Source organism: Oryx dammah, unplaced genomic scaffold, assembly GCF_014754425.2.
Source record: "Oryx dammah isolate SB20612 unplaced genomic scaffold, SCBI_Odam_1.1 HiC_scaffold_20, whole genome shotgun sequence".
Lineage (NCBI taxonomy): Eukaryota > Metazoa > Chordata > Mammalia > Artiodactyla > Bovidae > Oryx > Oryx dammah.
In genome coordinates, this window is record NW_024070204.1 from 46,695,775 (window position 1) to 46,839,953 (window position 144,179).

General features: G+C 43.4%; 1 protein-coding gene across 1 annotated transcript; it reads left to right on the top strand.

Annotated features, from left to right (window-relative positions):
• The first annotated feature begins 33,583 nt into the window (after positions 1-33,583).
• Positions 33,584-61,190, top strand: SNX18 (sorting nexin 18). The gene is made up of 2 exons (XM_040262519.1): positions 33,584-35,409; positions 60,039-61,190. Exons 1-2 carry the CDS (start codon positions 33,783-33,785, stop codon positions 60,290-60,292), a joined length of 1,881 nt encoding a protein of 626 aa, XP_040118453.1. The 5' UTR covers positions 33,584-33,782; the 3' UTR covers positions 60,293-61,190.
• The last annotated feature ends 82,989 nt before the right edge of the window (positions 61,191-144,179 follow it).

The window sequence follows — 144,179 nt, forward strand, 5'->3', positions numbered from 1 at the left end:
TGCACATCACTGCCAAATGTAGCCGTGTTTGTGGAAAAATGGAGAGTCATGACAGCACCGCTTCATAACAGAAACTGTACCATCAAGGCCCACAGATATCACCACTAAAAATGGCCCCTTTCCTAGACATTTACACTTGATCACCCAAGAAAGAGCAGCTGATGAAGGTTAGCAGAAGGTCAGGTCTAAGGCAAAAACATGGTTCCTTTACGAAAGAAACTGCTTTATCTGTCCCCTTAAATGGTCCTATTAATTACATTCAAGCAAGTAGGGTGGTGACAAACTCGATTTTGTGGAATTGAAAACAAAGGGTCTAGTACATCCAGATGGCTGTTTTGTCAGACTCTGTTAGCTATAAATACATTTAGAGTAGCTGCTATCATTTATTTTCAAGTCCTTATAACTTCTCATTATCAAAGTGAACTGTGGTGGGGGATGAGGCGGTTCCTGGGCCTCTTCTCAGTTCAGGAAATCAGTCGGTGGCATCATGGAAATTTTCCCTTTTTATTCAATCCTGATTTAGGTTCAGAGCCTAAACTGAGTCGTCGTTCTGAACTTCTGTGTCCTTGGGGAAGTTACATGGCTTTCCTGAGCTTCTATTTCCTCATCCATAAAAGGAGGGTTGTGGGATTCAGAGCTAATATATCTAAAGCACTGAGAACTTCAGTGCTGAACCATCCTCCTTAAATGATTTTCCGATAATAAATCTGAGACAGATTGTTAAACAGCTTTTTTTGGCCTCTTTCCACGTTTGAGACACATGCAGGAAATAAAGCAGAACACTTAATTAGGGCTTGTTTTTTCAGAGATAAAAGACTAGATAGTGCCCTCTAGTGGTAAACAGGCCAAACGCCTGAAGGACATCTAGTTCTCACTTGGATTCAGACGGAAAATACAGAAACACAAAGAACGCAAAACTATGGGGTCAAATATAATCGATATTTGGACAGGATTTTAACTATCACGCCATCCTATAAAACAATGGAATAAAGGATAACCTTATCTATTATAAAACAAAACAGTTTAATCATCTGAGCAACAAAACAGAGTCAGAAACTATCCTCTTTTTCAGTCATATGTGACCACTTTAATACCTTTTGCGTTCCTGACTAGTATTACATAAAGAAATGATTTCAGCTGTTCAGCAGGATGAGTGAACAGACTTCTTTCCAAGCTCATACAGTAGTACAGAACTGAACATTTCACAGGATTTCTGGTAGTCTCTGACAGTTTAGAGAAAAGGACATGTGCTGTAGAATCCTCTCCAGTTCTTAGAATTCGCTCTCAGTGCTAGGCATTACAGAACTTCCCTTAGCTGGACATTAGTGAAGTTGTTCCCAGCTAGCTCCTGAATTCCCACAGTCTCCACATCTACAACACTAGTGCCTTTGCAATTCAATCAGGGCGGTGTCAACAAATGGTTAAAGGCGTGAACTCTGAAGCCAGAAAGGGCTTCCCTAACGGCTCCAGCGGTAAGGAATCTGCCTTCACTGCAGGAGACACAGGAGATGCAGGTTCAGGCCCTGGGTTGGGAAGATCCCCTGGCAGAGGAAATGGCCACCCACCCCAGTATTCTTGCCTGGAAAATCACAGGGACAGAGGAGCTTGGCAGGCTCCAGTCCGAAGAGCTGGACAGGACTGGGTACCCGCGCACATACACACTGAGTCAGCGGGGATTCAGCTCTACGCCTCAGCTTTCTCACTGAGGAAAACAGGGGTGTTAATACCAGCTGCTTCATAGCATTGTGGCAAGGATTGATTAAGCTCATATACGGAAATAAATTAGAACAGATCCTGGAATTATTCTTATTGCCCAGTTCTTAAGTACCCCATCCTTCTCAATATTACAGAAAATGTATCAGAAGTAAGATCCGGGCCTGGCCCTTAAAGAGTTTATGGTTTACATGGGAAGGCCGTGCTAGAGGGGCGGGTCTTTCCCCACTTCTTGGTTGGCAAGGGGAGGGCTTTTCCTGAAACATATCCAGAGCCACTCATGCTCTTCTCTCCACGAGAAGTGGAGTGACTCAGCTGGAGTGGGGTAACCTTGGGGGTAACCCCATGAGCAAGAGACACATTTTTCTAACGCAGGTACATTAGAGAGTCACTGGACTCTCACTCTACAGCACAGCCTCCAACTTAGCTTGGTCAACAATACAGGTGTTGACCGGATTCTGCCAGCCAACCATTTGGTATAGCTCTCCATTTGTTCAGAATTTAGTCTGAGAGCTGGAGAGCTAGTTTTTAAAAATATTTATTTACTTATTCATTTGTGGCTGAACTGGGACTTTGTTACAAGTGGGGGCTACTCTCTAGTTGCCTGGGCTTTTTCTTGTGAGGGCTCCTCCCGTTGCAGAGCACTGCTCCAGGGCACGCAGCCTTCAGTAGCGTGGCACATGGGCTTAGCGTTCCACACGCTACACAGCATGTGGAATCTTCCCAGACTAGGGGTTGAACCCGTGTCCCTGCACTGGCAGGTGATTTTTAACCACTGGACCACCAGGGAAGTTCTGGAGACCTGTTTATTAAGGCGACCCCCTTGGAGACTCCAACAGAACATGCTGACCCATAAAAACAATTCATTGCTAACCTGTATGGTATGGACATACAAACCTGTCCAGAAATGAGAGTCTGGTATAGTCTGAAGCAACAGAAAAGAGTTTCATGGAAACGGGACTTATGTTGGCTCTTAAAGAATGGGATAGAATTTGGGTAGGAGGAGTCCTTCTGCTAGCAGAGCAAATTTTTCCTAAAGCTTGCAGCAATTTGCACTTCTGTGCCATTGGAATAAATATAAAATAGTGGTTAAAATTAGAAAGTCATTTCCTGTTTGATGACTACATGGTGCTACAGCCAAGCTAGGGCAGAGAAACAGGTGATGTAGTTCCTCAATGCCTGATTTTCCAATCACATGTCACCCAAGTGCCAGGAAAGTTTTAAGGACTTTATATATACCAATCACTTATTCCATACAGCAACCCTGAGATCCAGATATTATGTTTTCCCCATTTTGTGGCTGAGGGTATCTAAGCATATACAATGTCTTGCTGCACAAGACATTACTGCAAACTAGTGGCTTTAAAACAACACATGTTTACTACCTCACAGTGGGTCAGAAATCAGGATGGCTCAGCTGGGTCCTCTGTAAGGAGCCATCAAGGTATCAACCAGGGCTCAGTCCTCATCTGGAAGCCTGACTAACCACAGTGAATCCTCTTCCAAACTCACTCAGTGAAGTCGTTCAGTTGTGTCCAACTCTGTGACCCCATGGACCGTAGCCTACTAGGCTCCTCCGTCCATGGAATTTTCCAGGCAAGGGTACTGGAGTGGGTTGCCATTTCCTTCTCCAGGGGATCTTCCTGACCCAGGTATCGAACCCAGGTCTCCCGAATTGCAGACAGATGCTTTACCAACTGAACCACCAGGGAAGCATAGTAATTTGTTCAACATCAGTAAGAAATAGAAACAGGGCTTGAACCCATGCAGTCTGACCCTAGACACCATTCTCTCACATCTCTCTGCTTTGTGATTTCTCAGTCCAAGAGAGGGGGTTGGGGTGAGCCTTCCTTATGAAGGTGATCAGTAAAGAACCAACCTGATCAGGGTAAAGGTTTAGACTTTAGAGGCTGCAACAGGAGGCTAAGAAGTAGGTGGGGCTGGTCAATCAGTTCAGTTCAGTCACTCAGTCAGACACGACTCTGCAACCCCATGGACTTCAGCACGCCAGGCCTCTGTGTCCATCACCAACCCCCAGAGTTTACTCAAACTCATGTCCATTGAGTCGGTGATGCCATCCAACCATCTCATCCTCTGTTACCCGCTTCTCCTCCTGCCTTCAATCTTCCCCAGCATCAGGGTCTTTTCCAACAAGTCAGTTCTTCTCATTAGGTGGCCAAAGTATTGGAGTTTCAGCTTCAGCATCAGTCCTTCCAATGAATATTCAGGACTGATTTCCTTTAGGATAGCCTGGTTGGATTTCCTTGCTGTCCAAGGGACTCTCAAGAGTCTTCTCTAACACCATGGTTCAAAAGCATCAGTTCTTCAGCGCTCAGCTTTCTTTATAGTCCAACTCTCACATCTATACACAACTACTAGAAAAACCATTGCTTTGACTAGACGGACCTTTGTTGGCAAAAAATGTCTCTGCTTTTTAATATGCTATCTAGGTTGGTCATAACTTTTCTTTCAAGGAGCAAGCATCTTTTAATTTCATGGCTGGAGTGACCATCTGCAGTGATTTTGGAGCCCCCCCAAATAAAGTCTGTCACTGTCTCCCCATCTATTTGCCATGAAGTGATGGGACCAGATGCCATAATCTTAGTTTTCTGAATGTTGAGTTTTTTAAAAAATGTATTTATTTTAATTGGAGGCTAATTACTTTAAAATATTGTAGTGGTTTTTGCCATACTTTGACATGAATCAGCCATGGGTGTACATGTGTTCCCCATTCTGAACCCCCCTCCCACCTCCCTCCCCATCCCATCCCTCAAAGTCATCCCAGTGCACCATCCCTGAGCACCCTGTCTCATGCATTGAACCTGGGCTGGCTATCTGTTTCACATATGATAATACACATGTTTCAATGCTATTCCAAATGTTGAATTTTAAGCCAACTTTTTCACTCTCCTCTTTCACTTTCATCAAGAGGCTCTTTAGTTCTTCTTCACTTCCATAAGGATGATGTCATCTGCATATCTGAGGTTATTGATATTTCTCCTGACCATCTTGATTCCAGCTTGTGCTTCCTCCAGCCCAGCGTTTCTCATGATGTACTCTGCATATAAGTTAAATAAGCAGGGTGACAATATACAGCCTTGACGTACTCCTTTTCCTATTTGGAACCAGTCTGTTGTTCCATTTCCAGTTTTAACTGTTGCTTCCTGACCTGCACACAGGTCGCTCTGGTATTCCCATCTCTTGAAGAGTTTTCCACAGTTTCTGGTGATCCACACAGTCAAAGGCTTTGGCATAGTCAATAAAGCAGAAATAGATGTTTTTCTGGAACTCTCTTGCTTTTTCCATGATCCAGCAGATGTTGGCAATTTGATCTCTGGTTTCTCTGCCTTTTCTAAAACCAGCTTGAACATCTGGAAGTTCATGGTTCATGTATTGCTGAAGCCTGGCTTGGAGAATTTTGAGCATTACTTTACTAGCATGTGAGATGAGTGCAGTTGTGCGGTAGTTTGAGCATTCTTTGGCATTGCCTTTCTTTGGGATTGGAATGAAAACTGACCTTTTCCAGTCCTGTGGCCACTGCTGAATTTTCCAAATTGGCTGGCATATTGAGTGCACCACTTTCACAGCATCATTTTTTAGAATTTGAAATAGCTCAATTGGAATTCCATCACCTCCACTAACTTTGTTCGTAGTGATGCTTTCTAAGGCCCACTTGACTTCACATTCCAGGATGTCTGACTCTAGGTGAGTGATCACACCATCGTGATTATCTTGGTCATGAAGATCTTTTTTGTACAGTTCTTCCATATATTCTTGCCACCTTTTCTTAATATCTTGTGCTTCTGTTAGGTCCATACCATTTGTGTCCTCTATTGAGTCCATCTTTGCATGAAATATTCCCTTGGTATCTCTAATTTTCTTGAAGAGATCTCTAGTCTTTCCCATTGTATTGTTTTCCTCTATTTCTTTGCACTGATCACTGAGGAAGGCTTTCTTATCTCTCCTTGCTATTCTGTGGAACATTGCATTCAAATGGGTATATCTTTCCTTTTCTCCTTTGCCTTTAACATCTCTTCTTTTCACAGCTATTTGTAAGGCCTCCTCAGACAACCATTTTGCCTTTTTACATTTCTTTTTCTTGGGGATGGTCTCTTATCCTTCTCCATCAGAGGGCAGACAGACTGAAAACCACAATCACAGAAAATTAACCAATCTGTCTTGCACAAGACCACAGCCTTGTCTAACTTAATGAAACTATGAGCCATGCAGTGTAGGGCCACCCAAGATGGATGGGTCATGGTGGAGAGTTCTGAAAAAACATGGTCCACTGGAGAAGGGAATGGCAAACCACTTCAGTATTCTTGCTTTGAGAATCCCATGAACAGTATGAAATGGCAAAAAGATAGGACACTGAAAGATGAACTCCCCAGGTCGGTAGGTGCCCAATATGCTACTGGAGATCAGTGGAGAAATAACTTCAGAAAGAATGAAGAGATGAAGCCAAAGCAAAAACAACACCAGCTGTGGATGTGACTGGTGATAGAAATAAAGTCTGATGCTATAAAGAGGAATATTGCATAGGAACCTAGAATGTTAGGTCCATGAATCAAGGCAAATTGGAAGTGGTCAAACAGGAGATGGCAAGAGAAAACATTGGCATTTTAGGAATCAGCAAACTAAAATGGACTGGAATGGGTGAATTTAACTCAGATGTCCATTATATCTACTACTGTGGGTAAGAATCCCTGAGAAGAAATGGAGTAGCCATCATAGTCAACAAGAGTCCAAAATGAAGTAGTTGCATGCAATCTCAAAAGCGACAGAATGATCTCTGTTCGTTTCCAAGGCAAACCATTCAATATCACAGTAATTCAAGTCTGTGCCCCAACCAGAATGCTGAAGAAGCTGAATTTGAATGGTTCTATGAAGACCTACAAGACCTTCTAAAACTAACACCCCAAAAATATGTCCTTTTCATTATAGGGGACTGGAATGCAAAAGTAGGCAGCCAAGAAATACCCGGAGTAATAGGCAAATTTGGCCTTGGAGTACAGAATGAAGCAGGGCAAAGGCTGATAGGGTTTTGCCAAGAGAACGCACTGGTCATAGCAAAGACCCTCTTCCAACAACACAAGAGAAGACTCTATACATGGACATCACCAGATGGTCAATACCAAAATCAGACTGATAATATCCTTTGCAGGCAAAGATGGAGAAGCTCTACAGAGTCAGCAAAAACAAGTCCGGGAGCTGACTGTGGCTCAGATCATGGTCTCCTTATTGCCAAATTCAGACTTAAATTGAAGAAAGGAGGGAAGCCACTAGACCTTTCAAGTATGACCTAAATCAAACCCCTTACAATTATACAGTAGAAGTGAGAAATAGATTCAAGGGATTAGATCTGATAGACAGAGTGCCTGAAGAACTATGGACAGAGGTTCGTGACATTGTACAGGAGGCAGGGCTGGTCAATGGAAGGGTTGAAAAGCCAGGTACCGAAGTTTAGATTCAGAGATAAAAAGAAAGAGGGAGATTAATCTCATGATGTTCCTGCTCAAGAACGATTCTATATTGCTCATCCTATTAGCTCCAAAGAAGGCTTCAAGTGTTTCAGTTTGGCAGAATGGACGTTATGCATTTATGTAGGTATGACAGAACAAAACTGAAGTGAGAGTGAAAGTCACTCAGTCGTGTCCGACTCTTTGTGACCCCATGGACTATACAGTCCATGGAATTATCCAGGCCAGAATACTGGAGTGGGTAGCCCTTCCCTTCTCCAGAGGACCTTCCCAACCCAAAGATCAAACCCAGGTCTCCCACATTCCAGATGGGTTCCTTACCAGGTGAGCCACCAGGGAAGCCCAAGAACACTGGAGTGGGTAGCCTATCGGTCCTCCAGCAGGTCTTCCTGACCCAGGAATCAAACAAGGGTCTCCTGCATTGCAGGCAGATTCTTTACCAACTGAGCTATGAGGGAACCCCTGACAGAACAAAACTAGACCCTGATCCTCTGTGCATCAGCTGGGCCACCGATGGGTAGGGCTTGTGAAACGTGTCTTCATTCAGCTTGCTTTCCAAGCATCTGCCTAGAGGACAAGCAAGGCTGGAAGTATAAGTCTGAGATTTAATATGTCGATATATTTAAGAACTGAAACCATGACATGTGAAGCTCCCTGAAAAATAGATTGTAGAGAAGGCAGAAGAGAAATACTGGTAGAAGAGGGAACCTGGGCAACCCAGGGCTGTGGGTGTTAGTTGACATGTACAATGTAAGACTTTCCTGGTCAGCTACTTTAAAGTAGTGGTAGAAGATGAGGACAGGTACAAAGCCAGGAAATTGAATAATGAGTTGAAAATCATAAAAGAGAGGAGATGAAGCTTGGCTTCTTCCCTTACATCTTTAGTGCGTCAGGTAAGGAAATGGACAGGTTTCCTGGTTTGTGTGATGCTCCATACTGTTCACCATTCTCCCGGGGCACTGCTCTTGCTGCTGTTTAGTTGCTAAGTCATGTCCCATTCTTTGTGACCTTCAGACTACAGCCCGCCAGGCTCCTCTGTCCATGGGATTTCCAAGGCAAGCATACTGGAGTGGGTTGCCATCTCCTTCTCCAGGGGATCTTCCTGATCTAGGGATGGAAACTGCATCTCCTGCTTGGCAGGCTGAAGGTGAATTCTTTACCATTGAGCCACCTGGGTTTTAAACTGGCTCTGATGATGCTGGCGGTAGTGGTAAACAGGCACTTTTGAGAAGTTTGGCAATAAAAAGAAATCAGGAAAGGGTAGCAGATTTTTTTCAAAGATCTTTTAAGATAAAAGGATTTAACAGAATGCCCAATTCATGGTATCATATACATTTAATTCTTCCTATATAAGTGTCATGATTATGTTATCAAGATCTTCATATCAGTCCAGACCCCACCAGAAAAGCAGAAACCATCATGACTACTTGAAACTGGGGGGTTTAATGCATGTAACTTATGTAGGTGATAGAAAAAGTTGAAAAGCCAAATAGAGGACAGTGGGACAACTTAGAAATTAGCAACAGCAGGAAGCCACTTCTTTGCCAAGTCTGTGATTTGGAGGGTCAAAGAGAAGAGGCTGCTTTACAGGACATCAGAGACCAGTTTGACCTGCAGAAACTGGAAGAGGTGAGCCTGTGGGAAAGTTTGACAAGAGATGCAACTGCTGACACAGCATCCCCAGAACGGGGGCAGGAGGAGCCTCTAGCGTTTCAATTCCTCCCACTCCAGTCTCGCTCTAGCACCTCCCATGACCGAGTCCAGTGGGACATTCACTGACGGGGAGCCTGGGAAATTCATCCAGGAGGGGTCAGGCCCCAGGACACAGAATAAAGCAGGGGACTGGCCAGGGGGAGGGGGCACCTGAGGGCAAACTCATCCCGGTCCTGACTTGTGCTCACGTAATATCTGGCCCATCGTTGGGATGGTCTCTTCCTTACCAAGGAAGCGAGGCTCATCTGAGGGTGATGTCATTTCTGTGAGAAACAGACTCATTCTTCAGCCTCAATTCCAGAAGAATCAAGGTGCCTATTGGTGCTTCTCGGGTGTGCATGTGGTTTCTTCCAGATGGAGGGAGGCCAGCTGAGAGGTAGAGAGTGAAGGGTCAGGGAGAGGATCCCAGGAGCACTTCCCTCCCCCTTTAGAAGCTGTGAGAAACATACTGCGGTAGGGAGCAGAGTGGGGCAAAGCAGGGCGTGCTGGAGCTGAGTTGTGATAGGAATAGAGACCTCTACCTTGTAAGCCAGAAGGTTTATATGTATCCCATACTTCCTCTTTGGTTTTCTTTCTGTGTTTTGATAAATTAAGAAAGACATTTGAAACCCCTACATGTGATGGTGGTATTGAGGAGGTGGGTGGGGTGGGTGGAGTTTTGTTCAAGCTTGTGCCACAGCTTTAGAGGGTGGTGGATTCCTGGGGCTGATGGTCATGGGAGCCGAGGCCCAAGGGGAAGTGAAATCCAGAACAGAAGCTCCAGGCAGAGGGAGGCAGTTGGCTGTGTGCCTGACTATATAACCCTGTGGGATGGTTGGAGAGTATCTTCAACTCAGTGGACAGGAATTTAAGCAAATTCCAGGGGGTAGTGAAGGACAGGGAAGCCTAGCGTGTTGCTGTCCATGGGGTCACAAAGAGGTGGACATGACTTAGCAAATGGACAACAACAAAGCTTAGTGATTTGGAGGTTTTTTGTTTCGTTTTGTTTGGCCACACCCCCAGCTTCCCCAAACAAGGATAGAACCTGTGCTCTATGCAGTGGAAGTGTAGAGTCTTAATCATTGGACTATCAGAGAAGTGGCTCAGACAGTAAAGTGTCTGTCTACAATGCGGGAGACCTGGGTTCAATCCCTGGGTCGGGAAGATCCCCTGGAGAAGGAAACGGCAATGCACTCCAGTACTATTGCCTGGAAAATCCCATGGACAGAGGAGCCTGGTAGGCTACAGTCCATGGGGTCGCAAAGAGTCGGACACGACTTCGTGAATTCACTTTCACTTTCGCTTTAATAGCTAAGTTATTGAGCACTGTCTAACTCTATGCCCTTTTATATATACTGCCTGTATAAATTAATTTAACCCCAATAACAACCTTTTGAGGCAGATTAAAGATGAGGAAATCAAGGCTTAAAGGTTAAGTAACTTGCCCTGGGTAAACTGTGGAGCCAGGACTGAATTTTAGGCAGGCTCTTTCCAGAGTCTGCATGTTTAACCACTTTTAGAAAATCTGAGAACACTGAAAAACAAGAGATGGTGTCTCTGGGAAAAGAGGGAAGATTCTGGAAAAGATAAGATGAGGGAGGGAGCTCTTAGAAGAAGATGGGAAGGGCTGGAGAGGAGAGGACAAGTGAGTGGTTCTATGAGAAAGTCTACGCTGCCCTGAGATTACATCAGCCAAGCTGGAACACTGTTGTACAGTCTGTGTCTGACGATTCTAATAGCTGGATTCCCTGTGGAGCTGTGGTCTGTTGTGTCTGTTGGTTCTTTTTCAGGGCCTTGTCTGCTCATGTTTCTGGCACTCATTGAGAGGTGGAGTTGTACTTTAAAAAATAATTTATGGAAATATTTTTAAGTCTAGGCTTGTGTTAATTATCCTCAAAAAAAGACTTTGGTTTATTTTGGGAAATGCTGGCAATCTGGGATCAGCTTACTTCAAGTTCAAGGCCTGAGGTTTTTCTGAACCACCAGGTACCGATAAACCTTGCCTGGTGTAAGCTGGCTTATTTCTGATTTACTCTTTCTCTTGTGGTTATGGGAGAGGTCTTTGGGGTCTTAGGCCATAGCAAACGATTGCTTGCCATGGAAGAAGTGCTATTAGAAATAATGAGAAAGTAGCGAATGGCTTGCTGTACATTCATCGTGAGTTGGTTCTGCCTTTCCTCTCAGACCTCTGCTTTCTCTTTCCTATCAGCTCTTGTTGATTGTTGATTCTGGGCTGTGGACTGAGGCAGGTGACGTGGGCAAAGGTCAGGGTGGGGTCACAATCAGTAGACTAGACAGAGAACTATAGAAATGGTTGAGTATAAATTCAATGCTGAGCTTTTAGAAATACCCTGAACAATCTAAACTCACTCTGATTCAGAGAGTCAACATGAGTCATGAGGGTGCCGTGGGCTGTGACATCTCCCACATCATGAGGGGACAATGAGGTAGGGAGAGGAGGTTAGGTGGTCCTTGCTCAAGCACAAAAGGGCCCAGGTCAGTGGGCTCCCTGACCTTGCTTTTCCCACCAGACCTTCTCTTGGCTGTGAAGGGGGCTCCCAGGAGCTGAGGAGGGCAGACTAAGTGCCATGACTCAAAATTGGAAGGGGCGGGGATGGTCAGGGTCTGGGATTTGATTTTATCCTGTTTTTAAGCTAATAAGTTAGCTTTAAAAAGCTAATTTGGGTAAAGAAAATATGGGGTGTACACACACACACACACACATATATACACACACAATGGAATATTACTCAGCTATAAAAGTAATAGCTTATACACACACACACACACACAATGGGATATTACTCAGCTGTAAAAGAGGAAAAAAATGCCATTTGTAGCAATATGGAAGGACCTGGACATTATCATACTAAATGAAGTAAGTCAGAAAATGAAAGACAAATACCATACGATAGCACTTATATGTGGAATCTAAAAAATCACACAAATGAACTTATTTACAAAACAGAAACAGATTCACAGACATAGAAAACAAACTTGTGATTACCAAAGGGAGAAGGTGGAGGAGTTGGGGATTGACACATACATACACACTACCATATATAAAGCAGATAAACAAAGACCTACTGTATAGTACAGGGAAGTCTACTCAGTGTTCCATAAAAACCTATATGGGAAAAGAATTGGAAAAAAGAATCAACATATGTATATATATATAACTGAACCACTTTGCTGTACACCTGAAACTAATGTAACATTGTAAATCAACTATACTTCAATATAGAATAAAAATTGGCAGAGGGGAGATGGTCATGATCTGGGATTTGATTTCACCCTATTTTTAAGCTAACAAATTAGCCTAAGTATTTCATGCACGCTAGTGGCAGACATTGATTTGTGTTTCACAGAGATGGGACTTTCTACCCACGGCATAGCACGGCCACTACCACATTGGCATGGACTCTTCTTGCCACTGGCAAGTCCCTTGAGGGTAACAGAGGGGCCTGAGATGGCCATCTGCACGGGCAGTGAGTGATGCAACAGAAGATAACCCTGAACTTGGGAAACCTGCTGTTTAAGAAGCAGCAGTGAGGGGGACACTTGATCTCATTCCTCAAGGTTGCCCTTAGCAAACAACCCTGAGAAATGAGCTGGGAAAATCGCGGCCCTGCTTCATCCACATGCCAGCAAAAGTGCCCAAGGGCCTTTCAGGTTTCATGGTAAATTCGTTTTCAGACAGAGGTGCTATAGGGGGATAACTTAAAATGTGCATAACCTTAAAAAGTTCTTACTTTCCATTTGCAGTCTCTAAACTTGGTGGTGAAAGCCCCAATTGTTAGGGTTCTGCTACTTGTGGGATCCCATCTGTCCAGTTAGCACGGCCTCCTTCACTGTTCCCTCCTGAAGTTTGCTGCCTCATTTCAACGCCGTGCATGTTTTCAATCATGTTCTTTGCATGCTCTGCTGATTTTGAAAGCAGTGTGCCCAGTGGCATGTTTGCTGATCTTGGCATTCAGAAAGCTGGGTTTAGGTCCAAGCTCTACCATTTGCCAAACAGGAGACCAACATGGCTGTCAGGCAATTCAAAGTTGGGGTAACATAATACCTTTCCTTTGTTTAGTGAAGTACACTTCAAGATGTTCATTTTAAAAGTCTAACTTCTCCTCCCAAAACGAGTTCCACTGCATTCTTTATCTCACTTAGGGACACCATCTATCTGTCCAGATTCTTATCTTCCATGCCTCTGCCTCAGGCTTGCAAGCTTTACCTTTTAAGTAGTGTTCTTTTCATCCTCTACTCTCTCTTCTCACTGACACTGCTCATCTTGATCATGTTTCACCTGGAATCATTCAATATTTCCCGCAGGAGCTTCTGGCCTCAGGTTCACTATCCTTCAGTAGAACCATTTTACTACTTACTGCCTGGTCTTTTCATTTCGCTCACTTCAAATACCTCTCATCCTTGTCCAGTCAAATCCCCTTACAGCGTGCTTTTTCCTTAAGTCCTTCTGTACCTTACCTGGTATTACGGTTACTTACTTATTTCTTGTATTTCTTAGCTCCCAGCATGGTGTTTTAAATCACTGAATCTTTGACGTTCTTCCTACCTGGAATGACAATCCTCTCTATCTAAGCCCCATTCCTTTAAAAACTCAGGTCTTCTAATAGCCAATGACATGATACAAGGAAAGGAAATTAGGAGTATAAAACTGGAACTCATATTATAACCCAGGAAAACTCAAAACAATCAATAGAAAAATTACTATAAGCAATAAGAGAATTCAGTAAGGTAGCTTGATCAAAATAGTATCCAGAAACATCCATCAAATGGGAGATGGAATGTTTCAGTGTATTATGGTACATCCATATAGTGTGATGTGATGGTGCAGTAAAAGGACAAGGGCATTTCCTATATCCTGACATGGAAATATTTCTAAGATATGTTGTTTAAAAAAGTTGCTTTACAATGTATATAATATGCCACCTCTGTAAAGAAGGAGGAGGGATAAATATATTTGTGCAAGGAAACTGTGTATGCAGGTCAAGAAGCAACAGTTAGAACTGGACAGATCCACTCATAGTCTGGAACAAGAGACTGGTTCTAAATCGGGAGAGGAGTACATCAAAGCTATATATTGTCACCCTGCTTATTTAACTTATATGCAGAATGCCAGGCTGGATAAAGCACAAGCTGGAATCAAGATTGCCAGGAGAAATATCAATAGCCTCAGATATGCAGATGACACCACCCTTATGGCAGAAAGTGAAGAAGAACTAAAGAGTGTCTTGACAAAAGTGAAAGAGGAGAGTGAAAAAACTGGCTAAAATTCAACATTCAGAAAACTAAGATCATGGCATCTGATCCCATCACTTCATGCCAAAGAGATGGGGAAATAATGGAAACAATGACAGACTTTATTTTCTTGGGCTCCAAAATACATACAGATGGTGACTGCACCCATGAAATTAAAAGACACTTGCTCCTTGGAAGAAAAGCTATGACAAACCTAGACAGCATATTAAAAAGCAGAGACATTACTTTGCCAACAAAGATCCATCTAGTCAAAGCTATGGTTTTTCCAGAGGTCATGTATGGGTGTGAGAGCTGGACTATAAAGAAAGCTGAGCACTGAAGAACTGATGCTTTTGAACTATGGTGTTGGAGAAGACTCCTGAGAGTCCCTTGGACTGCAAGGAGATCCAACCAGTCCATCCTAAAGGAGATCAGTCCTGGGTGTTCACTGGAAGGACTGATGGTAAAGCTGAAACTCCAGTACTTTGGCCACCTCATGTGAAGAGTTGACTCATTGGAAAAGACTCTGATGCTGGGAGGGATTGGGGGCAGGAGGAGAAGGGGACGACAGAGGATGAGATGGCTGGATGGCATCGCTGACTTGATGGATGTGAGTCTGAGTGAACTCCGGGAGTTGGTGATGGACAGGGAGGCCTGGCATGCTGCGATTCATGGGGTCGCAAAAAGTCGGACACAACTGAGCGACTGAACTGACTGAACTGAAAATGGCCAAAAAACACACCAAATTTATGGTTACCAAAGAGGGTGGCGGAAGGGTAGATTAGGAGTTTGAGATTAGCCCTCTGCTAGCAAGTTCCTACTATACAGCACAGTTCAGTTCAGTTCAGTCTCTCAGTTGTGTCTGACTCTTTGCGACCCCATGGACTGCAGCATGCCAGGCTTCCCTATCCATCACCAACTCCCAGAGTTTGCTCAAACTCATGTCCATTGAGTTGGTGATGCCATCCAACCATCTCATCCTCTGTCATCCCCTTCTTCTCCTGCCTTCAATCTTTCCCACCATCAGGATCTTTTTCAATGAGTCAGTTCTTTGCATCAGGTGGCCAAAGTATTGGATTTTCAGCTTCAGTCTTTCCAAGGAATATTCAAGACTGATTTCCTTTAGAACTGACTGGTTTGTTCTCCTTGAAGTTCAAAGGACTCTCAAGAGTCTTCTCCAACACCATAGTTCAAAAGCATCAATTCTTCAGTGCTCAGCTTTCTTTATAGTCCAACTCTCACACCCATACATGACCTCTGGAAAAACCATAGCTTTGACTAGATGGATCTTTGTCAGCAAAGTGATGTCTCTGCTTTTTAATATGCTGCCTAGGTTTGTCATAGCTTTTCTTCCAAGGAGCAAGTGTCTTTTAATTTCATGGGTGCAGTCACCATCTGCAGGTATTTTGGAGCCCAAGAAAATAAAGTCTTTCATTGTTTCCATCGTTTCCCCATCTCTTTGGCATGAAGTGATGGGATCAGATGCCATGATCTTAGTTTTCTGAATGTTGAGTTTTAAGCCAGTTCTTTCACTTTCATCAAGAGGCTCTTCAGTTCCTCTTAGCTTTCTGTCATAAGGGTGGTATCATCTGCATATTTGAGGTTATTGACATTTCTCCCATAAATCTTGATTTCAGGAACCATATTCAGTGTCCTGTAATAAACCATAATGTAAAAGAATATGAAAATATATATATATAACTGAGTTACCTTGCTGTACATTAGAAACACAACATTGTAAATCAACTTCAATAAAAAATTAAAAAAATAAGAATCTATAAAATGAAAATATACATACTATATTTGGGGGAGAAAAAATTCATATACATAAGTGGACCCTTGCAGTTCAAATCCATGCTTTTTGAGCCAACTGTCCACACACACGCGCATGCGTGCACACACACACACACACACACCTATACATATAAAATACATGCATAAATGTTTCAGGAGAAGCATAGTTCATGCTACACAGCTTCTCTTCAACAGGGCACAGATGTTCTTTCTCCAGCCAGGATTTAGGCAGGTAAGAAGTAACTTGGACTTCAAAACACGTGGCTGCAAACTGGAAGGCAATAGAGCAAATGTTGCCCTTAGAAACATGTTACTAGATTCACATGTCTTCAAAATAGGGACATTTTACATCCAAACCAAGGTTTCTGGCTTTTTAGAAAAATTAAGGCATCTGGCAATACGAGGCCTGTATTACAGCAGACAGGTTTCCAAGAGGCAGTGCTGAGTGTCAGCGTCCCTTTTAGAAGTGCTGCTGCTGCTGCTAAGTCGCTTCATTCGTGTCCGACTCTGTGCGACCCCATGGATGGCAGCCCACCAGGCTCCACCTTCCCTGGGATTCTCCAGGCAAGAACACTGGAGTGGGTTGCCATTTCCTTCTCCAGTGCAGGAAAGTGAAAAGTGAAAGTAAAGTCGCTCAGTCATGTCCAACTCTTCGAGACCCCGTGGACTGCGGCCTCCCAGGCTCCTCCATCCATGGGATCTTCCAGGCAAGAACACTGGAGTGGGGTGCCATCGCCTTCTCCATTAGAAGAAGTGAGCTCCCCTCATTTCACCATAGGCCCCCAACTTCTGGCACTCACCACCCCAGCCCCCACAAGTCCTATTTACGCTACTTCTCTGTCTTACGTGGGTATTTAAATTGATGATTTCTCACCTAAAATGTTATTTATCTCTCATACTTCAGCATCTATGTTTCACATTTAAACAATAGGTCTGCTCTGTACCCACCTCAGGTAAGTTAGACTCCTGGATTAGCATATAGTTTTACCCTTGTATTATAAAAAATGGCAATGCCCTCCTAGACTGCTGTGTTGTTTAAGTTCTCAGGAAGATAAATGTTCTATTTCAAACATATTCACTTCCCTTCCAACTTATTTCCTCATCTTAGAGACGTTTGTTAGTGTGTTTTGATAGACATCTTAGAGGAGTTAAGATATTGTGAAAACTGATCCTGAATAAATTTTCACTTAGGTTTTGTTTGGCTGTGTATCCTTTTAGGTTTCCTTATTGGTTTATTTCTCTGAATCTTAGATTTTCCTCCAATTTTTGACATCCAGGCAAAGGTGGATGAATGCAGTTCTGAAATGACAATGAGATAATCAGACAATCAGAATTAATTGGCAAGAGAGATGGACACGGCTGCTCTAGGGAGAGCCACCATGGTTTGAGGAATGCAAGGGCTTTTCTCTACAGGATGACATTTTTCTTTCCTGAGCTGCTGCTGCTGCTAAGTCACTTCAGTTGTGTCCAACTCTGTGCGACCCCATAGATGGCAGTCTACTAGGGTACACTGTCCCTGGGATTCTCCAGGCAAAAACACTGGAGTGGGTTGCCATTTCCTTCTCCAATGCAGGAAAGTGAAAAGTGAAAGTGAAGTCACTCAGTCGTGTCTGACTCTTCGAGACCCCATGGACTGCAGCCTTCCAGGCTCCTCCATCCATGGGATTTTCCAGGCAAGAGTACTGGAGTGGGTTGCCATTGCCTTTTCTGTTCCTGGGCTAAAGGATGAAAATGGAAAACTCTTACTACTTCTATTCAGGAACTGAAACTCACCATATTTATCCCAAACATCTCCTTTGATTCTCCTACCTAAGTTGGCTAATGGTCTCTTGGTATTACGCTTATATTCCCTATGTTGTTGTTCAGTCGCTAAGTCGTGTCTGACTCTTTGTGACCCCATGGACTGCAGCACACCAGGCTTCCCTGTCCTTCACTATCTCCCAGAGTTTGCTCAAACTCATGTCCATTGAGTCAGTGATGCCATCAAACTACCTCATCCTCTGTTGCCCCTTCTCCTCTCACCCTCAATCTTTCCCAGCATCAGGGTCTTTTCCGGTGAGTTGGCTCTTCCCATCAGGTGGCTAAAGTTTTGGAGCTTCAACTTCAGCATCAGTCCTTCCAGTGAATATTCAGGATGGATTTCCTTTAGGATTGATTGACTGGTTGGATATCCTTGCAGTCCAAGAGACTCTCAAGAGTCTTCTCCAGCACCACAGTTTGAAAGGATCAGTTCTTCAGCACTCAGCCTTCTTTATGGTCCAACTGACACATCCATACAGGACTACTGGAAAACCATAGCTTTGGCTACAGAACTAGATATTTTCTGTTTGTTGTAGAGTCACTCAGTCATGTCTGACTCTTTGCGAACCCATGGACTGCAGCACACCAGGCTTCCCTATCCATCACTAACTTCCGGAGTTTACTCAATCACATGTCCATTGAGTCGGTGATGTCATCCAACCATCTCATCCTCTGTCGTCCCCTTCTCCTCCTGCCTTTAATCTTTCCCAGCATCAGGGTCTTTTCAAATGAGTCAGCTCTTCGCATCAGGTGGCCAAAGTCTTGGAGTTTCAGCTTCAACATCAGTCCTTCCAATGAATATTCAGGACTGATTTCTATTAGGATGGACTGGTTGGATCTCCTTGCAGTCCAAGAGACCCTCAAGAGTCTTCTCCAATGCCACAGTTTAAAAACATCAATTCTTCAGTGTTCAGCTTTCTTTATAGTCCAACTCCCACATCCATACACAACTACTGGAAAACCATAGCCATGACTAGATGGACCTTTGTTGGCAAAGTAATGTCTCTGCTCTTTAACATGCTGTCTAGGTTGCTCATAACCTTCCTTCCAAGGAGTAAGCATCTTTCAATTTCAGGACTGCAATCACCATCTTCAGTGATTTTGAAGCCCTCCCAATAAAGTCTGTCACTGTTTCCATTGCTTCCCCATCTTTTTGCCATGAAGTGATGGGACCAGATGCCATGAACTTAGTTCTTTGAATGTTGAGTTTTAAGCCAGCTTTTTCACTCTTTTCTTTCACTTTCATCAAGACGCTCTTTAGTTCTTGTTTTCTTTCTGCCATAAGGGTGGTGTTATCTGCATATCTGAGGTTACTGATATTTATCCCAGCAATCTTGATTCCAGCTTGTGCTTCTTCCAGCCCAGCATTTCTCATGATATACTCTGCATGTAAGTTAAATAAGCAGGGTAACAATATACAGCCTTGACATACTCCTTTCCTGATTTAGATCCACTCTGTTGTTCCGTGCCCAGTTCTAACTGTTGCTTCCTGACCTGCATACAGATCTCTCAAAAGGGAGGTCAGGTGGTCTGGTATTCCCATCTCTTGAAGAATTTTCCAGTTTATTGTGATCTACACAGTCAAAGGCTTTGGCATAGTCAATAAAGCAGAAATAGATGTTTTTCTGGAACTCTCTTACTTTACTGAGGATCCAGGGATGCGGGAAATTTGATTTCTAGTTCCTCTGTCTTTTCTTAATCCAGCTTGAACATCTGGAAGTTTACGGTTCACGTATTATTGAAGCCTGGCTTGGAGAATTTTGAGCATTACTTTACTAGCGTGTGAGATGAATGCAATTGTGCAGTAGTTTGAGCATTCTTTGGCATTGCCTTTCTTAGGGATTGGAATGAAAACTGACATTTTCCAGTCCTGTGGTCACTGGTGAGTTTTCCAAATTTGCTGGCATATTGAGTGCAGAAAGTGAAGAGGAACTAAAAAGCCTCTTGATGAAAGTGAAAGAAGAGAGTGAAAAAGTTGGCTTAAAGCTCAACATTCAGAAAACGAAGATCATGGCATCTGGTCCCATCACTTCATGGGAAATAGATGGGGAAACAGTGTCAGACTTTATTTTTTTGGGCTCCAAAATCACTGCAGATGGTGACTGCAGCCATGAAATTAAAAGACACTTACTCCTTGGAAGAAAAGTTATGACCAACCTAGATAGCATATTCAAAAGCAGAGACATTACTTTGCCAAGGTCCGTCTAGTCAAGGCTATGGTTTTTCCAGTGGTCATGTATAGATGTGAGAGTTGGACTGTGAAGAAAGCTGAGGGCCGAAGAATTGATGTTTTTGAACTGCGGTGGTGGAGAAGACTCTTGAGAGTCCCTTGGACTGCAAGGTGATCCAACCAGTCCATGCTGAAGGAGATCAGCCCTGGGATTTCTTTGGAGGGAATGATCCTGAAGCTGAAACTCCAGTACTTTGGCCACCTCATGTGAAGAGTTGACTCATTGGCAAAGACTCTGATGCTGGGAGGGATTGGGGGCAGCAGGAGAAGGGGACAACAGAGGATGAGATGGCTGCATGGCATCACTGGCTTGATGGACGTGAATCTGAGTGAACTCCGGGACTTGGTGATGGACAGGGAGGACTGGCATGCTGCGATTCATGGGGTTGCAAAGAATTGGACACGACTGAGCAACTGAACTGAACTGGAGTGCAGCACTTTCACAGCATCATCTTTTAGAATTTGAAATAGCTCAAATGGAATTCCATCACCTCCACTAACTTTGTTCATAGTGATGCTTCCTAAGGCCCACTTGATTTCACATTCCAGGGTGTCTGGCTCTAGGTGAGTGATCATATCATCGTGATTATCTGGGTTGTGAAGATCTTTTTTGTACAGTTCTTCTGTGTGTTCTTGTCACCTCTTCTTAATATCTTCTGCTTCTGTCAGATCCATACAATTTCTGTGCTTTATTGAGCCCATCTTTGCATGAAATATTCCCTTGGTATCTCTAATTTTTCTTGAAGAGATCTCTAGTCTTTCCCATTCTATCATTTTCCTCTATTTCTTTGCATTGATCATTGAGGTAGGCTTTCTTATCCCTCCTTGCTATTCTTTGGAACACTGCATTCAAAGGGGTTTATCTTTCCTTTTCTTTGTTTTTTGCTTTCCTATAGCTACAACGTATTTGTTGACTTCCAACATGAAATATTTCAGTGTCTCCTGCCATTAGGATAGCTACAGAGAATATAGGTCTGAGCCAAGAATAACCTAGTCTGTAAGAACCATCACCTCAAACTCCTGGAATTTTCACTTTGAAATCCATGTAAGGGAGCAGCCTGGTGATGAATCTGTAACACAATGGGAGAGATGCCAATAAACAGGTATAAACAGAATGCTGTGAGAACACGAGGGAAGGAATAAATTATTCTGCCAGGTTGCCAAGAGATGGTTCTTGGGAGAAAGTTAACAGGATTTCAAAGTATGACCAACAGATGTGCTAAGCAGATTAAGACAGGTGACTACTCCAGGTAGAGGAAAGAGCCTGTGTAAAACTCCCAAGTCTGGATAGGTACAGAGCCTATTGAGGAAACAATGGGAGAGCTAGTATGGCTGAAGTGGAAAGCAAATAATACCAGAGCATTTATAGTCCATTATAGTGAGAAATGAGCCTAAACTCAAGTAACGGTAGACTGGATGCAGGAGAAGGGTTAACCTCGGGACATAGGTGAGGGAGGGAGGAGCAGTAGGAATTAAGTGTAACTGAAGTTTGCACTTGGGGAGCACTTCTGTACTCTGACACTATCACTAGAGGAGGAAAACCCAGGGTGGACAGGTCTGGGGTCAGCCGGCAGGTTTGGACACTTTGATCCCATTGAATGACTCCTCTGGCTAAATGTTAATGGATGTTCTTCATTTTCATTTTCTGATGTGACTTTCCCCTTTTCTTCTGTGAATTTTTTTCTGTCATTTTCGAAGACATCACTCTCTTGCATTTCTTCTTACCTATCCAAACCCTCCTTCTCAAGCATGCAGACAATATCTGAAGGAGGCTATCTGGAATAGGCTATGGTTCCCATCTCTTGCCTATGCTCTCTTACTATGGTAATTTCCCATTTTACAGCTTCTCAATTACCACCGAAACTGGTGACTTCCAATCCCATGTCTGCACCCTTCATCTCCCTCTGGATTCCAGACCTTTTTGTGCAACTGCCTACTGAACATTTCCACCTGGGTGTCCTACAGGCACCTCAAACTCAACGTCCAAAACTGCGCTCGCATCTTCCCAAGTCAAACCTGCTCCCACGTATGTCTCATCTCAGCGGATGACTCCTCCATCCACTGGGCTGCCCAGGCTCCTCACAATTCTAAGTTTCACGGGACCATGTCAGTCTCGGTCGCCGCTAGCACAGTGAGTGGCCCACCCATAGCAGATGGGTGTGGGTGCAACAAATGAAGGAGGCGGATCGGGTGCTTAGGGTTCTGACTTCTGTCAGTCTTCCTGGAATAAAAGCCATTCTCTACCCTCCTCCTATCCCGTTTTGGTCTGAGTTGATCAAACCGAGCACTATTTGCTTTAGAAAGACGTCCCTAAGTATCATCCCATCTCCCTCCATGATCTGCTAAATGCTGTAATTTCCTGCATATGCCCCAGTCATAGTTCATAGCAAATGACTTTCACAGCAAGTTCATCCACCAACTCCCTAAAGGATGAAGTAGGTATCTTCTTTATATCCTACTCCCTACTTGCCTGATGGAAGGAAGCAAAGAAGGAAGGACAAACTGACAGGAATTCTGCATTTAAAAATGAGTATGGGGCTTGGAAGAAGTCTATGGCAGAGACAGATGTGAATTATCCATGGTGATGCCACTGGGGTGATTGCTTCTGCCCTGAAGGATGTGTGAGGGACACACGCTTCCATGTCTGTAGGAGCTGAGATGGAAGGTGGTCTCCAGTAATGAGTAACAAGGACTGGCAAGAATGTTCCTATCTAAAAAACAATTACTTTGAAGAAGTGCTAGTCCAGGGTAGCCAGATCTTCTGATCTCTCTTTCTTTTCCCAAAAGAAATCAGAAATAAATATATTTCTGAACAAGAAATCTCCTACATTTTAAAGGCTGGTCAAACTAAAAATGGAGAAGCCAATGGTAACCCACTCTAGTACTCTTGGTTGGAAAATCCCATGGACGGAGGAGCCTGGTAGGCTGCAGTCCATGGGGTCTCGAAGAGTTGGACACGACTGAGCGACTTCACTTTCACTTTTCACTTTCCTGCATTGGAGAAGGAAATGGCAACCCACTCCAGTGTTCTTGCCTGGAGAATCCCAGGGACAGGGGAGCCTGGTGGGCTGCTGTCTATGGGGTCGCACAGAGTTGGACACAACTGAAGTGACTTAGCAGCAGCAGCAGCAAACTAAAGAATGTAAAAGTTGCTCAGTCCTGTCTGACTCTTTGCGAACCCACAGACTATACAGTTCATGGAATTCTCCAGGCTAGAATACTGAAGTAGGTAGCCAATCCCTTCTTCAGGGGATCTTCCCAACCCAGGGATTGAACCCAGGTCTCTTGCATTGCAGGCAGATTCTTTACCAGCTGAGCCACCAGGGAAGCCCAAGAATACTGGAGTGGGATTGAACCAGGGTCTCCTGCATTGCAGGTGGTTTCTTTACCAGCTGAGCTACCAGGAAAGCTGGTCAAACTAAACATTAGGCCAGATTCAGGCTTTAACTTGACAAATTGTAATCTCTAGTACAAAACATTGAAGAATGTTGACTTTTAAACCATCAGATTGTGGAGAATTCCCTGGTGGTCCAGTGGTTAGGATGCTGTTCTTCCATGGCAGAAGGCATGGGTTTGATCCCTGGTCAGGGAATTAAGATTCTGCATGCCACATGGCCAAAACCAAAATGAAACACTTATCAATTTTTGTATATATTGAAAATGAGACAGAGGCCACATTCAAAAGGGAAAAGTAAAAAAGCAAATGGGAAGGTCTATCTATAAGAACACCCTCATCAGTCGATAGCTGAGTTAACTTAGGAAACACATTTGAAGAAAATGGAAAATTTATAAAAGGTGTCGTTGAATTGAATATTGAATCAGGTTCTTGATTTGATTTTGGAGTAGGAATGAGCTGTATATGAAAGAGGTCCAGTACTGAAAAACGAGGGATTTGTTCAATAGTTTTTTAGGTCCTTGTGTTATATTCAATAACACTGCAGAAGAAGCGAATCTCATAGAATCCAAATTCGAAAGTGTATCTAAGTCACTGAGCTCTCTGCTCACCTCAGGAATGAATTGTGCAATTTGGGAAACTGATTTTAATAAAGAATTGGACTATGTTTTAAATTATATTAAAATTACTTTTACACTTTGAACATTATAAAAAAACCCATATGAACTAAGTACTTCATTAAATCCTATTGCAAACCTATGAATTATTTTTATTCTCATTTTTTCACACTAAGAAACAATTGATTGGAAAGGTTTGTTCATTCATTCATTCATATGACAAATATTTATTTGATTTAATATGCTGGGCATACAACAGTGAACAAAGCAGACAAAAAAATCCCTGCCTTCATGGAACTTATTCTCCTGGTAAAATCAAGTAGTCACAGAGACATAATAATTAGCCTTCCTTTCAGACACAGAGTTGTCCTTGAATCCAGGCCTCCTGTTAAATCATTTACAAAACATCCAGCAAGTGGTCAGTACTCTAGCAGTAGCAGTTTTGAGGAGCCAGCAGGGGGCAGACCTACGACAATGGAAGTTCTCAGCGCAGCTAAGTAGCCTCCGGCCCTCTCCCCAGCTTCACGACCTCAGCAGAGAGCCCTCCATGCAGTCTGTGACAGTGGAGATTATATCTGCTCTGCCATGGAAGAGCTTCTGTGAAAATACATCAGCAAATAAGATTTTAAAGGATGTGAGAGCTTGTAAAATCCTATGTAGATATTTGTGTAATGCTTGATACAGTAAATGAAGAGCTTCTAAGTAAATTGTAAATGCAGTGTTTTATATAATATTATACAAATAACTGGATACAAACATAGATTAGTCAGCTGTGAAATTTTCAGCAATCTCAGAAAATGTGGAGTGGTGTTCTAGGTGGTTGAGTTAGCTTTAATGATGTTGCTTTAAAGAGGTGTCATTTGGAACTTCCCTCAGGGTTCAGTGGTTAAAACTCCACACTCCCACTGCAGGGAGGTTGGGTTTGATCCCTGGTCAGGGAACCAGATCCCACATGCTGCAAGGAAGATGGATGATCCCATGTGCCACAACTAAGTCCTGCAGCCAAATAAATAAAAATTATATATATATATATATCTCAATATATCATATCACATGATCTAGTTGCTCAGTAGTGTCTGACTCTTTGTGACCCCATGGTCTGCCAGGCTCTCTGTCCATGGGATTCTCCAGGCAAAAATAGTGCAGTGGGTTGCCAGTTCCTTCTCCAGGGAATCTCCCTGACCCAGGAATCAAACCCGGGTCTCCCACATTGCAGGCAGATTTTTTTTTTTACCATCTGAGCCACCATAAACATATACATATATGGGTTCCCCAGGTGGTGTTGGTGGTAAAGAACCTGCCTGCCAATGCAGGAGAACTAAGAGACGCTGGTTCCATCCCTGGGTTGGGAAGAATTCCTGGAAGAGGTCAAGCAACCCACTCCAGTATTCTTGCCTGGAAAATTCCATGGACAAAGGAGCTTGGTGCGCTACAGTCCATAGGGTTGCAAAGAGTCGGACACGACTGAAGCAACTTAGCACATGCACATATATATGTGTGTGAGTGTGTGTTCAGTTGCTTCAGCTGTGCTTGAATCTTTGTGATTCCATGGATCGTAGCCCACCAGACTCCTTTGTCCATGGGATTTTCCCAGCAAGAACACTGGAGTGCATTCCATGCCCACCTTCAGGGGATCTTCCTAACCCAGGGATCAAAGGTGTATCTTCTGCATTGCAGGCAGATTCTTTACCGCTGAGCCACTGAGGAAGCCCATAAATATATTTAGCTGTCCTTAGAAACATTTAGTTTCTGCCAGCAGTTGAGAGGCACAGGCACATAGGGCCAGACACAGGAAGAGCTACTGAGAAGAGCTGACCTCCAGGAAGATAAGAAGTGGATGTCCCCTCATTTGTACACTGAACAAATATTTGTGGGTTTCCTCCCATGTCTGTTTTGTTCATTGCTGTATTCTTAGTACCTCCAAACAAACTTGCTGCCGTGACTATATTAATGTGCTTATATTAGGTAGTAAGTGCTATGATGAAAAGTAGCACAGGATGAAAGAAGGAGATGGGGAAAGAGGAGGTGGTATTTGTGAGTAACTGAAGACAGCTGCCTCAATAAACAAACCCATGCAATCTCACTAGCTTACTCAACAAAGGTTTTTTTCTCTCACAAAATCCAATTTCAGTTGGTGACTCAGGGACCCAAGCTCCCTCCATCTTATTTCCAGGTTCTCCAAAGCAGGAGAAGAAAGGAGCGAAGGAAAATCCATGTTGATTTGGAATGAAATGAAAGTGCAGTATGGTGGACCTCTGGGGAAAGAGGAATCCAGACAGAGAAAACAGCAAAGAGAGTAAAGCTGAGCAAAGCGGGAAATCAACCACCCTTCTTAGATCTGTAAGAAAAGTGGGGTCACAGGGCAAACTCCCCAAATTGGAGAGACCCATGGGAGGATATAGAGAACCACAACTTCCTAGAGTAGAAACCTCTGCAGGAACCAAGGCTGGATAGGAAAACCTGAACTGTAATTCAGGAATTGCTGGAGGCTTAGTGTGGACAACTCTGAGAGTCACAAACTCCAGGGAGACCCAGTCGTCAGGGGGTCCCACACATCTGTGAGTTTCACCTCTTGGATCTCTACCACGTGCTCACAGTGAATATCAGAAATATTCTGGCAGGGAAAAAGGAATCATTTTAAAATATTCCAGAGCATTCTGTTCTTCTTAACAAGAACTTCCCTCAGGAGAACCTTTCACCAGAGCCTAAGCTGCTTGGGCTTTAATGGAGCCCAGCTGATCTGGGGGCAGGGAAGTGCCCAACTCCAGCGTCCTCTAGCCATCTAGCCTTACTTAAGAGAAGCACATGTGAAGTTCAAAATCCAGAGACACAACCTCGCCAAAAGCTTGAGACCTAATCATAGACTAAAATGCTTCCTAGCCCCCTACATCTTACCATATAGCACTAAAGGCCAATACCTCATGCCTGGCTAGCAAGAAAATTTTACAAGGCATACTAAAAGGCAAAAATATAGTTGGAACAGAGAAAGATCAAGCATTAGAACCAGATCCGTATATGGCCAGGATGCTGGAATGATCAGATTGGGAAATTAAAACAACTATGATTAAAAAGCTAAGGGCTCTGATGAATAAAGGAGACAGTATACAAGTACTGATGGGCAGTGCAAGCAGAGAAATGGAAATTCGAGGAACTAAAAGAAATGCTAGAGCTCAAAAACACTGTAAAGAAATGAAGAACGCCTCTGATGGACTTACAGTAGATTGCACATGACTGAAGAAAGGGTGCATGGGTACAGCTTGTAGGAGATGCAGCTCTTCATGCCCTTGAACTTGGTCTGCTAGGTGGGGCTGTTGGTGATGCACTGGAAGGGGCAGGGGTTCTTTCTGCCACTTGGGGCCACAGGGGCCAAGCACCATGCACAACTTGTCCCCATCCTTCCTCTTCTCATGACTGCTTTTCAACATCATACTGGAAGTCCTAGCTAAGGCAGTGAAGAATAGGAAAAGTTATACAGTTTGGGAAGGAGGAAATAAAACTGTTTGCAGAGGATATGATTATTTATGCAGAAAAATCCAGTAGAATCAACAACAAATTCCACCCCCCCCCATAAAATCCATAATACGTTATAGCAAGGTTGCAGGATGCAAGGATAATATACAAAAGCCAACTGTTTTCCTATACATACCAGCAATGAACAAGTGGAGCTAAAATTAAAAGCACAATACCACTTATATTAGTACCCCCTCAAAATGAACTACTTAGGCATACATCTAACAAAACACGCACAAGATGTACATGAAGAAACTACAAAAACTGGGGAAAGAAATGGAAGAACAATTACACAAATGGAGAGATAAGAACAATTCCACAAATGGAGAGATGGTCCATGTTCATGAATGGGAATACTGCATATTGCCAAGATGTCAATTCTTCCCAACTTGACCTATAGATCCAATGCAATTCCAATCAAAATCCCAGCAAGTTATTTTGTAGATATCCACTAACTGATTCTCAAGTTTATACAGAGAGGTAAAAAACCTAGTATAGCTGACACAAAGTTGAAGGAGAACAAAAGTTAAGACTGCTGAAACTACTCAAACTTCAAACCTTACTCTAAAGCTGCAGTAATCAGTACAGTGTAGTACTGGTGAAAGAACAGACAAATCAGTGAAACAGGGAGCCCAGTAGCAGACTCATAAATAGAGTCAACTGACCTTTGACAAAAGAGCAAAGATATGTTTTTCAATAAATAGTGCTGGAACAACTGGACAGCCACATGCAAAAAAACGAATCTAGACACAATTATTAACTCACACAAAAATTAACTCAAATGGATCAGAGACCTAAATGTACAAAATGCAAAATGATAAAAATCCTAGAAAATAACATAGGAGAAAACCTAGGTGACCTTGGGTATGACAATGCCTTTTCAGATAAGACTTCAAAGGTGCTATCCATGAAAAAAAATATTCGATAAGTTGGACTTCATTAAAATTAACAACTTCTGCTCTGTGAAAGATTACATCAAGAAAATGAGAAGACAGGCCATAGATTGGGAGAAATATTTGCAAAAGACACAGTTGATAAAGGACTGTTATCTAAAATATTCAAAAGATTCTTCAAAATAAAAAATAAGAAAGTAACCCAATTTAAAAATGGGCCAAAGACCTTAATAGACACCTCACTGAAGAAGACAGACAGATGGCAAACAAGCACATGCAAAGATGCTCCATATTATATGTTATCAGGGAAATGCTAATTAAAACAACAATGGCATACCACTATAAGCTTCTTCAGTTCAGTCGCTCAGTTGTGTCCGACTCTGTGACCCCATGAATCGCAGCACAGAGATCAAATTGCCAGCATTCAATGGATCATGGAAAAAGCAAGAGAGTTCCAGAAAAACATCTATTTTTGCTTTATTGACTATGCCAAAGCCTTTGACTGTGGGGATCACAATAAACTGTGGAAAATTCTGAGATGGGAACACCAGACCACCTGACCTGCCTCTTGAGAAATCTGTATGCAGGTCAGGAAGCAACAGTTAGAACTGGACATGGAACAATAGACTGGTTTCAAATAAGAAAAGGAGTACGTCAAGGCTGTATATTGTCACCCTGCTTATTTAACTTACATGCAGAGTACATCATGAGAAACGCTGGACTGGAGAAACGCTAGACTGTGATTCATGGGGTCGCAAAGAGTCAGACACGACTGAGCAACTGAACTGAACTGAACTGAATCGCAGCACGCCAGGCCTCCTTGTCCATCACCAACTCCCGGAGTTCACTCAAACTCACGTCCATCAAGCCAGTGATGCCATCCAGCCATCTCATCCTCTGTCGTCCCCTTCTCTTCCTGCCCTCAAGCCCTCCCAGCATCAGAGTCTTTTCCAATGAGTCAACTCTTCGCATGAGGTTATTGAAGTCAGTGAAGTTGCTCAGTCATGTCTGACTCTTTGCAATCCCATGGACTATATAGCCTACCAGGCTCCTCCACCCATGGAATTTTCCAGGCAAGAGTACTGGAGTGGGTTGCCATTTCCTTCTCCAGCATGAGGTTATTAGAAGGGCCAAAATCCAGAACACTGATAACACCAAATGATAGTGAGGATTTGCAGTAAACAGGGACTCTCATTCATTGCTGGCTGGAATGCAAATTGGTACAGTCATTGCAGAAGACCATTGGCATTTTCTTACAAAATTAAACATACGTCAGTAATCGCATTACTTGATATTCACCCAAAGGAGCTGCTAACTTACAGCCACACAAAAACCTGCACAGAGAGATTTACTACAGCTTTATTTGTAATTGGCAAAACTTGGAAGCAACCAAGATGTCCTTTAGTAGGTAAGTGGATAAACTGTGGCATACCCAGGCAATGAAATATTATTCAGTGCTAAAAAGAAATGAGCTACCAAGCTATGAAAAGACACGGAGGACTCTTAAATGCATATTACTGAATGAAAGAAGCCAAGGCTCCATAGTATGTTTCCCACTATATGACACACTGGAGCAGGCAAAACTTTGGAGTAGAAAAGGTATCAGTGTTTACCAAGGATTAGGAGGGAGGGACAGTGGAAACAGTGTCAGACTTTATTTTTTGGGGCTCCAAAATCACTGCAGATGGTGACTGCAGCCATGAAATTAAAAGACGCTTACTCCTTGGAAGGAAAGTTATGACCAAACTAGATAGCATATTCAAAAGCAGAGACATTACTTTGCCAACAAAGTCTAGTCAAGGCTATGGTTTTTCCAGTAGTCATGTATGGATGTTAGAGCTGGACTGTGAAGAAAGCTGAGTGCTGCAGAATTGATGCTTTTGAACTGCAGTGTTGGAGAAGACTCTTGAGATCCCTTGGACTGCAAGGAGATCCAACCAGTCCATTCTAAAGGAGATCGGTCCTGAGTGTTCTTTGGAAGGAATGATGCTAAAGCTGAAACTCCAGTACTCTGGCCACCTCATGCGAAGAGTTGACTCATTGGAAAAGACTGATGCTGGGAGGGATTGGGGGCAGGAGAAGAAAGCGATGACAGAGGATGAGATGGCTGGATGGCATCACTGGCTTGATGGACGTGAGTTTGAGTGAACTCTGGGAGCTGGTGATGGACAGGAAAGCCTGGCGTGCTGCAGTTAGTTCATGGGGTCGCAAGGAGTTGGAGATGATTGAGCAACTGAACTGAACTGAACTGAGGAGGGAAGGATTAGCAGGCAGAACACAGAGGAGTCTTGGGGCAGTAAAAGTATTCTATATCATAATGTAATGGTGGATACATGTCATTATACATTTGTCCAAACCCACAGAATATACAACACCGAGTGAATCCTAACAGAAGCTCTGGACTTTGGGTGATGGATGTGTCCACATGGAGGCTGTGTATGGGGGTGGTAGTAGTGTGGCAGGCTGTATATGGAAAAATCTCTTTACTTTCTGCTCAGTTTTGCTATGAACCTACTACTGCTCTAAAAAAGCAAAGTTTACTGAAAAAAAAGCAAGGCATGCTTGTCTTGTTCCAGAAATAGCAGAGAAACCACTGCGGTTTCTCTCCAGTGGAAGAGAGGGATAGAAAGAGGGGCAGGAGCCCAGCCAGTTAAGGCCTCTGAGGCCAAGGAAAGAAGTGTGAAAATGTCATTGTTTGGAGCCATTTAGTATTCCCTAGTGACTTGTTTTTAGAAAAGCATAATGAGATGGAAATAGCTGATGGTTATAATGATGATTCTGTAAACTGAGTTAGTTGAAGTTCTGTAAATTGAAGTAATATGCTTCATTTTCTAGAGAAATCTCTTTAGTACTATATCTACTTCCTTGAGTGAACATTTATAAGTTTTTAATACTTGAGTATATTTTCTAGCTATCCACGGCCTTTAAGGGGTGGGGTCTTTCCTGCTATTAGGGTGCCATGGGGCTAGGAACCATGTCCCTGTCATTCATGACCCCTAAACATTTGCTCCTGCACTGGTTCTGCAAACAACCTCTGGAATCCAGCAGTTCCCCAGCCATGACTCTACAGAGAAGTCCAACCTATCTATAAAGCCCCTCAAATTTCAGCAACATTCACACCTGAAACATATTTTCAGTCTCCCTTCCTATTTGAAATCCCAAAGCATTGCAAGTTTCATGCTATTTAAATAACTCTTTAAGGTTAACTACCAGATGAATAGTAAAAGTGAAACAGAATATATTTATCTTAAATATTTCAGATTAGCTTCTCAGGAGCTAATAAGTAAAATAAATTGTATTCTTGATGTTTCATACATGTTGATGTCATGATTCTGACCACATCAATTGCTGACATCAAAATTCAGTGACCTCTGTTACTTGCTGTGAGAACTGTCGTAACCCAGAATTTTCAGCTACAAGTGGTGTAATTCAGAAGTTGCTTACTGAACTGAATTAAGGGTTTGTATTAGGGATAAATACTGTGGGAGTAACTCTGGTATACTGGGTTGGTGGTTTTGTGCAGGAAGCTTAGAATTCCACAGCTCTTATAATGATTGTATACTCTTCTGGCTTGTTTCCCAGATTTGCTCGAAAAGGGTCAGAAGACAGGATGAAATTAATGACATATGAATGCTAACACCCAATTAGAGGTGTCTTCAAAGGAATAATTAGGCTAGACTTAATAAGAGGAGATTCTGAGAAGAAAAAGCTTTAGGCAAATTATACTCTGAAAGAAAAGAAGATGTGAAATAAGGCAACTCTAGGAGATTGGAGTTGATTAAAACGTCAGGAAATGATTTTATCTACTTATCTTAAAAATAATATAAACATAGTGAGACAAATGAATGGAGAGGGGTGGTCACTGAGTCCAGACTAGGAGCAGGGGTCTGAACACTGGTACCCTTCCTCCAGCACATATCCGGGGACTGTAATTTTAGGACCCTTATTCTCTTTATAATGGAGAAGGAAATGGCAACCCACTCCAGTATTCTTGCCTGGAGAATCCCATGGACAGAGGAGGCTGGTGGGCTACAGTCCATGGGGTCGCTAAGAGTCGGACACGACTGAAGTGATTTCGCATCCTGGTGGCTCAGATGGTAAAGTGTCTGCCTGCAGTGTGGGAGACCTGAGTTCAATCCCTGGGTCAGGAAGATACCCTGGAGAAGGAAATGGCCACCCACTCCAGTATTCTTGCCTAGAAAATTCCATGGATGGAGGAGCCTAGTGGGCTACAGTCCATGGGGTCACAAAGAGTCGGACACGACTGAGTGGCTTCACTTTCTTCTTTCTTTTCGTTCTTTCTTATGAAGGAGGACAAGGTTTTTGCTTTTCAAAATAACAACAGCAGCAGCAACAGCGGCAGCAAACACTTAAACTGTGCTTCCCACCTATAATGCTAGCTCTCTGTTTCATTTTCCTCATCTGTAAATAGGGATTCCACGATTATCAAATCCCCACAAAAAATCCCGGAGTGCAAAAAGTGACTTGCTCAAGGTCGTACCGGCAGGGATTATCAGAAGACAGATCGACCCCAGTAGCCTGGGGCGGAAGCTTAAACTCTCATTCAAGCGTTTTAGGAAGGGGAAGGGACACAGGCAAAATGCAAGCTTTCTCAGCACATTTATTTTAGTGTAAACTCTCCAATACCTCCCTCCGCCACACCACCCTTAGCCTCTTAATTGGTGAAACGCAGCGCCTTCCTTACTTTGCTCTTGTCACGCTCCTCTCTTTTTTGACCAAAATCCTACAGTGGGTAGACGTTAGGGAGCTCCTCCGTCAGTTTACAGCGCCCCTCCCGGCGTTCCGTCTTTCTTGGCGCAATAGCTAACATTCACTGAAAACCCTTCAACAGACGCGTGGGTTTATGTCATTGTACGAGTATTCACTGAGCGCTGAGAGTGGGAACGTTAATCAGCAATGAAAATATTAACTTACTTTCTAGGATACTTTTTTTTTTTTCAACTTAAAAGCCTAAAAGAGAAAAATCTCAGTTCACTTCTGAATAGAAACCTTCACCCTCGATCTCTCACCCCTGCGCCTCACTGAACGGCACTGGCCACAAGGGGGCAGTGGCGGCCACGGAGTCGAACCTGGGGTCGTGCGCGGCGGCTCGGCCATCGCTTGCTCTCGCCTGGAGCGCGGCTCTCGGCCGTGGATTAGCGCAGCTGGGGACGTGGGAGGCCCCGGGCCCCGCCCCCGACCGGCGGCGGCGGCCCAGCGCGGCAGTCTGCGCTGCTAGCGGAGCGGCGCGGAGGGCGCGACCAGCGGGTGGGGACTCAGGAGCCTGTACTGCCTTCGAGGCTCCCCTCCGCGCGCCAGGGCGCGGGCACCACCGCGGGTCCCTCGGGCGGGCGCCAGGCTCAGGGCGCCGGGGGTCGGGGGGCAGTCCGCCGGGGTGCCGGGACCATGGCGCTGCGCGCCCGGGCGCTCTACGACTTCAGGTCGGAGAACCCGGGCGAGATCTCGCTGCGGGAGCACGAGGTGCTGAGCCTGTGCAGCGAACAGGACATCGAGGGCTGGCTCGAGGGGATCAACAGCCGCGGAGACCGCGGCCTCTTCCCGGCCTCTTACGTGCAGGTGATCCGCGCCCCCGAGCCCGGCCCGGCGGGCGACGGCGGCCCGGCCGCCCCGGCCCGCTACGCCAACGTGCCACCCGGCGGCTTCGAGCCCCTGCCTGCCGCGCCGCCCACCTCCTTCAAGCCGCCACCCGACGCCTTCCAGCCGCTGCTGCAACCGCAACAGGCGCCGCCGGCGAGCACCTTCCAGCCGCCGGGCGCGGGCTTCTCGTACGGCGGGAGCGCCCTGCAGCCGTCGCCGCAGCAGCTCTACGGCGGCGGCGGCTACCAGGCCAGCCAGGGTAGCGACGATGACTGGGACGATGAGTGGGACGACAGCTCCACCGTGGCTGACGAGCCGGGCGCACTGGGCAGCGGCGCTCACCCGGACCTCGACGGCTCGTCGTCTGGGGGCGTCGGCGCTGCTGGCCGCTACCGCCTGTCCACGCGCTCCGACTTGTCCCTGGGCTCCCGCGGCGGCTCTGCGCCCCCGCAGCACCACCCGTCGGGGGCCAAGAGCTCGGCCACCGTGAGCCGTAACCTCAACCGCTTCTCCACCTTCGTCAAGTCGGGCGGGGAGGCCTTCGTGCTGGGTGAGGCGTCGGGCTTCGTGAAGGATGGGGACAAGCTGTGCGTGGTGCTGGGCCCCTATGGCCCCGAGTGGCAGGAGAACCCCTATCCCTTCCAGTGCACCATCGACGACCCCACCAAGCAGACCAAGTTCAAGGGCATGAAGAGCTACATCTCGTACAAGCTGGTGCCCACGCACACGCAGGTACCGGTGCACCGGCGCTACAAGCACTTCGACTGGCTGTATGCGCGCCTGGCCGAGAAGTTCCCCGTCATCTCGGTGCCCCACCTGCCCGAGAAGCAGGCCACCGGCCGCTTCGAGGAGGACTTCATCTCCAAGCGCAGAAAGGGCCTCATCTGGTGGATGAACCACATGGCCAGCCACCCGGTGCTGGCACAGTGCGACGTCTTCCAGCACTTCCTGACCTGCCCCAGCAGCACCGACGAGAAGGCCTGGAAGCAGGGCAAGAGGAAGGCCGAGAAGGATGAGATGGTGGGCGCCAACTTCTTCCTGACCCTGAGCACGCCCCCCGCCGCCGCCCTCGACCTGCAGGAGGTGGAGAGCAAGATCGAAGGCTTCAAGTGCTTCACCAAGAAGATGGACGACAGTGCGCTGCAGCTCAACCACACAGCCAACGAGTTCGCGCGCAAGCAGGTGACCGGCTTCAAGAAGGAGTACCAGAGGGTGGGGCAGTCCTTCCGCGGCCTCAGCCAGGCCTTTGAGTTGGACCAGCAGGCCTTCTCGGCCGGCCTGAACCAGGCCATCGCCTTCACCGGAGATGCCTACGACGCCATCGGCGAGCTCTTCGCCGAGCAGCCCAGGCAAGACCTGGACCCGGTCATGGACCTGTTGGCATTGTATCAGGGCCACCTGGCCAACTTCCCCGACATCATCCACGTCCAGAAAGGTAAAGCCTGGCCTCAAGAGCGTACAGTGTGGGATGTGTTGTTCAGACTGAGAGGGTCACTTTGACAGAAGTCCCATTGTCTGTTTCAGATTAATATCCCACAGGTCGGGATCCCCGCAGGGATGTGGGCAGCCAGGCGGCGCCCCAAGGGTAGGGTGGATGGTGGGCTGGTAGCTTCCTCCTTAAAGTATTTCCAGACAGGCTGCGGGTACACTCTTCAGAGAAGGTTGGGAGAGCATTTTTGACAACAGTGCTATCATTTTAGAGTTTGAAGAGTTGGGTAATGAGCTTCTGGGATCGGTCATCTTGTGTCTAGGGTAGAGTCAGAAGGGGACCCAAGCCATGTTAGGCATCCATTTGAACACTGGCAGTGTCACTTAGCCGTGGGTTTCGGGAAGTGTGGAAATCAGGGGCAAGAGTGGATATCTGCAGAAAGGTAAGTCCTGCTTTTGCCCCTCTGCTCGTCTCAGCCCCTGCATTAGTAGAGAAATTAGGGTCAGTTCTCTGTAGGTACTACTTAAATGGGGCGGCATAGGAATTTCCTGCACAGGCTTCTTGCTTGCAGCCTTTGTAAAATAAGGTAAAAGACTCAGCCAAATTTCAGGAAGTTTTAAGAAAATTACTCTGTTTAAGCTTGGTCATTTTCAATTTGGTATCTACTAACCAACTGAAATTAAGAGTATTATTTAGGAAAAGGGTGTACGGAAGCCATGCAGAATGTATAGGGTCTGAGTATTGTGTCTGAGAGCAGTGTTTCTCAGCGAGTTAGCTGCCCAACTGTCAGAGCTTGTTTTATTTAGTCGTCGTTAGTGTCCCTAAAGACTGAAGTTTGCAGATTGTTTTCTTAGAAAATAGAGCAGAATTAGAGCAGTAATTCCTGCCTTAATGTTACTCGCTGGCTTGCATTCTGATAGCCTGCCTGGAGAGGGGTTGGAGTGGGGAGGCAGCCTTGCTGAGGTTTTCGGTTCAGTGTGGGGGAGGGGAAGAGGACGTCACTAACCACCTTCCTGAGGGGGTGGAAACCTCCTGGCCCTGGATAATGAATCCCTTGCTGCCCTTTCAGGTGGGACAGCCCATTTACAAACAACCCAGATCTTTAACCTGTTTTTCCTGGTATTAAACTAAAGTTTGCCTCTCTTGATTCTCTTTCTGTTGCCTGGAAACACACACAGTAAGTTTCTTCCTCGTCATGTCAGCCCATCAGACCCTTTGGGACAGCAGCTTCCTTCCCCTCTGCTGCACTCCTGCCTCTTCCGAGTAGGTGACAGGCTTCTAACTCCCCAGAGCGGGGTCCTGCAAACATGCTGATGCTTGTATAGTCCCTGCTAAAATGCACTGCCCCAAACATCTGCAATACTAGTTTCAGTGGAGAACAGTAACTTTCTTGACAATTTACATCTTGTAAGTGCAGTATAAGGTTAAATTAGCTGTTTGGGCAGCCGTATCACTGTTGACCTGCATTGAACCTGCATCTTTGTTCCCTGTGACCCCCCCTTTTTTTGCATAAATTGCTATGAATTCTTGATATTTTAGTCGGTGCTGGTGCAACTGACTCTTTGAGCCTTTAATGCAGGATCTAACATTTAAATTCCACTGTGTTACATCATTCTGGATCCAGTGCTGGGTGCCTTTTTGCATGTTTCTGTGACTTTATGCAGATTATTGGTAAACAGTTGAAAGGGTGGAGCCAGGTGCAGACTCCTGCAGTCACACACAGGTGACTGGCTACTACAGGGCAGCATCCGTTCATTCAGTGGCTTTCCTGTCTTCAGACCACACACACAGCCTTGTTGAGTGGCTCTGCTGTCGAAGTGATTAGAAAATACTTGATGTTTGCCATAAAGTCTATTTTGAGTTTATATGTAGTCTGTTAATTTAACACTAGAACTAAAATTGTCTCCTATTGGGATTTGAGAAACTTCCTTCATTAAAACCAGTACCATTTTTATGTTGTTTAAACAATTCAAGGACCCTAAACATAATCTTCAGGAACTTCAAAAAGAACATCTGTTGATATTCAGCATGGTTTGTCTCTGCTGTAGCCTTGGTGTGTGATGTACAGTGAGCCTGTGTCCCTGGATAACATGTCTTTAGAATGTACTGCCATTTAGAGCTGTAGTGTGCAATGCATACAGCTAAAAGCATTTGTTTACAGCCAGCATTTATCAAGGATGCTAGTGTTGGCCGTTTTAAGAATACAGATGAGCTTTAAGCCCAGCTGAAGCTTTTTGAACATGTTCTGGATGTTCACATGATGGTATAGAGCAGAAGAAACATCCCCCTCCCGCCCCTACTACACAGTTGCTGTTGGAATGAATCTTCATCTGAGCACTTGGGAATTTTGTTTCCAAGTTGTTTTTTCCTTCAGGATCTCAAAACATAATCATTGTAGGCCTTACAGAGACTTTTGATGGAAGAGTCAAAAAAAAAAAAGTGAAAATCTTTAAGCAGTTTGTGCGATCTTTTGTTGTAAGTATTTGGCCCAAAGTTTACATTGTCTTTGTTGTTTTCAGTAAGAGAAAAGTGGTTTTATCCCTTTTACATTTTACATGTTCTAATCATATATTACCCTGGAGAAAAGCTTGGCAACCCACTCTAGTGTTCTTGCCTGGAGAATCCCATGGACAGAGGAGCCTGACAGGCTACAGTCCATAGAATTGCACAGAGTTGGACACGACTGAAGCAACTTAGCACGCACGCAATCATATATTAAGAGACCCACATTCACTTGAGTCAGAAAAAGATGAGAAAGTACTTTTTGATTACTAAAGCAGTTAAGAAGGGGTGTTAATTAGTTTTTTCTCCCTTAATTCTTGGGGGAGAGAATGTGACCATTAGACTCCTCGGGAGCCTCTTTCTTATCCAGGAGACTGCTGCCGTCAGCCAGCTTTCCCAGAGTTTTGGACCTGAGTTCTTCCGTGCTGAGTGTGTAAGCCACACATAACTCTTTAAGTTAGTTACAGTTCAATAAAAAATTTAAAAATTCGGTTCCTTAGTCATACTAGCTATACTTCAAGTGCTTTATAGCCAGTGGCTACCATACTGGACAACAGAGATGAGGCCTGTTTCCCTCCTTGCTCTAGGTTCCCATTGGACTGTGTTGAGCTGGACTGTTGGCCAGAGTTTAACTGTCCACCCTGTCATGGGTTTCTCGCAAATCGATGATCTTTTCGCATACTTCCAGATAGTTTTCTTTTCTCTTTATTATCACCTGGCATCCCCTCTCTATATGGACTTAAGGGATAAAAAGTAGGCAGGGAAACAGGTCCTGCTAGATCTTTCTCTACAGAACATCCTGGGTACCCAATCATTGAATACTTGTCCAGCGGGAGGAAGTCCACCGGCTTTGCAGCCTGCCTTCCTGGCCCATTCAGAGAACCCAGCTGGGTTCTGGATGGCATTTGAGGCTCATAAGGAACCATCTCCAGAAAGAGGGTGGAAAACGTAAATACCCTGCAGTGTGGTCAACTGGGGTTTACTGACCATGCTTAGTACTGAAACCACTTACACTTAATAATGGTTTTAGTATAAGTGCTTTCTGCAAAAATGAAGAGAGCCTTGTGTTTCCTTCAGTGAAAAGGGAATGTTAGAATTCTGATTTTTTAAAAAAATCTACTGATGAAGTCTTAGATAAACAGACCTATTTTGGTTCATGGAGTTCAGTGTAGGAAGAAGGCAGTTTTCTGTAGTCTGAGGTACAGTAGATGGAATTCAGAACCTGTTTGAATTTTATTCATATTTTGCTTTGTTGTCACAGGAGCCCCTTAAATTCTTTGTTCGTGGACTGTTCATTGATTGCTGATAACCAGCCTACACAGGTCTTTCAGTGAGCTTTGTAACCCTGTGCTCTTGATTTGCTTTTCTTGAAATGGCAGCCTCTTATCCCCTTCCTCTTAATCATCCCTGCCTGCTATATGCTTTTATAATGCCAGTGTTAGTGAGTTTCGTGTGGTGTGTAGAATATATTTCACTATCAGTTTTTTAGCATATTCAATTCTGTTTCCAAAGATATGATTAATCTCTGGTATTTAATGAAGCTTAATCTGGAAGGCAGCGAGGGATGGTGGTTTAAAAGCTTTGGGCTTATCTCTTGGGGAATTCTGTGAAAGGGAAAGACTGTAATGTTAGATGATGAGAAATGTTGGTTTCATCTTTGTTTATGAATCTGGACTAGATAGCCAGAGGCAGTGACTTAAAGGGAAATTGTATTCCAGAGAAAAGGTATAAAATCATGTAAAAGTGATTGGTAGGTATAGTCTGAGTATGTGAAGTGGGGATGCAGAACCAGACAAACAGGCAGTCCTGTTTTCTGTGCTCGTAAATTAAACACGCAGGGTCTACTTCACTGCCATCTGTAAATGGTCCAGACGGAGCTTTCTTTTGAACAAAAAACAACCCCAGGACCTCAGGAATGGTACACCAGTAGTGAGCCTGTCAGTCTTGTGGGTAGAATTTCACCATTGTGCTTCCTGTCAGCACAGGGAGGGTTGGTTCTCTGTCCCTCAGACATTAATTAAAGATAGCCAGAGTCCCGGCAGGGCACTCGAGGTGAGACTGGGCCACTGCAAGCCCTTCGCTCTCTGCTCCCCATTCTCCTGTGTCTAAACATAGCCCTGAGAAGGTGGTGCCAGAAATACAGAGAAGAGGTCTATTAAGCGGGCTGTTTACAAGCTCATCCTTACTTTGAAACCTCTGGGCTAGCAACTGAGGTCATTCACTGTTTTTGCTTTACTCTCATCTTTAACTGTACCATTTCTCTTCCCCAATTCACTCCCAGCTATTTTTTAAGGAGACTTCAGTTCCAGCCTTACGATTTGGCCCAATCTGTATTTTCTTAGTGGAGACAAGGTTGCCTTTGGGGTTTTTGTTATAGATGACTGAATCCCTTGGTTAAAGCATCAGTGTGACTGGCCACCGAATGTCTTGGTCACAATCTAGGTGGGGACACTGCTCACAGCACCTTGTCGTTGGTTTCTCTGACTTCTTTTTTGAGCCCTGAAGCCCTCTACAGAATCGTGTCAGGAAGTCTGGTCTGTTAGGCCGGTCGCTGTAGAGCCCAGAGGTGGCAGGGACCCGAACTTCCACTCACGGTCTTCTGCGGAATCCTGGGCTCAGCTGGACTGTCTGTCCTCTTGAAGTGTCGTATGCACAGGCTCCTATCTGGTCATTTTTGAATTTTCAAAGACCATGTGGAACCCAAACAACCCTTACCAACATGACACTTTTCTTAAACAGATTCCTTCTTTTCAGGCTAAATAATCTGCTGTCTCTTGAAGTGTTTTTTAAAACTAAAGTTTCATATCAAATTAGATTTAATTTGCTCTCTATTTATGATGATCACACACACACACACACCCACACAGCACACACACACGCACGCACACACGCACAGCACAGCACAGCACAGCACAGCACAGTAACGCTTAGCTCTGTTTAGAGAGACTGTGCCCAGAAGACCTGAACTGTTCTTCATCCAGTGTTTACAGAGCACAGACTTGAGTTGTGTCTGCAAAAGGGACGGACAGGACTCTGATCCTCATGGAGGGTTTTGTTGTTGTTGCAGAGAAGTCCCATCACGGAGTCTTTTGACTGGTGGCAGGGAAGCTGTGTGCCAGGGTGCTGAGAGTCCCCGGGGCTACACAGAGCAGATGGGGTTGGTCTGGGTCTGATGAGGGGCTGAGTTGGCTCTAGAGCCCCACGGCAGAGTCCGGTCACCATGGGCCAGCCCGACATCTGGGTGACCAGATGTGAGGGGATCCTTGGGCCGCTGTTTTAACCTCTCTGAGCCCCATTTTCTCCCTGACAGAGGGAACACTTCCTCATAAGGTCATCACGAGGACCAAATGTTACGGTTCTTAGTTGCTCACTAAGCAATTGATTTTGCAAAGTATAAAGGTACTTTTAAGATGGGAGATACTCTCCCTTAAAAGACAATTCCAGAGATCTTATCATCCCTTCAGGCGGCGTTTTACCACCGGAATTGCAGACAAAGTATAAAGCCCCATAGAGTCACGGGTACAATAGTTGAGTGCTGTATTTTAATGCAGCTGTTGTTTTGCACACCAGGGAAAATGGTGACAGAGGAATAATCCTTGGTGTGATTGGAGTCCCCAGTTTGCTGTTGTTCACATTAAGGGTTTATGTAAATTGTCTCTTGTCAGCCTCTCTCTTCCTCCAAATTACTGTGTCCTTGCACAAGTGCTGGCGTTTCTGAGCTTCAGTTCTATCACCTGAAACTATGAGGTTCATGGTTTCCTAGATATCGTTTTGTTGGTTAACCCTTTTAATAGCATCATTCCTGCATTGAAAATAAAATATTCCAAAAAAAAGAAAAGAAAATATTCCAAAGTATATAGTGAACATTTTGACCTTGTTTCAGGCTTAGTTTCAAGAGCATTCTGTTTGTTTATGTGACTCTGTAATCTAGGGGCATGAAAAGCCTTTATCGGTTGGCATGAAAGAAAAGTCACACACATTTAGTTCAGATCAGAAAACACGCATCCAGGGCTTCCCCTGCCAGGTGTTGCAAATGTGAAAGTGATGACTCCCTGGCCTCCTGCCTGTGATGAGAGCTCCCAGGTGTTCTGACGCCAAGGCGTGCTGGGTGGCTGGAGCAGCTTCCCTCTGACCCAGATGAGGGTGTAATTAATAGGGACACCAGAGAGAGAAGGTGTGATCGGCTGTTTTCCCTCCTGCAAGCTGTAGTCACCTTGAGTTCTAAATACTGTCTCCTCTTCAGGCGTAGAGCCAGTCTTGTATTGTTGATCTTGCATTTGTAGCTCGGTTAAACGAATTTTAGTCCACATTTCATTTCTTCTCCCTTTCCTTGAAACTTTGTATCTCTCACTGTGATGTGACTCTTTTCTTCTGAAGTTTTATTTGTTATTTAGCAGGTAGGGAGACACTGGTTGGGGAGGGGAGCTTAACATCATTCAGTTTATTCATGAGATCCTCTGAAAGCTAAACCTCATTTTATTCAACAAATTTTTAAGTGCCCATCATACATCAGACACTAGTAAAGATGCTAGGGTTGTACCAGAAGTCAAAGCAAAGATCACCACCCTTGTAGAGTTTGCATTCTAGCAGGGTGGAGACACAAAGAAAAACACACACTGAGTAATGTGTGTCCAGGTTTGGTATGTGTTCAGTTCAGTCACTCAGTCGTGTCCGACTCTTTGCAACCCCATGGACTGCAGCATGCCAGGCTTCTCTCTCCTTCACCATCACCCAAAAGCTTGCTCAGACTCATGTCTATCGAGTCAGTGATGCCATCCAGCCATCTCGTCTTCTGTCATCCCCTTTTCCTCCTGCCTTCAATCTTTCTCAGCATCAAGGTCTTTTCCAGTGAGTTGCTCTTCCCATCAGGTGGCCAAAGTACTAGAGCTTCAGCTTCAGCATCAGTCCTTCCAGTGAATATTCACGGTTGATTTCTTTTAGGATTCACTGGTTTGATCTCCTTGCTGTCCAAGGGACTCTCGGGGAACCGCACCTAAACCCACACCAGCCTCTCTGGGTCACCCCTCATGACCCAGGCCGGTCCCCACCTCCAGAGTGCAGTGGGAAAAACACCTCGGTCAGAAAGAATCTGGCAACCGGGACCCAGGTGTGCCCACCACCCGCCTCAATGGTACAGTCTGGGCCTGTCCCCACCTCCAGAGCAGGTCACTGGGGGACCTTGGGGCCGAGGGGGATGAACGCTCCTAAGGGTGGCACAGAAATAGGCTAGACTGCCAAGCCACAGGCGCTCTGGGTGCAGAAGACCCTCTCCCTGCCCACCGCGGTGGCCTGGCCCAGGTAAGGCTGGGCCAGTTGGTCTCTGCAGCCGGAGGGGCACAGGGCGATGCTGGTCGACCAGGTGACCCCGGAGCTTGAGTCTGGAGTGCAGTGATAGTCACCTGCCTCATGGTATATGTTAGGGGGAAAATAAAAGTGGAACAGAACAGGTGGACTTGCGGAGGCAGGAGGCAGAATGAGGCACATATTGAAAAGCACGATCATCGAGGCCTCGTTGAGAAGATGAGATTTAAGGAGGTGAGGGAGTTAACCAAACAGGTATGGGGGAAGAGTTCTTCAGGCAGGAGATTCAGCTAGAGTGAAGGTGCTAGTGTGGGTGTGTGCTGGGCCTGCCGAGGAATGGCAGGGAGACCAGGTGACGGGTGCTAAGAGAGTCTGAGTAGGAGGTGAGGTCCCAGAAGGTTCGACTGACAGGGATTCATAGGTCATTGTCAGGATTTGGAGTGAAAGCCCTAGTTTGTCGGGAGCTATTACAGGTTTTGAAGGAAGGAGTGATATACCAATAGACCTTTTAATAGACTTACTCCAGTTGCTGTGCTGAGAAGAGAATGGGCAGGGATGAGGCAGGGTGGGGAGGTCAAAGGTAAGAGCTGCTGCTGCTGCTAAGTCGCTTCAGTCATGTCCCCGGGATTCTCCAGGCAAGAACACTGGAGGGGGTTGCCATTTCCTCCTCCAATGCATGAAAGTGAAAAGTGAAAGTGAAGTCGCTCAGTCGTGTGTGACTCTTAGCCACCCCATGGACTGCAGCTTACCAGGCTCCTCCATCCATGGGATTTTCCAGGCAAGAGTACTGGAGTAGGGTGCCATTGCCTTCTCCAAAGGTAGGAGCTAGGGGCCAGTAAATCTGATAATGTGGCTGAGAGATGATGAGACAGTGAGATTTCACTCTAGATTGATTTTAAAGATAGGATCAGCAGGTTTTCCTAAAGGAACGGATGTGGCACCTGAAAGGAAGCGGAGACTCAGAGTGAGTCTGGTTTGGGCTTCACCAATGCTAAGAGTGGAGTTTCCATCAAGTGAGATGAGGGAGGCTGTGAGTGACACAGGGGTGGGGATGGGCTATTAGGATTTGAGTGTAATCCTTGAGGGTGGACAGGTGCCTGCATTCTGTTCCACATCTCTTCCACCCAGCGCATTCACAGTCAAGCCCCAGGTTCCTGTCCTTGGAGTATCCCAGCCCTTTTCTAAGTCATCTTTGCTGATGGAATGCTGACTGGTGTGCCAGAGACTGTATGTTGCTTGGTTAGTGTGCAGGGATCATTTTTATGTTCCTCAAGTATAAAGTTCCACTATTTCATACATGCATAGTAAGTACTTAATGAATGCTTGTTGAATTAATGAAGTAGGCACTCCAAAGTACTTCTTTGTTAATTTTGAAATAGATTTCTTCTGTGATTTATAGAATGTTTTTGTTTTTCTGTTTATATGATGATGGATAACAGGATTTAAAAGTGTACAGGAAATAAAGATAGGATCTGGATGTGTTTTATGGGTGAAGTCATGAACATGTGAGCAGTTAAGTCTTAGACTTAAGTATCTATGAAATGACTTTCCAAAATTCATTGGAGTTGGGAGGAGGAGAGGAATTTTGAAAATGCTTCATTTTATGTGCTAGAAAAATTATGTACCTCATGATTAAACTTTATATTGATTCTTGGTGTTTAAAATCATATGTTTCTCTCCTCTTTGGTAAGCTTTTGTGATACTACTCTTTCCCTGGGGTCCCTTTTGCTTAATTCAAAACATGTGAATTAGAGCATGTGTGTTCAGGGTGTTGAGTGACTTGGATACACAAAGTACTGGGTGTGAGTGTTGAGCAGGAGGTGCCTGCCCTCAGGGAAACTGCAGTTCCATGAGGGAGGGAGAGTGTGTGTGCAGAAAACTGAAATCAGAGGTGGATCTAACTTAGTGCCTGTGTAATAATAGTGCGTGAGAGTCCAGGGTTGTGTTAGAGGTTTGGGTGGTAGCATTGGTTTTCTCTTTGAAAGATAGTTGTATTTTGCCTTTTGGAGGAACATTGATGGACAGTGCATGGTTGATCCTGGGAATGCTTTAGGATAGGTTTGATAAGCATATAAGAGCTGATATGCTCCATGCCCAGAGCTTAGGTCACTGAGGGAGGCTGACAGGTGAGTTAGCTGTCACTATGCAGTGTGACCCATACAGGCATGCTAGCACATGCCATGGTGTGAAGTAGGAAGAGGAGGTGTGGTTACTTATGCAGAGTTCAAGGGTGGCTCCTCCCTGTCTCAGTCGAAGAACAGTTTTGAAAAGCAGTTGGGAGTTTGCCTGGTGGGCAGTGCAGGGAAGGGCATTCTGGGCAGAGGGAACCATAAGTACAAAAATCAGGGACTAAACCCGGCTTCCTCTCACATCAGCCTTGGCATGGTTGCAGCCGGACATAGGGCCCCTTCTGGATGCACTGAATCTGAAAGGCGGGAACATGTAGCCTAGACACTGGTGTTCTTAAGAAAGGTCCTTGTGATTTTGATGCTGGAGGTGATGGAGGGAGCCTCATGGAAGATTAACAGGGGTATTGATGTGCTCGGTTCTGCAGTCCTGGTGACAGGTGTGAAGGGTGGCTTGGGGTGGGGCAAGATGGGAAGTTGTTGCAATAATTCAGGCAAGAAATGGTGAAACACTAAACTGAGAAGATGTCTTTGGGGGTGGGGAAGAGGAGACAGAAGGAGGTGTTGGCCAACAGGAGTGGGGGAAGGGGCAGGGAGAATAAAATGCCCTGCACACTGAGCCTGTGGAGCTGCCAGCAAAGATGCTAGACGATGCAGTGGGGTCTGCAGCCAACAGGTCAAACCACCCAGGTGCCTGTTCATTTATAGCACTTGAGCTTAAGGGTGTTTTATATATATATATATTTATATATATATATATTTTTTTTTTATGGTTATATAAGCCTCGATTTTGCCTCAACTTGCAAAGCATCAAATATTTACTGTCTGACCCTTAAAGAAAATGTTTGCTGACCCTTGACTTGGAGGTCAGGCAGGTTAGGGAGTTGATGTGTGTGTGGCTGTTGCTACCTTTTTTGAGTACTTACTGTGTGAGCAGCAGTATTCTGGGCAGTCACATCCATTGCATCTAATTCTATTCAGGGGTGGGTGTGACAGCAGAGTGGTCGTGAGCCTGGACCTCAGCCCTATGGGGCTGAGTTCCCACCAGGAGCTTCGCTCAGCCTCAGTTTCTTTGTGTCACACCTGGAATAACCATTTTCTATGGCAAATATGTCTCTAAGCATTAATGATTAGCTGTTGAATTAGTTTGCCAGGACTGCTGTAACAAATTAACCACAAACTGCGTGGCTTAAGAAAAGTATACGTTTATTCTCTCCCAGTTCTGGAGTCTAGAAGTCTGACGTGAAGACATCGGCAGCGCCACTCTCCCTGCAAAGGCTGGAGGGGAGGATCCTTCCAGCTTCTGGTGGTTGCCGGCATTCCTTGCGGTTCTTGGCATGTAGACTCATGGCTCCAGTCTCTGCCTCCATCTTTACCTGGCAGTCTCCCTGTGTGCTCATCTCCTCTTCTTTTAAGGATACTACCACATTGGATTTAGGGCCCATTCTTCCAGTATGACCTTGTGCTTGCATGCTCGGTCACTCAGTCATGTCCGACTCTTTGCAACCCCATGGACTGTAGCCAGCCAAACTCCTCTATCCATGGGATTTCCCAGGCAGGCTTACTGGAGTGGGTTGCCATTTCTTCCCCCAGGGATCTTTGACCAAACCTGAGTCTCTTGCATTGGCAGGCGGTTTCTTTACCATTGAGCTACCTGGGAAGCCCAATCCAGTATAACCTCACCCAAACTAATTATGTGGGCAAAGACTGTTTCCAAATAAGGTCACAGTTTCAGTTCCAGGTGGATGTGGAGGAGATGCTGTTCAACCCAGTGTAGCTATTTAACTCAACTGGGTGCCAGGTGAGGCTCAAGGAAGTTGAGTGATTTCCAGGATCACACAGCTAATAAGGAGACCTAGGATTTGAGTTCACTTTTAGCCTTGACCTGAGATCAGTACTCTTTATGCTACAATAGGTAGGATGCCTGCTAGAAAATTGTTTTATCCTATAGGCAGTCAGCAGCCACTAAAGGTTTGAAACTGAAGAGTGACTTCTGAATTGTGATAAAAGTAGCAAATGTTTGAGGGTTTCTGTGTGCCAGGCATGGTGCTTTGCACTGGATTATATCTGTTTAAACATCATGGAAGATTTTGAGGTAAATTCTCTCATTATCCCCACTTTGCAGGCAGGAAGGCGGTGAGCCACAGAACCTAACTGTGAGCGCTTGGCGTGCGTCCCCGAGTGCAACCTTGTTCCCAGGAAGCTGCTCCTGTTGGCTGAGTACAGACCTGCAGAGGCTTGTTAGTAGACCAGGCTTGAGGCAGGCTTTGAAAGAGCAGGTGAACTGAAGACACCTGTCAGGGAGAGTGGAAGGACTGGTGAGGGGTGGCTCTCTTGAATCTAGAGTTATTGTTTAATTGCGAAGTCATGTCCAACTCTTTTGTGACCCCGTGGACTCTAGCCTGCCAGGCTATCCTGTCCATGGGATTTCCCAGGCAAGAATACTGGAGTGGGTTGCCGTTTCCTCCTCCAGGGCATCTTTCCGACTCAGGGATCCAACCCACGTGTCTTGCATCTCCTGCATTGCAGACAGATGCTTTACCACTGAGCCACCAGGGAAGCTTGAGTTTAGAGTTACCTTTGAAGTTTTAAGTTTGAGTGACAGAAAGTAGTGATGCCAAGAATAGAAATAGGTAGGTTTAAGAAAAGAAAGATTGGAGTTAAAGAGAAGGAATGGGACTAAAGTGATCCTTAGAAAATCCCATTTTCTGGACTTTTTAGTATATTTCGTTATATTGCCATTTGTGATTTTCACAAAAGCCCACCTATTGCCTGCAGTGAGAAATCTTTATAAATGCTAGTAAATGTCAGCATGGTAATCTATAAGTTTTCATGTTTTTTGAGTTATATTTTATGTCTGTTTTAAAATACTGTATTTCTATTTGTAGGTTGTTTTGACTTCAGATGTTTATTTATGATTGGTTCAGGAAGTCTAAATGTGGCCAGAGTAAAGAGTCACAGCCAGTGGAAACCTGGTCCCCGCCATTGGCAGAAAGCAGGGACACCCCAGGGCCAAGAGTGTTCTTAAGTTTAGAAATCATCCCCAAAGTGTAGTGATTGTAAAGTGATGTGAAGTGCCAGTCATAATGGCCACAGCAAACACCACTGAGGGGAGGCATTAATGCTGGGCTGCTCACCACTTAGCACCCACCAGAGCTTAAGTAGCTGCTGGTAACGCTGGGGTTTACAATTACATTTCTAAAGTTAAAAACTAGATATTATTTGGGAAGAATACTTGAAAGAAAGAAAAAGATCCTTTAAAAATATTGTTCTAACGGTAGTAGTAACTGCAGCCCTCTCGGAAGCAGTCCTGGGAATCACGGGTCTGGCTTTGGATGTGTGCCTCATGTGTCTGTTTCTTTTCTACAGGGCCGGTGCCACCTCACTCTCTTCTTCCCCCGTAGAGTGGGGCCTGTCTGCTTAGCAGCTTCTATTAGATTTATGTTAGTCTGCGTGCGTGTGTGCTCACTCGTGTCTGACTCTTTTGCGATTCCAGGGGCGATAGCCCACCAGGCTTCTCTGTCCATGGGATTCTCCAGGCAAGAATACTGGGGTGGGTTGCCATTTCCTTCTCCAGGGAGCTTCCCAATCCAGGGATTGCATCTGCATCTCCTGCACTGGCAGGCGAATTCTTTACTGCTGTGCCACCTCTTAGCTTGGGCCTCCCTTTATCATCCTAGAAAAAAAGAAACTTAAGGTTTTACCTTTGGTTAAAGGTAGTTTCCAAAGTCCATTTTAGTCTTAGGTATAGGTATGTTTTGTTGTATGTCAAAGGTCATTTAAATCCAAAGTACTGGCGGCTTGCAAATATCCCTGCTGCTGCCGCTGCTAAGTCACTTCAGTTGTGTCCGACTCTGTGCGACCCCATAGACGGCAGCCACCAGGCTCCCCTATCCCTGGGATTCTCCAGGCAAGAACACTGGAGTGGGTTGCCATTTCCTTCTCCAGTGCATGAAAGTGAAAAGTGAAAGTGAAGTCGCTCAGTCGTGTCTGACTCTTAGCGACCCCATGGACTGTAGCCCACCAGGCTCCTCCGTCCATGGGATTTTCCAGGCAAGAGTACTGGAGTGGGGTGCCATTGCCTTGCCACTTTATTTGTACAGACCAATATCCATGCATGTATATCAGGAAACAAAAGAATTAGGAATTAGGAACTATCCACTGTGCACCTCAGGCATCAAGTGTATTCTCTGAATTTTAACCACACTATGGATTCTGTTTTATAGCATTTGTTGTTTTATTTGAGTTTTATTGTATGTTCATGATTATTAAGAATATTCCTTCTACCTTATTTTATTATGATTCTGTGGGTAGAAAACCTTTAAGAAAGAAAATGATACATGTTTTTATTATCCTCAAATTTTGGTCTTTATCTCGATTTGCTTGGCCATAGGCACATCAACATTTTCGCCATTGTATCCAGAGTCTTCTGAAATAAAAACACTGTTTTTACAGTATTCTCCTGAATCTATCATCCTAGTATCTTTATCATGTATTTAATACTTAATATAAGCTGAAACACAAGAACCTTTACTATATATAACATTTCTTAGCTGTGAACAGAACAACCTATGCTACAAATGAGCCACGAGAGATATAATCACGTGATTTCCGTCTTCATTTCTGGAACAAGGTGAGCTGTATGGATGTATGTACATAATGAGTAGAAGTAATCCAATGTTTTAAGATCTGGTGCTCTCCAGTGAATGTTTTCATTCATACTAAATGTCATCCTGCCTGTACACTTCTGGGGATTGCTGAATGGAGCTAAAAGGGCTGCTTAATTAGGAAATAATAAGACTTTTACCAGAACAAACAGCTTCTTATTGTATCTTCAGGACCAAAACGTAGAGGCCTGAGTTCTTTAAGTGATTTTTTCATCATCAAGCAATCAGGTCTTTGTTGTTGTTGTTATTATTTTTTTTTTTTTGTAATTTATTATTCTGGTCCTGCCCCTCTCTCTTCTTTTTGAATGACTCAAGAGTTCTCATTGTGAATTGAAAGTGAATTTTAAATTACTTGTATCTTTGAATTTTGATAGTTCTTGGCTCTAGGGACATTTTGTCCCTTCAAAAAGTTGCTCTCACTGACGAGTTCAGTGGTACTATTTGCACCCTCTCAAGTTTATTTACGTGGTCCAAATCTGGAGCCCACTTAGTCAGACTTGATGCAGGAATAAATAGAATTGTGAGGGCCTGGAGGCGGTTCATGCGTGCCTGCTGGGTTGCTCAGTTGTGTCCTACTCTTTGCGATCCCATGGACTGTAGCCCTCCAGGCTCCTCTGTCAATGGGATTTCCTAGGCAAGAATACTGGAGTGGGTTGCCCTTTCCTTCTCCATGGAGATGGTTCATGGGTTGCTTATCCCAACATGAGGCTTCTGGAGGCTTGGTGTGGTGTGGTGCCCTGTGTTTTGAGCCTGGTCCGTGGGGCTTTGAGATCTCAGGCAGGAGGCAGCCCCAGTTGGGCAGGTACAAGGAACTGCGTGGGTTAGGAAGCAGACCCAGATTCACATGTAGGTGACACCTTGTAAAGTTATTTACCTTGCCTAAGCCTCTTGTCTACCTCTGAAAATAAGAGTCATCCTTGCTTTTCTTTCCAGGTTAAAGATTTAAAAAAAACTAGACATGCGGGGTACAGACTACAGCTTTGCATAGAGCAGGTGCTCACATGGGACTGTTCTGCCTGGATGCATGGCCATCCTGTCCTGCTCCTTTTATGTAGATATCAGTCTTTGTTTTTGGAGCTATTTTACTAATAAAAAAAATCAAAAAGTAAATATTGGAGCAGAGAGAGGGGAAGGAGGAGTCAACGAGTGGGTGGATAGAAACCAAAAGGAGGGAGGAAAGTGGAGGGGGAAAGAGTTACTGGGGAGTTAGCAGGGACCCAGGGGGGTGAGTACCAGTGATGAGAGGATAAGAGCAAAATAGGCCACGTTGGCCAAATTAGCATTTTCTTTCAACATTTTACAAGTACCAGGGAATGAAGAAAAACAGGTCTAGTTCACCCGGCTTCTGTACAGCTGTCCCTGTGCCCTTCAGCCTGTCTCCTGTTCTGTGCCTCACTGCCTGGGTTTTCTGGGGCAGGGTCCCAGGAAGACAAAATCTTGTTAATGTTCTTGGCACATTCATGATTTCAAAATTAAATGAAGTGCTTACTTTTTTCTTCTAATTCTTTTTTTTTTTTTAAAGGAAGAAAATGTAGCCTTTGGATCCCTGTTGCTTAGTGACTGAACCTTTTGTATAATTGGTCCGAGGAGGGACAAAGCATACGAGAATAAGAGATTTGGTTAAGGAAAGGAAGGCAAAGTTCAGGTGCAGAAACTAGTGGGTTGGGAGCTTCTGGAGCAGCCAGCAAGCCTTGGGGGTAGGGTGGGAGCCTGAGAAGGTGAAGGTGGAGGGGAGGGAACCCGGAGAAACTGAAGGGAGGCCAGATAACTTCAACTGAGTTGAGAGCCTCTCCGGTTAAAATGTCTGAGGCACTGCAGTACGTGAGTGGGTTGTTTGTTTGTTTTTGTTTTTGTTTTTTTTTGCCCCTTTCTGGTTTTGCTGGGTCAGAAGTTGCCAGGGCAGTGCTTTCTTTCTGCAAATCAGAAGGAGATGATACAGCAGAGTTTATAGTGTAACTGTATTTGCTAATGTGCTTTATAGTTCAGCTCACGGAACCGATCAAAACTGACAAATGTAACACAGAATGAGCAAATCTCTGAAAACAGGGTTGAGCAGCTGTCGTTGCTTGAGGGCAACAGAGAGCCGGCTGGTTGACTGTCCCTAACTGCTGTCTTGTTCTCTTCTGCCCTGGCATCACTGTTCGCTCTCTAGGGCTCAGACATCCCTTCCAGAGCAAGGCAGTCTCTGGCCAAGCCTGAAATCCTACCACATTTTCTACATGTATGTGTATTACTTTTTAAATTGCAAGGGAAACAATAAACATTATATTTTTAAAAAGAAAACTGGGTACATTTTCCAAACACATTTCCCTAAGCGATTGCTCTCAAAATTTAAAGAAGTAGAAGACCGTTCCTGACTGTTGGCTATTCTTCACAAGTTCTGATTGACTAGATGACACCAGAGCGTCAGTGCTCTCATTCTAGAAAAAACAAAATGGCAATGAAATGCTTCCTGAACAGTTTTACTGATGTACATAATTTAATGGCATGCTGTGTAAATAATGTGATGCTTTTGAAAATGGTGCTGACTTCCTGGATTGTAATTAATCTATGAGTTTGAGCCCTTTAAGGTTATAATAATAATGAACTTAGTCATGTGACTGGATTCTTTTCTGTGTCATTATTTTGTGTTCCCCACAAGCATGCGTAGTATCATTCCTCTAAAATTGAGTGCATGTGGGTTATGAATTAGGATGCTCCTTCTGGCCTGAGCATACTTTAAAATTCTGTTCACATTGGTAAAATACCAGAACATGGGAGAAGAGGAGTGGGAGTGAAGTTAGGACATGAGTTCTGCTGGGTTTGGTGATGGGGAAGCAGGCAAAGTGCCTTTCTCTGAGCCTGGGTAATTTCAGTAAGTATCAACATGAACACAGTTAGGAATTTTGCATGTACAGAGTCAGCTAAGAATGCCAAAAAAGTCTGGGTCCTAAAGCAAGGTTGAAATACTGGTTTAGTTTTCCTTTTATGACTCCAAATGTAGAAAGGGAAGGACCCTTTTCAACAGAGTGGAGCAGAGGCCCTGACTGGAATGTTAAGTGGAAAGTGGCAGGGCTGGCAGGCAGGTAGGAAGGGCGAGTTCTTTGCCAGGAATTAGCTGTGGGACTTTGGACAAGTCACAGCCTCTTGCTAGAGAGACTGAAAAAAACTACCAAAACCTCATCTAACCTTCACAACCTTATAGCTCATAGAAAAAAAAAAACAACAGAGACCCAACTCTGCCCTTCTTACCAAGGACTCAGTTCTCCAGCTTCCCCAGTGGGTACCTTGCCAAGGTGGAGTGGTGGATGAGGAGGAAGTCTGTCAAGGTCCTGCTCCATCGTTTGGAATAAAGGTTTAGGGTGATCAGTTCCTGAGTGAACTTTCTATCCTGTGGAAATCCTCTAATGCTTTGTCCAGCTGTTTTAATAGTTAGATTGAGTGCTCAGCTTCAAGTCCCTTCTCAGCCTGGAAGCCTTTTTAGGAGGGGTGACACTGTATTATGAAAAGACTCTTTGAGGCCCATGGACTGTAGCCCGCCAGGCTCCTCTGTGCATGAAATTTTCCAGGCAAGAATACTGGAGTGGGTTGTCATGCCTTCCTCTAGGGATCTTTCCGGACCCAGGGATCAAACGCGCATCTCTTATGCCTCCTGCACTGGCAGGCAGGTTCTTTACCACCAATGCCACTTGGGAAGCGCATCTCTGTACTCCTTTCTGCCTCCCCACCACAGAGATTCCCTGAGGAAGAAACACCTGCAATGTGTCCACCTCAGCCCAGTGTCCTGCATGGGAGCTAGATTGCTTTTGCCTGTTGGGGAGCACAGTCATGGGTGTGATGGAGATACATTGCCCACTTTCATGAATACCTTTTCCTGTACTTCTAATAAATACCCTTTAAGAATTTATTTTTAGTTGTATAACTTGGGGAGGCTGCACCATTTTTCATGTATTATCTTGTTATTTTGTCTTGTTATTGGTATCTTAATGAAGAATGTGTTCATTGTTCTGTAATTTCAGCCTCTTCTTATTTAATGTCAGAATTTAATAATTGCCGTTATTTTCTTTTCTTGATAAAATCTTATTTTGTCCATATATAACCCCATATAATGTTTGTCTTGTTTGTTTTTTAGCCCGAAAAATAATTTTGTAGTTATATACTTGTGTTCCTACTCTGAAATGTGTTTCCCTCTGATCCCTCCTATTTTTAATTTTTTTTTCACTTTAAAACAGTTGCTGTGCCCATGAGTATTATGGGTCTTTTGTTTAATCCAGAAGCAACCAGTTTTCACCTTAGGCTTTATTTTATTATTTCTCCCTCTTATTGTTTGATTTTCCTTACTGTTACAAAAGCAGGGTGACAGTGTGATGTTTGTGACAGAAGAGGCCTGGTAGGGGTTAGATTCCTCCTAAATTAGCCACTGTCAAAGTACAGCTTTTGGGGGACAGTGGGTACATGTATATGTATGGCTGAACTCCTTCCCTGTTCACCTGAAACTATCACAACATTGTTAATCGGCTCTTCCCCAATACAAAATAAAGTTAAAAAAAAAATACAGGTTTTGAAAACCTTTGCCTGTTTTTGTATTGACAGCATGATAAAAGTATGTGTTCCTCTTGGTCTTTAGATTCTGGGCCATGTTTCTAGCTTTTATTTACACTCCTCTTGGGTTTGGTAGAGCTGAGAGAATACTTAAAATATGCTGTAATGTTTGTTACAACTCTGCAGCTGGTTACATTGTACCTCTGCAATTGATTCGTAGGCTACAAGTTAGTATTTGAAGCTATCCTAGAAGTAGCAAGTCTGTAGGGATTTAACCCTGCCCCCAATAGTTTTCTTTCTCCAACGCTTCACTCTTTAGAAGCTAAACTGATTGAAAATGTGGCTATCTCTGCCTTGTGATGTTTAATATTTTAGATTTGGAAGTACGGGAAGCATAGATGTGTGTACAGATAATTCCCAGTTTGAGAATTGGCAAATAAACTGCAAGAATACACCATCTGTGACAAAACCTAAGTCCTAGTTCTAATAGTAAAACTATTTTACTTATATCTAATGGATGCTTGTAATATCATTTCTATTGGAAAAGTATGTTCCCACTTTGACCTTGAGAGAAGCCAGAGTTTAGAAGTGCAGTGGGTAGAAGTGGGGTAGAGGAGAGCTTCAGGAAAACTCCAGAAAGTAGTTCTGTTCATCAATTCCCTGGTGGTTTTTTCTTTTTTTCTGTATACTCTCAGACAGTAAACTAATTAACTTCCATAATTAGCTTATTGAATGATTTGACTTTATCTTTCTCATAAGAAAACACACTAAACCCTTAGTATTTGTTAAAAATGTATGGGAAAAACTAATCAGAGGCTTGCGAGGTGAATATTTAAACACAGAATGGTTTTCTTCTTGAAGGAAATGATTTTTTAACTGTTAGTAATATTTTGACTTACTTAAGATAACTTTTGAGGGGGCTTGGGGTTCAAGGTCTTTGGGTTGCCATCCTGAAATGTAACAGCCAGATGCTTAAAGAACAGGATTGCTGTCAACTCGGGAACTCTTTCGATTTTTCAAAAAGTATATCTCTGTCAGGCCTGTTTTTTGTTAATCATCTTTCTTCAGAAGGTGGGTCTGGAGGGAAACCAGTTTAACCAGTTTAGTTAAAAGACGTTGTGGTTTTAAAATTTGCTCCAAATTCACGGGTCCAATTTAGTGAAGACATAATCTTCTTGATGACACCGAGCACTCCCTCTTCTCCCAGTGTGTACGTTTATGGAATGCTGTTCAGTACCTTCATTTTCTATCTTGTGTAGGTCTTTGATGGTTTCAGGAATGTAAATCTTGTCACCTCAAAAAATAATTTGAGTCCCTAAAATAGGAACCATGTCTGTTTCTAATAAACATGTTTCACCTGTTTCCTTGCTCCTTGGAATCCTGATGCGTTATGCTAATAGATTTGAATTGTATTAAGTGCCTTAAACCAAAATTCCAAGTGAAATTGCCCTTTGGGTGCTTCTCTTCAGTGGTTTGTTCTGTTCTTCCTATTTTGCAAAATAATTTTTGGCTGGGCTATCCAACTGCACTAGAGCAAACAAAGGCAAAGCCCATCCAGGGATTGTATGCTACTATTTTTGGTGATAGTTCTTGACTTATATAATTTTCCAAGAGAATCTAAGTTAGTGAGAAGGGGGGAGATGGGGGGAAGACAAAACCCCCCACCCCCCTTGTAAGTTTGAGTTTAAAATTCCAAATAATGAAATATGTGCTGCCTTTTCGATTTTTTTTGTAGCACCTTAATTATATGCTTCAAAGATAAGAAAATCAGACATCTTATACATATTAAAAGGCTTTACAGGCACAATTAATGAATTGAATGAGGTTACTAAGATTCCAGAGGGAACTTTTCAACACCTGTATGGTTTATTTTACATACTCACAAGCTCTCCTGATGTGCACGTCAGAATAAAAGCCAGGGACCATCGAGGAAGGTGAAAAGAGAGAAGGGGAGGGCAGGAGCCCCTGCCCTTGTCCCCAGCACCCTGCTCGCCAGCCCACTGTGCCTTTTTGCCTCTTCAGTCTCCAGTTTCTTTCCTGAATATTTGTGGTGTTTGCTTTCAAGTCTGCATTCAGATCCCATCTCTCCCACCTCTTACTGGGTTACTGCTAACTTCAGGGCTCAAAGAGTGTGGGTGGCTTTCTCAGTTTCCTTGTTGTGAAACAGCAGTAATGTCTGTAGCAGAGTTGTAGCAGGGTTAGACTTGGTACACAGAAAGTGCCTCACATATATGACTGTTTTAGGCAGCTCCCTTTTATTGTTACCTCCGCTTATTCCTGCCCCCATCCTGGCACCCTTTGTCCTCAGCACTGCCTGGCACAGAGCAGGTCCTCCAAGCATTTTCCCTTGTGACACGATTACATTATCTTGGAAAAAGCCATAGTCAGTTCCTGTGCAGAATTCCGTGCTTTGCAGCGCTGTTTCACTTCACGTCATGGCTGTGTGCTGGTCTGCAGCGTGCTTTCTCAAGGTGCCTTCCTTGAGAGTTCCGGAGGCTGGGGACTTGAACACTTGGTGTGAGCCCCGCCATGTGCATCCCCCTTGCCAGCTCTGTGCTGTCCTTGTGTGTGTGTTAAGTTGCTTCAGTCGTGTCCAACTCTTTGCAACCCCACAGACTGTAGCCTGCCAGGCTCCCCTGTCCATGAGGATTCTCCAGACAAGAATGCTGGAGTGGGTTGCCGTGCCTTCCTCCAGGGGATCTTCCCCTCCCAGGGATCTAACTCGTGTCTTCTGCAGCTTCTGCATGGCAGGTGGATTCTTGACTGCTGAGCCACTGGGGAAGCCAGGCCCTCCACAAATGTTGGTAAATGAGCTGAGGGTATTGCCTCGGAAACCCAACTGTTCAGGGCTCTGTGTTATTTACAAAATAAACTCATAGCTGGGAGAAAAGTGAGTCTTCAATTCACAGCTCCTTTTTAGTATGTACACTCAGAAAGCTTGAAGGTGACAAATGCCAAAAGGTCTTTAGGCCTTGGAGAGATTTAATACTTGTACTGTGTCCAGGAGTTTTGAAAATGTATTCTGATGTGATTCAGGTTGTGAAAACGTCAGGCTTGTTCACTTGTAAATTGGTTTTTACAGATGCACGTCTGCAGGTCTGTGTCATAGAATTCATAAAATGTCGTTTCTGAGAAGGTGGTGATCTCATCTGGAGGCGGATGAGCTGCAGGTTCATTGGCCTTGGCACTGCTCAGGGCCAGGTTTCTAAGTTCCTCTGCGCTGGACTCCAGTGACTGGAACAAGTGACACTCGCAGCATATTCCCTTGCCCAGCCGCTTCACGGCTGCCCAGGGATCTGTGCAGGGCAGGGTGTCAGTGCCTGTCCTCCATGCTCAATAGCTGGCACCTCGGCCCTGAATCACACGAAATCAGATCGCCTGAGACTCTGCTCTCTTGATGCCTTGTTTGGGCTTCCCAGGTGGCTCGGTGGTAAAGAATCCACCTGCCAAGCAGGATACACAGGTTCCTTCCCTGGATCAGAAAGATCTCCTGAGGAAGGAAATGGCAACCCACTCCAATATTCTTGCCCGGGAAATCTCATGGACAGAGGAGCCTGGTGGGCTACAATCCACAGGGTTGCAAAAAGAGAGTCGGACACGACTTAGCAACTAAACAGTAACAGCAAGCTCTCTCTCAACCATTTTCAACGTAAATTTCATAGTTTCATATTCTCAGTCATCTTTTAGGTAATTTTTTCTTTTCTTTTTTTCTGTCTCATGCTTTCCTAGCTTATTCAACTTCAATTTTTGTATATAAACGATGACACTTGTACAAATATAATGAACATAAGTTCGCTATAAGAAGTTATTTTTTTCTGTCTCTAAGGAGGAGGAGTGTTCTCTGTTTCATGTAGACCACAGGCAGGCAGGTTGCATTGCTTCTTGAGTCTTGTCTGCTGTGGGGGAAGTGTTAATAGGGCCGCGTTTTCAAGGTGATGGCTACTTAGGGGATTGGGTAGGGGTCTTCCTGTAGCCCTGTTGACATGGACGACATCTCCACTGTGTGGTCACGGGGGAAGCAGGGTATTCTCTCTGCTCCAGGGCTCTCCCGCTTTTCAGGTAAAGATCTTCTTTAGAATAGAAAAATGAAAATATACAAATATACATACATTTATATCTGTAACATTTGTTGTTGATGAGTTTTAATTTCTCAGGTCTTGGAGTTGTGCAGAAAAAAAAGGGTTTAAGGATTTTATTTAATAGTAGGTTTACTCTATTTTGTAGATTTGAAGAAATTTAGATACAGGACTTTTCCCCTGTATATTTCACCATTGGCTAAAACAACATTTCCACAACAAAGTTGCTCAGCTTCCCCACTGCCTTCTAAACAGGCTACCTTTCCCTCCACTTAGCATCATCACATCCTCAGACCAGCAAGGCTGGTGTCCCAAGTGTTTCTCTCGTCTTTCATCATGGTTCAGTAGAATGGATACATATGGGGTCAGGAATCTGGATTCTTGAGTTGGCTGTGCTCAAGTGATTTGAACATCACTCATTTTTAAGAACATATGAATAGCCTTTATTTTTCCTACCTCCTATGCATCCTCAGGCTTTTGTGCTTTTTTTTTATGACTGTGCTTCTAGGGGAAGATCTGCCCTCATGTGGCACTTGCCACAGAAACCATCCTCTCCACCCCACCCCACCCCCAACCCCTTAGGCCCCGCATCCTCTGGTGATGTTTCTCGGCCGCAGGCTATGACACCTCTGGCTTAATTCCCAGGTCACCATTAGGGCAAACTCAACACTCACTGATCTTTACAGCCTGTAAAGAGAAGGGGGCATATGTTTACTGCACAGGGCCATTATGCTACAGGTACAGATCTGCTGGTAGACTGTGGAGTCAGAATCAGGCATGCATGCAGTATGCTCCACTTTAGAGATGACCTTCTTAATATATGTGTATATAGTGGTGTTGATGGCTCAGACGGTAAAAAAAAAAATCTTAACTGCAGTGTGGGAGACCCAGTTTTGATGGCTGGGTTGGAAAGATCCCCTGGAGAAGTGAATGGCTACCCACTTCAGTGTTCATGACTGGAGAATTCCATGGACAGAGGAGCCTAGCAGGCTAGTCCATGGGGTTGCCAAGAGTCGGGTGTGACTGAGTGACTAACACACACACATACAGAGTGGTGTTACACTTTGTCCCTTAAGAATGTTAAAATTGCAGAGTTTCTTGGTTTGTCTTTTTAGGAAAAATTCTTTGCAGTTTTTTGTCTGTAGTATATAGTATCTCTGCTATTGGAAGAGATGAAACATACTGTTTGGTCAATGGCAAAGGCTAGTTTTGATAAGTGAATTTGTAGCAGTGGAGGTGTTTTCAGAAACTTTACCAGATTTCTTCTTTTTTAATAAATAATTATAGTCACCCCTTTAAATGCCAAAGGACTTCAAAATAGTTCAGGCAAGTATTTATAATGCCCAACATTCTGTTTACTATGTAGCTGTAACACTGGGATACATATGTGTTTTTTATTTTTTTATATGTATTTTTTAATTAATTTTTTTTTTAAACTACAGGAGCTCTTACCAAAGTAAAGGAGAGTAGGCGACACGTGGAAGAAGGGAAGATGGAAGTCCAAAAGGCTGATGGCATTCAGGATCGCTGTAACACTATTTCTTTTGCTACTTTGGCTGAAATTCACCACTTCCATCAAATTCGAGTAAGAGACTTTAAATCACAAATGCAGCATTTCTTACAACAACAAATAATATTTTTCCAAAAAGTGACGCAGAAGTTGGAAGAGGCTCTTCACAAATATGATAGTGTTTAATGACTGGACGTTGGATTGTGGACTTTTTTTTTCAGTTCAAGGATAATTTCTACAGCAGAATACAAACTGCTATCAAAGAACTATTGCCAACTATCAGCAGTGGTACAAGGATGGTTTTGTGTTCAACTGAAACTGGGCTGAATATATAATTATGTAGGAAAGAAGCAGTTAATATGTTTATATAATAGAAACAGTGCCACACATTGTAACTAAATTATACTCTGTATGCCTACACTACCATTGTAACTTTTGGAATAATGAGTATACTATTTGCCTTATTGCTTTTTGAAGTATGGGTATTTTAGTGCATACTTTGTAGACCTCAAAACCCATGAAGGGTCTCAAAGAAGCTGGCTGGTTAAAAGCCTGCTGTGGATGCCTTTTTACTCTCACAGATTGGGATTACCTAAATTCAGCCTATTCTCTGTTTACAAACTCCAACTAGAGCAGCTATGCGACTTTGTGCCTTTAGACTCTTGGTTTTTCATTTCTCCACCCCCTACCCCCTTTTTAAAGCAACCACAAGTTTTCTGATGGAAAGAGTGAAAGGCCAGTGCACATAATGACGAACTGCTGGGAACCTCCTGTTGGCACTGGGGGCAGGGTGGGAGGATCAGCTGTCACCAGTTTGCCCAGCGAGTGTTGTCCCCTGATGGATGCTGGCGAGCACAGAGGAGGGAGCCTCAAGTTCACCTTCAGATAGGGTGTCTGTTAGGGAAGAAAGTGGTGCCACTCTGCTCCCTTAGGTGCTGCAGTAGCCTAGTCTCTTCACTCAAGTGTCCTGGAAACTTGACGTGGAGATTTAATCGAACATGTCTTACAACCCGGAGAAGGGGTCTAATCTGTTGGGGACATGAGCACAGAATCAGTGACAATACACACTTGGTTTTAATTCTTACGAGAGTTTTCTTTCCTTTTTTTCCTTTTTTAGCTTGAAATTTTTCTTTTAATATTCTGTGTGTGTGTGTGTGTGTGTGTGTGTGTGTTTTAATGGATCTACACTGTTAACTGATTGAGACTCCACTGTGATTCACTTGTTTACTTAATCAAAAACTTTTCAGGGATGTCTATAAAATTCAGTGTTATACGTGATGAAAAGTAATGTTGGTTGATCTAATGAGGGACCAGAAATAATTTCTACTATTCCAAATGCTGATGGAAAAAAAGTAAATTTTTTTTTAAGTATTGATAAGCCCCCAGGACATTTAACCTTAAAAATTACTTTAAGTATATTCTTTTATTACTATAAGGGAAATACAAATGGCTGATAAATACCAAAAATATTCAAAAGCAGCTTAATCTAAAAAGCACAAAGAGATTTTGGTTTGAAATACCAGAATCTCAATGTTTTTATATTTGCTGAGCTCAATAATGTGATTCTTGAGTTTACAGATTTTAAAACTGTCACTGAAAGGTTAAAGTGTCTACTGTTTTTAATGAAGTCAAACTTATGCTGCCTCAGAAATCCCTGGGTATTCAAGTGGTAACATAGAAGTAAAGAGGTCAGTTTGAAATGTTGGTGAGTCACATTGATTAAAAGAAAAGGGTCAATTTGCATATAGTCATACAAAGTGAAGGTTATTGAAATGATTTCTCAATAGCACATTTACTCTATAAAGTATCTCACATGGGTTGAATTTTTAAGATCAGATTTGATCAAAACTTTATACCTTAGGTAACTTAGAGCCAGATTTAACATCATGTGGCTTTGTCTCTACTACCGACATGTGGAACTGTAACCAAATATATTGTTCTCTAAGAAAATAACTTTCTCCTGTTGATTGCAAGATACAGTTCTATAAATGAAACCCATATATATATATATGTGTTAATTTTATTGCAGAAGTTTAGAGATGATAATGATAGCATTTAATTTAAGTTTGAGTCTGTATTGGACAAATAAGCACTATGCTTTTCAAATGATTGGAAAATCATTTTTATTTGCCTCCTTTTTTTGACAGTGGTTTGATTTTTTGTTTGTTTAAGTAAAAATCACTAAACTTGTGCAATGGTAGCATGGAAATTATCTGAGGTGTCTTGTATGATTGTGCTTTGGCCAGGGTGGACATAGTTCAAATTGTAAGAGCTAAAGATTAAAGAGCAAGAAGGTATAGGTTCATGCTGCCTATTTAGAAGAGAACTTTCATTCTTCAGAGCTACATAACATGATAATGCCACTGATTCATAAGGGGTTTAAATTAATTCTAAGGGGTAGGACGCCAGAATCATTAGTGTTCATTTTCATCTAAGATCTTTATCTCTCTAACGTTCTTGGTCCTATTGAAACATTTCAGTATACAAAAATACTGCGATGTTAATACCCAAGAGAAAAGCCATCGTAATGTGTATGCTGGTCATTATGATCAGTGTGGTACAAGTTTTAAAAAATAAACTATCATGCCCTTCATGCCATTATTTGTCTTTTTTTCTATAATTCATAATTTATGATTCAAATGTGTATTTAGAACAGGGCGTGCACTTGAGCCTGGCTTTGCTATTTTAATTAGAAACAGTTGTAGTTGTTCATGTGCTGTAACTATAATGCAGCAAGACTGGTTCTGCAGCTGTGCCCTGGAACTCTGTTACTCTTCTAGACTCTCTTATCTGAAGGTATATTTCAAACCTGGAATAAGGGAACACGTTGGAAAGTGAAATGGAAAGCCAGTGCTCATTGGCTTGAATGGAGTTGGAACTGGGATTTTCTTGGGCTTCACTAGTACTTTTGTCTTACATTTATTCATAACAACACAGCAGTTTCTTAAATGCCAGCTTTTAATTGTCTTGAATTTTGCTGCTGTTCTCATCATTAAGGACTTGAAAAGTGTTTTGGTCTCTCAAATGAAGCATGTAAAGTTTATATATAAACCTTTAAATGTCATTCTTTCCTAACTTCATTTTTGTCTATTAATTTACCAAGCCCGTTTTTCCATTTGTGCTTTTATTTCTTCAGAATTGAATACCAGGGTCAGTACTTTTAAATCCATAGGCATTATCCAATATTCTCATTTCCAACCTTGTCTTTGGCTGACAGAATAAGTAAAACAGGGTAGTATTTATTTGTAGACTAAAAATATTGAATATTGCTTTATTTCCTTCACAATATTATGATTAGTGCAGATCAGCCATGTTTATCTTTTAAAAAATAAACAAAGGTTGCTTTATTTCTCAGCTTCAATGGAATATTATAATTATTTTTTTCTCCAGTAATCAAGGAGGCATTTATTTAATGTGAAAGACTTAAACAGAAAAATAGAAGACTGAATTCACTGTCTTAAGCTTCCATCTGCAGTTGCCGTATAAATTGTTCATGAAATTCTGTACTGTTTAATTAATTTAAATCCGTAAGCCATTTGGAAGTCCCACTGAATATCTGCTTGTGTTAGTAACTTCAGTAACTATTGAGCTTATAACAATAAATTGTGAGTGAGGTGTTTTGAAACAGTAGCTACTGTGTGTCTAGCACCTGACACATAGTAGGTGCTTAAGTAGTTGCGTGTTTTCTCTGTTGGGAATCGTCGCTATTGGTTGCCAGCGGCAAGCCAGCTCCAACTAGCCTAATCCGAACTGTGAAGGGTCGCGATGGGTACAGGGACCTGGCAATCCCACACAGGGCCAAACTCCCATCTAGAACTAAGCTTGCCATCCATGTGGGGCTTTGGAATCTGTCAGCTTCTTGTCTTTATGGGTCTGTTTTATTTATTTATTTTCCTGTGGCTTGGCTTTCTCAGCCTCTTCTGATACATCTAAAATGGCCAAGCTGTCTTGCAGTTCACAGATTTCCTTAGGCCAGTGGTGGAAACCTGACCCAAGCTGGAGACGTCATCTGCGGCCCAAGATTGAGGGGTGGGACATGAGAAGGAGAAGGTCTCTTAAACGTTGTTTGAAAGAAGAAAGGAAGCCACAGGAACTAATGTGAAATTCAGCATCTAATTCCTCTTGGTCAGGGTCAGAATTAGCCGTGACAAGTTCCCCTTGGTCACAGGTAGAAGCAACAAATGATTTTTCCACATGGTAAGTTCTGATGAGTCTGAGGAGTGGTGGAGTAAACTTCTAGGCAGAGTACAGAAGGGTGCTATGCTAGGGGTCTGGGGGCAGGCCCCTGGAAAAACCCAACTCGGGGATTTGCCTCTATCCCAGGCCTCTGACATTGTGGGCAGTTAATCTAGGATTGAGTCATAGCTAAACCCTTTCTAGTTTCTCCTACTTGGTCTTGATTTCCCAATCCCATTATTCCTGTGGCAGAGATGGAGCTTCCAAAGGTGGCTTGTTTTATTAAGTCATGTTTAGTCACTCAGCCACGTCCAACTCTTTGTGCCTCTTTGGACTATAGCCTGCCAGGCTCCTCTGTCCATGGGATTTTCCAGGCAAGAATACTGGAGTGGGTTGCAATTTCCTTCTCCAGGGAATCTTCCCAACCTAGGGATCAAACCTGGGTCTCTTGCATTGCAGGCGGATTCTTTACCTGCTGAGCCATTGAGGAAGTTCCATTTCCTTGGATGAACTTGTACCAGAAGCCAGCATTACCTGTGAAGCTACCCTAAAAGGGACTTAGAAAGACACAAGATGTGTGACATTCCTTTGCTGTGCATCCCATTAGCATATATGGAAATGATTTCTAAGTTTGAAGTGGCCAGATGCATCAGATCTTATTTTTCTAGTGGTTTAAATTTTCAGTTACTCCAAGAAATAGCTCTCAGGACTTAATAACTGCTGAGTTGCTGGACTTATCTGCCAACATAATGGGGAAGCTGACCCAGCATATCTGTGAGAAAGAGAATGCATTGGAGCCAGGGGTCATATACTAGCTCTTACTCTCTGAATGACCTCAGGCAACTCACCAACCCATCTCTGAGCCTCCATTTCCTCCATTGTAAGATAGGCCTATTTAGATTTTATTGAATTATTGAGAGTAGTGGATTAACCAGTATGTGTAGTCCTTCACCATTCAGCAGTATTCCCTCTCTAAATAACAACCATGGGAAGTGATAAAAATTCCAGAAGTAGGTACTTAGTAAATGATAGCAATGTTCCCAAATGCTGTGTGACCTCGAGGTAGTTACTTAACTTCTCTGAGCCAGTTTTCTGTCTGTGACTAGGAGAGACTGCTTCACAGAAATTGCAAGAATTGAATGACACATAAAGAGCCCTGAGCCCAGTGCATGGCAAGAGTAAGAATGATAGACTGTGATTATGTGAGAAGGGATGAGATGTTATAGGGACCCACACCCCGGTCCCCGTCAGACAGGAGTTCCCACTGTCACCTTGTACCTATCTTGGCCAGCTCTCCCCCATCCAGCTCTGGCTCAGGTCTAAACCCCTCTCCAGGTTCCCAGAATCCTAGCACAGCATCCTTACATATTCTGCCTAGCAGCATAATTCATTGCTTCTCAGACTCTAAATTCTTCCTGCTGGGGTGGGCAGGGGCTCAGCTCTCTAGTGATCAGCCCTTGTCCATAAGGCTCCCTACTTGGTTTTAAAGAGTTTAAATACCAGTATGTTTACAAAATTGTCCTGTAGCTCTTACCAAGATGAAGACAGCTCAGAATTCTGCTTTTGTTTACCAAATTAATAACGGTTTTATTGATGTCTGCTGTGTTCACACCCTAAAATTATATACTTGAGGCCTAGGATGAACAAAGAGGAGCAACATGCCCTTGTGTTCAGTGTCTCAGCCCTGACCTCATGAAATGCACATTTAGACACATTTCTAAATGACTGTCATTGTGTTCATTCTGGGAAGCTGAATTTTTCGAATGACTTTTGGAGCAACCATGCCCTGTATCAAAGAAGACATCCATGTAGACCAAGTTTGGTTAGACAATCTGGTAGTTCAGCTTTTGTTCAACCTCACGGTTTTAGGAAATGCAAAGTTTTTGTTTTTAATTCAAAATGGTTTACTTGGGGAGAAAAATGTTTTCTAAAAGTTGGAGTATGGTTTAGTATCTAGCAAATTAGTTTCAGCTTAAATCCTGTAGTGTTTCAGTGTATCTGTTGATGTTTAGAGTCTGTAGTTTTGATCACTTATGTCCTGGCCTCTGTTTGTGAACTGATTTTGAGTCACCTGGAGTAGTGAGGTGCTAGCTGCATACTCAGTACAAGGCTGCAGCCACGTGAGACCAAGTCCATATTCTTTATCTGAACCCAAATGCCTTTGGAAAAAGCAAAGCCTTCCCTTGGGGGAAGGAGGGAGGCCTTCTTAACAAGTGGTGCTTTTTAATGGCTTCTATTCTAGAATCCATGGAAAGAAAATTTGACGTTTTAGGTACCCATGCTGATAGGTGATCCCATGATAAATTGCACAGTTACCTGAAAGATTAAGACAATAGGTATCAAACATCTAAAAAAATAAAGAAATATCTTCATATACTAATATAGAATTTTCTCAAGAAAAATTACATTATAAAAAGAATGTGTTACCCTTTGAGTAAAAGAGGAAATTCTATTTGGTTATACATACCGGGACTATTTCTGCAGAGACAAGCAACTGGTAACAAGAGTAACATTGTTTGCTTTGGGGTCTGGGAGCTGGATGGCAGGGGTGGGAGGGAGATTTTTTTATTGTATGACTTTTTATATCTTTGAAAGTTTGAATGTATTTTCTATTTTAAAAATAAGGATAAATTTTAAAGTTGACAGAGGTACTAGTCAAAAAAAATATATATATATATATATACACACACACACAAAGGAGGTTAGAGCCTCCTCTGAGACCTGGAAGCAGGTTGTCCAGATGTAGAAGGAACAGTCTCCTGTGGACAGTGGACTCACAATAGTGAGCAAATTAGCCTTCATTGTGATAGTTCTTGTTGAAATCCAACAGCATTACTAAGTATACTATTACCAGGATGGGTAAAGTAAACTGTAAAGAGTGAAAGTGAAGTGAAAGTTGCTCAGTCATGTCCAGCTCTTTGTGACTCCATGGACTATATGGTCCATGGAATTCTCCAGGCCAGAGTGCTGGAGTGGGTAGCCTATCCCTTCTCCAGGGGATCTTACCAACCCAGGAACTGAACCCGAGTCTCCTGTATGGCAGACGGATTCTTTCCCAGCCAAGCTGTTAGGTAAGCCAGACTGTGAAGAGAGGTAGGACCAAACCATAGCCTTGTTCTCTGCAGTCCAGTTTACTATCTTGCCTTCTTCCCTGCCCAGTGAAACCTTCCCCAGTGCTCCCTTGTGTCTGGTCCCTTCCCTGAACCCCTGTCACTTTTGTGATGACATTTAGCAAATAAGCACACATGGATCCTGGGCTGAGATGGATTTCTTTTTCCTGCTGCTTACATCTGGAGTGTGTGTTATGCTCTAGGTGTGTACTTACTGGTACTATTACCAGTAAGTACATTATCTACAGAACTGACTTAAACAAAACCATTTTGCAAACAAGGATGCAGGCTTTTAGACATTCTGTGATGGTTACACTAGCCAGAAAGAGGCAGAGTTGGGATCTGAACCCAGGTCACCTGATTCCAACGCTGCTTCCAGTGGCTCAGAAATAAAAAACCTGCATTCAGCGTAGGAGCCGCAGGAGATGTGGGTTCAATCCCTGGGTTGGGAAGAGTCCCTGGAGGAGGGCATGGCAACCCACTCCAGTATTCTTGCCTGGAGAATTCCCATGCACAGAGGAGCCTGGTGGGTTACGGTCCATGAGGTTGCCAAGAGTCAGCCACGACTGAGGCGACTTAGCCTGCATGCACGCACCTGACTCTGGGATCACCTAAAGCCCCAGCTCGGTCCTCCTATTTGAGAACAGAAGTGCAAGGGCTTGAGCCTAGGAGGAGGAGGTGTGATATTCCCCCTGAAGACCTGCTGTGTCCTCCTCCTGGGGCCCCAGCAGGCAGCATGAAGGGCCCAGGCAGTAAGTGGGTGGGGGCGGGGGGGACTCTGCTTCGAGAACAAAGGATGTCTGGGACTCGCCCAGTTCACGAATTACACCAAATTGCATTTTAGGAAAAAAGGAAAGACCAAAAAATCTTAGCCCTCTGCATTCACACTACCAGCACAAGTGGTTAGCCTTCTTGTGAGGGCCGTTTTCCACAAAGACAGACGTGTGTTCTGGTTCCAGGAGGAAGGAGCCTGTGGCCGCAGGAGGAGGGGGCTGGGGCCTGGCAGTGCTGTCAGCCCAAAGCAGCGATGAGCCGTCGTTTTGACTGTCAAATCCACAAATGCCAGGTTGCTGCTGTACACAACTGGCAGAGTTTCCCTAAATACAAAGGCACAAGCTGAGCTCCAGAATCAAGAGGAAAGCTGGCCTCCTGGCCTCTGAGTGTTGGGGCAGGGGGTCTCATGGGTCAAGACTGAGAACTCACTACAGTGGAAGCTGTTTGGAGTATGAAGCCCTAAAGAAGATGACGAAGTCACCACTGCCCTGCTGTGTTTTCACTCCTTCAACAGGAAAACTTTGACTACATATCCTCTCCTGCTTTACTCTGTGGGAAACCAAACCCTCATCAAAAGGTTGCTGTGAAAATGTAGTCACCCCACCGTCATCACTTTGGAAAGCTTGATGAATCCATTGGCACAGTAGAGATATCCTGGCTGTTTAATAAATATTTACTGATGCCTATTTTCTAGGTATTGTGCTAGGCTCTAGGAATATAGCAGTTAACAAAACCAACCAAAATCTCTGCCCTCACGTATTTACATTCTAGTGGGGAAGACATAATAATCAAATGTATTAGTGAAATACGGTATATTTAGATGATGATAAGTGGCATGGAGAAAAATAAACTGGGGTGGGGGTGGGGATGAGCAGAGAGAGGTGAGAGAATTTGTTATTTTAAATAAAGAGGTCAGGACAGGCCTCCCAACCTGAAGTAAAGAACTGAAGGACTTGGGAGTGAGCCCAGTGGACACCCAGGGGAAGAACATTCCAGAAATTCAACAGCAAATGCAAAGGCCTCAGCATGTTTGAGGATTTGACAGTCAAAATGATGACTGATCACCAAGGGAGGCAGGGTGGGGTGGGAGTGGGAAGTGGGGGGAGGGGTGGAGGTAACACAGGGCTGAGTAGGAGGAGATGAGGCCCAGAGGTGTGGATTCAGGTCATAGGTGGCCATATACAGGCTGTTGTAAGGATTTTGGCTTTTCCTCTGAGATGGGAGCCAATGAAAGGTGTGAGGGAAAAGAGCATGACCTGCCTTATATTTTGACAGGGTGACTTTAGCTGCTTGCTGGGAGCAGCAAAAGCAGAAGCAGGAACAAGTTGGGAGGCTTTGTGTTAGTCCAGACACAATGGAGGCCACACCAAATGGGGGCAGTGGGAGATGAGGACAGTTGGGTGGAGACCCCTGACCAGGGTGCTGTGTCCCACTGTGGAGCTTATGAAGCACAGATACCGTGCCTTCCTGGTTTTCTGTGGCTCCATGGCTGACAACCACTCCTTCCAATTAGATAACTTCCTACTCTGTAATTTCACAGTCCGTCTTGCTCTGAATCAAGAGCTATTCATCTCGCCTTAGCAAGACTCTTCCTATTAAGTATTGATTTTATAACTAAGCTCTCAGAGAATACCCTATGGAAGTCCCTAGGGCACCTTCACCACTGTCCCCAGGTATAAGAGCCTGACTAGAGCTCTGACACAGAATATTAACTTCTGTGGTTCTGTATGCACGCATCTGTATTTCAGCGGTAGATCGACTATCCTGGTCACAGCCTGAGAATCTTGTCTCTCTTGGCACAGTGATGTCTGCCTGGTTGCCATGGAAGCTAACCTCTGACCAGTGCTGGGATCTCCAGCATAGGGGTTGAGGGCCCAGTGCTTGCCTCTCCATCCACCCTGGAGACCTCCCAATTGCTTAGTCAGGATGTTGCCACATGATATTTGCAAACTGAATTGACAACTTTAACAGACTGTTCATAGTCCTTCTTACTGCTGCTGCTGCTGCTAAGTCACTTCAGTCGTGTCCAACTCTGTGCAACCCCATGGACGGCAGCTCACCAGGCTCCCCTATCCCTGGGATTCTCCAGGCAAGAACACTGGAGTGGGTTGCCATTTCCTTCTCCAATGCATGAAAGAGAAAAGTGAAAGTGAAATCGCTCAGTCGTGTCCAACTCTTAGCGACCCCATGGACTGCAGCCCACCAGGCTCCTCCGTCCATGGGATTTTCCAGGCAAGAGTACTGGAGTGGGGTGCCATTGCCTTCTCCGTCCTTCTCACTATGCATCTGCAAGTGCGTGAAGATGCGTTGCTGTTCATGGTTGGGCCTGCACCATGACCAACACCCACCCGCTGGGTGCCCAGGGTGCCCCCGTGGTACCATTGCCTGTCCTTAGTGAGACTTTTTATTGAAACTTCCTTTGGCTCCCATTTGTTCATCTGTGTTTTGTTTTAGTTTTTTACAATTTTCTTTGAATAACACAAATGAATTGATAAAACTTTAAGAGGTTCCTGTCTCAGTCTCTCCTACTTTCATTTATGGTATTTTTTGACCCTGGCTTTACATTGGCATCACTTGAAGAGCTTTAAAATATATATATATATTAAAATGCCTAGACCCCACTCTCGACCTAATTGAATCGGAATCTAGAAAGTGGGGCACAGGCTTCAGCCTGTTTTAAAAGCTCCCCAGATGATTTTGATGCACAACTTGGCTTTCTTTCTTCCAGTCAATATAAACAGGGCCTGGCACCGGCAGGCTGTGGCAGCATCTTTTTCACTAGGCTCTCAAATGTACCCTCTACGTGAGGCCTTACAGAGAGTCAGATACAGGGAAGGGATTGAAAGAAGAAAATGTTCATTATATAAATTTCAAATCTGTTCCATTCCCAGAACACATGGTCTGTCATGAACTGTGAATTAATACATAATGTTATTTCATTGTGTTTTGTATGTGTTAAAATAAATGATCTGTTAAATATAGACTATACCATAAAATCTTTTTCCTTCTTTGATTCATCAGGGCTTTAGAGAATTAGGAGTGGCTTCTGCCTGCAGAGCAGAGTGCAGGGCAGGGACTTCTGAGAGCCAGGTCTTCCTTTTCCCACCTAAGACTGTGCAGATCTGTTAATTCTCTCTTGAAAGGAAGATTTTTATGATTCTGTCATGAAGGTGGGGAAACTCAGGTTCAGAGAATGTAACAAAGCTAATTATGTGAAAGTCCTTGTGTAAGGTTTTAAAGTTGACTGGTTTTTTCAAATGCCACCTGGGTCACACACCCACAGTGGACCTCACACCAACGAGCCTTTTGTAAGCTGTTTCCTCTACCGGGACGGGCTTCCAAGTCTTCTTTGTCTGGCTGAATCTCACTCCTCCTGTGGGATTGGATTCAGGCATTGCCTCTTCCTGGCAACTGTCCCTGTCCTGCCTTCCCACCCTGACTTCCTGCATGAGAACCTCTTGTGCCCCCAAGGTACCCAGTCTTCCCTCTGCTTTGCCATGTCTTGCACTGAATGATATCCTTTTGCTTCTTCTCTTCCTCCTCTAGTCAGCCAGCTTTTTTCTGTATTTTCCAGTGTTTAACAAGTGCTTGGTGTATTTACAGGTCGATTATAAGAAGGAAATAAGACTGGGTGAACCCAGAGTACTGTAATCTCAGTGTTGTGTGTTCTATTTGTTATGCATTTACGATTAACTGGAATCTCTTTGCTATATTCTAGAACCTCTGTTGTATTTTAAAATGTTTTAAAATTCATTTTTGGCTGCACTGGCTCTTCGTTGCTGTACTCAGACTTTCTCTAGTTGCAGCGAGCTGGGGCTGCTCTCCAGTGGCAGTGCATGGGTTTCTCATTACGGCGGCTTCTCTTATTGTGGAGCACAGGCTCTAGGCATATGGGCTTAGTTGTCCCGCAGCATGTAGAATCTTAGCGGCCCAGGGATTGAACCCGTGTCCCCTGTATTGGGAGGTGGATTCTTAACCACTGGACCACCAGGGCAGACCCCTCTTTTCTATTTTAAATTGATGGGCAGGCCCCCGCCAAAATCAGAAGAAGAGAGTACCTCCTGGGAAGCAGCTTGCTCTTTGGTGAAAGCCTAACATCCTCAACATCCATGGTAACAATGCAATATTTTGTCAGGCTTTTATTAATGGGTGTTAAGTTTGCTTGGGCTTCCCTGGTGGCTCAGAGGTTAAAGCATCTGCCTGCAATGTGGGAGACCCAAGTTCTATCCCTGGGTCAGGAAGATCCCCTGGAGAAGGAAATGGCAACCCACTCCAGTATTCTCACCTGGAGAATCCCATGGACGGAGGAGCCTGGTAGGCTGCAGTCTACTGGGTTGCAAACAGTCGGACATGACTGAGCGACTTCACTTTACTCACTTTAAGTTTGCTTACAATTTTTTTTCTTTTTGGTCACAAATGATGCTGCAGTGAGCATCTTTACTCACTGCATTAACTTCCTATTGTTGCTGTAACAAATTATCACACACTCGGTAGCTTAAAACAAATATATTGGAACTTCCCTGGTGGTCCAGTGGGTAGAATACACGCCCCACAATGCAGAGAGCCCGGGTCTGATCCCTGGTTGGGGAACTAGATCCCGCATGCTACAACTAAGGAGTTGCAGTAATGAAATAAATAAAAATAAATAAACACATTATCTTACCGTTCTGGACAGAGGAGCCTCGTAGGCTACAGTCCATGGGGTCACTAAAAGTCGGACACGACTGAGCGACTTCACTTTCACTTTTTATTTTCATGCATTGGAGAAGGAAATGGCAACCCACTCCAGTGTTCTTGCCTGGAGAATCCCAGGGACAGAGGAGCCTGGTGGGCTTCCGTCTATGGAGTTGCACAGAGTCGGACCCGACTGACGTGACTTAGCAGCAGCAGTAGCACAGTTCTGGAGGTTAGAAAACAAAAATAGATTTCATTGAGCTAAAATGAAAGTATTGGCAGGGCTGCATTTTTTCTATGGCTACTCAAGGGAGAATCCTTTTTCTTGCCTTTTCCAGCTTCTGAATATCACTGCCTTCCTTGCCTCCTGGCTTTCTTCCATCTTCAAAACCAGCAGACATTGAATGAGTCTTTCCCACACCAGCACTGAATCACTCCTACACTGACTCTTCTGCCACCCACCCCTTATCCACATTTAAATAACCCTTGGGATTTCACTGGGCTCGCCTGGCATCGTCCAGGAGCATCTTATATTAAGGTCAGATGATTAGCAACTGTAATTCCATTTGCAACCTTCATTACCTCCTGCCATGAATACGCCATACTCACAGGTATTCAAATTCTAGGGATTAAATTGCTAGGCATCTTTGGGTGATCATTATTTAGCTTAACATAGCTACATCTTTGAACATTTATATGACTGTAACTAGAATATAAACTTGCATTAACTAGAAATGAACTTGCAGAGTTGGGGATTGACAGGAGACACACAAAATTTTTCTTGAATTCAGGCCCTTGGCAGTGAAATCCCCAAGTCCTAACCACTAGACTGGGAATTCCTAAGTTCTGAATCTTTAATGTTTAAACATTTGCCAATCTGACTCTTAAAAGTCAATTAGTACTCCAGAATTTGAAGACTGAGGAATTCTGACATGTACATTGACGTTAAGAAGCTGATGAGACACAAAAGGGTTTGTGATCCAAAACTTGATTGAATTTGCATTTTGAAGGTCTAATGCAAGTGTGTTTTTCATCTACTTAATCTTTGAAACTGTGTTTTACTTAGGTTAATATTCAAATAACTTGCATTCTCTAAGTACCGTCAGTTGATGACTCAGGATGTGGCACAGAATCAATGAGAAGGGAAATACCCTGCGTTGAACATTTTCTTGCTAGCAATTCGTACAATAGAATCTGAATCCACTAGCTTATTAATTTATTAATTAGTCCATTAGTATTTAATATATTCTTAATGCACACCAGGTACTACCTGACCTCCAAGAATTTCCAAAGCAGTGAAAGGGATAAGACACAAGTGCCATTACATGGCAGATCATTTGAGGATGGACTGTACTTGTGTAAAATTCATCCACTGAAATTTATATGATCTAACATTATAATAGATACCTTTATTTTGGAAAACTTTATGATTTTTAACTAAATAGATAAATGAGCAATATATCAATATAGCATGTAGTGGCCAAACTTTTGTCTGAGTATAAAAATTTAAGTCTCAAAAAATAATCTAAAAATCTGATTATCTGAAATAAACCAGTCACAAAAAAACAAATTCCACTTATAAGAGGTACCTAGAGTAGTCAGATTCATAGACATGGAAATTAGATTCGTGGTTGCCAGGGCTGAGGAGAGGGGAAGATGGGACTTGTTTGTGATGGGTATAGAGTTTCAGTTTTACTATTAGATGAAAGGATTTCTGGAGATCAGTGATAGAACAATGGAAATATACTAAATACTACTAAACTGTACACTCAAAAATTATTGAGATGGTAAATTTTATGTTTTACCTGTGATTTTTAAAAATCTAAGAGATGATTATCTACTAAGCAGTCATAGGAGGAAGTTACTGCAAATATTTATTAAGTGCCAACTGTGTTGGGCAATTCCACGCATCATTTTGTTTAATCCTTCCAACAATCCTCTGTGGTAGGTATTATTTGATCTGTTTTGTAGGTGAAAAAACTTGAGTAACTTGCCCAGAGTCACACAAACTGGGATTTGAACTGGATTTCTCTTTCTCCTGTGTCCTCATGCCTAATCACTAAAGGTGCATGAGTGAGATGAAAGTCATTTACACTGAGAACACGATCCCAAATATTCTCTAAAGTTGTTGTTGTTGTTGTTGTTCAGTCACTAAGTTGTGTCCGATTCTTTGTGACCCCATGGATTGCAGCACGCCAGGCTTCCCTGTCCTTCACTGTCTCCCAGAGTTTGCTCAAACTCATGTCTATTGAGTCAGTGATGCCATCCAGCCATCTCATCCTCTGTCACCCCCCTCTCCTCCTGCCCTTAATCTTTCCCAGCATCAGGGTCTTTTCTGATGAGTTGACTCTTCTCGTCAGATGGCCAAAGTATTGGAGCTTCAGCTTCATCAGTCCTTCCAATAAATATTCAAGGTTAACTTCCTTTAGGTTTCACTGGTTTGATCTCCTTGTTGTCCAAAGACATGGTAGACATGGTCGTGTTAAAAGTGACGCAAGGACACACACTTGCTTAGCTGGGATATAAAATTCCCAGAAACATTCATTGGCTTCCCCAGCTAAGGTTTATGTTACTAAGTAATAGGATGTTAATTCCTTTTCTTTCTTCCCTCCTTCCCTCCTTTCATTCTTTCAATATTAGAGTAATGTCTACATCATGGTCACACAGAGCAGTATAATAATAGTATATATATAATATATATATAATTAGAGCTGCCTCTGCCCATATCATTCTTTCATCCAGATAGGGCTGGGAAAGACCTGTAATGGATGAAGGGCTTGCCCCTCCTGTTCCTCTTCTGACGTGGGCCTGGATGACATCACATAAAAAGTTATTTCCTGCTTGGTCCTTATCTTGAATGCTGACTAAATTATTAGCCTTACTTCCTTTACTTATGTGTAATGGAATTTAGGAATAAAAGTAAAACCACTTCCTATTGGAGTTTATACTTAGGTCCTTTAAAGGTCATGTACTTGGATGCTTTTTCCATCTCTGGGGACCGTAAAGTTGTTTGATGCAGACAAAGAACAACATAAAATGTCATGCTGAAATTCAGTGGGAGTCCTGGATTACCTACTACTCATGTACTAGTGAATGTCTTTCTGACCCCAAAACTTGCTGAAGATTGGAAAGGAGTAAAAGCATGGAGGTTTTAAAATTAATTTTAAAAGACGGCTGTTTAAACTAAATCACCCCCATGTGGTTCTTGGATGGTGCCCTATGCAGTGTGAGGTAATGGGAAAGGCACCGGACTTGTATTCTCATTTTGGCAAGAGAAGGTGGAACTGCTGATCCCAAAGGGAGGCATGGCACTGACTGACAAATCTATGTGAAATGTAAACCTTCAGGATCCCAATCCTGTAAGGAGAGATGGTGATGTCTGAATTTGTGCTCTTCATTAGGAGACCGGCTGGATATCAAGTAGCCACTCCCAAGAGGTGAGCTCTGAGAAGTTTACATTTTATCAGTTATCAATGTCCGTATTAAGATGGCTCTATGATAAAGAGTCAAGCTAGTAAATCACTAAGCCAATTGTCTCCTTTACCCCTTTTTATGAGCAGAAATTTTCCCTTTGTCTCCAAAAACTTAACTTCATTCATTGTCAAATGCTGAAATAGGGTGCTTTTTATGAAACACATATGGAGAATGTCATTTGTTGAATTCATGGTCTTGAGAATGCAAAATACTCCGGGTCTTCTGACTATTGACTTTTAAATAGAGCTTGTGTGTCATTTTTATTCCCCTTATCAACAGGAAGCAGATATACAAGGGACAAAATCTCATACCAGGCAACAAGTTTTGAAAATTTATATATATATTTTTTCATCAGACCATGATTATTTAGGGGAAGCTTAGCATTCAGTTTGGATTTTTCTGAAATGAGGTTTTTGTTTTTCTGATGATAAAACTAATACATGATAAGTAATACCTATTAAGTATAAGGAAGTATTATAAAAACAATTGCTACCATTAATTGAGCAGTTTTCCTTTACCCATGGAACTCCCTGCTAAATGCTTGGCCTCCATGAGCTCATTCCATCCTAAGAGCCCTTTCCTGACAAAGGTGCTCAGGCACCAAGAGTGAGATAACTCTCCAGAGGGGTTTAAATCCAGGTCATCTCACTCAAGGGACACGGCTTTATACCTGGGTTGGGAAGATCCCCTGGAGGAGGAAATGGCAACCCACTCCAGTATTATTGCCTGGAAATCCCATGGATGGAGGAGCCTGGAGGGCTACAGTCCACAGGGTCACAAAGAGTCAGACACGACTAAAGTGACTTAGCATGCACACATACTATCTAACTCCAGAGCCTGTGTTCTTAATTATAATATAATCTTCGCTATTTGTTTCTGGCCTGTTTTCTAAAAATATGATAAATATATAGGCAGATCAATTGTTTGTGATATTTAAACATTCTTCATATCATTTGGGTAGAATGTGATGGTTATGAGAAGGGACTGGTAAGGAAAGGGACCATCTCTTCTCCTCTGCCTTTTGGATGCACGCTCTCAGGCTGGGACTCCACCTGACCCTCTGCTTTGTGATCCAAGCAGTAGTAGCTCTAACCCTGGCAGGACTGGTTTGACCTCTCAGGAGACCCTTAATTAAGAGCCTCTCCTATAGTTTTTTGTATGGATCTGATTCTTTATATTCCCCTTTCTGCTTGAAATAGCTTGAATAGGTTCTTTTCTAGAGCTGAACCCTGGACTAATAATGACAAATCTATTACATGCATTTTATAATACATGCAATTTTTATAATTGAAACCAGATACAAGTTATTTTTTCAGGTTAATATTTTCTCAGAAATGTTGAATAAATTTTACAACGAAGTATTTACTTTTTGGTCTGAGCCACCAGGGAAGCCCAGCTATTCCTTTATATAAATGTAGCATCACTTAATCTTCTATTCCTTTATTAATGAGCATTTAGATTCTTTTCAGATTTTTACTGTTATAAATGAGTACTTTTTGGACATAGTGCATTAGTTTCGTATTGCTGTTGTGACAGATTACTGTAGACTTAACGGCTTAAAACAACATGACGTTTGGGAAGCCAGAAGTCCAAAATTACTCTTACTGGGCTGAGTTCCAGGTGTTGGGCAGGACTGCATTCATTCTGGAGGTTCTAGGGGAAGAGTCACTTCCTTGCCTTTTCCCCAGGCTGCCCACATTCCTTGGCTCCTGGACCCTTCCATCTTCAAAGACGGCAACGGCTGGTTGAATCCTTCTCATGATTATCACTCTGACACTGACTCTCCTGTCCCCTTCCTTTGCTTATATAGCCCTCGTGATTACATTGTGTCTACCTAGGTAATCTATGATCATCTCTCCATCTCAAAGTCATCTGCTTAGCTCCCTCAGTCCCACCTGCAACCTGATTCCTCCCTGCCATATAGCATAACATATTCACAAGTTCCAGGAATCAGGATGTGGGGAATCATTTGGGAGAACCATGATTCTGCCTACCACGTGCAATAAGTCTGCTCTGAGGAGTCCATCCAGCAGCAAAAAGCTGAGATGCGGATAAAGGAAAATTTTAAAGGCTTCTGACATGTCAAATATAATTGTACCAACTTATATCCCATTGGAAAGTTTTAAAAATTCCCATCTCATTCTCATCACAGTGCTGCTAGCCTGGAATATTACTGTATGGCATAGAAGATTAATAAACACAACACCTGCATGTCATGGCAAATTCAAAAGGTAGAAAAGAATACACAAAATAAGTCTCTGCTTACCTGTATCCTCCAGAGGCTACCACTGATGCCAGTTTCTTATATATCATTGTAGAGATATTCTGTACGTATATAAGCATTCATGTAGACTGTCTCTCCTTTTTATATACATGGTAATATACTATGCACATTCTTCTGGTCTCCTCATAGATTTTTGAATTAGGAGTGGTGTGAGTAAATAGATATAATATTATAATATATATCTCTGATCTAGAATATAATATCTCTGATCTAGAAGTTACTATATGTTTTAAAATAACCACAATTAAGATTTATTTGAGGACTTTCCTAGTGGTCCAGTGGTTAAGAAACCACCTTGCAATGCAAGAGACACAGGTTCAATTCCTAGTTGGGGACCTAATCTCATGTGCCACAACCAAGACCTGATACAGCCAAAATAAATACATTTTTTTAATGAAAAAGATTTATTTCAGTGAGTGGTGGACCATATAGAGACCCTGACATCTCTTACTTACAAACATGAGTGCATTAGGATTCCATTTTTTGTAGGTGCAAAGGCATATTCAATCTATGAAGAGGCATATGCAACTCCATCATTAGATCTTAATGCTGTGAAAATGGATGGTGTATTCTGTAATGAGAAAACAGTAGCTGTTTCAAGCTACAGAGAAATTTATGGTATAATATATAAAAATGTGAAATAAAAAAGATTTCTCTACTATGAATTCACATTTTCATAAAGAGTTATTCTGTCACCATTATGTAATAATCTCTTTCTGAAACTCTCTGTAACATTCCCCAATTATGGTTTAGAAGGTAGTAATTTTAATGGAAGCAATCTATTATTAATATCAAAGAAATTCAACCCAGCTTCCTTATATTCAAATAATAATCATTTATAAAACACAGAGAAAAATATCATTCACAATAGTAGCAAAAACTGAACATATAGGAAAAAACATTAAACACATAAAAATAAGCTATGAAATTTTATGAGAATATTAAAGATTATAATGAATAAATGGAGAGATAGAATTTTTTAGAAAGTATAGTCTTAAAAATCATAAAACTTGCCTCTAGTCTCCACATTTAATATAAACACAATCAAAACTCCAGTAAGTTTTTGAAGGAAATTATTAAAATGATGCTAAACTTAATCTAGTAATTAAAGTGTGCTATTCTAGAGAAGAAGAGTACAAAAGAAATTTTTTGCCTTCTAGATATTGAGCCTTATTATAAAGTTATAATAATTACCATAGTATGACATGAAGGCAGGACTAAACAGATCAAAGGAACAGAATATGATGTCTAGAAATAGATTTTAATTTTAATGGAAACAAGTAGATGCAAAAGAAGGCCCTCAAATCGTTTCAGAAAACATATCATTATTCATAAATAAACAAGGACCAATTTGCTTCTTGTTTAAAAACAAATTTTATATATATATGTTTTTGCATTGCAGCCTGGAGATATGGGATCTTAGTTCCCTGACAAGTGATCGAATCCATGCCCCCTGCAGCGGAAGCATGAAGTCTTAACCACTGCAACACCAGAGAAGTCCCCAGAAAACAAATTATAATTCTTACAACAAAATAATAAATTCATATATATCAGATTTTTTTACAAAGTGAAGTCACTCAAGTCGTGTCCGACTCTTTGCAACCCCATGGACGGTAGCTTGCCAGGCTCCTCCATCCATTGGATTTTCCAGGCAAAAGTACTGGAGTGGGTTGCCATTTCCTTCTCCAGGGGATCTTCCCTACCCAAGGATTGAACTGGGGGTCTCCCGTGTTACAGGCAAACTCCTTAACGTCTGAGCCACCAGGGAAGTCTTTTCTTTACAAAACATAAACCATAAACATTTAAGGTGGACATTTACTGGAATTTCTTTTTATAATATTGAGGAAGGGAATAATTTTGCTTCCTTAGTTTTCTTCTCTTTTAGGATTTTACAAAATACTGTCCATCCCACATTCTTTCTTTAGATTTGTCAAACTTGTGCAAGTACAATCAAATTTTGCTGATTTGGGAACAAAGGTGACTTAGCCTTTAAGCAGAAGTATGGATGCGTGTGTGTGTGTGTGTGTGTGTGTGTGTGCACGTGCATATGTGGTGGGGAGAGTTGATACTATGCTGTGGCCCTCAGGAATTGTGTGTGAGGACAAAGGTCACCGGGAAAGAATTAGAGTGAGGTTTTTCTGACCCAGGACAGGTTGAGGTGGGGTGGGGTGTGAAAGATCTGTTGGAGCTATTTGTACAGTGCAGGCAAATCAGCGGGGGACCAGAAACAGCCAGAAGGTATCATGTGCATTTTAGAGTAGGCAGACTGGGGACTTTCCCCAGCCCTAAGCTGCCTTGGCTGGGAGTTAAAGATGGTTCATTTTGTCCTTACAAAAACATCAGGGCCATGTGATGGGAAGGAAAAAAGGAAGGCACTGGAAGGATGTGCCTTGCTTTCCACTGCACATCTTACTCTCTTTACAGAAACCAGAGCTGCTTAAGTAGTTCACTCTAAACCACCAGAGTATCTGCTAACGAGCAAGTGGTACAGACAAGATCACAGACTTAGCAGAAGTGCCTATTGGCTGTAAAGAGAGTTATGGCACCCCGGAGGATACTCAGGAAATATCTCATGTTGGCCCAGCAGCTCAAAGTACCTTGGCGTCCACTTCTTGCCTGGTCTCCTGGGGCTCCCTCCGCCCCTGTGGGGACCGCTGGTGCCAGCTGTGCCTGGGGTCTCTGTGTGGAATGTTCTGTATTTGTGGGGAGTTGCTGCTGGACGGGAACGTGCTCCCTGGGTTTGGGAACTTCTGTGTGTGATGAGTGTCTGCCTCCTAATGTGCTATTTGCTTTTAAAGTTTCCTTAGAAACTTTGCATATAATACTTAATTCACCCTTGGCTCTGTCTTGACACTTTTTTTTTTTGTGGAAGTCACAAGGACTGTGCTTTTTAATTGTGGCCTTTTGTTTCTCTCCGCTTTCCCTCAGTCTCCAAAGTGTGACCATTCAAGAGGGCCAAGGCCTCATTTGTCACGCCAAGATTTGTGTCTGCGCTCTTGGCAGGACGTGTTGTTAACCTTTAAGTGCTACATCTCTGGAGAAGAAGGATGTGCTCCAGTGACACACTTTATGTTAGAAATTTTGTTAGTGGTGGTAGAAATAATATCAGCAGGGGACCTCTCTGGTGGTCCAGTAGCTGGCACCCTGAGCAATGCAGGGGGCCCAGGTTCAACCCCTGGTCAGGGAACTAGATCCCACATGTCGCCCTGAGGAGGTGGCACACCATAACTAAAGATCCTGCATGCGGCAACCAAGATCCAGTGCAGCCAAATAAATAAATAAACAATTTTTTTTTTTTTCAGAAAAAAGAAACAATAACAGTACACAAGCCCAGTTCTGTGGCAGGTGTGGGCATCCCTATGCCAAGCCTTGGAGAAGCAGAAGCTATGCCTTTCCCTGCCACATCACCTGGCCTCCATCATCTAGGCCCTCGATGTACACTCCCACTTCTGTTGTTTTCCTGTCCGCCTTCTCCCCTCCCCAAACGGCTGCACAACCATTGCCCTCCTCATTCCCAAAGGAGAGAGAGCTTTGGGTCTGAAGGACAGCGCCTAAAAAACTGTCCCAACCTCTTTTATAGTTCCTGCTTCTTCTATATATCAGAGCCCTGAAGAGGCTAGACTTAGTGTGAGTCCCAGAGGACTTAGCTAAAATAAGCTTTGATTCCAAAATAATTTGGGTGTTGATAATGGTTAGAGTGCAGAGAGGCCTCAACCATCATCAGTTGTCCTTCGTTACTTGTGGCTGAAAACCCCCCGTTAAGTGGTACATTTTTTCTAAATGAAAATTGTTTTCTTTTTTCCTAATTGTCTATATAATATGAACTCACTGTAAAAACTTCAGAAAATATTGAAAGATGTAAAGAAGAGGGTACCCCCCTACTCCCACCCTCAAATAATCTGGTTAAGAATTTTGGGGTCAAAATTTCTAAGCTTTTCCTATGCATGCACATCCATTTATACTTAAAAAAAAAATGACTGTATTATTCATGATGTTTTGTAAACCATCCAATGTATTGCCACACAAAACCAACCTAAAACTTAGAGGTATAAAAGAGCAACCATTTATTACAGCTCATGAATTCTTTAGGTGAGGAGTTCATAGAAGACAGAGCTGGGATATTTTTCCTCTGCTCCATGAAGTCTAGGTAGGACATCAGCTAGGAAAACTCAAATGGCTAGGGATAACTGGAATATCTGGGGTCTGGAAATACCTGGAAGCTTCTTTTTATACTCACAGAGTTAACTCAGTTGTGATTGTATGTGACTTTTCTGTGTGGCTTGAACTTCCTCACGACATGGTAGGCCTCAGGGTAGTTGAAGCTAATGACTGATCTAACGACTGATGTCCTTATAAGGAGAGAAATTTGGACTGAGACACACAGCCACAGAGGGAGTATGCCATGTGAAGATGGAGGCAAAGGTTGGAGTGATGTATCTGTGAGTCAAGGAATATTGAGGATTTCCAGCAGCCACCAGAAACTGGGAAGAGCTAAGGAAGGACCCTCACCTAGAACCTTCAGAGAGCATGTTCCTGCTGACACCTTAATTTTGGATTTCTGTTCTCTAGAGCTGTAAGAGAATAGATAGCTGTCATTTTAAGGCACCAGAGTTTATAACAAGTACTTTGTTATAGCAGCCCTAGGAACCAAACAGTTACCCATATTAACATAGATCTGTGTCACCATTTCATAGGTGCACAGTAACCATCAGTGCAATTCAGTCGTGCAGTCATGTGAGCCCATGGACTGCAGCACGCCAGGCTTCCCTGTCCATCACCAACTCCTGGAGTTTACCCAAACTCATGTCCATTGAGTCAGTGATGCCATCCAACCATCTCATCCTCTGTCGTCCCCTTCTCCTCCTGCCTTTAATCTTACCCAGCATCAGAATCTTTTCAAATGAGTCAGTTCTCATCAGGTGGCCAAAATATTGGAGTTTCAACTTCGACATCAGTCCTTCCAATGAATATTCAGGACTGATTTCTTTAGCATGGACTGGTTGGATCTCCTTGCAGTCCAAGGGACTCTCAAGAGCCTTCTCCAACACCACTTCAGCACTCAGCTTTCTTTATGGTCCAACTCTCACATCCATACATGACTACTGGAAAAACCATAGCCTTGATAGATGGACCTTTGTTGGCAAAGTAATGTCTCTGCTTTTTAATATGCTGTCTAGGTTGGTCATAACTTTCCTTCCAAGGAGTAAGAGTCCTTTTAATTTCATGGCTGCAGTCACTATCTGCAGCGATTTTGGAGCCCCCCAAAATAAAATCTCCCACTGTTTCTGCTGTTTCCCCATATATTTGCCATGAAGTGATAGGACCAGATGCCATGATCTTAGTTTTCTGAATGTTGCGCTTTAAGCCAACTTTTTCACTCTCCTCTTTCACTTTCATCAAAAGGCTTTTTAGTTCCTCTTCACTTTCTGCCATAAGAGTGATGTCACCTTCATACCTGAGGTTATTGATATTTCTCCCGGCAATCTTGATTCCAGCTTGTGCTTCATCCAGCCTAGCATTTCTCATGATGTACTCTGCATATAAGTTAAATAAGCAGGGTGACAATATACAGCCTTGACATACTCCTTTCCCTATTTGGAACCAGTCTGTCGTTCCATGTCCAGTTCTAACTGTTTCTTCCTGACCTGCATACAGATTTCTCAAGAGGCAGGTCAGGTAGTCTTTCAGAATTTTCCACAGTTTGTGGTGATCCACACAGTCAAAGGCTTTGGCATAGTCAATCAAGCAGAAATAGATGTTTTTCTGGAATTCTCTTGCTTTTTCCATGATCCAGTGGATGTTGGCAATTTGATCTCTGGTTCTTCTGCCTTTTCTAAAACCAGCTTGAACATCTGGAAGTTCATGGTTCGCATACTGTTGAAGCCTGGCTTGGAGAATTTTGAGCATTACTTTACTAGCGTATGAGATGAGTGCAATTGTGCGGTAGTTTAACCATTCTTTGACATTGCCTTTCTTTGGGATTGGAATGAAAACTGACCTTTTCCAGTTCTGTGGCCACTGCTGAGTTTTCCAAAATTGCTGGTATATTGAGTGCAGCACTTTCACAGCATCATCTTTCAGGATTTCAAATAGCTCAACTGGAATTCCATCACCTCCACTAGCTTTGTTCATAGTGACGCTTCCTAAGACCCACTTGACTTCATATTCCAGGATGTCTGGCTCTAGATGAGTGATCACACCATAGTGATTATCTGGGTCGTGAAGATCTTTTTTGTATAGTTCTGTGTATTCTTGCCACCTCTTTTTAATATCTTCTGCTTCTGTTAGGTCCATACCATTTCTGTCCTTTATTGTGCCCATCTTTGCATGAAATATTCCCTTGGTATCTCTAATTTTCTTGAAGAGATCTCTAGTCTTTCCCATTCTGTTATTTTCCTCTATTTCTTTGCACTGATCATTGAGGTAGGCTTTCTTATCTCTCCTTGCTATTCTTTGGAACTCTGCATTCAAATGGGTATATCTTTCCTTTTCTCATTTGCTTTTCACTTCTCTTCTTTTCTCAGCTATTTGTCAGGCCTCCTCAGACAGCCATCTTGCTTTTTGCATTTCTTTTGCTTGGGGATGGTCTTGATCCCTGTCTCCTGTACAATGTCATGAACCTCCATCCATAGTTCATCAGGCACTCTAGCAGATCTAATCCCTGAGAAATCCCTTGAGAAATAGATTCAAGGGATTAGATCTGACAGTAACCATAGAATGCTTAATCATCACTTATTTAATCAATCTTAAATAGGTCTAAGAAATATAGTTCAATAATTAGCATGAGATTATATTCTATATAATAAAATGGATGACTCATAACCTCTCTCACAGACCTCATTTGTTTCCTCCACAGGGCCTAACTTTCATTAAATATCAATTAACTTATAAACACCAATAAGAGAGTACCAGGAAATACAAAGTTTGATCACCTACCAGCATTATATTAAAGGATGCCCAATGTTAAGGATATTAAGGTTTTCAAGACAATCCTGTCCCTTCTGGAAACCTTCTTGCTTAGTTGACTGGAAGGACAGGTAAAAACTTCAACCTAACTGAGCACTCCTATAAAACATCAAATATTTTAAAATGAAAGTGACTATAGTACAAAAAGGTTAAATCCCATTGCTCTTACTGATGTGATACTTCCAGTTCCCCAGCCACAAAAGCAGTTTTAAACATCTAAGCCTCTTTGCCAAGCGTTAAGAAATGACTCAGAAATGTAATCCTGGCAGACGACTACGGAAACGTACCCTCATCCTAGACCTTTTCTGCTGCTGCTTTATGGCTCCTGGGTTGGATGAGGCCTCCTACGTTTTCCTTCTCAAGTTCGGTTCTCTGTTTCTTGGCTCATTTGTGACTTCCTCTGCACAGAAGGGTGGGCATGGGGCAAACCTGGAGAGGAGCCCCGGTGCCCCTCCCGGTCTCTGACGGTGCCAAATCAGAGCAGCAGGCTAAGTGCTTAGCTCTGTAAGTTGCGTGGCTGCAAGCCCTTCCAAGCTCCTCTTTTCCTTTCTTCCACAGACCATGAGTCTTCTCCAAAAGTGCCTGCAGAAAAAAAAAAAGCCTTTTTTAACTCTAAGATGCTTGGCAGTGCTTTTTGCCATTTTGTCAAAGTCTTTAGCCGCTCTGAACATAACACTCTGGATGACTAGAGCGCAACAAAAACTGCTCTGAATTCTTAGTTCAGTGTGGAAATCCAAAGAAAACTGTGCTGCTCACATAGGTGCTCATTGAAGGGTAGCTGATTGGAAGAGCATGAAATCTTCATGTTTTCCGAATATCTGGGAGGTGGTACCTCAAACCATGGCTAAACAATGCAAGGGTTATTCTCTTTCCTCCTAATGGGGCCACAGCAGCCCTGGGTCCTGATGTTTATTTGGTGGGGAACAAGGAGCTATGTTGTTTTAAATGAAGATTTGATTCTGAGCTTGAGTTTAAACCTCAGTCCTCTAACTCCATCAGATCTTGGCCATGACACCTTAGCAAGTCATTCATCTTCTTAGAAAGCATTTTTCATCTGTAAGAAGAGAGATGAGAAAACCAGCTCAGGGGATATAGAGCAGCATCATAGCTCTAGGACTTTGCTTTTGGTAGGGCCTTATTTTTATGGAGAAGAAAATTGGAGCCCTGAGAGATTAAGCAATTTGCCCATAGTCATACAGCTAATTTATGGCAGAGCTAGGGTTAGTATTTCAGTCCCTGTTGTTCTTTCAGCTACATTAAGCTGAACAGAGGAACTCAGGAGAAGGGATGCAGGAGACTAAGGTGGATGTAGGGATGAAGTGGGATTCAGTATAAACCGAGGGCTTGGCATTCCTGAAGGCCTGTGAAAAACTGAGACGGGGTGGCTGAAGTTGTAAAGGCCAGGAGGAAGGCGGAGGAGTTACCCATAGTTCTTTCCTTCCATCCACTTCTGGGTTTTGTGTGTAGGAACTAAGGAAGTGGCTGCAGCACCACGTGTGATTGTTGAAACTGCTGTGAATTCTGAGAGCCTACGGTGTGAAGAACTAAACTAGGTCAGATCCAAGCCTGACACAAAGCAAAAAGAATGCCACAGATTTGCAACTGAGGTTGCAAGTTAGGACACAAAATGCCCTGTTTGCTCCCAGGCTGGCTGGGCCCCACCTCTTTCCCATTTGTAATTAAAGCTCTTCAGGAGGGGCTGGGTCCCTTGCTCTGGAAAATCAATGCGCTGTTTCTGGAGGTCCCCTAAGTGCCATGCCTCGCAACTTTTCAACCTTAGCCCAGGAATCAAGTCTGATGACTTAATTTACTGTTGAAACAAACATACCCATTGCAAAGTGATACATCACAGACATTTCCACTTCTCACTTGCCAGGGTAGTTGCCCCAGAGAAGAAAGGAGAAGTAATCCTTTCTCTAAACAAAGACATTCTCCCTGTGGTAAAACCAGAGAAGGAGATAGAATCTGAGTGTGTTCACTGGCTTTAGGCATGCAGATGGCAATCATTTCCTCCCCCGCCCCCCCTGGCCCCCCCACCCCCCCCCCCACCCCGGCCCCACAGCAGAGGCCCCAGAGCCCTAACCCATCCCGTCTCTGGTGCAGCAGCTGGTCAGCCCTTGCTCAGCCTAGCCGATTCTCCAGCTGTGTGTGTTCTTGGGAATGGGAAGCCACAGGCAGTGAGCCGAAGGCTATGGAGACCAGGGAGTTGAAGTTGCATTTTTGACTAATCTCCAGAGAGACCAGAATAAATTAGATGTATAGCAGCAGTAAGAGGTTCTTCTGCCCCAGGGAGAGAGACGGTGATGGAGAGAAGTGACCTGGTCCCAGAGGCTCCGCTGTTGACTGTGTGGGGCCTGCTGTACTTCCTACTCTGGTCCTGCAGGATGTCCCTGCACCCTTAGAATAAGTTTCTCCTCATTTCTATGAGCAGGATAGGTTTCTATCTCTGAAATCAAATGCTTTTCTTACTTTTAATTTTTATTTTAAAAAATTATGATGCTGATTATTATTTTTGGCCATGTCACATGATATGCGGCAGGAATCCTAGTTTCTGACCAGGAATGAAACTCGTGCCCCGTGCTATGGAGATGCAGAGTCTCCACATTGGACAACCAGGGAAGTCCCCCAAATGCCTTAAAAAAAAAAAAAAAATTAAATTACCTAATGTGCAATGCCAGACACTGTGGGGAGAGTCAAGAATGGTTCCATAAAGTAGCTAATTGATCCCTTTGAAATACCCTCCATGTCTATTGTTCCTTTCACAAGTACACCCACACTCATCTACCATTCTGTTTCACTTACCATATTGTTTAAGCAGCTAATTATTTACTAATTATTCAAAGTTTGTTAATCTTAACTCTCTAATTGGACTGAAAATGGCCTCATTTCAAAAAAACATGTCATAAATATTTTTTGCACCCCCTAACAGTGCCTGAGTCAGTATCAAATATACTTTAGCCAATAATTACATTAATTTTTAATATTTTATTTGCTTAAAATAACAAAGAAACTGATTATAGAATCGGGAACCAATTCAGCTATTTATTTACTTTAATAGATACAAATTTCACTTATTCCCTTCTTCACCCATCCATTTATCAGTCACTCATTCACTTAAGCCATCTGATTTGAGTAGCTTGGGTTTAAAGAGCTTGGGAGAAGCTAAAACAATTCAAACTTCCTACAACTCCCTAAGCATAATGTGATCTAAGGGCCTGTTTAGTAGGAATACAGAGGAATGTACCTGTGTGAGGATTTTAGGAGTAAAATCCATGACACTTAGAGACTAGAAGGACTGTGGACTAGAAAGGAAAATTAATCAAAGATGAGGAAGAATCTTAGATTGTTCCCAAGAGGACTCACTAGCAAGGTCCTGGGTATGGGTGATGGGGGTATGTGGCTGGCCTTAGCTGTACTGCAAAATGCATCTTCCTCCCTTTCAAGAAATTATTTTTTTGAAAAACAGTAGTTCCTAAATATAGAAGTTGAGCAAAAGAAATATGTTGTCCTTCTAACGAGATATGTTTTTGCATTTGCCAGATGGACTCAATATTCCTCTGTCAATAATTCATTTGTCCACATGTAGACACATTTAATTATTTAGTGAGTTCATACAGTCTGGCTCAGTTTACACTGGCTAGAACACACGCTCAGGCACACACGCACACACACAGAGTTCCAAGGTAAGCATTTGCTTGATGGGAATGATAAAACTGATCAATAAAAAGCATTTACAGAACACTTCCACAAAGTCCAGGTTTAACAAATATTGTGTATGTGTTAGCTGCTCAGTTGTGTCTGACTCTTTGTGACCCCATAGACTGTAGCCTGCCAGACTCCTCTTGTCCATGGAATTCTCCAGGCAAGAATACTGGAGTGGGTTGCCTTTCCCTTCTCCAGAGGATCTTCCCGACCCAGGGATCAAACCCTGGTCTCCTAAATTACAGGCAGATTCTTTACCATCTGAGCTACCAGGGAGTTTAGTTCAGTTCAGTCTCTCACTCGTGTCCGACTCTGCGACCCCATGAATCGCGGCACGCCAGGCCTCCCTGTCCATCACCAACTCCCGGAGTTCACTCAGACTCACGTCCATCACGTCCGTGATGCCGTCCAGCCATCTCATCCTCTGTTGTCCCCTTCTCCTGCTGCCCCCCAATCCCTCCCAGCATCAGAGTCTTTTCCAATGAGTCAACTCTTCACATGAGGTGGCCAAAGTACTGGAGTTTCAGCTTTAGCATCATTCCCTCCAAAGAAATCCCAGGGTTGATCTCCTTCAGAATGGACTGGTTGGATCTCCTTGCAGTCCATGGGACTCTCAAGAGTCTTCTCCAACACCACAGTTCAAAAGCATCAATTCTTCGGCACTCAGCTTTCTTCACAGTCCAACTCTCACATCTATACATGACCACTGGAAAAACCATAGCCTTTACTAGATGGACCTTTGTTTGCAAAGTAATGTCTCTGCTTTTTAATATGCTGTCTAGGTCACACTTTCCTTCCAAGGACTAAGCATCTTTTAATTTCATGGTTGCAGTCACCATCTGCAGTGATTTTGGAGCCCAGAAAAATAAAGTCATCCACTGTTTCCAATGTTTCCCCATCTATTTGTCATGAAGTGATGGGACCAGATGCCATGATCCTCGTTTTCTGAATGTTGAGCTTTAGGCCAACTTTTTCACTCTCCTCTTTCACTTTCATCAAGAGGCTTTTTAGTTCCTCTTCACTTTCTGCCATAAGGGTGGTGTCATCTGCATATCTGAGGTTATTGATATTTCTCCCAGCAATCTTGATTCCAGCTTGTGCTTCTCCCAGCCCAGCGTTTCTTATGATGTACTCTGCATAGAAGTTAAATAAGCAGGGTGACAATATATAGCCTTGACGTACTCCTTTCCCTATTTGAAACCAGTCTGTTGTTCCATGTCCAGTTCTAACTGTTTCTTCCTGACCTGCATATAGGTTTCTCAAGAGGCAGGTCAGGTGGTCTGGTATTCCCATCTCTCTCAGAATTTTCCACAGTTTATTGTGATCCACACAGTCAAAGGCTTTGGCATAGTCAATCAAGCAGAAATAGATGTTTTTCTGGAACTCTCTTGCTTTTTCGATGATCCAGCGGATGTTGGCAATTTGATCTCTGGTTCCTCTGCCTTTTTTAAAACCAGCTTGAACATCTGGAAGTTCACAGTTCACATATTGCTAAGCCTGGCTTGGAGAATTTTGAGCATTACTTTACTAGTGTGTGAGATGAGTGCAATTGTGCTAACAAAGATTACCCTCTGTCATTTCCCCTTATTGTTGTTAAGCTGCTAAGTCGTGTCTGACACTTTTGTGACCCCATGGACTATAGCCCACTGAGCTCCCTTGTCCATGGGATTTCCCAGGCAAGAATACTGGAATGAGTTGCCATTTCCTTCTCCAGGGGATCTTCTCAACCCAGGGATCAAACCCCAGACTCCTACATTGGCAAGCAGATTCTTTACCACTGAGCCACCAGGGATACCCTTCCCCTTATTAAGTTTGGATTTATATCTGTATTTATATGGATTTTGAAGGATTTATCCACTTTTGAAGGATTACCACATTTAGCAGAAGGTCTCAAAGGTTTATTTTGATAGTACTTAATAGTATTTAAAAAGTCTAAAATTTATGGATTAAGAAAGAGATGGAATAATTGGCTCTTAAGCAGGGCTGCACTTATTCTTTTGCTCTCTCACATTTGTTAGGAGCTGACTTTTACAATTTATGATTCATGTTCATGATTTTAAAGCTTCTAAGAGCAAATTATCTTATTATATTATTCATTTGACAGCTTGGTAAAGCACATACCTTCTCTTTGGCTAAAGACAGGGAAAATATTTTTTAGAAGTGTACCAAGATTTTAAACCAATGTATATATTATCTCCAGGTCTCCTTGCAAGTGTAGATTTGCCTGCAAATTGTAAATGTAGAAAGAAAAATGACCACTTTTTTTCATTTTCTCCAAAAATATCGATTGAGCATATCCTACATGCCGTTCTAAGACAATGGTTGAAAAGAGTGAGGCACTGTCTCTGACTGCAGGGAACTCATGAGCAAGGCATTATGCCAAGGTGGAATTATGATATGTTTCTTGGGGACATTCAAGAACCAGTTTTCTCTGACACACTAGGAGACAGCTCAGGACTTCTGACTTTTGCTTTGGGAGAAACTATGCTCAAAAGTGAGCACTGATTAAAAAAAAAAAAAAAAGGTGAGTACTGACTGTCTTAAGTGGTATGAAGCTGGGGCCAGGGGTTCTCCAGGAAAGGGCCATGCAGGGGGCTTAATGGAGGAGAGAGGTGGGACTTAAAAAGGAGGCATTGGAGCTAGAAAAGCAGAGAGAAAGGATAAAGGTCTATCAAAAAACTGACTCCTAGTCCCAAGAAAGCAGAAGGTCATTTAAAGAGCATTGTGAGAGATCAAACTAGAGTGGCCTGTTCAGCTGACAAAGATTGTGTTGTATCTTAGAAATCCATGGCCTAGAGCCCACTGCAGTTCTCTTCTGTATCCTTTCTGTGCCAAGGCATAACCTGAACAAGCCCTGAATAAAGAGAGTCATATTTGGGAAGACCTAATCTGGCTCCACTGTGTGCAGAAGATCAGAATGAGAAAAACACTAGAGGTGGGGAGCAGGGACTAGTCAGGAGCAATTGTCTAGGAAATGAATGAGTGTTTTAGGAATCTGGTTGGGACTGGGGTTTTACCGTTTCACCCTAGGGTTATGGATTCTAAAACACCACCATGCTGAAAGGGAGATTTAAAGAAAATGGGCTGGCTCAGGTTCACTTGAGCATAAATGATGACAAATGTCTCCCCGGCTTCTTCCCACGCTCTCCTCTGCGCTGTAGGTTTACCCCCTGCTCCCAAGGGCTCCTTTCTCCCTCTCTTGTACCAGAACCTGGAGTGCATGGGCCCCTTCCTGCTTACCACCAATCAACAAAGAAAGATACCCCGTCCAGTGAAGGCTAGCAAGGCTTGTGGGCAGCTGGCCATTTGGGGATCTCTTATCCGGATGAAGCCTCCTCCACATTGATCTTCCCCATCAGAGTCCTCTGTGTGGGTGGTGGTGGGTGCATTTAATGCAGTCCCTCTTTAGCTGCTGTCATAACATAAGGAAACACCCAAGTGCCAATGCCCATTTGGATCTAAAGATGCCGAGTGTGCTGTGTTAGGGGAGAAACCCAGGGACACCACCACAATCACCTCCAGCTGGCACTACTCACCAGACTGAGCTCAGGGCCACTGGCAAGGGAGAGGAACTTCAGCTCTTTGTAGAACACCATTCGGGGATCTGAGAGCCAAGAAATCCAACTGTTGTTCAAGTTGCCTGTGAGAGTTTGTGTCTGACCCCAGCCCAGACCTGGGCACAGGACCTCCCTAGAAATGGGTAGTAGAGAACTTTGTGGAGTAAATTCAGGTCATGGCTAAAACACTGTTTTCAACGCTTTAAAGGCTTCTGGTTTTCTTGTTAAAAATTTTGAAAATGAACAGGTCCCTGGAGGTAGGCATCCTAATCCTATACCATTTACTATATTTTTAAAAATCTTTCAGGCGGTAGCAGCTGTCTGTGTCTTAAGTTGAAATTATCTGTGACTGAGTCAGGAATCACAAGACATCCTGTGAGCATTAGAAAAGTTCAGGACACAAAGTTATATGGTTTCAATGGTAATGTGTTTTTCCAAAAATTCTATTTATATCATTTTGTTCTAAACATAGACTCTATTTAGAAGTTGGAAAAAAAGAAAACCAAAATACATAACTTACTATCACTGACTTTAAAAGAAACAAACCAGTCATGGTATCTGGTTGTGGGGGTAAACTGTAGTAATGCCATCTAAATTTCTTCTTTCAAATCTCATCTGTCCTTGAGAATTTGGTTCAAGTCCCTTCTTTACAAAGCCTTTCCTTAGTCAGAACAGCCCATAGCCACCTCTTTCTTTTCTGAACTGCTATAAAAATTATAGTCAGTACCATACAATTTAATCCTTCCTTTTGAACCATATCATTCACCATTTTATGTGCTGCTCCCCAACCAGATGGCAAGATATTTTAGAAAGCGGATCCTGTTAAGCCTCTTGTTATCTCCTAAAAGCTGGGCATGTTCCCAAAAGCATCATAGGTATTTGATCAACACTTGAAAAAAAGGGGCATCCCTGGTGGCTCAGAGGTAAAGAATCTGCCTGCAATGAGGGAGACTTGGGTTTGATCCCTGAGTTGGGAAGATCCTCTGGAGAAGGGAATGGCTACCCACTCCAGTATTCTTGCCTAGAGAATCCATGCAAAGAGGAGCCTGGTGGGCTACAGTCCATGGGATTGCAAAGAGTCAGACGGGACTGAGCAACTAATATTTTCACTTTTACAATTAAAGAAAACATTGGCGATCTACGTGGGCCTCCTTTCAGGTGCAAGATCTGGCTCTGGGTCTTACCTTTACTGGAGAGGAAGCTCAGACTCAGTGTGGTCCAGGGCTGGACATGCAGAGGCAGGTCGTGATGATGTCAGCTACTCCTTGTTGACAGCCACAAGTGGCAGGGGGACATATTGGTTAAGAACAGTCAGCAAACCTGGGCTCAGATGGTATATTTCCCACTTACTAGCTATGTGGTGGACTTCCCTGGTAGCTCAGCTGGTAAAGAATCCACCTGCGATGCAGAAGACCCCGGTTTGATTCCTGGGTCAGGAAGATCCCCTGCAGAAGGGACAGGCTACCCACTCCAGTATTCTTGGGCTTCCCTGGTGAATCAGATGATAAAGAATCCACCTGCAATGTGGGAGACCTGGGCTCGAAAAACCCCCTGGAGGAGGGCATGGCAACTGACTCCATGGCAACAGATTCTACCATGGAGAATGGAGTGTTTTCCATTATCTTACCTGGAGAAACCCGATGGACAGAGGAGCCTGGTGGGGTGCAGTCCATGGGATTGCAAAGAGTTGGACAGGACTGAGTGACTAAGCACGGCAGAGCGCAGCTATGTGACATTGGACAAGTTACTTTACTAAACTATATTTTCCTTATGCATAAATTAGGAATAAAAATAGTACTACCTCATAGCATTTTTTTCAGGAATAAAATAAGTTATGTTGAACCATATGTCCCACTTCACCAGTTGCGTACATCGGTAATGTAATTCCACCCACTGGCTCAGAATATGCTAGTTGAGGGCCCACGTGTTCAGATTAGGAACACTGATAATTCTATTACTTCCCTGTGGACCTACTTCCAGTGACCAGCCTGGGGACTCAGTAGAGCCTACTCAGTCTCAAGGATCAGCCCTGGATCTTCTTACCTTGCTGGGGTTCCAGGCTCTCAAATGACCTCAGCCGTAGCCACGTCACTGCCAAAGCCTGATGGTGGCAACCTATTACAGGTTGGGTGATCCAGAGCAGCCCCTTCACAGCCACAGTCCTCCCTGCTTCTCAGCCAGTAGGGAGGCTGTTTCTGGGTTCCTGATGTTACAACTTTTTAATAGAATTTCCCCTAATTTCTGGAGTTTACTCTGGATCAAGGGGAATAGTCAATCCATATATAACCCCCAATGGCTTATGGAGCTAAGAGAGGAAGGGGTATGTGTGTGTGTGTGTGTGTTAGTCGCTCAGTTGTGTCTGACTCTTTACAACCCCATGGACTGTAGCCCACCAGGCTCCTCTATTCATGGAGTTCTCCAGACAAGAATACTGGAGTGTGTAGCCATTCCCTTCTCCAGGGGATCTTCCTGACCCAGGGATTGAATCCCTGTCTCCTGCACTGCAGGCAGATTCTTTACCATTTGAGCCACCCAAGAAGCCCAAGAGAGGAGGATACCTAACCTGAAAGTTTCATCCAGCTCAAGGTAAAAAAGCCACAATTTCAGTTTCAATCGTCTTTGTGTAGCTGGATCCTGGTCATTAGGGGTTCGTGGCCTTATTGTTTGAAAGGATTATTAACAGGCCAGCTTTCTGAGCACTGAGGGTCTATGGAGGACAATTTGAGACATGGAAATATCAACAAGAACAACAGCAAAAAGCTGTCTCTAGCTTTTTCACAGTTAGGGGAATCATTATAGATTGTATGGTACTTAGGAAAGACGTTTCTCTTCTTTAGAATTGAGAGGTTTGTGTATGTGTTCCAGTAACTAACCACCAGAAGGATGAGGAGGCCCAGCTTTGACTCACATGGGCGGGTGGTCTTGGAAGACGACCAAACCCCCAGTACTAAGGCCCATCCCAGGCCATGCTGTAGAAACGCCTCAGTATTACTCAAGGCTGCATTTCCTGTACCAGACAGGCCAGAGGGGGCCTGGCACATTTATCTGTGTACCTGAAGTCTTGGCTATTTACTTCTCATGGATAAAATGTAAAGAAGGTCAAAAAGTAATTTGATGACCTACATGTTCTGACAAACTTCCTGGTTTCTGCTCAGGAGAACAGAGTGGGGAATTGGCTACACAGGGTCAGGCAGCAGAAAGGCTCAAAGGGTGTGTATCTTTTTGTGCTGAGAGGGTGGGGTGGTGTGGGAGCCACTGAGGCCTGGTCCCATCCCGTTGGTCTTCTGTCACACTAGCTTCTGTGATCTTGAATAAAGGGACATGGGATTTGCCCTGAAATAGATGGCCACTGTGCATGATTTATGGGACCTGGCTTGTGAAGGATTGATAGGAGAGCATTCCTAGAGTGAGGGACATGTTATTTGGTAAGGATGTGATAGTAGCAGGGGCATAAACAAAGGTCTCATGACCTAGGACTCTGGAAATGGCCACGCTTTAGCCACTCCTAAGCTTTCTACTGGAGAAGGCAATGGCACCCCACTCCAGTACTCTTGCCTGGAAAATCCCATGGACGGAGGAGCCTGGTGGGCTGCAGTCCATGGAGTCTCGAAGAGTTGGACACGACTGAGCGACTTCACTTTCACTTTTCACTTTCATGCGTTGGAGAAGGAAATGGCAACCCACTCCAGTGTTCTTGCCTGGAGAATCCCAGGGACGGGGGAGCCTGGTGGGCTGCCCGTCTACGGGGTCGAACAGAGTCGGACATGACTGAAGCGCCTTAGCAGCAGCAGCAGCAGCAGCAGCAAGCTTTCTACATCTACAGTCTGGCTGTAAGGAAATAAGGAACATAGCAGGTCAAAAGTTCATCCTTCTCACCCCGCTGTGAGGGCAGCAGCAAATCCAGGGAAAGCCAAGGTGGGAAGGAGCTTATGATGTAGAAGAGCAGTGGCACAAGTAGAGCAGAGGAATGGCCCCTTGCTGGGGAAAAAGGAGGGTGCATGGTAAGGTTAATGGTGAACTATTCTGACTCTCTTTGCCTCTTCTAGGGTGGAAGCCCATTTGCCCAACTCCAGGTGGTAGGGTTGAAGCCTCACCCACTCAGGCAAGTGTTCCCCTTGAGTATCTAAATGTTGGCAGAAGAGCCAGTCAACCTCTACTCTCATAGTGAATTTTTGAAACCTGAGAACTGGGACTTCCCTGGTGGACCAGTGGTTAAGAATCTGCCTACTAATGCAGGGGTCATGGGGTCCATCCCTGGTCCAGGAAGATCTCACATGCCCTGGGGCAGTTAGGCCCATGCACCACAACTACTGAGCCCATGCGTGCCTAGAGCCCATGCTCTGCAACAAGAGAAGCCATCGCAATGAGAAGCCTGAGCACGAAAACTAGAGAAAGCCTGCATGCAGCAACAAAGACTCAGTGCAGCCAAAAATAAAGAAATAAAAAGAAAAGAAACAGTAATTCTAAAATCTGAGGACCCACTGCCTTACGCTGTCATCAACTTTTGGTCTAGGTCATTGTCATTCATTCAATATTTTTAATAATTTTTAGTCTCAAAAAAAAAAGAAGATAATTGTTGGTTCTTATGTTAAAATAAGAATAAGAGTCTTCCCTTGCAGCTCAGTTGCTAAAGGATCTGCCTGCAGTGCAGGAGACTCAGGTTCAATTCCTGGGTTGGGAAGATACCCTGGAGAAGGAAACGGCAACCCACTCCAGTATCCTTGCCTGGAAAATCTCATGGACAAAGGAGCCTGGTGGGCTGCAGTCCATGGGGTCGCAAAGAGTCGGACACGACTGAGCGACTAACACTTATGTTAAAATTAGCATATAAACAAGTGATTAGGAAAGCAATTAATTGGTAATAACAAGCCTTGTCAAATCAAAGACAATCTATTACTGTCTGGCCTTAAAAAAAGAGGGTAGCTCTTATCAGAACAAAAGGCTATTCTGCAAAATATTTTTATCTTTGTAGACGGAAGACTGTTGACAACTTCTTTGTTGTTCAGTCACTCAGTCATGTCTGACTCATTGCGACTTCATGGACTGCAGCACGCCAGGCTTCCTTGTCCTTCACCATCTCCGGGAGTTTGCTCAAACTTGTGTCCATTGAGTCGGTGATGCCATCCAACCATCTCATCCTCTGTCGTCCCCTTCTCCTCCTGCCTTCAATCTTTCCCAGCAAATTCTAAAAGACAAAAAAAAACACCTCCAAACAAAACTAAAACAATAAAACTCTTATTGTGCTGTCTCTGTGAGGTGCCTACTACATATACTGGACTCTGTGCCTTTTTTGTTGGTTTCGTCAGTATTCCAACTGATTTTATTGTGCTCTCTTTCAGTATGTTTAGTGATAAATATTACTGTGGGTAACATCACCACTTGTCAAGAAAGAAGGAATACAGCTCCATGCTTTCCATTCATCTCAGAGCCAGAGACAACAAGCTTATCCCTTAGAACCATTCTCTAGTTCTTGTGCACACCAATAACCCCCACTGTTATCTGGCACACAGCCACCTAAGGGACAGCTTGCATGTCCCTGCCTCCCTTCCAGTTAGGCATGGCCACACGACTTCCTTCTGGCCAGTGGATTGGGAACAAATGTGATGAGTCCATCTACCAGGATGACCCTTAAGGGAAGGAGTATCCCTCCCTTTTCCTCTTCTCCTTTCGTGGTAGTGGGCCCCCTTGGACCACGTGTAAGAAGACAGTCTGTTAGGGATGAAATGCACCAAAAGCCAGGGAACCTGGGCTTCTGACACCAGCATCCAGTGTCAGAATTTCCTGAACTTCCTTGTTTCACAGCACACCATCTCAGGAATTTCTTCACAGCGTCCCTAGGCCAAAAAGAAAGGCCTAAAAATAAAAATTCTATTTATTAAGTAATGATATGGTATGCAAACAATTTAGTGTGTACTTAGGTCCTAGCAACATGTACACCGTTTGAAAAACCTATACAAATAAACTCAACAACAAAAAAATGTTCTTGGGAATTCCCTGGCAGTCCAGTGGTTAAGACTCAGCACTTTCGCTGCTGTAGGCCAGGGTTCCATCCCTGTGGTAGGGGAACTAAGATCCCACAAGCCACATGCAGTGTGGCCTAAGCAAAAACAAACGAAGTAAGTAAGTGTTAGTCGCTCAGTCATGTCTGACTCTTTGTGACCCTATGGACTGTAGCCCGCCAGGCTCCCCTGTCCATCGGATTCTCCAGGCAAGAATACTGGAGTGGGTAGCCATTCCCTTCTCCAGGGGTTCTTTCTCACCCAGGAATTGAACAGGGGTCTTCTGCATTGCAGGGAGATTCTTTACCCTCTGAGCCGCTGGGGAAGCCCAAACAAACGAAAAACCCCATGGTGTTTGGTTCTTAAATAACCACCATCACTTACTAGTGAGATGTGTGCACCTGTGGGGCACCACACGACTTCTCAAACCTTGAATTCAGTTTGGGCACTAGTACCATCTTTTACTTGTATTTTATCAGAGTAACCAATTACCACCATTCAGGTGGCTTAAAACAACAGAGATTAATTCTCTTATAGTCCTGAAGCCAGAAGTTGGAAATATGGAAGAAGCAGGGTGATGTTCCCTGCAGAGGCTCTGGGGGAATTCTGCTGCTTGTCTCTGACAGCATCTTGTGCTTTCCTGAGCTTGCAGTTGTATCACCCTGATCTCTGCCTTTGTGGTCACATTTCCCCCTCCTCCTCTCTGTCTTTCCTCTGTGTGTCTTTTATAGGGACACCCATGACTAGACTTGAGACCGACTCCTGGTTGAGATTCAGTGACAAGGACTGAACTGTTGGTCAACTTTATTTCTGTCTCATGTTGATTGGGAGCAGGTGGTACTAAAATCATGGATAGTTTAACAAGAAATCTCTTGAGGCAGTTGGAAGAAAGAGCAAAGAGAAGGCAACAAGGAACCATCAAGCTGACCTCACTTCCCTGAGTGGCTGCCCTGTTGTCTCAGGCTTGGGTGAGGGTGGATAGCAGATTCGGGAGGTGAACCCATGCCCCGGTGCAAGGCCTCATCCTCAGTCCAGTATGCCTTCAGCTTTGTTCAAGAGTCAAGAATTGTGCAAAGCAACTGCTGTCCCTGGATGCAGTGAGAAGAATTAAGACACAGTCTCCAGAAAACTGAAGGTGAGGAGGAGTTAGAGGGAACCTGTTGCTCATCAATGATTCAGAAGAAATCAGTGAGTCACTGCTGTGTTCTGTTTTTTCTTTTTTTCCTTTTGAACATTGTTAACTTTTTTTTTTTTTGAACTTTTTATTTTACATTGGAATATAGCTGATTAAGGGACTTCCCAGGTGGTTCAGATGGTAAAGTGTCTGTCTACAATGCGGGAGACCTGGGTTCGATCCCTGGGTCGGGAAGATTCCCTGGAGAAGGAAACAGCAACCCACTCCAGTACTCTTGCCTAGAAAATCCCATGGATGGAGGAGCTTGGTACAGGCTACTGTCCATGGGGTCGCAAAGAGTCGGGCATGACTGAGCCACTTCATTTCATAGCTGATTAACATGGAGAAGGCGATGGCACCCCACTCCAGTACTCTTGCCTGGAAAATCCCATGGACGAAGGAACCTGGTGGGCTGCATTCCATGGGGTCGCTAGGAGTCAGACACGACTGAGTGACTTCACTTTCACTTTTCACTTTCATGCATTGGAGAAGGAAATGGCAACCCACTCCAGTGTTCTTGCCTGGAGAATCCCAGGGATGGGGGAGCCTGGTGGGCTGCCGTCTATGGGGTTGCACAGAGTTGGACACGACTGAAGTGACTTAGCAGCAGCATAGCTGATTAACAATGTTGTGATAGTTTCAGCTGAATAGCGAAGGGATTCAGCCATACAAGAATCCATCCTCCTTCAAACTTCCCTCCCATCCAGGCTACCACATAACATTGAGTAAAGTTCTGTGTTCTATACAGTAGGATGTCAACTTTGGTTTTGATTTCAGAAAGCAAGATAGATCCTCAGACTTTTCTTAAAGTGTTTTTGTTCTTCTTTACCTACCTCCCACCCCAACCAGTATGCTTGTCAGAGAGATTAAACCAAGAGGGTGACATTCCCCAACAATGTGGTGGTTCTACAGTGGGGGCTCTCTTCCCTTCCTCCTTCCTAAAGCTCTTCTTGGCTGCTGGACTGGCCTGTCATCAAAATAGGGGTTAACCATTAGCTGGGAAGATCTCTGGCCTCTGCAGTCCCTTCTCTTTCTTGGTTAATGCAAATAGCACTGCAATTGGCGAAGCCAATTCCAGAATCTTGGTCTTCCTCTTTTAAAATGAAAATGCCTGTGAAAAAGAGGATAAAATATTTTACCCATTTTACGACTTCTCTTAGGATATTGTTGTTATTCAGTCACTCAGTCCTGTCTGACTCTTTGTGACTCCGTGGACTGCAGCATGCCAAGCTTCCCTCTCCTTCACCATCTCCCAGAGTTTGCTGAAACTCATGTCCATTGAATCAGTGATGCCATCCAACCATCTCATCCTCTGTTGTCCCCTTCTCCTCCTACCTTCAATCTTTCTCAGCATCAAGGTCTTTTCCCATGAGTCAGTTCTTCGCACCAGGTGGCCAAAGTATTGGGAGTTTCAGCTTCAGCATCGTTCCTTCCAATGAGTACTCAGTGTTGCTCTCCTTTAGGATGGACTGATTGATCTCCTTGCAGTCCAAGTGACTCTCAAGAGTCTTCTTCAACATATATTCTCTTAGGATATAGTCCTACTTTTTTAAAAAAAGAAAAACTGTAGCAAGATAAATGAGGTTTTTAGAGGCATATCTGCCTGAGGGCCAGTGCTCTTTCTTTCCTCCACTATCTCTACCAAAAAGACCTTTCAGGAATTAAGAAAGCATTTCTGGTGGACATAAAGGGTCCTGGGAGAGGTTCAAACCCAGCAAGAAAACAAACAAATAAAAGGCCTTTCCTTTGGAACTTTGTTCAGGATTGGCCTGTTTGGCTAATTTGTTTGTTGTTTGCCTTCCTCAGGACAACGAGTAGGAAAGAGCTCTTCCTTCAACAGTGAGATGATGGAGTCTGGATGATTAAGAAGTGAAGAAGTCAAGGTCACATTTTCTGCTTGCTCTGTCCCATAGCAGTGTAAGCCAGCTGTGGGAGAGGGCTCCAACTTAGGGACCAGATGTCCTGGATCCTCAGACATTTCACAGCCACCAACTGCCTGTTTTATGGTCTTAGCAAGTCACAATCTAGTTTGTACATCTCAGTTTTATCTGTAATTGGGACAGAGAGCATCTACGCTGTCCTCTGTACAGATTTTTATGGGACTGCAACCATTACAGTGAGGAAGTGGTGACAGGGACATCTATGCTCCTTCCCCTCCCGTTTCTGCAGTGTGTTCTGACTAATGTGTACTGCTCACTAGTATGAGTGAATCGTAGAAACTGGTGACTGGAAACAGCCACAGACCAGACCCAGATGAGTAGATTGAAAAGGGGTGAACCATGGAAACATCTCTATGGTCAAAGTTATGGTTTTTCCAGTAGTCATGTACAGATGTGAGAGTTGAGAGTTGGACCATAAAGAAGGCTAATTGCCAAAGAATTGACACTTTTGAATTGTGGTGTTGGAGAAGACTCTTGAGAGTCCCTTGGACTGCAAGGAGATCCAACCAGTCCATCCTAAAGGAGATCAGTCCTGGGTGTTCTTTGGAAGGACTGATGCTAAAGCTGAAACTCCAATACTCTGGCCACCTCATTCAAAGAGTTGACTCATTGGAAAAGACTCTGATGCTGGGAGGGATTGGGGGCAGGAGGAGAAGGGGATGACAGAGGATGAGATGGCTGGATGGCATCACTGAGTCGATGGACGTGAGTCTGAGTGAACTCTGGGAGTTGGTGATGGACAGGGAGGCCTGGCGTGCTGTGATTCATGGGGTCGCAAAGAGTCGGACACGACTGAGCGACTGGACTGAACTGAACTGAAGGATGAAATGGTTGGATGACATCACCAACTCAATAGACATGCGTTTCAGCAAACTCTGGGAGACAGCAAAGGAGAGGGAAGCCTGGCATGCTGGAGACCATGGAGTCACAAAGAGTTGGACACAACTGAGTGACCAAACAACAACAATGGAAACATCCCATTATCCATTCATCATCGCTGTATCTGTCAATGTATGTATCAGTGCATTCGTTTGACACATATGAAGAGCATACTCAGGTACCCCAGGTACCCTGAGTCCCTTTTGTATCTCTGCTCTGAGCCTGTTCACTAGACTGTAGCAGTGCTAAGCCCCACTCCAGTACTCTTGCCTGGAAAATCCCATGGATGGAGGAGCCTGGTGGGCCGCAGTCCATGGGGTCGCTAAGAGTCAGACACTACTGAGCGACTTCACTTTCAGTTTTCACTTTCATGCATTGGAGAAGGAAATGGCAACCCACTCCAGTGTTCTTGCCTGGAGAATCCCAGGGACGGGGGAGCCTGGTGGGCTGCCGTCTATGGGGTCGCACAGAGTCGGACATGACTGAAGCGACGTAGCAGCAGCAGCAGCAGCAGTGCTGAGTATAAGGATAGTCTTTGTTTTACCTTTTCCTTCAGGACATCTTGGCAGACTTTTCTGTCCTTATAATTAGACCAGACACTACATGTGGCCTGGGGACAAGGAGTGGCCTGGGGACAGGGAGCAGCCTGGCCTGACAGGAGAGTTTTGACCACCCTTCTGTCCTGCTCCTATGAGGCAGCAATGCTCCAGGACCATTAGTGACTAGTAACTGGCAGCAGCACCAGAAAGGGGAGGAGTACTCAGGACTGGCCGGGGAGCGGGGCCGGCAGATGAATTTCACCTGGGGCCATCCTTCCACCTGGTTTCCTCCTCTCCCTTCTGTCCTCTTGACCTTGATCTTCTCAGTCTGCTTCTTTCCTTCTCAGCTGAGATGTGGTCCACTTCCCTATTCCCTCTTCTGCCTGCTCCAACATGAGATAATAAGAATGACACATGATTGGGAAAAAATTGCAAATTTTTTTGGGCCACATTGCTGGCTTGTGAGATCTTAGTCTCCCAACCAAGGATCAGACCTGGGCCCCAGTAGTGAAAGCCCCAAGCCCTAACCACTGGACTGTCAGGGAATTCTCTGTAAATTACTTTTTTTTTTTTTTAAGAAAAGAAAGCATATTAGGAACTAGGAATTTGGAGACAGATTTTGGGTGTGGCTTTAAGGCATAACTGGAGTTGTATAAAACTCCCTATTCTCTGTTTAACAGTTAACCAAGTTTCTGAAACTAGCATTTCCATTTGATAGACAGTAATCTTACTCTCCTCACGCCCAAGAGTCAGTGCTCTCTGAGTGAGCAAAGCTCACCCCACTAGAATGGCCATCACCTGAGGCAGAGCCCTGACAGTGATAAAGCCTTACTGCTACTGCTACTGCTAAGTCACTTCAGTCGTGTTCGACTCTGTGCGACCCCATAGACGGCAGCCCACCAGGCTCCACCTTCCCTGGGATTCTCCAGGCAAGAACACTGGAGTGGGTTGCCATTTCCTTCTCCAATGGATGAAAGTGAAGTCGCTCAGTCATGTCCGACTCTTAGTGACCCCATGGACTGTAGCCTACCAGGCTCCTCCGTCCATGGGATTTTCCAGGTAAGAGTACTGGAGTGGGATGCCATTGCTTTCTCTGGATAAAGCCTTAAGGGATCTTTTAATATAGGGAGATGCAGAATTGAAGAGGCGATTGAGGCGTCAACCTATAGGCGAAGGTTGTCCTGAGGCTACCTGTCTGGGAATCATATAGGCAGTAGACTGTGGAGACTGGACCCAGGTGAAGGCCAGTGGCTCCAATACAGAGGATGGGAAGAGCAGGGAAGGTGGTGGGGCCCCTGGGCAAGTGGTTGTGATCTGGCAGGCTTCTGGAGCCTACTGATGTTGAGATTCCAGGAGGTTTTTCTTATCCTCCTCTGTCTCAAATTCGGCTGGCTGAGATAAAAAGTGTTCTAATAGTAAAGGGAGCTGGCAGGATTTTGGGAGGCAGTAAAAGGGAGGCAGGATTTGGGGAGAAAATCCATGGAAATGGCTCCTGGTGCCCCCACTCCAGTACTCTTGCCTGGAAAATCCCATGGACGGAGGAGCCTGGTGGGCTGCTGTCCATGGGGTTGTGAAGAGTCAGACATGACAGAGCGACTTCACTTTCATGCATTGGAGAAGGAAATGGCAACCCCCTCCAGTGCTCTTGCCTGGAGAATCCCACGGACAGGGGAGCCTGGTGGGCTGCCGTCTATGGGGTCGCACAGAGTCGGACACTTCTGAAGCAACTTAGCAGCAGCAGCAGCATTATACATAAAGTATAATATGTAGTGTGCATGTATAATTTATTATATACAATATGGAGTAGTAAAATACATTATTTACCTGCATATGGCATGTGTGATCAGAATTACCAGGCTGAGAACTACTTAACAGTCATTAAAATTTTTATTCCAAAGACTGTTACTTGAAATTTTGAGAAGTCTTGGGATATCAGAACTTGTATTTTATCTGAACCAAAGACTCCGCCAGCATGCCTCAATTCTCAGAGTCAGATGATGTAATTTAACAGTTTCAGCTGCTCTGCTTCCTTTAGTCCCGGCTCTGGCAAGTGCTTCAGTCCAGAAATCAAAGGGAAAACGATGAGAGAAGAGGCAAGGCAGAAATGCCTAGGGGGCAACTGGCCTCAGTGGGCCTTTTCTTTTGCTCCCTAAAAAGCCAGAGAAAAGTCTTCAATTCTTACTAATCCATAATCATCAGGCTGAATCTAGACAACTCAACTGAGAAAATCAAGCTGTAAGCAAATCTTGGGGATTTAAGTCTATAAGTATTTATTGGGTGTCTTCAGTGTGCTAAGGGCTAAGGTTACATGATGAGACCTAGCCCTGCCCTCAGGCAGTCTGTCATTGATTTAAGAGATATGGTGGTGCTTTAGAAACTAAGTCCTGTCTGACTCTTACGACCGCATGCACTGTAGCCCACCAGGCTCTTCTCCCATAGGATTTCCAGGCAGTAGGTGCCATTTCCTTCTCCAGGGGATCCTCCCAATCCAGGGATCGAACGTGGGTCTCCTGCATTGCAGGCAGATTCTTTACTAACTGAGCCACCAGGGAGGCTCCTTGATTTAAGAGGAGTAGAGAGTAAAGAAGAGAGAACAGTTGCTGAGGACCTACTTCATTCATTTATCTAACAAAAAATTCTGAGTGTCCACTGTGTGCTTGTCCTAGGTACTGGAGACACAGGGAAAGAAAAGATAGATGTGATCTATCAACTACATATTGGCACTTGCCAGGGACTGAACAACAACAACAACAAAGGCACTTGCCATCTGCCTCTTTGAGCAGATGATTGAGCCCCATGCTGCTGCAGCTGCTGACCTTCAACACTCCCTGAGGGGAATTCAGGGTCAGAGTGACATTTTCAGGAACTGATTTCATGATCCCAGTCTTTGCATCTCCTCATATCTAGAAAAGCACTAAATTCCTTTATGGTGACATCAGTGACTAGCAGAAAACCTTTTGTAAAATGAGTACTTGATTGCATTGAACTCCCCCTTCACCAAAATCTTAGGTATTGATCTTTCTCCACTGCCTTTTTGGAACAGTTTCTCAGAGCTATCTGAGGTTAACTTGCAACTCTCAGGTTGTGCATCTTTTTAGTCAACAGGTCCTTCCTCTCCTGAAGGTTTTATTCCAGTGGAGCAGACAAACAAATGCATTTTCAAAATGCCATGCTTATAGAGATCCCTTCAAGAAAATTAGAGATACCAAGGGAACATTTCATGCAAAAATAGGCACAATAAAGGAAAGAAATGGTATGGACTTAACTGAAGCAGAAGATATTAAGAAGAAGTGGCAAGAATACACAGAAGAACTATACAAAAAAGATCTTCACGACCCAGATAACCACGATGGCGTGATCACTCACCCAGAACCAGACATCCTGGAGTGTGAAGTCAAGTGGGCCTTAGGAAGCATCACTATGAACAAAGCTAGTGAAGGTGATGCAATTCCAATTAAGCTGACCTTTTTGTTATTTGTAGGCATCTTCCTTTTTAGGTTTGCATTCCCCAGAAAGATCCTCTAGTTGACTTGGAATGTTCTAGAGGTGGTGGGAGAGGCACCTGAGTCCTGAGTGAAAGTGCTGCACTCAATATGCCAGCAAATTTGGAAAACTCAGCAGTGACCACAGGACTGGAAAAGGTCAGTTTTCATTCCAATCCCAAAGAAAGGCAATGCTAAAGAATGCTCAAACTATCACACAATTGCACTCATCTCACACCCTAGTAAATTAATGCTCAGAATTCTCCAAGACAGGCTTCAACAGTATGTGAACCATGAACTTTTAGATGCTCAAGCTGGATTTAGAAAAAGCAGAGAAACCAGAGATCAAATTGCCAACATCTGTTGGATCATTGAAAAAGCAAGAGAGTTCCAGAAAACATCTACTTCTGCTTTGTTGACTTCAAAAAACATCTATTTCTGCTTTATTGACTATGCCAAAGCCTTTGACTGTGTGGATCCAACAAACTGGAAAATTCTTAAAGAGATGGGAATACCAGACCACCTGTCCTGCCCCTTGAGAAATCTGAATGTAGGTCAAGAAGCAACAGTTAGAACTGGACATGGAACAACAGACTGGATCCAAATCAGGAAAGGAGTATGTCAAGGCTGTGTATTGTCACTCTGCTTATTTAACTTATGTGCCGAGTACATCATGAGAAATGCTGGACTGGATGAAGCACAAGCTGGAATCAAGATTGCCGGGAGAAATATCAATAACCTCAAATATGCAGATGACATCACACTTATGGCAGAAAGCAAAGAACTAAAGAGCCTCTTGATGAAAGTGAAAGAGGAAAGTGAAAATGGCTTAAAACTCAACATTCAGAAAACTAAGATCATGGCATCTGGTCCCATCACTTCATGGGAAATAGATGGGGAAACAGTGAGAGACTTTATCTTTTTGGGTTCCAAAATCACTGCAGATGGTGACTGCAGTCCATTCTGAAGGAGATCAGCCCTGGGATTTCTTTGGAAGGAATGATGCTAAAGCTGAAACTTCAGTACTTTGGCCACCTCATGGGAAGAGTTGACTCATTGGAAAAGACTCTGATGCTGAGAGGGATTGGGGGCAGGAGGAGAAGGGGACGACAGAGGATGAGATGGCTGGATGGCATCACTGACTCGATGGATGTGAGTCTGAGTGAACTCCAGGAGTTGATGAGGCACAGGGAAGCCTGGAGTGCTGCAGTTCACAGTGTCACAAAGAGTCAGACACGACTGAGCGACTGAACTGAACTGAACTGAATGCTGACAGTATGACGGCTTTTCAAAAAGTTAAACATAGAATTACCACGTTGTCGTTGTTCAGTTGCTCAGTCATTTCTGACTCTTTGTGAACCTATGGACTGCAGCATGCCAGGCTTCCCTGTCCCTCACCATCTCCCAGAGTTTGCCCAAGTTTATGTTCATTGCATCTGTGATGCTGTCCAGCCATCTCATCTTCTGATGCCCTCTTCTCCTTCGCCCTTGATCTTTCCCAGCATCAGGGACATTTCCAATGAGTCGTCTGTCAAAAATTACCATATGATCCAGCAATTTCACTTCTAGGTATATGCCCCAAAGTATTAAAAGCAGGGATTTAAACAGATATTTATGCAGCTGTCTTCATAGCAGCATTGTTCACAATAGCCAAATGGTGGAGACAACAGTGCCTTTTGCTGCATGAATGCATTAATGTGGTATTATATATATACAATAGAATATTATTCTGTCTTTAAAAGGAATGAAGTTCTGACACATGCTACAACATGGAAAAACTTGAAGAACATTATGCTAATTGAAAATAACCCAGACACAAAAGAATAAATGTTGTATAATGATTCCACTTTATATGAGATAATAGATTAGGTAAATTAGTAGAGACAGAGTGTGTAATAGGGATTGCCAGGGGTGGGGGTAGGGGGGTAATGGGGAGTTACTGTTTAATTAGTACAGAGGTTCTGTTTGGGAAGATGAAGAAAATCTTGGCAATGGATAGTGTTGATCCTTGTGCAACACTATGAATGTGCCTAATGCCACTGAATTGTATACTTAAAAATAGTTGAAATGGTAAATTATATATTATGTATATGTTACAGTATGTAAACTAACAAAGAAACAAAAAAAATGCCATGTTGATTACTTAAGGGGGGCATGAAGGTGACTAGATATTGACTTCAGGTTGGGTGGCCACCCAACCTGAAGGTATCCATCCATCAGTACCAGTCCACCAGTACCACCCAATCCAAGGAGGTACCATCTGAGCTAAGATTTGAACATCAAGAATAAAAAGCAAGTGATGGTCAATCAGAAGGAATAGCATACCTGGAAGACAGAAACAACCTATTAGACATGTACACACGCCCCTTCTGAGAATAACTTGTGTACCTAAGTGTGAGGAAATCAGTACTGAATATTCATTGGAAGGACTGATGCTGAGGCTCCAATACTTTGGCCACCTGATGTGAAGAACTGACTCATTGGAAAAGACCCTGATGCTGGGAAAGATTGAAGGCAGGAGAAGAAGGGGATGACAGAGAATGAGACAGTTGGATGGCATCACCTACTTAATGGACATGAGTTTGAGCAAGCTGTGGGATTGGTGATGGACAGGGAAGCCTGGCATGCTGCAGTCCATGGGGTCACAAAGAGTTGGACACGACTGAGCAACTGAACTGAAGTGGGAGGAAAATGACTAAAATAGAGGTGGGTTTAGGAATACTGTACAAAGAAAAAGAGTACTGTACAGAGAAGAAGGAAATGCATTCTGTCTCAGAAAGTTTGAGGTGGATTCATGGAGGCAGTGTTTTACTTGGGACTTAAGTCATAGAGAGAGATTCATGGGGAGAAAGGCTGAGGAAAGTGTTCTAGATGGAAGGAGGAGTATGGGCAAAGACTCAAAGTTGAAGTTTAGACTTTTTTTTTAGGTAAGAAGTGGATTTATTCAGATTCAGAGAGAAATACGCCCTATGGACAGAGTGTGGGCCATTGCAGAGGGCGAGTGCAGCCTAGACCTTTTTTTTTTTTAAAGAAAAATTTCATCTGAAGCCTTTAGAAAAATGTAGAGCTGTGCTTTTTTGCAACAGAGACTGTGTACCTGGAATGCAAGCATGTATGAGCCATACAGCAGTCATACTCCTAGAGGCCAATATTGCTCAAACTACTTAATTTTTCATATAATTTTTTTGCAGGAAGGGGGGCCTGAAAGCGGGCTCTTGTCTAACACTCGGAAATGAATTGTCTGAGGAGACACATGTGCTGACAAAGCAAGAGATTTTACTGGGACGGGGTGCCCAGACAGAGAGCAGTAGGGTAAGGGAAACCAGGAGAACTGCTCTGCCACGTGGCTCCCAGTCTCAGGTTTTATGGTGATGGGATTAGTTTTCAGGTTCTTTTTGGCCAATCATTCTGATTCAGAGTCCTTCCTGGTAGCACATGCATTGTTTAGCCAAGATGGATGTCAGTGAGGATTCTGGGAGGTGCTTGGACACATGGTGTCACGTTTCGACCTTTCCCGAAATCTTCAGTAGGGGGTGGCTTACTACTTCTGTGTTCCTTACCAGGACCTCCTGTCGTAAAACAACTCATGCAGATGGTAACTAAGGTACTTGGCCAGAGTGGGCAGTTCCAGTCAGTGTGCTTCCCCTAACAATTTTAAAATTTGAAATGTTTAAATTGAAAAGCTACTGTTATGTCACAGTAAGCATAGATGTGTTATGGAATGTAATGGAATATTTACATAAATTTTACAGGTATTTTAGGTTTGAGATGGCTGCCTGGCTGCACACAAGACTTTTATCCATGTGTATGTAAATATCTACTTTTACATATTAATCCACGAGCCACAGAAGCATCAACCAAATACTTCCTAACTCAATCAACAGCCTCAATACTATTAATAATAGCTGTCATCATCAACTTAATATTCTCAGGCCAATGAACTGTAATAAAACTATTTAATCCAGCGGCCTCTATACTTATAACAATAGCCCTTACCATAAAACTAGGAATAGCTCCATTCCACTTCTGAGTCCCAGAAGTAACACAAGGTATCTCCCTGTCCTCAGGCCTAATCTTACTTACATGACAAAAACTAGCACCTATATCAGTACTCTATCAGATCTCTCCATCCATTAACCTAAACTTAATCCTAACCCTATCAATCCTGTCAATTATAATCGGAGGCTGAGGGGGACTAAACCAAACCCAACTACGAAAAATCATAGCCTACTCATCAATCGCCCACATAGGCTGAATAACAGCAGTCCTACTATACAACCTCACCATGATATTACTAAACCTAGTCATCTACATCATTAGAACCTCCACCATATTTACACTATTCATAGCCAACTCAACCACAACTACTCTATTACTATCACATACATGGAACAAAGCGCCTATTAGAACATTCTTAGTTCTCGTTACCCTCCTATCAATGGGAGGACTCCCCCCACTATCAGGATTTATACCAAAATGAATAATCATTCAAGAAATAACAAAAAATGACAACATTATTCTACCCACCCTCATAGCAATTACAGCACTATTAAACCTAAATTTCTATATATGACTTACATACTCCACCACACTTAAACAATATTTCCCTCCACAAACAACATAAAAATAAAATGACAATTCTCCACCACAAAACAAATAACCCTCCCACCAGCAATAGTCGTACTATCCACCATACTACTACCACTTACACCAATTCTATCAATCCTCTATTTTTACAGAATATTTCACTGAAAAAGTTAGAGAATGACTGAATTGTAGGTGATACCCTTACATAGATAATTATCAGTTAATTATTTCTTCATGAACATTTTTCTGCTATGAATTCACATATTGTAAATACGATTGCTAAAAGGTCCCCCTCTCAATTTTGTCTTGTCTTTCTCTGTACCTCCAAGTCAGTTCCTCTAAAAGTTTATCCAGATTTTGGTTCCAATGATAACCATGGTGTCTGACCCATGGCTAGCCTTTGCATTGTTGAAGATAACTTTATAAGGACCTGGTAGTGCCAGTGGGTCTCTTGGCTCAGTTCAGAGACATTCACTCCGTCGTGCTCTTTCTCCCAACCAGGAGAGTCCTATAATTCAGATAGACTCCCCATCCGTCATACAAGCTTTTCTTTTTTTGGCCGTGCCTTGTGGTTTGTGGGATCTTAGTTTCTCCTTCAGGGATTGAACCCAGGCCCACAGCAGTGAAAGTGCAGAGTCTTAACTGCTGAACTGCCAGGGAATTTGCAATTTAAGCATTTCTAAAATTGAAATACTGTTTTGAGATAATTGCATATTCACATGCAGTTTTAAGACTCAACACAGAGAACTCCTATGTACCCACTCCTCACTTTTTCCTAATGGTAACGTTTTGCAAAGCTATAGTATGACATCGCAACCAGAGTGTTAACATTGATGCAAGCCATCCATACTTTTCACATTTCCATGCTTTTATTTGTACTATGCAATTTTTTCACCTGTGCTGGTTTGTGTATTCACCATCCCAGTTGGGATACTGACAGCTCCAGCACCACAAGAATCCCTCATGTTGCCCATGTACAACCACCATGCCACCTCCCTCACCCCTGCCTCCACCCCTCTGTCCTGGCAACCACTAACAAATCTCTTCCATTTCTGAAAATGCGTCATTTCAAAAATGTTATCTAAATAAAATGAGACAGTGAGTAATCTTTTGAGACTGGCTTTTTTTCTTTGTGTGGTGTGTTCTCAGTCTCTAAGTTGTGTTCAACTCTTTGCAACCCCATGGACTGTAGCCACCCAGGCTCCTCTGTCTATGGGATTTCCCAGGCAAGAATACTAGACTAGGTCACCATCTCCTCCTCCAGGGGATCTTCCCTACCCAGGGATCAGATCTGCCTCTCCTTCATCTCCTGCGTTGGCAGGCAGATTCTTTACCACTGAGTTACCTGGTAACCACACATAATAAAGAGTCTAACTCCATTTTTTTTTTTTGGCGGGGGTCAGGGGTGCTCCAAAGTCATTGCTGATGGTGACTGCAGCCATGAAATTAAAAGATGCTTACTCCTTGGAAGAAAAGCTATGACCAACCTAGATAGCATATTAAAAAGCAGAGACATTACTTTGCCAACAAAGGTCCGTCTAGTCATGGCTATTGTTTTTCCAGTAGTCATGTATGGATGTGAGAGTTGGACTGTAAAGAGCTGAGTGCCAAAGAATTGATGCTTTTGAACTGTGGTATTGGAGAAAACTCTTGAGAATCCCTTGGACTGCAAGGAGATCCAACCCATCAATCCTAAAGGAAATCAGTCCTGAATATTCATTGGAAGGACTGATGCTGAAGCTGAAACTCCAATGCTTTGGCACCTGGTGCGAAGAACTGACTCCTTGGAAAAGACCCTAATGCTGGGAAAGATTGAAGGCAGGAGGAGAAGGGGACGACAGAGGATGAGATGGTTGGATGGCATCACCGACTCTATGGACATGAGTCTGAGCAAGCTCCAGGAGTTGGTGATGGACAGGGAGGCCTGGTGTGCTGCAGTCCATGGGGTCACAAAGAGTTGGACATGACTGAGTGATTGAACCAAACTCCATTTTTGGATGTTTGCTGACAGTTTCCTACCTCACCCTTCCCTCTGCCCCTTACATCCCAAAACTGGGCAAGCTGATTAGAAAGCCCAAATTCTTTCCTTTGGTGCTGGTGGGAGATTCCAACCATGTGAGCCCCTACTGTGTGGGGAAACCCTCACCCCAGCTCCACCCTTATAAATAATAACCACAATAAAAAAAAAAACCCAAGCCAGTCTTCTTTCCCTTGACTTCTTTCTCAAGTCATTTTTGGGCTGCTTGGTAAGCCCATCTAGCTGACTCTTGATAACCATATTATGTGAGTCATAAATCTTTCATACCCCCTTGATGTATGTGTAGAGTCATCAGTATCAACATTTGAACTGCATTTTGGATGGGAGTCCATCTTATTTCTGCAGGATGGCTACCGCAGCATAATTTCCTGAACATTTATTCAAGTGGTTGCATGTATCAATAGTTTGTTTCTTTTTATGGCTGAGTAGTTATTCCACAGTCTGGATGTACCTCAATGTGTTTAACCATTTATCTGTTGAAGGACATTGTTTGGTTTTATGTTGTTGTTCAGTTGCTAAGTTGTGTCCAACTCTTTGTGACCCCAAGGACTGCCGCACATCAGGCTCCTCTGTCCTCCACTATCTCCTGGAATTTGCTCAGATTCATGTCCATTGAGTTGGTGACGCCATCCAACCATCTCATCCTCTGCTACCTCCTTCTCCTCCTTTGCCTTCAATCTTTCCCAGCAACAGTGTCTTTTCCATTGAGTAGTCTCTTCGCATTAGGTGGCCAAACCTATATTGGTTTTTATAGTTCTTAGCTATTATAAAGTTGCTTTAAACTTCAAGTGCACATTTCTGTGTGAACATAAATTTTATTCCTCTAGAATAAATGCCCAGGAATACAATCGATGTTTCATATGATATTTACATGTTTATTTTATTTTTTTAAGAAATTGCCCAACTATTTTCCAAAGTGATTGTTGCCATTTTACATTCCCACCAGCAATATACAAATGTCTGCATCCTCACCAGCATTTGATGGTGTCATTATTTTCCATTTTACCCATTCTGATTGGTGTGTGGTGATATGTCTCACAACCTCTGTGATGATATTAATTTCCATAAAAGACTGAAAGAGCATCACATCTGCTCTGTCTGCCCCAACCTACACAAGTATCAAACTCAAGAAGCTTGACTATGGGTTGTTACAATGCCAGGGATAAGGCCGAGTCTATGGAGCATCCCACCATGAAATATGGATTCTAAGCTTTATCAGACACATTTACCACCAGGAGCCACTATGAATGAGAAGTCTGCTTATACTTATTATTTAGTCATTACTTAACATTGTGATTATTGTCTGTAGTGAGATATTTCTTTTTTGTTGTTGTTTTAATCTCACTAAATGCCATAACAAACCACTTGTGAATCTTCATTCCTGAACAGAAATCTAGCCCTGAGCCTTTGGAGTGGGAGACTGACTCAAAGACCCTAGACTACCAGAGAACTAACCCTAGGGAGTATCAAATAGTGAGAACTCACATGAAGGAAACCACTTGAATACCAAGATATTTCTAATAAGGACCATTCAGGTTATCATTTTGGTGGTAGAGCAACTGATAAGATGATTTTTTTTTCTAATTCTTCCTTTTGCAAGCTGAGATTTTTAAACTTGGGTTTATTAGCAAATGCACTGAGCTTTATGTTTGTCATAAATATGGGAAAACAATATCCACTTAATTTCAAGGGTGCGAGAAATGAAGCCTATTTCTGTTTTCCCAGAGACCTGTGCCATGGGCCCTCTTCCTTCTCCTGTCCCATGGCACTGGCTGTCACAAAGGCTGTCTTTGTTACAGTTTTCCCCAGGGCAGACACTGACTCTGGGGAAAGTGATGGAAGCAGTCTGCCAACATTTTGCTCGGTCAGTGACGTTCCACACACTGGCCCCAGCCCCGGGTTTCCAAACCTGAGGACTCCTGGTGGCAGCATATGGTCAGAGAACTTTGCTCTTCCTTTGATCATCTCACCCCACAGCAAATCTTCCCTTATGGATTTGTTACTGAAAGCCTGGCCTCTCTGACGCTGATGCCAAATCAAATCTCAGAGTTTTAGGTCAAGTAGAAAGGATAGCTTTATTGCTTTGCCAGGCAACGGGAGACACACTGGGCTTCTGCCTTGAAAACTATGTGTCTCCCTAGGGAGAATTTGGTGGCGTTCAACAACAGTGATTCAAAGATGGAGTCTCTGACAAGATGTTTTCATTCCCCTCAGGTGGTAGGTCTCCTAATCTTTTTGAGCTCCCCTGGGTCCTTTGCCTTTCTTTGGGACTGGAATGAAAACTGACCTTTTCCAGTCCTGTGGTCACTGCTGAGTTTTCCAAATTTGTTGGCATATTGAGTGCAGCACTTTCACAGCATCATCTTTCAGGATTTAAAATAGCTCAACTGGAATTCCATCAACTCCACTAGCTTTGCTCATAGTGATGCTTTCTAAGACCCACTTGACTTCACATTCCAGGATGTCTGGCTCTAGATGAGTGATCACACCATTGTGATTATCCGGGTTGTGAAGATCTTTTTTGTACAGTTCTTCTGTGTATTCTTGCCATCTCTTCTTAATATCTTCTGCTTCTGTTAGGTCCATACCATTTCTGTCCTTTATCGAGCCCATCTTTGCATGAAATGTTCCCTTGGTATCTCTAATTTTCTTGAAGAGATCTCTAGGCTTTCCCATTCTGTTATTTTCCTCTATTTCTTTGCATTGATCGCTGAAGAAGGCTTTCTTATCTCTTCTTGCTATTCTTTGGAACTCTGCATTCAGATGCTTATATCCTTCCTTTTCTCCTTTGCTTTTCACTTCTCTTCTTTTCACAGCTATTTGTAAGGTTTCCCCAGACAGCCATTTTGCTTTTTTGCATTTCTTTTCCATGGGGATGGTCTTGATCCCTGTCTCCTGTACAATGTCACGAACCTCATTCCATAGTTCATCATGCACTCTATCTATCAGATCTAGGCCCTTATATCTATTTCTCACTTCCACCATATAATCATAAGGGATTTAATTTAGGTCATACCTGAATGGTCTAGCGGTTTTCCGTGCTTTCTTCAATTTAAGTCTGAATTTTGTAATAAGGAGTTCATGATCTGAGCCACAGTCAGCTCCTGGTCTTGTTTTTGTTGACTGTATAGAGCTTCTCCATCTTTGGCTGCAAAGAATATAATCAATCTGATTTCGGTGTTGACCATCTGGTGATGTCCATGTGTAGAGTCTTCTCTTGTGTTGTTGGAAGAGGGTATTTGCTATGACCAGTGCATTTTCTTGGCAAAACTCTATTAGTCTTTGCCCTGCTTCATTCCACATTCCAAGGCCAAATTTGCTTGTTACTCCCGGTGTTTCTTGACTTCCTACTTTTGCATTCCAGTCCCCTGTAATGAAAAGGACATCTTTTTTGGGTGTTAGTTCTACAAGGTCTTGTAGGTCTTCATAGAACTGTTTAACTTCAGCTTCTTCAGCATTACTGGTTGGGGCATAGACTTGGATTACTGTAATATTGAATGGTTTGTCTTGGAAATGAACAGAGATCATTCTGTCCTTTTTGGGATTGCATCCAAGTACTGCATTTCAGACTCTTTTGTTGACCGTGATGGCTACTCCACTTCTTCTGAGGGATTCCTGCTTGCAGTAGTAGATATAATGGTCATCTGAGTTAAATTCACCCATTCCAGTCCATTTTAGTTCGCTGATTCCTAGAATGTCAACGTTCACTCTTGCCATCTCCTGTTTGACCACTTCCAATTTGCCTTGATTCATGGACCTGACATTCCAGGTTCCTATGCAATATTGCTCTTTACAGCATCGGACCCTGCTTCTATCACCAGTCACATCCACAACTGGGTATTGTTTTTGCTTTGGCTCCATCCCTTCATTCTTTCTGGAGTTATTTCTCCACTGACCTCCAGTAGCATATTGGGCACCTACTGACCTGGGGAGTTCCTCTTTCAGTATCCTATCATTTTGCGTTTTCATACTGTTCATGGGGTTCTCAAGGCAAGAATACTGAAGTAGTTTGCCATTCCCTTCTCCAATGGACCACATTCTGTCAAGTAAAGTAAAGTAATGCTCAAAATTCTCCAAGCCAGGCTTCAGCAATACGTGAACTGTGAACTTCCTGATGTTCAAGCTGGTTTTAGAAAAGGCAGAGGAACCAGAGATCAAATTGCCAACATCTGCTGGATCATCGAAAAAGCAAGAGAGTTTCAGAAAAACATCTATTTCTGCTTGATTGACTATGCCAAAGCCTTTGACTGTGTGGATCACAATAAACTGTGGAAAATTCTGAAAGAGATGGGAATACCAGACCACCTAACCTGCCTCTTGAGAAATCTGTATGCAGGTCAGGAAGCAACAGTTAGAACTGGACATGGAACAACAGACTGGTTCCAAATAGGAAAAGGAGTATGTCAAGGCTATATACTGTCACCCTGCTTATTTAACTTCTATGCAGAGTACATCATGAGAAACGCTGGACTGGAAGAAACACAAGCTGGAATCAAGATTGCTGGGAGAAATATCAATAACCTCAGATATGCAGATGACACCGCCCTTATGGCAGAAAGTGAAGAGGAACTAAAAAGCCTCTTGATGAAAGTGAAAGAGGAGAGTGAAAAAGTTGGTTTAAAGCTCAACATTCAGAAAACAAAGATCATGGCATCCAGTCCCATCACTTGATGGGAAATAGATGGGGAAACAGTGGAAACAGTGTCAGACTTTATTCTGGGGGGCTCCAAAATCACTGCAGATGGTGATTGCAGCCATGAAATTAAAAGACGCTTACTTCTTGGAAGAAAGGTTATGAGCAACCTAGATAGTATATTCAAAAGCAGAGACATTACTTTGCCGACTAATGTCCGTCTAGTCAAGGCTATGGTTTTTCCAGTGGTCATGTATGGATGTGAGAGTTGGACTGTGAAGAAAGCTGAGTGCAGAAGAATTGATGCTTTTGAACTGTGGTGTTGGAGAAGACTCTTGCGAGTCCCTTGGACTGCAAGGAGATCCAATCAGTCCATTCTGAAGGAGATCAACCATGGGATTTCTTTGGAAAGAATGATGCTAAAGCTGAAACTCCAGTCCTTTGGCCACCTCATGCAAAGAGTTGACTCATTGGAAAAGACTTTGATGCTGGGAGGGATTGGGGGCAGGAGGAGAAGGGGACGACAGAGGATGAGATGGCTGGATGGCATCACTGACTCGATGGACGTGAGTCTGAGTGAACTCCGGGAGTTGGTGATGGACAGGGAGGCCTGGCGTGCTGCGATTCACAGGGTCACGAACAGTTGGACACGACTGAGTGATTGAACTGAACTGGGTCCTTAATCTTGCCTCAGGCGGTTTCTTGGCTGCTCCTCCCTTGATTAGCAACTGTGGACCTCAGGGAAGGTCATGGAGGCTGGAGTCCTGTCCACAAGAAACAGGGGACAGAAAGTCTTCTGCCTGGGAACCTCACAGCACCCCCCCCCCCCACCCCCCTGCACGCCGATTTCAGAATCAACATTCCTGGCCTTGCCAACTAGTTATTGGGGTAATGTGGAAATTGTTATAATGACTAGAGCTTTTGATGGGGGTTACCCAGGTGCCTTCAAGGGCAGGTGGGTGACAGTGTGTCATGCAGGGGCTGTACAGAATTGGGAGGACTTGGGAGTTGTTCAGGCGCTCAGTGGTGTCAGACTCTTTGCAACCCCATGGACTGCAACACACCAGGCTTCCCTTTCCTTCACCATCTCCTAGAGCTTGTCCAGACTCAAGTCCATTGAGTTGGTGATGCCATCCAACCATCTCGCTCTGTGTTGTCCCCTTCTCCTCCTGTCTTCAATCTTTCCCAGCATCAGGGTTTTTTCTAATGAGTCAACTCTCTGCTTCAGGTAGCCAGAATATTGGAGCTTCAGCTTCCAATGAATACTCAGGATTGATTTCCTTTAGGATTGATTGGTTTGATCTCCTTGCAGTCCAAGTGAGTCTCAAGAGTCTTCTTCAACACCACAGTTCAAAAGTATGAATTCTTCAGTGCTCAGCCTTTATAGTCCAACTCTCATACCAATACATGACTACTGGAAAAACCATAGCTTTGACACTATGGAGCTTTGTCGGTAAAGTAATGTCTCTGCTTTTTAATATACTGTTCTAGGTTTGTCAGAGCTTTTCTTCCAAGGAGCAAGCATCTTTTAATTTCATGGCTGCAGTCATCATCTGCAGTGATTTTGGAGCCCAAGAAAATAAAGTCTGATACTGTTTCCATTGTTTCCCCATCTATTTGCCATGAAGTGATGGGACCAGATGCCATGATCTTCGTTTCTTGAATGTTGAGTTTTAAGCCAACTTTTTCACTCTCCTGTTTCACATTCATCAAGAGGCTCTTTAGTTCCTCTTTGCTTTCTGCTGAAAGGGTGGTGTCATCTGCATATCTGAGGTTACTGAGTAGGGGAAATTTCTGGCCTTTTTTGAAAATCCTGTTAGGGTTAATGTAGTTCCTTAGAAAAAGAGATGTTTATCCTGCAGGAAACAGTTGCCAGGGGCATAAGGTTAGATTTGTTCTGACTAAGATAGTGGAAGGCAGCACTGCCAGCTCATTAGCCATCATGATTTTCAAAGCTTAGAACTGTTATATATATTAATATGAATAAAAAAAACAGGAAGGAAAAAGAGCTTTTGAGCTGTTATCTGTGATTTTCTTGCTGCTTCTGGGGCTAGAAATAGAAAATATTCTTTGTAGTTTTCTCTGGAGACAAGAGAGCCTCACACTGATGAGACCAATAGACAGATAAGAGAGATTTGTGGAATTTAGTAGGGTTGCGGAGCCTCAGGGACTAAACTTCTAGATAAAGGGTTTAGAGTAAGAGTTTTGGTCAGTGAATGGTAATCTCTAGTTATAGTGAGATAAGATACCACTTGTATAACATAGATCTCGTTCATTCTAAGAATTCATAAATAAGGAAAAATAATGGTACAGATTTAAAAGACATAGACACTAAAAATAAAATTAACTGACCATTTCCCCTGTACCAGCCACAGTGTTGATCTTCATAACAATACTTAGAAGAAGGTATAATTGTCCCCATTTTACAGATGAGGACACTAAGGGTCAGAGAGATAAAGAAACTTGTCCAAATCACCCTTTCAGCCAACCAGTAAATGACTCTATGAACCCTGGTCTTACTACTTGGATTTTTTATGAAAAGAAACAATATGGATGGATTGGATATTCAGGGCTCTGGGACTTCAGTTAGAAAGGCTTGGGAAAAAGCCTGACCCAGTGTAGATCTATGTTGGTCTTACAGTTTGATGACCCATGTTCTGAACCAAAGTTGGACTAGGTAAGAGATTGCTGTCTCACTTCTGGATGCCCACCAGGTAAAGAACAAACCCTAGAGCAGAATCTAGATGGTTCTTTGTTGTCTAGTTTTTGGTTATGGTTCTAACCCATCTTCCCCATCATGTTTACCCATCCTTAGTGAGGTGTGTAGCTTCTCAGGACTTTGTGCTAGGCTGACGCTGTTTCCCTTTGCTCAGTTCAGTTCAGTTGCTCAGTTGTGTCTAACTCTTTGTGACCCCATGGACTGTAGCACGCCGGGCTTCCCTGCCCATCACCAATTCCTGGAACTTGCTCAAACTCATGTCCATCGAGTCAATGATGGCATCCAACCATCTCATCCTGTCATCCCCTTCTCCTGCCTTCAATATTTCCCAGCATCAGGGTCTTTTCCAAAGAGTCAGTTCCTCGCATCAAGTGGCCAAAGCTCTGGAGTTTCAGTTTCAGCATCAGTCCTTCCAGTGAATATTCAGGATTGATTTCCTTTAGGATTGACTGATTGGATCTCCTTGCAGTCCAAGGGATTCTCAAGTCTTCTCCAACTCCACAGTTCAAAACCATCAATTCTTTGGCACTCAGCTTTCTTTATAGTCCAACTCTCACATCCATACATGACTACTGGAAAAACCATAGCTTTGACTAGATGGACCTAGTCAAAGCTATGATACCCTAAATACCCTGGATCTGCCTGATTGATACATTTCTACCCGTTTAAACACAGACAGCTTTAAACAGGGTCATCTCTTCTGTGAGGATATTCTGTCCTTACCCCGTCACTTCCCATCTGCCAGACAGAATTAGTCCCTCCCTTGTCTGTGTCCTCAGAGCCTGGTTGCATGCTTCTGCCAGAGCCATTAGTCCTAAGGGATCTGTTATTACTAAATACTTCTGAACATACAGTGCTGTCTTGTGCTGGTGCCACCTAGTTTACGCTCTAACCAAATATTTCTGGACTTTAATCAAGAATGCAAAATCCAAAGGCAAAGAGCTTCTGTTATTCACATCTCCATCAGTATGGGTACTTTGCCATTTAGCATAGTTCATGTCAGAATGGTTTTTTTTTTGTGTGTGTGAAATTGGTGGCATTTGATTAACATGAAGAAAGTTAGAAATGGGATCTCCTTGATAAATAAAAAGATATTCAAGATAAGCCCATGAGTTCAAATAGTTTAGAAACCTTCCACTCTTTCCTGAGTGGGACAAACATATTCAGCTAAAATTACAATCTGCACCCTTAGAATGATCCTCAGGAAAGCCTTTCCTTTGTCTTGGGTCCTGTCATGAATTCTGGAGTATTCTGGTTGCCCCTTGCTGGCTATAGTGGTGATAGATTTCTGCCTCTGAAATACTGGCAATTGTTTTGAGAGAATCTTGCATGCAAGGTTATAGAAACTTCTTATTAATAAGTGTCTGTAAGAGCAGCAGAATTTTGCTGGTGGCTTGCTTTGATCATAACCAGGTAACAAATTTTTAGAGGAGAGTAGCTGGCACTCTTGGTTTAATAATTCTTGGGTGGCTTACATTTTAATACCAGTAATCTTGCTCAGGTCAGTTTGCAAGATCTACTCACTACAGTAAGTTTCTCAAGGACAGAAACTCACCTAATTTACTTAAGTATCTGTGAAATATTTGAAAGTGAAAGGCATCTGGGAGATGGAGTTTAGATGCCAAAATAAGAGCATTTCAGGGAAAAATCGGAGAAGGCAATGGCAACCCACTCTAGTACTCTTACCTGGAAAATCCCATGGATGGAGGAGCCTGGTAGGCTTCAGTCCATGGAGTCTTGAAGAGTCGGACACAACTGAGCAACTTCACTTTCACTTTTCACTTTCATTCATTGGAGAAGGAAATGGCAACCCACTGCAGTATTCTTGCCTGGAGAATCCCAGGGATGGGGGAGCCTGGTGGGCTGCTGTCTATGGGGTCGCACAGAGTCGGACACTACCAAACCGACTTAGCAGCAGCAGGGAAAAATGGCAGAGCACAATTGAACTGAGAAAACGCAGGACCCATGATTACCATGCTTAAAGGGCAACTCTCTCCCCAGGGCTTGGTTCTGAATTGCACACTCAGTGACTGAGGACCCAAGCAGCTTCCATAGGACACAACTTACAAACTGACTATTAAGATCCATAAAAATCATAGTCCCTGAACCCAAAAAATGACTGGGAGGTTCTTGAAGCTGGGCTTCTGGCTCAGAACCTCCTGGGGGTGCTTTTTGCAAATGCAAATTCCTCATCACTTTCCAGGCCTCCTGAATAGGCACCTGTTCCTATGGGGCCCAAGAGTCTCAAGTTTTAGCAAAATTTCCGGAGGTTCCTATCTATTTAATAATAATGAACTTAGCTGCTCATGAAAAATAAGCACTACTACATTGACGAGTCACATTGATTATAAAAACGCATTTTACTTGGTTCAGAAACATTAAAATGTGGGTGAAATGTGATCTTGGAATAAAAGCAAAATAGTATCATGTCTTCCTAGATAATACATTTGTATTTTAACCAGGCCCTTGCCACCTTAATGAAGATGAGGCTTCTTTTTCTGTCCCCAAGCAGGCCAACAGGAGATATTTGAGTGGTGAGGAGTCTCTCCAGGGTCCCTCACATCACATTGAGCTAGTTGTATCTTTGAATTGCAGTTGTCCCTTTACCCTGCACTCCTTTGTGTCCTTAGACAAGAAGGAGTTCTCTTCATTTTGAGATTTAATATTGAGGCATAGAATGTGAGTAAACAACCAAAGCCCCCTTCTAAGAAAGTCAGTGGTCAGGCAAAACACACAAGCAGTGTTCTGATTCTTGATGAAACCACAAGGCCTTTCCTTCCCATAGGACGTCATACAGAGCCTTTCAACAGATGAATTCCTGACCTAAAGATTCCCTTTCCTTTCCTTTAAAATTCATAAAGGTGTGACAGACAGAACAGAACAGAGCATGGAGTGCAGATGAATCTATCCACCAGTCATTCTGACATGTCCTGTTTAGTTCCTCAGGGAAATCACAAGGGAAAACATAGTATTCTTTAGAAAATATTTCTTTATAAAGGACGGGAGGCCATGTGTAAAACAGCCAACGGGAATTTGCTGTATGGTTCAGGGAACTCAAACAGGGGCTCTGTATCAACCTAGAGGGGTGAGATGGGGAGGGAGATGGGAGGGAGGCTCAAAAGGGAGGGGATATATGTATATCTATGGCTGATTCATGTTGAGGCAAGACAGAAGACAACAAAATTCTGTAAAGCAATTATTCTTCAATTAGAAAAAAAAAGGGACAGGAGGAATGGTGTACTTCTCCTTCACAAGCAAAACTTTTCAAAATTTCCAGTGTTTTAACTCTTCCAGTCAGTCAGTTGCAGGTGTTGAGGCTGTCCTATGTGTGAAAGACCAACATAGACTGCGGGGAGGGTGGGATGGGATGGGGGTGCTAAAGAAATATTGCCTCAAGCTTAAGAAACAGAAGTTCTAGCTTAGGAGACAAAAACATCCCACAAGCAAGATGATTATATCTCTGAGTGAAATTCTGGAAAGCATTTGTTCCTATCTCTGTGTGTTAATTTTGGAGAAGGCAATGGCAGCCCACTCCAGTACTCTTGCCTGGAAAATCCCATGGACGGAAGAGCCTGGTAGGCTGCCGTCCATGAGGTCGCTAAAAGTCAGACGCGACTGAACGACTTCACTTTCACTTTACACTTTCATATTGGAGAAGGCAATGGCAACCCACTCCAGTGTTCTTGCCTGGAAAATCCCTGGGATGGGGGAGTCTGGTGGGCTGTCATCTATAGGGTCTCACAGAGTTGGACAGGACTGAAGCGACTTAGCAGCAGCAGCAGCAGCTGTGTATTAATCTGCTAAATAACTGTGCCACACAGTTGGGTAGGAAATGGCAACCCACTGGAGTAATCTTGCCTGGAAAATCCCATGGACAGAGGGGCCTAGTGTGCTACAGTCTGTGGGGGTCACAAAGAGTGGGACATGACTGAGCAACTGAGCATGCGCAGCTGGGTAAAGTCAGCCATGGAGAAAATGCTTGAGATGAGGTCTGTATCAGGCAGAGAGAAGGATCATGGTGGGAACATATTCCAGGTGGAGCATTACAGGTTCAGGTGAAGGTCTGAACTGAACTGAACTGACAAAGTGGGAGGAGTGAGCAGGTCAAAGGGCAGGAGGCAGCGGTGGCATGGATTATGCCCTGGGGGATCACCTTGACCTGGTGCCTTCCCATCCTTTGCCACTCACCAGCTGGGTCACATTGAAGGCATGACCTTCCTGAGCTTGTCTCCTTGGTTCTAAAAATGGGGTGACTAGATCTGCCTCAGAGGGTCAGTTGCCTTGAGAAGGAAAATAACATGCTATGCCCAGTAGCTAACAGACATTAAATAAACAGGCAATTAGCCTTTGAAGTAGAAAATGATTAAATGTGGAACTGGTGAAATGAGAGAAGGAGCTGAGGTCACTGGCAAAAGGAAAGGGAACCCCGTGAACCTCAAATGTTTAAACATTGTAGTGTTTCCCCAGGGGATTAAATCCATACCACTGTAGCCTTTTTTTACTTTTCAGATATTAAACTCTGAAAAAAAAAAAACAAAAGTGTGACACGTTGCTGACCATGGCACAGGTGGAAATACAGAGCAGTCAAAATTATGGACAAAGACAGGTTTCAATTAATAAGTTGACTTCCATTCTGTGGCTGCAGATTCTAAGATTTAATTAGGAAGCAAAGATGAAGAAGATCCCCCAAAGCAATAGAAATGCCTACATTATTATTTAAGTGAGTGATTTCTAAGGACAAATGGCACATTTAAAAAACTCTATCATCTGACATGGGCTTTTCATGTTAGGGGCCAGTGTACTATGGACACTATCTAAGACTCTTTTTCCAAGTGGAGGAGAAAAGAAGGTTTAGTCATTCAGTTTTTCAACCTCTGTTTTATAGAGAGCTCTATCAGTCTGAGAAGCAGATGTCACACCCAAATTAGGATGATTTGGAAAGGGCTTATTTGCAGAGATGAGTGCAATTGTGCAGTAGTTTGAGCATTCTTTGGCATTGCCTTTCTTTGGGATTGGAATGAAAACTGATCTTTTCCAGTCCTGTGGCCACTGCTGAGTTTTCCAAAATTGCTGGCATATTGAGTGCAGCACTTTCAGAGCATCATCTTTCAGGATTTGAAATAGCTCAACTGGAATTCCATCACCTCCACTAGCTTTGTTCATAGTGATGCTTTCTAAGGCCCACTTGACTTCACATTCCAGGATGTCTGGCTCAAGGTGAGTGATCACAACATTGTGATTATCTGGGTCGTGAAGACGTTTTTTGTACAGTTCTTCTGTGTATTCCTGCCACCTCTTTTTAATATCTTCTGCTTCTGTTAGGTCCATACCATTTCTGTCCTTTATCGAGCCCATCTTTGCATGAAATGTTCCCTTGGTATCTCTAATTTTCTTGACGAGATCTCTAATCTTTCCCATTCTGTTGTTTTCCTCTATTTCTTTCCATTGATTGCTGAGGAAGGCTTTCTTATCTCTTCTTGCTATACTTTGGAACTCTGCATTCAGATGCTTATATCTTTCCTTTTCTCCTTTTCACAGCTATTTGTAAGGCCTCCTCAGACAGCCATTTTGCTTTCTTTCATTTCTTTTCCATGGGGATAGTCTTGATCCCTGTCTCCTGTACAATGTCACAAATCTCTGTCCATAGTTCATCATCTCAGATATGCAGATGATACCACCCTTATGGCAGAAAGTGAAGAGGAACTAAAAAGCCTCTTGATGAAAGTGAAAGAGGAGAGTGAAAAAGTTGGCTTAGAGCTCAACATTCAGAAAACGAAGATCATGGCATCTGGTCCCATCACTTCATGGCAAATAGATGGGGAAACAGTGGAAGCAGTATCAGACCTTAGTTTTGGGGGCTCCAAAATCACTGCAGATGGTGATTGCAGCCATGAAACTAAAAGGATGCTTACTTCTTGGAAGAAAAGTTATGACCAACCTAGATAGCATATTCAAAAGCAGAGACATTATTTTGTCAACAAAGGTCTGTCTAGTCAAGGCTATGGTTTTTCCAGTGGTCATGTATGGATGTGAGAGTTGGATTGTGAAGAAGGCTGAGTGCCGAAGAATTGATGCTTTTGAACTGTGGTGTTGGAGAAGACTCTTGAGAGTCCCTTGGACTGCAAGGAGATCCAACCAGTCCATTCTGAAGGAGATCAGCCCTGGGATTTCTTTGGAACGAATGATGTTAAAGCTGAAACTCCAGTACTTTGGCCACCTAATGTGAAGAGTTGACTCTTGGAAAAGACTCTGATGCTGGGAGGGATTGGGGGTGGGAGCAGAAGGGGACAACAGAGAATGAGATGGCTGGATGGCATCACGGACTTGATCGACGTGAGTCTGAGTGAACTCCGGGAGTTGGTGATGGACAGGGAGGCCTGGCATGCTGCAATTCATGGGGTCGCAAAGAGTCAGACACGACTGAGTGACTGAACTGAAGTGAAGTATTTGCAGAAGTGTGGTCACAAAGAAGGAGAAGAGATAGTACAGTGGCCCAGGGTGGCTACCAGCAGGTCTGTTCCTATCTCTAGGCCTGTGACTCTGGGGGAGGAAAAGAGTCGTGCAGTAGTGAACTGCCTTGAGAGAAGATGTAATCTTCAGTTGAGGGACAGTCTGGCAGAGGTGACCTTGCAGGAGAAGAGGCAGGGGAATAAATACTGAAGGGGAGTAGAATATGGCTTTTGGGCATAAGGCTTATTTTGAGCTGATTGTCTTGAGAAACAGCAGACACAGAAGTAGGAGTTATCCTTTTGTAAGGAATATTTGTATTTATGAAGGAACTCTCCATTGTAAGGGTGCCTCCCTGTCTCTCTGTAATAGGAAGAGATGGATGATTCTGAATCATAATGGAGAAAGTACCTGCTTAAATCTGTATAACAAACTATACTCTGCTGACCTTATTTTTCCAGGTAACCTCCCAGGACTGGCCTCCTCTCACATCTTTCTTTCTTTTGTCTTTAACTGAAGATGCAATTTAATCTGGAATTCTAAGCCACCTTGGAGAGTTATTCCTCTTTCACTGGGTATTCCTATATGTACATGATGTATACAAGTTATTAAACTTCTGTTTGTTTCTTCTCTTCTTTGTTAATCTGTCTTTTATTACAAGGCAGGCAGCGAAGGGGATGACAGAGGATGAGATGGCTGGATGGCATCACCAACTCAATGGGCATGAGTTTGAGTAAACTCCAGGAGATGGTGATGGACAGGGAGGCCTGGTGTGCTGCATGCAGTCCATGGGGTCGCAGAGAGTCGGACACAACTGAATGACTGAACTGAACTGAACAAGGGTCTCAGCCAAGAACTTAGAAGGATAGAAGAAGGTAAAACTTTGATACGTGAACTTTGTTGTGAGTTGGAGGGCATAATTCAATCCATAACAGATGGCTATAGGGTTTATAGCAACTTTAAATGACTTCTATGAACATATAGGTAATTGGAATAGCTCACTGAACGTCCAGAACCTCTCATTTTGATTTTATTACGCATCATATTATTCTTCCAGACATCTTTTTCTGGTATTGGATGTCCATCTCTACCGCTCTGACAATAGGGCCCTTGAGTCATGGAGATTCTGACCTGGGCTGTTGACTTCCAGATATCTTATCCAGTGAACTTCAATCTAATCTGCAGCCTCATTCAGCCCTATAGTTTTCGATTCTTAAACAGCAGCATGCGTAAACAAGTTCTCTTTTTACTGGATTTAATCTGAGTTGAGTTTCTGTCATTTGTGTCCCCACCTTCTGACTAGTCCTGACTAGGGATAGAGGGCATTTATTTGTGAGAATTTTGTTCTAGTTACCTAGGAGCAGAAAAAAAAAAAATTTAGAAATGTCACTCACTCAATTGAGATTTGAGGTGAGTTTAATAAAACAGCAACTAGCCTATCTCTATCACTAGCAGATGGGTCTACCCCTTGAAGAGACTGATAGAGCCAGGGATGAACACAAGGGCCCCTGTTTAGTGACCACTGCAGTCAGTCATGATGTAGCTCAACACGGACCTTTACAAAAATATCAAGTACGGTATCACTGTTCACATTTGGCATTCACAGGATCACTTAGGTATCAGGCAAGGATTAATCCTTGATCCCCCAGGCTGGCTTGCTTCCCCACTCCTTGTTCTCGATGAGATGGGTGGGTTGCAGCCAGAGGCTCTGGAGAAAACTGTGTCTTTGTCAACCCTCTAATAAAATGCCTTGAATTTGTTGCCTCGGAAGCTGCAGACAGCTACTCTGCTAAATTATTCACACTGACTTTTACTGGATACCTTCCTCCCATTTCAATTACTTGGGATTTTTAATAGAAAATTGGCTGTGGGAATTTGACCACTCCAACTGCCTGGTAATAATCTGATCTGAATAGTAAACTCAGCATGGATTGATTTGGGGACAAGCCAGAGCATTCTCAAAAGAATTTATGAAGATCTGCCCTCCACTACAGAGAAAGCTAGGAATCTGTTTATACAAAATGAGGATATTTATTGGTGAGAATCTTGTGCTATTTACATAGTAACAGGAAAAATGAGAAGTGTCACCCTTCATCAAGATTGGAGGTCACTTTTCTAAACTAGCAGTAAGCCTTTTCATAAATGCTTTATCATCGTCTAGTGGGACTACGAAACTGCTCTTGAACATCTGTATTATAATATAAAGAAAGTTTGATGTCCACACACAAGCCATATACATAATGGTTGAAAGCTTGGCTGGGTGCTTATTCTGTGCCAGTTACTGTGCTCTGTTTAAGTTCAGCAGCTCTTTTAATCCTGACAATAATACCATGAGATAATGACTGTTATCCCCATTTTGCAATTTAGAAAACTGAGCCTCTAGGAGATTATGTGATGAGGTGAATTTACATATTAATAGCTTCTAAGTGGTGGTTTGATTTCAGAGCCTGGTTCTTCATAATAAGCTGAAATACTTTACAGTTAGGCCATGTTTGTAGCAGACAAAAATAAGTATTAAATTCTATAATTAATTTGCTTTTTTACTTTGTGTGTGTGTGTGTGTGTGTGTGTTTATGTTTAAGTCCCTTTAGTCATGTCTGACTCTTTGTGACCGCATGGACTGTAGACTGCCAGGCTTCTCTGTTCATGGGAGTCTCCAAGCAAGGATACTGGAGTGTGTTGCCATGCTCTCCTCCAGAATGTCTTCCCAACCCGGGAATCAAAGCTGTGTCTCTTACATCTCCTGCATTGTCGTAGTCAATAGTAATTCACCATAGTCAATAGTAATTGTTCCTTGACTTTTCTTTCCTTAAGATCAATACAAGAGATTTAAAAAAAAAAAAAAAGATTTTGGGTCATCCCAAACACATTGTGTTATATTTCACAGGTGGGCTCAGTATTACTTAATTCATATCTGCAGTGCTCACCTCCTGTTGTGAGAACTTGAGATGTCTAAACTTGAGGGCCTCAACTGTGTATCCCAGGTTTGCAGATAAGTCTAGATGGTGAGTGGGGTGGCAAGACTCATCCTTTAGGGCAGAGAGAGTTCTCTACACAAACTTGGCTCAAGGATGAGAAACCAATATCAGGAGAAAACTCAATTACAAGTTTTGAGATCTGCTCATTTTCCAGATCCCCCAGAATATGTGCCAGAGTCCTTGGGAGATGAAGTAATAAAGCATAAAGAACCAGGGGCCTTTTTACTCATCTCTGTAGGAACTTGAAAGCAAAAGGCACTGCTGTACTTCAGTGATGGGACTGTTGGGGCCTATGACACAGAGGCCGGCGTGTCTCTGGAATGGGGCAGGTGGGATCTGTTCTAGATCTAACACTGAGGGAGCAGTCTCCCTAGTAGAAGAGAAGGAACCAGCAGGTTACACACTGCAGCTACAAAAACTTGCAGGATTAACCAACAAGGACCCTACTGTAGAACACAGGGAACTATACTCAACGTTTTGTAGTAACTTATAAGGGAAAAGAATCTGAAAAGGAATCTCTCTTTCTCTATCTACCTATCTCTCTGAATCACTGTGCTGTCCACCCGAAACTAACTTATTTTAAATCAACTATACTTCAATAAGGACTTCTCTGATGGTGCAGTGGTAAAAAAATCCGCCTGCCAATGCAAGAGACTCGGATTCAATCCCTGGGTCGGGAAGATACCCTGGAGGAGGAAATGGCAACCCATTCCATTATTTTTGCCCAGAGATTCCCATGGGACAGAGGAGGCTGGTGGGCTACAGTTCATGGGGTCGAAAAAGAGTTGTACACAACTGATCTCCCACCCACCCACCCCAGCCCCACACACACTTCAATAAAATTAATGAATTTTTAAAAAAGCACTTGCAGGAAGGATGGTACGTTCTATTCATAATCCAATCATCTCCATACCTACACTCACTTCATGTACCTAGGAATTTCCTTGGCTACTTGGGAGAATTGAGGCAACTAGATTCCCCAAACATGTGTGAATGGTTTAGAGCTAGAGAAATACTGTCCTGTTGACATTAATGAAATTCTGTTGGTCTTGGGAAATGTAGGTCAGTGCAAATTAAGAAAATAAACTTTAAAATGTTTTTGAGCTTTTTGTTATTGTTGCAAAATATGCAAAGAAAGACAAATAACACTTACCTGGGCCTCAGAGGGAAACCTTGGCTCTTCAATGATCTCATCTGATACACTATTCTCCACGATTTTAGCATCTGTAATTTTGACTAAAATTATGTCATACAGACATGTTTTTAAACCTCAGCCATGAGTAAGCAGATCTTTAAAAGTTCATTATAAAGAAATATGGTTAGTAAAGCTCTCAGTGGAACAATTACAGCCATCTAGTAGACCATTGAACAGCTTTTAATCTGAAAACACACATTGACTAAATCCATCAATGTCATGCTCATCTTTTTACTAGATCAAACTATCTAAAAATAATCATGCTACATAGCATCAATTAAATACCACACTCTGCAGAAGCTACATAAGATAATATTACTTTGAATGGTCCTAACAGTACTCGATGTTGAGTTCTCCCAGTATTCAAGTGATCTCCTAAATTCTCTCCACTGTGTGACTTTTCATCATGGGCGATTTAGAGAGACTTGGACTCCAGTGGATTTATCATTAGCAAGGCATTGTCTCCTGAGTACTTTACTTAAGTTTCACTGTTACTGTGATCAAATGCCAGACAGGGGGTTTATTTTCTGCTAGGATATAGAAGTGAGAAGACAAGAATTCCACCCTGCATATCATGTGTTCTGGAGCTCCTGAAGCAATCCAGAGGCTTACAAGTACCTTATTTTAGTGCTTCCAGGACATTTTGGGGGCTTCTTGGGTGGCTCAGTGATAAAAGAATCTACCTACCAATGCAGGAGGCGAAGATGCCGATTGGATCTGTGGGTCAGGAAGATCTCCTGGAGAAGAAAATGGCAACCCACTCCAGTATTTTTGCCTGGAAAAGCCCATGGATAGAGGAGTCTGGTGGGCTATTGTCCATGGGGTCGCAAAGAGTCAGACACAACTAAGTGACTAAGCATGAGCATTCGGGGTATTTTGGAAGAAAATTTCCAATCAAGACCTCAGTGCCACTATTTCAAAATCGATAGTGTGGCAAAAGAGTCATTGAAATGTCAACTTCTTAGGCTGTTTAATTTCCTGTTTAATGGGAACAAAAACTGTCTTTGTCAACAAGGAGACTTTAAGGCTTATGTAATAATGGAACTAAAAATCCAGAGCAGACAGGTCTAAAGCAATAGAAAAATTCCACTTAAACTTGATTTCCAGCAGTTTCCATCTCCAGGGTGAATGGAGGAAAAAATAGCTGTCAACATTGAGCTCCCTCACCACCCCCAGGACATGTGGCTTTGCAAAGTCTCTTGTGAGCCAAGTCAGTACAGATTGATTCCTGATAGTCATGTGAGAGCCTATCAGTTTTCCCTCTGAGGCTAGGGTGCCAGAAGCTTATATGTTCAATCAAAACAGCCCAAATTGGATGTTATAATGAATATGTATTTTTGAGCACCTGACTTCCTTTGGAGCTATGTCTCATTCTGTCTGAGGCCGTGATATTTGTTGAAAAGTTCCCCATCCTAGGGGTGTGTATGTGTGTATTAGTTACCTATCACTGTATAACAAATGACTAAACTTAATAGATTAAAACAAGAGACAGTATCTCATAGTTTCTAAGCATCAGGAGTTTGAGCGTAGCCTATTTTGCCGCAGGATCTCTCACAAGACCAGGATAATTTGTTAGTCATTGTTAAAATCATCCTAAGTAAGGCTCAATTAAGGGGAGATCTGCTTCTAAACTCACCCACAAGGTAGTTGGCAGGGGTTGAGTTCTTGCTGCTCTTGAGAGAGCCATCAATTTCTTGCCAAGTAGTCCTCTTCATAAGGCAGTTCACAATATGGCAGGGTAAGTGAGATGGAAGTAACACAATCTTGTAAGTGACATCCTATTACTTTTACTTAATTCTATCCATTAGAAGTGAGTCCAAGGACTTCCCCTGTGGTCCAGAGGGTAAGAATCCACCTTGCAATGTAGGGACGCAGGTTCAATCCCTGATTGGGGAACTAAGATCCCACAAGTGGAAGGGCAGCTAAGCATGGGGGCCACAACTACTGAGCCTGATTGCCACACTGAAAGGTCCCACATGCCCCAAGACATTATGCAGTCAAATAAATAAATAATTTTTCTTAAAAATAGTGAGTCCAGCATATGCTTAAGAAGGAGAGAATACATGAAGTCAGGAAAACTAGGAGATAGGAACCAGTGGAGACCACCCTAGCGGCTGTGTACCACAGGGCTGTGCTGACAATTCAGGGAACTCTTGTGACATATTCTGTTTCTCTGGCCGCAATGATTGGTTCATCAATGGATACCTGATCCAAGTCAGGCCAATGAGACTAACCCTGGAATTCTGGCCAGAACTTTTGGGAAAGAGACCTTCTTTCTCCACTGGTGTTGTTTCTAAGAAATCAGCCTGGACCTTCAATGGCTATCTCTGTCACCATCTTGGCAAAGTATCTTGAAAATGAAGCCAAAACAGAGGGGGAAAAAAAACCCAAACAAACCCAGAAGACAAAAGTGAGATATTCTTGGTGTCATTGTTTGAATACCTTGATCTAGATACATTTAGAGACAATTTTATCCCAAGATTTTCCATTATATGACCCAATAAAAGCCTTCTTTTATTTATTTGTTTGACTGGGCGGGATCTTAGTTGCGGCATGCAGGATCTATTAATTGAGGCACGGGGGTGGGGTGGTAGGGGAATCTTTTAGGTGCAGTATGGTGTGTGGGATGTATTCCCTGACCAGGGACGGAAACTGGACCCCCTGCATTGGGAGTGCAGAATCTTAGCTGCTGGACCACTAGGGAAGTCCCGAAAATCTTCTCTTTTTGCTTAAGCCACTTTGAATTGAGTTTCTGTCACTTGCTCCATACAGTACGAAAAGCTACTCTAATTGTTTTTAAAATTTTCTGTCTGGTAAAAAAGAATCAGCAAGATCTTAGAGCTGGGCAGGGATGACAGACCAAGTCACTTTTTATATTTGTAGTAAACTATTTGCTCAGTACCTTAAATTTATTGGGCCTCGACCAATGAGAGAATTTTAACTAATTTGTCCTAAGTCCTTGTCAGCACAACAGCAGATTGAGTAGTTTCCTGTTGCCCTTCAGATGCTCAGCTGGTTCCTTGTGTCTGATTGAACCTCGGTTTGAGAGATAGCATTACTCCAAGTCAGTTTTTCTCAACCAGGGTGATTTAACAAGGCTGGAGACATTTTTGGTTGTCACAACTGAAGCAGCAGATTGCTACTGTCATCTAATGGGTAGGGGTCAGGAATGCTGCTAAGCTTTTTACAATGTGCAGGACTGCCACCTCCCAACAACCCCAATAAAGAATTATCTTACCTAAAATCTCTGTGGTGCTGAGCTTGAGAAATCCTTCTCTAAACCATCTGTGGGTAACTTAGCAAATTACACTGAAAGACTACGTTAGCTTGTTCCTGGTTAAATAATACTAAAAGAAGGTTCAAGCTTGAAGACGTCAAAATGTGCTCACTTGGAAGAGAGTCTGTCTTTATCCTGCCTCCCATGGTGGACCCTAAAGCTTGAAAAGTAATACAGCAGAGAGTGGATTCTTAATGTTTCTTTTAAAACTGTTTAAAAGGATTCCTTAGGCATGTATTTACATCCTCTGTTCTTTCCTAATAGAAAGATTTCCATTCCAGGGTGATCTGAAATGCTGAGTGAGGAAAGAAAATTATTTTTGATAGCTGACGGGATCTGGTCCACATCCTGCTTACAGATTCAAATCGACACCAAGATCCTGATTTTAAAGACTAAGGGCCTTTTCCCTTAGCTGGAATATGGGGCAATTAGTATTTTAATCTATGACACTAGGATTTGAATGGAAAAACCAGGACTAAAAACATAATCCTATTCTTTGTACTAGTAAAAAATTTAGTTTTTGTATGATCAGATGATGTTTAGCTTCTCTGCTTCCTTCCCTTCTCAGGGATGTGTTTTAAGCCCCATATAGGATGGCCACGAATAGAGACATGCTCTTTCATTTGCTTACTCACTGACTAGTAAATGTTTGCCTATTTCCCATAGTGCCTAGCACACAGAGAGTATTCAATACCCTTTACCTCGTGCTTTGTTATAAGGGATTCTTCAATTGCTAATAACATGTTCTCCCACTCCCTCTTGCAGGCTGGAGGGTTAACAGCTGTTTTCCAAGGTTCCAGGGCTTCCTTGCGCAGTGGTGGCCAGTTATATCAAGCATCAGAGTGTACATGAGTGAACCAACGGGTCTAGAATCCAGCTAAAGGCCTCCTCCTCAAACTGTGTGCTTGACCCAGAGCTGTGTTCACCAAAGACACTGCCCATTAGCCAAGCCATGCTCTCCATGGAGCCACATTCCTCCAAGAGGAATGCCCTTGACTTCAACAGAATTGAGTGGCCATCGTGAGGACTCCTACCTAAGTTGCCCTCAGGATGTCTGACAGAGACTTTTCCACCTGCATGCAGATGTCCATGAGCCCCTTGAGCTCAAGCCTTATTGCAGGTTTCCATTATCTACACCTACAGCCTGGATTCACAGGCAGTATAATTTTCAACTCAGCAGGGTCTTATTAAATCCTACTACCTAACCATAAAAATATAGCAGGTGCTTATTAGGCCCTGACATATACTGAAATACAAATTACATGGACACTTTGCTAAGAGCATGCACCTGTGTTTTTGACTTGAAGTCCATGTTGCCTTTGGTTTTACTGCACATTAATCATTTGGAAAATAGAGTTGACACGTTATGATTCCCCTCCTGCAGTTAATTGCTACCTAAGATCCCAAGAAGGTGAGTGAGAAGAAACTACCCTGAATCAAAAGGTGAGGTCTTGGAATTCCCTGGTGGTCCAGTGGTTAAGACTGTGTGCTTCCAACACAAGGGGGTACAGGTTCGATCCCTGGTTAGGAGAACTAAGATCCCACATGCCAGGCTGAGCAGCTTAAAAAAAAAAAGTGATGTCATTCGTATTAACTCAGATCTAAGAAAGGCACTTGAGGACATTATTGAGCCAACTATTTATTATATTTGACTCCTTAGGAAAACTAAGAAGGGTTTTCCTTCTTAGTGAATGATACCACCAACCACCCCAGTCCTCAAGTTGGAAACCTGGATGTCATCCTTGCCCCTCATTTCTCTCTCCCTTGCAGACTGTCAACCCTACCTCTTTAACAACTCTTTTACCAACTTTGCCTCTTCACCTCAAGACCTCACTGCCTTAGTCTAGTGGTCACCATCTGTTGGCTGGTCTTTTACAGTGAAGTGTAGCCCTGCTTCCAATCCCTTCTCCGGGCAGCTGCCCCAAAGACTGTGAAACTATGAATCTGATCATGCTGTTCCCCAGCCCATGCTGTTCCTTTCCTCTGATGTTCTTTTCTTCACACTTGTGCTTCTGATGAACATCTAGCTCTTCAGCTTTATGAATCATCGCATGTGAGGGTTTTTCTTGCAAACATCTCCTGCTACCACTTTTCTAGGAGTGGCCACACTAACCTTTGCCCCATGCTGTACCCTGAATACATTTCTTCAGCCCACCTGTGTCCTCCACACTGGAAACTTTTTCAAGGCCAGGATGCCTTTAGCCTATAGTGTCCTAATGGCCGCTGGGCAGAGCAGTTGCTTATTAAATGCCTGTGGTTTACAAGAATGCTGTTTTGTACTTTGCCGTTCCCAAAGCACTTTGAAAACATTGCCTCACCTAAAACACTTTTTTTTTTTTTTCTGAGACTTGCATCCTGGCTTTTGAGAAAGTCCCTCAATATCTTTGAACCTAATGCCCTTATGTATCAGAATATAGTCATACTTATTTGTGAATTAAAGTCCATGTTCTACTTCCTGTCTTGAAGCTATCTCTAAAAAAGTGAGAGAAAAATGACTCTTTCCATTGTGTTGTGGGTAACTGCACAATTACAAGTGCAGGTGCTTGTGACAAAACTGAAAATTTTATATCTCCATTCAGTTCAGTTCAGTTCAGTCGCTCAGTCGTGTCCGACTCTTTTCGACCCCATGATTCGCAGCACGCCAGGCCTCCCTGTCCATCACCAAGTCCCGGAGTTCACTCAGACTCATGTCCATCGAGTCAGTGATGCTGTCCAGCCATCTCATCCTCTGTCGTCCCCTTCTCCTCCTGCCCCCAATCCCTCCCAGCATAAGGGTCTTTTCCAATGAGTCAACTCTTCGCATGAGGTACTGGAGTTTCAGCTTTAGCATCATTCCTTCCAAAGAACACCCAGGGCTGATCTCCTTCAGAATGGACTGGTTGGATCTCCTTGCATTAACCAAATTCAAATTTCAGTTTCCACTTTCCAATCACTCAGATTCAGGTGTTGTCTGTGTAGAATACATATCATTGTACTTTTTGGAATGAATTTGTATACTAAATTATACAGTTTAATAAAGCCAAAGGGCCAATGAATTTTTTGTCACTGTATTAGTCTTTCACACAGATAAAGCTGTCTATAATGTGATTATTATAACCACTGTCCCCACGGTGCTGCATTTATCTTTAGTGAGTCTCCTTCTTGCTGAAGCCAGGAAATAATTTGATTCAAACATTGTTAAAATGCTTATTGTGTGTTTTCCACAGCAACTATAGTAATTTGTGTTATCCAAGTTATATAAGGTTTGATTCTCTCTGAAAGAGTTTGTGAATATCTAACCCCTGTATTATATTGGGACTAAAATACTAGTCCAAATTACTGAAAGAGAAGACTAGAAACTAGGAGGATAGAAAGGCAAGATCACTTTCAGTTGAGAGATCAATCCATCCTTGTATTATGGAGGAAAAGTAGACTTTCCTTTAAGGCCAAGTAATAAATAACACCAGTCAACTTTCTGTGTTAAACACATTAAAATACTTCATTTGATCCTTTAGAGAGCCCCATAAAGGTTAGCATTTATAATCATATTTTATAAAGGAAGAAACTTAAGCACACACACACACAAAGCAGAGTCAAAGGAGTGGCAGCAAAAAAATTTATTTCAGAGAACTGGTTTCTGCTTCCACTCAGTCAACCCACTCTGTAAATTAGGCAGGGTCTGATGATAGCATTATCAGGTCTTACCTGGACAGATGAATGATTTGCCAAATCTGCTCCAGCTCTGCTGTGGTTTAAGACCCCTAATCCCTGTTCTATGAACATGGCTGGGAGAATTGATGCAATAGTCTGGATTAGCTCTCCCTCTGAAGTTGAAGAAGTGAAGTGAAGTCAAGTCAAGTCGCTTAGTCGTGTCTGACCCCGTGTACTGTAGCCTGCCAGGCTCCTCTGTCCATGGGATTTTCCAGGCAAGAATACTGGAGTGGGTTGCCATTTCCCTCTGAAGTTAGACATTCCCAGACTGCTTACACAAGATGGATTTGAGTTTTGGAGAAAGGTGTAGTATGTGTTTGGGTTGGGGAGGAGGCGAGTAGCGGGTGGGAAGGGAGACAGTTTGGGAAACCCTGCATCCTCACTATTCTTCTTAGAGGTTCTTCTCATTTTGAAAGCTGACTTACCATTTCTTTGTGTCCTTAGTCACTCAGTCTTGTCCGACTCTTTGTGATCTCATGGACTGTAGACCGACAGGCTCCTTTGTGCATGGGGTTCTCCAGGCAACAATGCTGGAGTGGGTTACCATTCCCTTCTCTAGGGGATCTTCCCAACCTAGGGGATCGAAAATAAGTCTCCCATGTCTTCTGCATTGCAGGCAGATTCTTTACTGTCTGAGCCACCAAGGAAGCCTACCATTTCTTTAGTCAGTAAAAAATAGTTCTCTGAGGATCCATGGACTCTATTGGAAGCAAAGTGCCACCTCTGACTGACCATCCTTGAATGCAGAACCTCATGGCCTTTTGAAAGACATAGCAATCAAGATCTGGTGAAGGAAGCAGGGCTCAGACTGCAAATCTATTGCTTCATAGTCACTGGTGAACACTTTTTCCAGGCACCCAGAAGAGTATAGGTTCCCAAGCCTCTCTTCATGGGACTTGGAATCCAGTGGAAAATTCCACCACCTACAGAGGCAAAAACGAATTTTAGAAAACTAGTAATTCAAAGCAAAACAAAACAACCCATCTCCCCGAGGGTATTTGAATTTAGCTTCTGATGAAAATAAGGCCATTTCAGTGACATCATACAGCCATGTTTATCTTTTCCTACCATCTCTGATTGGAGCCAGCTCAGTGCTTGTCCTTGGCCAAAACTAACAGCTGGGCATCTTTTGCAGCATTGAGAAGCCACGCTTTTATTTAGTGCTGAAAAATCTCTCTAAGGAATGTTTCACAGAACTGTGCTCAGTGTCCACCTCTTCTCTAGGGAAACAAGTCCAGGATGATGTTAAGGGTAATCAGTTATCACAGAGTCAAAGTTTGTATCATTAAATCAGGGTATTGTTTCTGTGGATATTTCACTTAGTATGTGCTTAAAAGGACTCCAGATAAAGCATTGTGACCAATTCCTCTTTCACTTCTCTCTCTGCAAAAAAAATAAAAGCTAAATATTATAATCCACATGCTTGAATCTATTCTTCTATACAAGGCTATTATTAATGTAACTTTTATTGAGTCCCTACTGTATTTAAGGCTCAATTTTGGATGTCATGCTAAATGGAAAGGTGAGAAAGACAATCTTTCCCCTCTCTAGAAGATATTGGGAAGATATCACCACATATAAAATATCTGAACAAACCTTGTGATAATCATCACTAGTTGAAGAAACCTCTAAGAGTCAGAGGAACAATCTGAGAGGAGAGATTTGAACTGGACTTAAAAATGTATAGGACTTAAGAGGGACAGGATATATGTATACCTACTGCTGATCCAGGTTTCCTGGCAGCTCAGTGGTAAAAGAATCTGCCTGCCATGCAGGAGACACGGGTTCCATCATCCGTGGGAAGACGCCTTGGAGAAGGACATGGGAACCCACTCCAGTATTCTTGCCTGGGAAATCCCATGGACAGAGGAGATTGGTGGGCTACAGTCCATGGGGCTGCAAAAGAATTGGACCTGATTTAGCAATTAAGCAACAACCACAATAGCTGATTCACGTTGTCCAGTAGCAGAAACTAACACAACATTGTAAAGCAATTATACTCCAATTAAAAAAAAATTTTTTTTTAATGTGCAGGACCTTCCTGAGTAGCTTCAGCAGAGTTGTACATGATTGATTACACTGTACACTTGGGGAAACAGCCACATTAACCGTAGCTATTCATTGTCAATGAATGTTGTGGCCTGTAACTTTTAGCTGCCACTGAACAGGGCCAGTGCAGATACACTGAACAGATTAACAGAGACCAGAAAACTTCTCACCTCTACCAGCTCTCCTATTACACAGAGTAGAGTTAACCAGAGATCCCAAGAAGGCTCGCATGTTCTTGCTCTAGTCTCTACAAAGGCTGAGTGCAGCTCAGAGTGGAGAAGGAAATGGCAACCCACTCCAATATTCTTGCCTAGAGAATCCCGTGGACAGAGGAGCCTGGTGGGCTGCTGTCCATGGGGTTGTACAGTCAGACACGACTGAAGTGACTTAGCATGCATTAATGCATTGGAGAAGGAAATGGCAACCCACTCCAGTATTCTTGCCTGGAGAATCCCAGGGACAGAGGAGCCTAGTGGGGTGCCATCTATGGGGTCGCACAGGGTCGGATACAACAGAAGCGACTTAGCAGCAGCAGCAGAATAGTCTTGGGAAGATTCTGGTCACTGGTCCAACAGGCACCTGGTCCCTGGAGCGCATTCCTCTTGTAGGGTCCTGCATTTAAACAGACAAAATCCCCCTTTCTCTTTCTACCTCCTGGGCTATGTTTCTTGTAGCTCAGCTTCCCAGAGATGTGCAGAGGCCAGAGTAGTGGATCCAGCCAAAACATGTCCTTGGCAGAGATGCCAAGATAGTCTTGAAGAGCAAAGGAAGCCTAGCAGATAACTGGCTTCCTCTGAAGGAATCCAGAGGGTTATGAATACAGCAAGCTGTTGGCACCAGTGGGGGATGGAAACTGGGTCTTGCAAACTAAATCCCAGCTTGTCTGTGTATCTTGGTGGCCTGGAGGCAGTCAAACCTGGCACCTGTGGAGGGTGAACAAAAGCTGGGCACAGGATGCCATGGGCGCTCCCTTTCGGTGGTGTGGCCTTTCCCAGGAGACCAGCCAAACCGCAGAGAAGGGGGCTGAGTCACACAGGGAGCTGAGCTGTGTGCTCTGACCACCAGAGGGGCTGCTTCAGGCTAAGGAGGGATAAGGAGATTTGTCCTGGTTTCTTTAAAAAGAAAATACACAAGTTCTTTCTATTTAGCCAAGCCTCAGGCAGATAAGAAGTATCCCTTCCAAACTCAGGGCGGTGTCTTTCTGACTGAGGAATCACTTGGTTTCCTAGCTAAAGAAGCTATAAACTTCAGGCCTGGTGAACTGGAATCTGAGGAAATTTTGGAAGTTTGCAAAGTTTAATGCATGCCCCATGTGTGTCCTTTGCCCTAGATAAGTAAAATCCTGCCTCTAATTACAAACTGAAGGACTGGGAAGCTTGCATTTTGTATACCAAGCAGGGGTGGTGGCTTTCAGAAGACGTAAATGAAATTCAAGACGTTCACTCACTTCCCCAAACATATTTAGATCCTGAAGCTGAGGCCCTGTGATACCTCAGATACTAAATAGTTCAGTGACTTCAGTGGTCACTGAATGCCTACCTCAGCTAGTTGCGTGATAAATTGTTGCAAGACCCTTTATATCTCTGAGCTTCCGTTTCTGCATTTTCTAAAGGGTAAAATGGACTGATTGAATGCAGTTGGAACTGAGAGTTCATCCGGTTTTGTCTGGGTTGAACACAGGACCGCCACGAGAGCTCCAGGAACAAGTGACAGCATCTGCTTTTATTCTGCTGAGGTTTAGTGGTTGAGAACCTAGGCTCTGATGCAAGACCTTCCTGTTTGAAACCAAACTCTGACACTCATTTGCTGTATGACTTGGCAAGTTACTTCAAAGCTTTATGCCTCAATTTTCCCATCTAAAAAGGAATATAATAATAAGATATTCCTCACAGGTATTATAATCACATTAAGCACTTAGAATCTCACCTGCATGGTAGAAATATTCAACAAATGTTGGCATAGTATGCATTTTACATTTTAAAGGTGATCCTTTGGAAGACCTGCCAGCTTAATAGCTGACAGCTTCCCTGGGGCTTGAACATAAATTTTCTACATGTCTTGGGATAGTAAACTACATTCTTTTAGAGTAAAAAAATATTTACCAAGTCTTTACTTGGTACAAAGGTACAGAGAAAAGGTAAATACTTTGCCTTCATGCAGCCATTAATGGGAGATAGGCATTTTATCGTTGGTTTACTTGTCAGTAATCGTACAAAGTACTATGAACAAAGGAAGAAGTTGTTAGTCTTTGGAATCCTTTTCACTTTGCTTTCATGGCAGAATCTCATTTTGATCCTGACAACAGTACTGTGCAAAGCAGGCAATATTTAGGAGAGTGGTTTTCAATACTCAGTGGCTTGAGGCAATCTTTGGAGGTCCTTACAAGCCAAGGGAGGTGAAATGAAAGTAAGGGTCTCCCCGCCCTTCCTCCAAGTACACATGTACACACTTCTTCCAATAAGTATATGTCTATTTTAACTATTTGAACTTCCTCAGGAGGTTGTCATTAAATCAGAGTTCTTCTGGTATAGAGGGTGGTATTCTCAAGCGGCACAGTGGGAAAGAATCCGCCTGCCAATGCAGCAGACACGAGATACAGGTTTGATCCCTGGGTTGGGAAAATCCCTTGGGGTAGGAAATGGCAACCCACTCCTATATTCTTGCCTGGAAAATTCCATGCACAGAGGAACCTGGTGGGCTACAGTCCATGGAGCCACAAAGAGTCGGACACGACAGAGCACAACCACAGCAATGGAGGAAGAAATCCAGGATCTGTCTCCCTCCTACAGATGAGGCCTTCTGAGGATGGCCTTGGCATAGAACCCGGGCTCAGGAAGGGGAGGCAGAGCCTCGGGGCTCTTTCTCATGAAGGTGTTTGCTTCCCTTTGGGTTTTATTTACTTCTTTTTTTTAAAGATTGAAGCCTGTAAACAATTTAGTTCGCAGTTCCAGAGGATAAAGCCATTTCTGAGCACCTACTCCACTCAGAATTACACATGGAAAAACCTTCTAACACTGGGATGAGAATCGGGCATCAAACTCCAGGCTGGAATAAAATGCACCACAATTCTGAACAGATAGATAATGTATTTTAACCAATTTTACAAATACACTCTCTTTCAGTTCAGTTCAGGTCAATCACTCAGTCGTGTCCGACTCTTTGTGACCCCATGAACCACAGCACGCCAGGCCTCCCTGTCCATTACCAACTCCCAGAGTCCACCCAAACCCATGTCCACTGAGTTGGTGAAAAAAAATTATTGACCTGATTTATAAAACAAACATTTTTAGAATAATTATTGCTTATCAGTGTATTCATTTCAGTGCACTGGCAATTTACTAATTACATTTAAATTAAAATTTTAATTTAATTTAATTTGTAGAAATTAAAAATTTGCTACAAATAGCATCACAAGCTATTCACCTTTAAAATTTTCAGTTTTAGAGCAGCCAGAAAATAATTTCATAGTGATGAATTTCTGAATTTATGTGTCCAGATTATCATTTTCTTCCTTATTGATAGTCATAGTGTTTTTGAGAGTCTCAGAAAACATTTGGGTTGATTTGGGCCATTTGGTGGAGAGTATTCTCCAAGTGGGAAGTAGGGCTTATCATAATCAGAAGGCTTAATTATCATTAGCATAATAATGAATAAGACTTTTACATCCATCATTTCAGAAGTCTTGGCACTAGAACCTAAAATCAACACTGTAGCCCTGCAGAGGCTCCTT

What these genes read in the sequence shown, in the direction of transcription:
- SNX18 (XM_040262519.1), top strand. Translation starts at nt 33,783, where the DNA reads ATGGCGCTGCGCGCCCGGGCGCTCTACGACTTCAGGTCGGAGAACCCG. An exon ending in CATCATCCACGTCCAGAAAG is followed by an intron (nt 35,410 to 60,038) that starts GTAAAGCCTGGC and finishes TTTAAACTACAG; the next exon opens with GAGCTCTTACCAAAGTAAAG.